At 36.8% G+C, this 142,256-nt stretch overlaps 12 protein-coding genes and 1 long non-coding RNA gene across 21 annotated transcripts; 7 read left to right on the top strand and 6 right to left on the bottom strand.

Annotated features, from left to right (window-relative positions):
* The first annotated feature begins 3,576 nt into the window (after positions 1 to 3,576).
* LOC149923005 (cytochrome P450 2C31-like) lies at positions 3,577 to 5,815 on the top strand. 2 transcript variants are annotated; one of them, XM_090163209.1, is made up of 8 exons: positions 3,577 to 3,928; positions 3,991 to 4,115; positions 4,190 to 4,305; positions 4,372 to 4,679; positions 4,747 to 4,856; positions 5,017 to 5,272; positions 5,334 to 5,518; positions 5,577 to 5,815. In XM_090163209.1, the coding sequence occupies exons 1-8, from the start codon at positions 3,687 to 3,689 to the stop codon at positions 5,750 to 5,752; spliced, it is 1,518 nt and encodes a 505-aa protein (XP_090019335.1). In that variant the 5' UTR covers positions 3,577 to 3,686; the 3' UTR covers positions 5,753 to 5,815. The 2 variants fall into 2 exon arrangements, with proteins under 2 accessions (XP_090019335.1, XP_090019336.1); XM_090163210.1 differs by having other exon boundaries at positions 3,819 to 3,928; positions 4,017 to 4,115.
* A 497-nt stretch (positions 5,816 to 6,312) lies between these two features.
* Positions 6,313 to 7,188, bottom strand: LOC149923004 (uncharacterized). The gene has a single exon (XM_090162337.1). The coding sequence runs from the start codon at positions 7,186 to 7,188 to the stop codon at positions 6,313 to 6,315; it is 876 nt and encodes a 291-aa protein (XP_090018463.1).
* A 26,954-nt stretch (positions 7,189 to 34,142) lies between these two features.
* LOC149923003 (cytochrome P450 2U1-like) lies at positions 34,143 to 36,248 on the top strand. Its single transcript, XM_090162336.1, has 8 exons — positions 34,143 to 34,375; positions 34,437 to 34,561; positions 34,637 to 34,752; positions 34,809 to 35,116; positions 35,184 to 35,293; positions 35,513 to 35,768; positions 35,830 to 36,014; positions 36,073 to 36,248. The coding sequence occupies exons 1-8, from the start codon at positions 34,143 to 34,145 to the stop codon at positions 36,246 to 36,248; spliced, it is 1,509 nt and encodes a 502-aa protein (XP_090018462.1).
* Positions 36,249 to 46,828: 10,580 nt separating this feature from the next.
* LOC149923002 (uncharacterized) lies at positions 46,829 to 47,689 on the top strand. The gene is made up of 4 exons (XR_016477349.1): positions 46,829 to 46,911; positions 46,977 to 47,136; positions 47,218 to 47,323; positions 47,434 to 47,689. It is a non-coding gene; the product is annotated as an uncharacterized LOC149923002 (long non-coding RNA).
* A 7,060-nt stretch (positions 47,690 to 54,749) lies between these two features.
* Positions 54,750 to 59,863, top strand: LOC149923001 (cytochrome P450 1A1-like). 2 transcript variants are annotated; one of them, XM_090163686.1, is made up of 8 exons: positions 54,750 to 55,188; positions 55,250 to 55,374; positions 57,445 to 57,563; positions 57,631 to 57,932; positions 57,995 to 58,104; positions 58,163 to 58,418; positions 58,483 to 58,673; positions 59,584 to 59,863. In XM_090163686.1, the coding sequence occupies exons 1-8, from the start codon at positions 54,959 to 54,961 to the stop codon at positions 59,760 to 59,762; spliced, it is 1,512 nt and encodes a 503-aa protein (XP_090019812.1). In that variant the 5' UTR covers positions 54,750 to 54,958; the 3' UTR covers positions 59,763 to 59,863. The 2 variants fall into 2 exon arrangements, with proteins under 2 accessions (XP_090019812.1, XP_090019813.1); XM_090163687.1 differs by lacking the exons at positions 54,750 to 55,188; positions 55,250 to 55,374 and adding an exon at positions 56,644 to 57,236 and having other exon boundaries at positions 57,419 to 57,563.
* Positions 59,864 to 60,324: 461 nt separating this feature from the next.
* LOC149923000 (uncharacterized) lies at positions 60,325 to 77,374 on the bottom strand. Of its 2 annotated transcripts, none has more exons than XM_090163301.1 (8): positions 77,314 to 77,374; positions 65,576 to 66,610; positions 65,122 to 65,168; positions 64,895 to 65,058; positions 62,521 to 62,646; positions 62,247 to 62,380; positions 61,578 to 61,759; positions 60,325 to 61,502 (listed from the first exon to the last, which is right to left on the bottom strand). In XM_090163301.1, the coding sequence occupies exons 2-8, from the start codon at positions 66,556 to 66,558 to the stop codon at positions 61,030 to 61,032; spliced, it is 2,109 nt and encodes a 702-aa protein (XP_090019427.1). In that variant the 5' UTR covers positions 66,559 to 66,610; positions 77,314 to 77,374; the 3' UTR covers positions 60,325 to 61,029. The 2 variants fall into 2 exon arrangements, with proteins under 2 accessions (XP_090019427.1, XP_090019426.1); XM_090163300.1 differs by lacking the exon at positions 77,314 to 77,374 and adding an exon at positions 68,555 to 69,145.
* Positions 77,375 to 80,158: 2,784 nt separating this feature from the next.
* On the top strand, positions 80,159 to 82,138 carry LOC149922999 (malectin-A). Its single transcript, XM_090163799.1, has 4 exons — positions 80,159 to 80,703; positions 80,779 to 80,958; positions 81,020 to 81,077; positions 81,145 to 82,138. The coding sequence occupies exons 1-4, from the start codon at positions 80,338 to 80,340 to the stop codon at positions 81,354 to 81,356; spliced, it is 816 nt and encodes a 271-aa protein (XP_090019925.1). The 5' UTR covers positions 80,159 to 80,337; the 3' UTR covers positions 81,357 to 82,138.
* A 76-nt stretch (positions 82,139 to 82,214) lies between these two features.
* Positions 82,215 to 83,761, bottom strand: LOC149922998 (ataxin-10). The gene has a single exon (XM_090162997.1). The coding sequence runs from the start codon at positions 83,732 to 83,734 to the stop codon at positions 82,277 to 82,279; it is 1,458 nt and encodes a 485-aa protein (XP_090019123.1). The 5' UTR covers positions 83,735 to 83,761; the 3' UTR covers positions 82,215 to 82,276.
* Positions 83,762 to 85,365: 1,604 nt separating this feature from the next.
* Positions 85,366 to 87,521, bottom strand: eIF2Balpha (eukaryotic translation initiation factor 2B subunit alpha). Its single transcript, XM_090164231.1, has 10 exons — positions 87,397 to 87,521; positions 86,794 to 86,830; positions 86,632 to 86,733; positions 86,419 to 86,558; positions 86,240 to 86,356; positions 86,062 to 86,174; positions 85,935 to 86,003; positions 85,803 to 85,878; positions 85,616 to 85,741; positions 85,366 to 85,557 (listed from the first exon to the last, which is right to left on the bottom strand). Exons 1-10 carry the CDS (start codon positions 87,397 to 87,399, stop codon positions 85,405 to 85,407), a joined length of 936 nt encoding a protein of 311 aa, XP_090020357.1. The 5' UTR covers positions 87,400 to 87,521; the 3' UTR covers positions 85,366 to 85,404.
* Positions 86,909 to 87,881, top strand: Vkor (Vitamin-K epoxide reductase). The gene is made up of 3 exons (XM_090164232.1): positions 86,909 to 87,342; positions 87,407 to 87,516; positions 87,580 to 87,881. The coding sequence occupies exons 1-3, from the start codon at positions 87,185 to 87,187 to the stop codon at positions 87,795 to 87,797; spliced, it is 486 nt and encodes a 161-aa protein (XP_090020358.1). The 5' UTR covers positions 86,909 to 87,184; the 3' UTR covers positions 87,798 to 87,881.
* On the bottom strand, positions 87,840 to 89,902 carry LOC149922995 (G protein-coupled receptor 143-like). The gene is made up of 9 exons (XM_090164230.1): positions 89,758 to 89,902; positions 89,431 to 89,686; positions 89,270 to 89,367; positions 89,116 to 89,204; positions 88,962 to 89,051; positions 88,783 to 88,892; positions 88,610 to 88,715; positions 88,458 to 88,548; positions 87,840 to 88,392 (listed from the first exon to the last, which is right to left on the bottom strand). The coding sequence occupies exons 2-9, from the start codon at positions 89,684 to 89,686 to the stop codon at positions 88,204 to 88,206; spliced, it is 1,029 nt and encodes a 342-aa protein (XP_090020356.1). The 5' UTR covers positions 89,758 to 89,902; the 3' UTR covers positions 87,840 to 88,203.
* A 198-nt stretch (positions 89,903 to 90,100) lies between these two features.
* On the bottom strand, positions 90,101 to 101,451 carry Ypel (Yippee-like). 4 transcript variants are annotated; one of them, XM_090164235.1, is made up of 5 exons: positions 101,431 to 101,451; positions 92,918 to 93,407; positions 92,571 to 92,614; positions 91,930 to 92,038; positions 90,101 to 91,865 (listed from the first exon to the last, which is right to left on the bottom strand). In XM_090164235.1, the coding sequence occupies exons 2-5, from the start codon at positions 93,017 to 93,019 to the stop codon at positions 91,776 to 91,778; spliced, it is 345 nt and encodes a 114-aa protein (XP_090020361.1). In that variant the 5' UTR covers positions 93,020 to 93,407; positions 101,431 to 101,451; the 3' UTR covers positions 90,101 to 91,775. The 4 variants fall into 4 exon arrangements, with proteins under 4 accessions (XP_090020361.1, XP_090020362.1, XP_090020359.1 ...); XM_090164236.1 differs by lacking the exon at positions 101,431 to 101,451 and adding an exon at positions 94,786 to 94,800; XM_090164233.1 differs by lacking the exon at positions 101,431 to 101,451 and adding an exon at positions 94,041 to 94,210.
* Positions 101,452 to 102,834: 1,383 nt separating this feature from the next.
* rudhira (breast carcinoma-amplified sequence 3 protein rudhira) lies at positions 102,835 to 114,382 on the top strand. 3 transcript variants are annotated; one of them, XM_090163273.1, is made up of 15 exons: positions 102,835 to 102,852; positions 110,585 to 110,684; positions 110,750 to 110,880; positions 110,946 to 111,131; positions 111,200 to 111,362; positions 111,429 to 111,582; positions 111,797 to 111,880; positions 111,944 to 112,108; positions 112,176 to 112,500; positions 112,578 to 113,039; positions 113,101 to 113,367; positions 113,440 to 113,516; positions 113,573 to 113,772; positions 113,894 to 113,988; positions 114,079 to 114,382. In XM_090163273.1, the coding sequence occupies exons 2-15, from the start codon at positions 110,614 to 110,616 to the stop codon at positions 114,270 to 114,272; spliced, it is 2,574 nt and encodes an 857-aa protein (XP_090019399.1). In that variant the 5' UTR covers positions 102,835 to 102,852; positions 110,585 to 110,613; the 3' UTR covers positions 114,273 to 114,382. The 3 variants fall into 3 exon arrangements, with proteins under 3 accessions (XP_090019399.1, XP_090019398.1, XP_090019400.1); XM_090163272.1 differs by lacking the exon at positions 102,835 to 102,852 and adding an exon at positions 106,902 to 106,933; XM_090163274.1 differs by lacking the exon at positions 102,835 to 102,852 and having other exon boundaries at positions 110,356 to 110,684; positions 113,476 to 113,516.
* The last annotated feature ends 27,874 nt before the right edge of the window (positions 114,383 to 142,256 follow it).

Here is a 142,256-nt window from a genome sequence, read left to right as displayed (position 1 = left end):
AGATTATGATTAGAATATAAACATAATTATTAGATAAGGATTATAATAAATATAATGATTAGATTATGATTAGAAGAGTGTTGTGAGTCGGAAAATTTTCAGCGGAATATGACCGAAGCCTTTCTTCCGTAAATATTTTCTGTATTTTTCCAAAAAATTAAAAAAGTTTTTATTCCATGATTAGTCTAATATATTATTTGCAAATTTAAATAAAGCGGCATTTTAGCCTAATTTTTTCGAATATAAAAGTAAAACTAAACCTCTAGACTAGTTTAAACTGATTAACAATGTAACACTATTAATGTTTTGTAGTATGTTTACTGATATTAGACATTTTATATCGATAAAAAGTTAAAAACATTAAAAAGTAATTTATGTTTCAATTTTTTATTTTTCTTATTTGCGGAAATTTTTTATAAACTATGGATTTAGAATCTTAAAATATCAAATGATTTACTATTTAATACCAACAAAAGGAACTCCTTACTTACGAAGAGAAAGAGTTTGCCAAGGCCCGGGAGGCAAGTAGTTCCCCTGAAATATACGATTCCCATCATTCCAGAGCTTCGTTAGTACTAAAGAACTGACAAGATGTCACGGACGTTCAAGTACACACAAAAGGTGTTTTTATAAATTAACGTGGCTTTCTGGTTTGAATGTAGCTATTAAGTCACAACTTTAACTTTGGTAATATTACGAGCGCGCGCGCGCGAGAAACCTAGGTTTTTCACGTGCGCGTGCAAACCGCGCGTGTCAATACTATTCTAATAAAGCTATGACATCGTGACGTAAGAGCAACATAAAAACAAGCTCGGCCAGTGTACTGCCGTGCAAAGCACAAAAGCATTAACGACCAAATTTTCGATTTACAGATTTTGGTTTTATTTATCCTTATTTTATACGTTAAATTCAATTTTGAACTAATTTTCGAATTTAAAATTTTTGTTCTTAGAGAAATGACTTGTTGCAAAACGCATTATTTTAGGTTTTTGCATTATTTTCAAACCAAAAACGCATTAATGTGTTTATTTTCTTTAAAAATCAAATCAAAACGCATTTTAATACATGGTTTTAATGATATTTCTGAAATATCGTTTGGCCTGTAAATTGTTCAGTATCAGAATATAATTTGAGTTGAAAAATCCAAGTCTACTATATAAACTTGAAAGAAGTAAGTTGGGGTATCTTAAGGCAAAGAAAGTTTGAATTTCGCGGGTTTTCTCCATATTTGGGTTTTGGTCGTTAATGCTTTTGTGCTTTGCACGGCAGTGTAGCTGTATTCAATGGCGTAGCTAGAAAAAGTTACGCCCGGGGCGAGTAAAAATTTGGCGCCCCTAATATAAGCTTATTTTTTTGCAAATAATATTTTGGCGCCCCTATACCCTAACATGACGGTGGCGCCCTTGCTACGACCCTGGCTGTATTTATAAAAAGAACTATTCCCCGATGTATTAAAATATATTTTAAATATTAAATTTAAAGGAAGATGAAGACTGCGCATCCTGGAATAGAAAATTGTATCACCCCAATACGGGCTCCCCTATCCCTCTAAGGCCACTCAAACCTTTGGACACACGATTTTTAGCGCCATCCCATGACAGCCAGAGCAACTACTTTTTTTTAATTTCGTCTGCTAGTGGTTTTAAACTTTGGAATTTGGAATTTCTCAGGCAGTAACGGATTTTAGTCGCGAAAGAACCCCGAACGGATTTTAATAGTGGAAACAAATTCAATATGAATGTTTAAATAGTTTAAGTAGAATGCGTTTTTATAGGAGTTAAAAAACTGCCGCTTTGATAATTGTCGTAGTGATTATAAGAATATAACTTCTTACCCAGTTCCTTAACCTGGTAGAAATAAGAATTATTATCCGTGAAAAAAATTAAACATACATTGCCGTGTTCCAGACTCCCAGCCCGATTAAAAGAACCAATGCAGAAAATGTTTAAAAGTTGCAATTTTTTTTTTTTAAACTTATGTCCAAGAGTTTGAGGTTGGCATTCATGCTGCACTCCGATTTCCACTCAATAGAACAAAAAACCAACTTTGGACCCAAAACGTTATTAAATTAACAAAGCAACAAAATGAGAAATAGAAAATACAAAATTTAAAAAAATATATAAGACAAGAAAAACCAACAATACTAAAGAATAGACAAAAAACAACGTTATCTCGATCAGTAAAAATAACATTAGACCCTTCCCTTGCCTAAAACCCAGATACTTATTATATTAAAAAAAATGCGTATCCGGAAAAAAAACCTACTGACAATTAAAGAGTAAAGAAAACGTCATTGATAATATATATTACAGATTTATTATACAGCGCAAAAGGAATCAATGACTCAGCGGCAGAATATCAAAGTCCTAAAACCACGCTCCCGGTTCAATTCTCCGCGAATTAAAAAAAAGTTCACAAAAATAATGGTTCTTTTACTTCAATATTTTTCCTGTGATGTCTTTCGTTTTCAGGGAAGTCAATGGCTCGGCGGTCAAATATCCGCTTAGTAACCCTGCGACCCGGGTTTTATTCTTGAACAGGATCGTATTTTACATTTAAATTATCAATTAATTATAACTATAAACTTAATATAAATTTAATTCATAAATATTTAAAATGTTATAGAATAAATTGTCAACCTTATTTTGAAGAAAATATCGCTAACCGTCGCACACGCGTCCGTGAGAAGTCATTTCGCGGTAATTCTGCTAGTGCTCTTGTAAACTATCTTGCCCTAAAATGACATAATTTCCTTATTCTTTCTTATTGGCTTAAAAAAGTGAACCACTCGTGTGACGCGAAAATAGGCTCCGCCCCACATTCTAATGGAGTATATACCATGGCTAATGATAGAGTTGAATATTCATTGGTTAAATAGATTCATGCTATGATGTTGTAATAACCATACGTCTCACTAGCGCCATATCTGAGATTGGGAGGAATTTAAATTTCAAAATGATAACATTTTTACTTTTTAAGCCACGCCTACCGTATAGATAAAGAGCTTCAAAACATTCTTTGTTATCATCATCTTCTTTGTCGTTCTGTTTTATTTTCTGTCCGGAGATATTTCGGCAACAAGATATCGACAAGACGTTGATGATCTTTTTACAATAATGGGAGTTCCTAACAGTTTTATGTATCACAAAAGTCTTTCTGACGTCAACAGATTCTTTCAGAATATCCCACATATGACAGTACTGTATTCGGCCAACCGCCAAAACCTTCAGAAACGCTTGTACGACTTCAACAGAAAACGCAGTGGCTTTTCAAATCCGTCCAAAATTTTCGGTTCGATAACTTTAAAGAGGCTATAGACTAGGTAAACCAAAAATAGTATTTTGTTAAACTGACTGTTAAAAGAATATTTATCGATGGTATTTTTATTAATTATAGCTAATTCCAAAAACAAACAAATTTCTAAGAAACTAATCTATTTTGAGGGATCTGTTTTGTAAACATCAATGATTACTACGTTTGATAAAGTCCACTTAGAAGTTTTTCAAATAAAAGATTTTAAACATTAATGAGGCCCCTTCATTATGGATTTCTGAGGTCCTTTTTTCAACTTCTTGAACATTAGCCGAGTGATATTTTGGTAGTAAGATACCGAAAAGTCGCTGACTCAAAGCAGATTACGAACAATCGCAGCTAATTTAAGTTTTTTGTGTATCACAAAACAGTACATGGAAGAAGTCATGGAATTATTTCGAGCGATTGTCAACATTACTTACGAATACGGCGTAGAATTATTCTTCGTAATACCGTCAGTTTTGGGAATCTACTGGCTCTCGACTACGCTATGGTCCAGGAAGGGGCTACCGCCTGGGCCCATAGGTTTGCCTTTACTTGGCTACTGGCCATTTATTATCTTTTCTCCGGAGAAGCGACTGCAACATCTGGCGGACCAATACGGTTCCATCTTTGGGTAAGGCTTGATTTTGGAAGCTTCACTTTTCCGGAGTAATTATTTTGTGTACCCTTTCAAAGAATCAAGCTGGGTACCAAATATTTAGTGGTGCTTAACGACTACGAAACGACGATCGAGGCGTATCGCAATGATGCCATTAACGCGCGGCCGGACAAGGAATTATATAACTTCTCGGAACTTGGACGTAAACTCGCATCTTCGGTTCTTAATCCACTGGATTAAAGTGAAATTCAATATATTTTGACCATTTTAATGTAGACATTGCCGGAATGAACGGATTCGAGTGGAAAGATCACCGCAAATTCTTCGTCAGGTATTTAAAAGTTATGTTTAGAAACAAACCAGGGATGCAAAACCTTCAGGAAATCTTGTTCGTAAGTCGCCCTTACAATGCTAAGTAAGAGTATAAAACCCCATTGAATTAAATATTCTCCAATCAGGAAGAAGTTAAGGGTTTGATTATACAAATCGACGGCATAGTTCGAAACAACGAATTTTCCTTCAACGTCCACAATTTGTTGAGAGAAGTCACCAACAATGTCCTGTTACGATTCTTGTTTTCCGTCAGCTTGCCATTCAGCCACCCTCTGACCCAGGCTATGAAGGACCAGCAGAAACCATTTTTCAACCAAGTGGTACCGTTCACAATAATCAGTTGTTTCCGCGAATTGCGTTGGATTCTTCGGCGCATTTTGCCTTCGCAGCGTGTCCTCAAGCGATCGTCGGCGGAAATATCATCTTTTATTCGGTGGCCCTTTATTAGACCGTATTGTCACTACGTCAATTTGATTATAATTGTGTTAAAATTTCGAAAGGAATCAAATCGACGAACACCGGGAAACTCTGGATCCTGAAAACCCCAGAGACTACGTCGACTTCTTTCTGATCAGACAACGACAGAATCCGCATAATCCCTCTTATTGCGGTAAGCACTCTTAAAAATTGTTGCTTAATTTCCTTTACTATCAGTAATACAGAAGAAGCTTTTTAAATCACGTTGGGTAGACTAGAGTGAGACATAATGTCTGGACCCTGTTTTATAAGCCTCGCGGTAAAAGCCTAAATAACTTGTAAAATACATTTAGATGAAATTCTGAACAACAATTGTCAGTTGATACTGATGGGTGGTACTGACACTACTCGGGCTTCCATGGAGTGGATGTTACTTTTTATGGCAAAAAATTCAGACATCCAAGAAAAAATCTGCCATGAAATCCACGCAGTATTTGGCAAAGAACAGAAACCACGATGGGATGATCGTTACCTTCTACCTTACACCATGGCCACCATTTTTGAGTGTCAGCGGTGGAAGACTTTGGTTCCAATCAGCACCGTCAGATTGTACTTGTCGCTTATATACTTGTAGGTATCTAAGGGTGAAAAACTTTCTTTGACCTTTAAGGGCGTCGGAGGATATTACGGTTAAGGGATACGTCATTCCGAAAGGATCTCACATCGTGAGTAATTTGGTGGCCATTCACAACGACGAAACCTACTGGAAGGACCCGTCGGAGTTCAAGCCAGAACGATATTTGGACGAAAACGGGAAAACAGACCTGAACCAGAGACTGGCTGCCTTTTCTTACGGTAAGGATCCTCTTTAGAAACTTCCTGGACTGTTTCTGATGAAACGAATGTACTTTAGGTAAACGCGAATGTCCTGGAACACAACAAGCTCTGATGGAACTCTTTTACGTCTTGGTGTCAGTTCTTCAGAAGTACCAGCTCAAACCCCCTCCTGGAGGAATTTCTCTGGAAGAGGATGATGGTCTTATCCGTGGTCCAGCTTCGCCGGTCGTACGGTTTGTTAGTAGAAGCTGAATATGTTCCTTAAATTTGTCTAAATAATTGGCGCTTCGGCAATCGCACAACCTTTAAATGTCTATAGGAAAATGAAATTTAATAAATATTAATTTCCTAGTTTAATTACTTCTTGAAATCCAAATTATCTACAAGTTTATGGCAGTGAATATAGTTTTCCGTCTACATGATCAAAAATTTATACTTCAGTTAGAGATAAAGCCACTGTAGTTGATCTATCTTTTTCAAAAAATGCCTAGTTACTTTGATCTAGGAGCAACAAACACAAGGAGAACGCAGCTAGCCTTTAAACACGCTAACGAAGGGTTGTGTACGAATTTCATTAGACGAGCGTCACGAGCCTTTTATTATTATTATTATTGAGAGGGGCGGGGAGGCATAAATGCCCACCCATGCACTTCGACCCTAGGTCCATTGTGCACCCCTGACCCATGACTTAGAAAAGTCCTATCTCCGACACAAACCTTAAAATATTTTTGGCCGGCATATTAAAGAAGTCGTTAGTTTCTAATTGATGCATCCCAAGATGCTCTAGCCTTTGAGCCGCATAAAAGTCGCAGCTACAAAGAACGTGAGAGGCAGTCAGCCTTTTCATTCCCATGATACCCCTCATGTCCAGGGACCCAATAAAGTTGAACCTTATTAAGCGTCCCGAGATTAAAAAGGAGATCCAAGCAGCTAAGAACCAGTCTAGAAGAAACACTAGACTGGTTTAGAGCTTTTAAAGCCGCCTGGCTATCCGAACAAATTTGGATAACCTTCCCGCGATAGTTCTTCTTCAGACAGAAGTCAACACAGAAGCAGATAGCAGAAATCTCTGCCTGAAAGACACTTGCGTAAATTCCAAGGCTTTCGTAGAAGCCGTAATTGGTCGTTAGGCAGTACATCCCTGCGCCCGCACCTAGATGGGTTTTAGACCCATCGGTGAACCAGACAACTTCCCCTCTGGTACCGAGGGTAACATTTGACCATTCCGTGCGGCTAGGGAAGTATACGCCGAAAGGTTTATTAAAACGAAGTTCAGCAGCCATGTTGTCAGAACCCATTGAGAGAACAGGTAACCGACTGGAAATATCCCTAATAAGCGTAGTGTGGCTCTTTTCCCAACTATTGGCCATCCACCACCCATTTTGGTTTAGCCTATAGGCACCAAAAGTAGCAGCTTCCTCTATAAACAAATGAAGAGGAAGAATATTCAGTAAAATGTCTAGAGAAGCAGTTGGGGCTGTTCTCATAGCTCCTGTTATGCCAACGCAAGCTAGCCTTTGAAGAGTGCGCAGTTCTGACTGCACCGTTTTGAGAGTAACCCTTGGCCACCAGACCACAGCTGCATAGGACAGTATGGGTCTGATGATCATTGTGTAAAGCCAGTAAACAACTCTAGGACTCAAGCCCCAGGACTTGCTGACCGTACTTCTAATTCTCCAAAATAACATTTTTCCCTTCTTGATAATATAGTCAAGATGTGGTTTCCATGTTACTTTGTTGTCAAGGATAACACCTAAGTACTTCACTTCAGTGCTTTCCTCCAGGTTGGTACCGAACAAGGAAATACCATTAAACGCTCCCTTTGTCCTTTTACGGGTAAAGGGAACCAGAACCGTCTTACTGGGATTGACCGTGAGGTTCACTTCATTGCACCAGTTTTCTACCGATGCAAGAGCTCTCCTCATAACATCCTTAACTGTCGTTGGGAATTTCCCTGTGACAATGATAGCAATATCGTCGGCGTAACCAAAACAGCGGCACCCCCCTCTGTTCAGCCCCCTCAACAGTTCATCCACCACGAGGCACCACAACAGGGGAGAGAGAACCCCCCCCCCCCTGTGGGCACCCACGGCTAGTGGAGACCGTCAGGGAATCGCCAAGCAGGAGGGATGTCACCCTTCGGTTCGTCAGCATAGATTTGATCCAGAATCAAATTGTGTCATTGATACCAAACCTCTTGGCAGCCTTCATCAAGACTGCACTTGAGACCTTGTCAAAAGCCCCTTCAATGTCGAGAAAAACCGCAAGAGCGATTTCTTTAAACTCAATTGCTCTCTCAAGGCAATTGCTAATGCCATGTAAGGCGGTCTCAGTAGATTTGCCCTTTTGATAGGCATACTGAGCAGTAGAGAGAGGCGTTTGGGAAATAACCTCTTCCCTGATATAGCAGTCTACCAGTTTCTCCAAAATTTTTAGGAGAAAAGAGGTAAGACTAATTGGCCTAAATGCCTTAGCCTCCAGGTAGTTTGACTTACCGGGCTTAGGGATAAAAATGGCCCTAGAGAGCTTCCAGGAGCTTGGAATATGGCCTAAGGCAATACAAGCCCTGTAGATTCTGCAGAGCAGTGGGCAGAGAATATCGCTGCCCTCCTGCAGCAAAATGGGAAGGATCCCATCCGGACCTGGGGACTTATAAGGCTTAAAGGAATTTATCGCCCACATAAGTCTGGAGTGTGTGACAACCTGTTTTGCCACAGCCCAGTCTTCCCTTTTGGTACGTTGTATCCTAAAAGGGAGACTATCAGTGCCACAGCTGTCTGTGACCCTAGAGTCTGGAAAGTGCGTCTCCAACATATGTGTAAGAGTTTCCTTTCCAGAGGTCGAAAAACTACCATCCTTCAACCTAATGGTGTCGAGATGTTTAGTATTATCATGTGCCATAATTTTCATTAGTTTGGCAGTGCTGGGAATATCAGATATATTCTCGCAAAAACTTCTCCATGATGCCCTCTTGGCATCGCGAATAGCTTTGTGATAGGTGGTTAGGGTACTCTTGTAAGAAACCCAGTCGCCCGTCTTTTTTGCCCTATTAAAGAGCTTTCTTGTTTTGTTGCGAAGTCCACCAATCTCAGCTGTCCACCAAGGAACTAGCCTTGGCTGGTTGGTAGACTTCACCGGACAGTTTCGGTGGTAGGAATCGATTATGGCATGTTGCACATGATCAACAGCCAAATCGAAGTCCAGCACCGATGAGAGCCTTGGCTTCTCATCTTTAAGATAAAGACCTAGGTCTTCCCTATAGCCAGACCAATTCGTACGTCTGGGATTACGAATCCCTATGTCAACCCGGGTAGGTTTGACCAGGATACTAAAGCAGATGTGTCTGTGATCCGACAATGATGGTTCACTAGACACATGCCAGTTATGAATTACATCTGCGACATTCTCTGTACACAGCGTAAGATCAATGACCTCACTTCTGTTACAAGTAACAAAAGTTGGTACATTGTGTTTATTGAGAATATGAAGTTTTGTACTAACCAAATATTCCAGTAGGTCCTCGCCACGTCTGTTGCAGTTGCTGCTGCCCCATACTACGTGATGTGCATTTGCATCGCATCCGATGATCAGCCTCTTTCCCTCTCTCTCACAGTGGTCGACCAGGTTGGTCACCTCCTGTGATGGAGGGGAAATGGCTTCATCATATGGGAAGTATGCCGATGCTATAGTTAGCTCTTCGTCTCCCGTCAGTCTAACTACAGTCGTATCCCTAGAGAAGTACATAGATAGCGGAAGAGAATGAATTCCCTTTCTTACTAGTATGCAAGTCCTAGGTGTATCGCAGTTATAATCGTAAAAGACATTACCTGCACTTTTAAGACCAAGAATTTGGCCCTTGAGAGTCCATGGCTCCTGTATGAGTGCAACGTCTATGCCCTCCAGTGCAAACCTACGGCATAATACTGCTGAGGCTGCCTTACAGTGGTGCAGGTTTATCTGAACCACCTTGATGCCCATCTTCTGGGATAGATAGCAGAGGAGTACCCGTCACTACTGATTATTCCCAGAGGTGGGTGTGAGAACCACACCACTCCCTCCGGCTTCCTCAGAGTTTCTTGTATCCTCCTCTTTTGCCCCTTTAGATGAGGCATCTCCCTTTACATTGGGTTCTGCACCCAGCAAGGTGTCCTCTATATCTGAAATAGAGATACCACCCATCCCATCTGTTAGTGCATCCTCTCCACCTAACAGAGTGTTCTCACCTTCTGTGCCAGACATGTCTGACCCGGCCGTAGCCTCATCTTCGGGTTTATCCGAACTTGGATCGTGAAGCACTTTGAAAATGCCCCTATCCAAGCCGGTGTCTGCCCTGAACTCGGCCTTCCTAATAGCAGACATCGAACCCCCATCTATCTGGAAAATCCAGCGAATGGAGGTTTTTTCTGCTATGCAGTTTACAACCCTCCAGCAGTGAGTGTTCAGCTCACTGTTGTAGGCCCTCAACCTCTTAAAAAGAACAACTGGGTCCTTCGTCCAGACGTTCTTGGTTTTAAAGGCGACCTTGAAAGGTTTTGGAAGCGCACTGGCTACTGTGACCAGAAGCCTCGTGCCCCCCAACATCCTATCATTTTGGTCGAACTCCTTCTTCAACCATTCACATGACAAATTGTCACCGCATATATAAGTAATAGCACCCCCGGATAATTGGAAATTCGAGAAGCAAGGTAGAGGGTTACCCGAAGGTATCCCATCTATCTGCTCAAGAATTCCACACTGGATGGTGTTAAACTCCTCATCCGATATAGTGGCGACTGGAAAGCCATCTTTGATGATGGCCATCTTGGTCGACCCTGCAACTTCACTATAAGGCCTAGGCCTTTTGGAAGCCTTCTGCTGAGACTCGGAAGATACAGTTACCATGAAGTGAAAAGTGCCGCCCCCTTTGCTACGCTACTGATTGGTCCATGAAAATTGTGTTAGACTGTCCGGGAAAACCTGGAAAAGTCGGGGAATTTTAAAATGTAAATTTTGTGGCAACTCGGATTAACATTTTGAGGGAATAATCTTTTCTTGTATAATAAGTCCTTTCTTTGATTGCGGGCTAACTCTACTACTAAACATAAATTATTGATTGCAAGGTTTAACTAATTTTCTTTTCAATATTATAGAAACTAAGATGCATCGCCAAGATAAATCCAGAGAATCCGAAAGAGGTTATAAATATCCCAATATGATTGGATATGAATTAAAAATAAAATCCGGTAGTTATTTTGGGAAATTGGCTCATGAATAAATGATTTTTTCGAAATGGTATCCAATATTTTTTAATATTTGTAGAATTTAGGTTTTTTATCACAACGAAAAGTCCGTTTTTCAAAAGAAGTTTCCTTAAAAAACCGAATTCAAAGTATTTCAGAAAATCTGGGATAAGTGTTTTCTACCGAAATAATCTGTAATTTGTACAGAATTCCGTTTTTGCAACACATAAGACGTACTACAGAACGGTATGACATATATACAGAAGTACGGTTTATAAAAACCAGTTATTTAGTTTCTACAGAAATGTATAACATATTTACAGAAGTACGTTTTATATGAACGCAAGTTGTTCAGTTTGTCCTACAGAACGGTATGCCACATTTACAGAAGTACGTTTTATATGAACACAAGTTGTTCAGTTTGTCCTATAGAACGGTATGCCACATTTACAGAAGTACGTTTTATAAAAATACAAGTTGTTCAGTTTGTCCTACAGAGCGGTATGCCATATTTACAGAAGTGTACGTTAAATAAAAACACAAGTTGTTCCGTTTGTCCTACAGAACGGTATGCCATATTTACAGAAGTACGTTAAATAAAAACAAAAGTTGTTCAGTTTGTCCTACAAAACGGTATGCGATATTTACAGAACTACGTTTTATATAAACACAAGTTGTTCAGTTTTTAAAACATAACATTCTTTAATATGTACAGAACAAATACTTTTTAAAAAAAACGTTACATTTTTATTTAACATATTTGTTCTGTGAAATTTACAATACAAATAACTGTAATTTTTACATAATTAATCTGTAAGTGAAAATTTTGTTTTTATCTGTTAAAAAAACAGTTTGTTACTGTAAAACTTTATTTCGGAAATGTCTGTAAATAAATCAGAACATTTCTGGAATGATGGTTTGCCAGATATTTTCTGTAATTCATACAATATAAATTTATCTCAGTGTTCAAAGGTAAAAATAGTTTTTCGTGTGAGGCGGTTTAGAGAAAATTTATTGGCCTAAAGGGAAACGACGGGCACACAGCGGTCCCCATAACACGGCACAGCTGACACCGGAGATCCCGGTGGGCTCCAAAAAGCCTGGAAACAGGACCACCGTGCCCTCATACGGAATCCCGCCGCCCCACAGCATGCTACCCAATCCTTCGAGGTGGCCAGTTTGCACGGACCCTATCCGTTAGCCGGAGCTGAGACTTCCAACCCAAACCTGACTGAAGTCGGAGGTGGTGATAGGACCATTTGATCAGAGCTAACATCTCCCAGTGCGCCACCGCCCTTATGGGTTACAAGAGCCGGACCCCAGTTATTGCACACCCATTTAGGGCCTTTGTCATAGGACATGTGGTCAGAATTTATATACCGGTGCTCCAAGTGAATCAAAAAGCCTACTACACCGGTGGTCTCATCAGCGTCCACAAGCCCGGACAGGTGACAAAACCAGCATGGGTAGTAGTACCCTAATGTATTATAGCTAGTGGTACCATATGTAACATAGCTACCATAAGTATACCTCTGTACAACAGTTCCATAGAAACAATTCAATGAGACGTAGTTTCACATGGAACATACAAGTATTGAACCGTGAATGGAAAAGTCTTATATTCCTTGTGCTATTGAAAAGGTTACCATGGAAACAAAATATCGCTTTCTTCCATTTACTATCTGTAAAGTTGATGATTCGAATATCTTCAAGGAGTTGAAATTGATGTAATTTACGTCAAATCCCGTAAACATGGTTTCATAAAAAATGAGTTACTATGTTACATAAAGTGGTACCGTATAGTAATAACATACACCCGAATTGTTCAAAATTGTTATACACCTTTTACAATTACTACATACCCTAAACTATACTCTTAGATACAGAATATATTTATTTTTATTTTTATTTGTAAATAATATTATGCTTCCCGTTGTGGCGAGTTTTTAGAATTTGTTGTTTTAAACGTTTTAGTGCCTTTCGATGACTCACGCGATTTGTTTTCATTTTATTTAATCTCAAGCTATTAATATTTATAACGATCTGGGATAAGAATAGAGTATATACATAAACAACATAAAATACATAAGTATTGAGACGAGGGGCAGATTACTCCTCTTTCGGGTGCATTCTTAATCCGGTTAAATAAATTACATCGTGCTAATCACGATTAAATTTTTAATCCAATTTAATCTTTTTAATCTTGATTTGATCACAAATTAATCTGTTTAATCAATATCTTATCATATGTATATTTTTAATGTACTTAATGAAATATTTGTAAACCAGTCATGTAGTATCTTGTCTTTAAAAATCATGTTATTTCGAAAACATCTGATTGAATCGATTTAATCACGATCTATTTTTTGGAATATTTTTATTTTTTAATCGCAATTTAACCAGCTTAATCGTGGTTTAATCATTTTAATCGTGATTTAATCGGCTTAATCACTAACTCGATTTAATATTGATTTAATCCTAATTTAATCGTGATATAATCCCAATTTAATCGTGATTTAATGCTAATTTAATCGTGGTAGTAACTTGTCTCCATGTACTAATGGAATATCTGACCAAGAATGTATTTATTTATACTTAGGGAGATTGTCTATGTCGAGACGGTTTTTAGCCTTTCTCTCAATCCACCCGTTGGTCCCCCCAGTACGCTCCTCCGCTTAAAATAAAATGAATAGTCCCGGTATTTCATTGGCTGCTTAAAATTTACGTCACCTAAAGCCGATGGTAATCAAACGCCGGTGACGTTTTGTCTTTCCCCCCCGCGCGAGACGGGGGAAAGGCGTTCAATGTGCCCGGCGATTGTCGCAACATAATTATTCTTCCTAAATATAAATAAATACATTCTTGATCTGACTCAAATGTTGAATTTTGTATACATAACCTAAAGATTTAGTACAGAAATAGAGCACAAATATTGTTTGACGAATGTAAAACCATGAAGCGATCGTTGAGAAAGGTTTTACTATAATTTGTATAGGCGATAGCATAAATTGCTTAGGTCTTAGCTAACTTGTTAAAATACCAACTTCTATAACGCGCTTCTGCGGTCGGGGCTGGCCGTGGTCAAAACATAGATTTCATTTTTTTACAACTTTCTAATCAGAGACTTAACAATAATACTAATGTCCGAGTCGTCGTTAAATTAAGTTTAACAAATTAATCTTTTTTCTATTAAAAAGTATAAATATTTAAAAACATATCTGACCACAAAACTTTAAGTATGAATTTCTTTAAAAGTTGAACTTTTAAAGATTTATTTCATGAAGCTGGAAGTCGCTGTTCAACGATAAACTTAAAAGCAATTTTGTAACCACATGACTATTTTTAAAGGTTTCTACCGTTTGATGGCGCTCAAATATTTCCCGAAATATATTTTACCCAGTCTACCTAGCAATTTATGCTATCGCCTATTGCGCAGCTCACTCAATTGTACATTAGTTCAAGGATTCTAAGGATTACCATTATTCTTACACAATACTAATTAGTCCTAAAAGGATCAAACCTGACTAATGTTGGAATCTCCTGCTGAAATTTTATTTTCGTGTTCATTGTAAAAATAAAACGGTTGAACTGTCATAAACAATCGAATGAATGTTTTAATTAAGAATTTCATTGCTACTTTATTTGGTATATAATTAGGTCTAAAAGTTATACATATGAACTTATTCTAAGGTTTTAATTGGCACGTTTCAATTTAAAACAAATACAACCTAGACATGTTCAAATGTTATATATAAAAAGCAAGTTACGAACCTAAACAGAAGTTATTGCACTTTTAAACACTGTAGAGACTTGGAACTCCGTAGCTTTGGCCATGGCCGCCATTTATTTATTTATTTAGTTACATGGTGTGTAGAGCTACTAAGCCGAAAGGCTTGTCTGTAGCCATCACAAACAAGATATATATATATAAATATATATATACATATACACATAAACAAAATCACAAAGGAGAGGGAAAAAAAGATGAGTTAAGTTACACAAGTAGGTAAAGTTTTTACCGATTAAGTAACATGACCTGAGCCAAAGGTTTTAAGCTTTCATTGCGCTGGTGGGGAGCATTTTTTGGAAGTTGCGCGTTAGTTTGGTAAAACGATTATGCGCCTTTGTAATGAGGGTCATTGTAGTTATAAGCGAAGGGGACCAGATAACGGAGCCATAGTCTATGATCGGTAGAATCAAGGAAGTGTAAATAGTTTTCATAAAGGCTTCACTATAAAAGCAAAAACTTCGGCGTACAAGACCGGTAATAGAGTTCACACGAGCAACAACATTTGCAGAGTGGCTTTGATACTTAAGTTTGTCATCAACTATTACGCCCAGATCTCTCACTTTAGAAGGTATTGCGCAACCATGAATCGTATATGTAAAGTTTGGGTTTTTGAAGCCAAGGTGAAGGACTTCGCATTTAAAGATATTAAAATGCATACCATGGTCAGTAGTCCAATTAAGTACCGCGTTTAAGTCAGCTTGTAGGCGTGCACAATCCATATCATTCGTAATAGCCATATAAAGCTTCGAATCGTCAGCCAAAAGTAGAATAATTGCGTTCCGAATGTAGCGCAAGGTCGAAGTATAAAATATCAACAGAAAAACCAGAGTCCAACCAGTTAGTTCAATCGGAGGTCACGTGAAGAAGATTAGAGCTGCAAGACCTTCCGTGCAGAAACCCATGTTGGGACGGGTGAAAGAACTCCACTTCATTCAAAAATCGGTCCAATAATGACTTCACTATGCACTCACAAACTTTGCAGACTTGGCTAGGTAGGCTAATTGGTCTATAATTGACCTTATTGGTACGCTTCCCTTTCTTATAAATTGGAGTAACATTAGCTATTTTCCAAGACTGAGGTACAACGCCAGAAGAAAAACTCTGATTAAATAATAAATTCAGAGGGTGACAAAGAGGGATGGCAAGTGTTTTTAAGAGATACGAGTGAATTCATCGGGACCCGCACACTTGGAACAATCCAAATTGTTGAGCTGCTTAAAAACATCATCAGGCGTGCGAGCAAAAGTGGAAAGACGAGGGCTCCCAAAAGCAACAGCAGGGGAAACTCCTTGGTCAGAGGATGGAACATTAGACGCAACCCTCGCACAATGATCATTGAGTAGATTTGCTATGTCTTCAGGGTCCCTGATTACATTCCCAGAGGCATCTTCAAGATGGGAGACTTTAAAACGACTTATTTTTTTGCTATTGATATGCGCAAAAAAAGCTTTCGAAATCAAGTTGGCTAGCTGATTTTCATGTTTGCGTTTGCACTTCCGAGCGGCATTCGTTAGGGCATTCCGAGCCTTTTTGTAGTTATCGTAAGCTTCCTGAAGTAAATTATGAGACGCTTGCCGACGTTTAAGCCAAGCAGAATCCTTCATTTTCTTAGACTTATCAGAGCGCACAAAGGAAGGCTTACGCTGACGAAGCTGTAGTTTAAACGGTACGTATCGTGAAGTGCCATCAAGAATTACGTCGCAGAAACTCTTCCAATTAGAATCAATGGAACCAGAAGAAAGCAAAGCCTTCCAGTCAATATTATTTAAATAAGCCCGGAAGTTGTCATAATCCCCTTTGAAGTAATTACGAGAGCTTCTGTAGGCGAGAAATCAATAAGGAATTCAACGACAGCATGGCCACTAGAACCAATGGGAGGCGCAGTTCGGACATCAAAAACCAGGTTCGGGTCCGAAGCAATAACCAGATCTAGAACATTCGCACGTTCGTGAGCTGAACCGGCACGAGTAGGGAGAGTAACTGTTTGATAGAGACCTGCATTAGTAGGTTAGGAAATTGAGGCCGTTTTTGGTAAATGACCGGCAAATATTTTACGACCGACTGAAACCGGTTTAAATCGAAAGTAACAATCAAAAAGATGCTCTATAAGAAAATCCGCCAAAATCCGCGCGTGGCGACATTTCAAAATGACGTCATCAACAATTTAATAGCGATTTCCGATTTGAATTGCTATACGAATTTTTAAAAGGTTTTCAGTAAGCCTATTGTAGCATATGTTATATTTAATATACTCAAAAAAGCACGACGAACAATTTGGGAAATGTTTTAACTTCGTGAGATTAATATTTTCTAAGTTACTGGGTCTTAAAGTTGAAAAATGGATCAATCAAAATTGATTTTTCAAGTTTTTCAATTTATTAATTTAATACCATTTATCCCAATTTTTTCCACAAGAACTCGTAGTTAGGCCGTACATTTTACTAATAAATGACGCAAACCGGAAGTGTGTATCTATATTATTAGAGAAATGAGAGACAAAACAATGTAACTATGTATCAGTTAAATTTCAACAGATTTTTTAAACGAAATATTTTTTTATTATTTTTATTAAGCACGTGCTAAGTTAAGCCTTTTTATTTTAAAACTTATTTATTTCAAACTACTTTTACATATAAACGATTTATTAGAAAGTGTGCGTTTAAAATGTCCGCTTTGCAAACATACCTTCCAACACAAAAATGGATAAATGTGAAAAGTTCTTGGGTAAGCAAATGTATAATTTGTTTTGAAGAATATGGGACACTAACTGAATCAGAAAAGAATGCTAAGTTAACGGACAAAGGAATGGTTACACTTCGAGAAGCGGCTGTTATTCGTTGTGATGACGCAAGCTCGAGAATTGACTACATGATTAAAGGAAATCACGCAAGCGAAATGAAATTTCATGTGTTATGTAGACGTAAATACACTGATCACAAACGACTAGTCGTATCTCAGAAACGTCTATCCGATGAAGCAATTTGCATAGACGGAAATGATTATGAAGCGCCAAAGAAAAGAATTTCTCGAACCGACACAGTTTTCTTCAAATGGAAAGAACACTGCTTTATTTGTGGAAAAAGAGAAGATATAAAGCGTGGATTGCATTTATCCGAGGTTATATTGAAACCAAACGATGTTCTTGGTCGCGTTTCTGCAGCTGCGACATTGTGTAAAGACGAAAGAGTTTTAATTCGGTTATAGTGTGAGGAAGGCAAAAGTATTTTAACCAAAAAAGCTAAATATCATAAAGAATGCTACAAGAATTACACTAGCAAACAAAATTTAGATTTTACACAAAAGAAATTACATCGTTCTTTTACAGATTTCAACTACGAAAAAGTAGCTTTTATGGTTGTAGAACAGATTAATGATCGTCTTAAGAGAGGTGAAATATTTACTCTGCCATAAGTTTGCAAACAATTTAGAGATATTTTAGTCAAGGATGGAGTCCCTTTTGACCAAGCAATGAAAGTTAGATCTTTCTACATTAAAACAAAACTAGAAAGCATTTCCAACGAAAACTTCATATTTTATTATCGAACCGGTTTACCAGATGTGTTATGCTCCAGTGACATACCATTATCCCGTTTTATTGAACGTGTGAACAAATTCAAAATATATGAAGGACAATACTTTCGACGTTTTGCATAAGGCCGCATCTATCTTACGACAGGAAATCGGAAAAATTCCATCCACTACTGATTACCCTAATCCGAGTGAGATGACACTTGAGGCATCAGATGTATTTGTTCCTAACGAACTTAAAGTATTTATTCAGTGGGTTCTTGACAAAGAGACATTTTCAAAGGAAACAACGTAATCAACTGTGAATAATGTTTTACGTAGAAGAATTCTTACCATATCAGAGTGCTTTATATACTGTTCTAGGCGGTATAAAGATCAAGTAATTCTACCTTTTCATATGGGACTTCTTCTTCAACTTCAACATGAATATGGTAGTAGGAAAATAATCGATACCATGAATGCGTATGGTGTATGTTGTTCTTACTCAGAACTTCGAGCGTCTTTAACATCAGTTGCGCAGGACGAACTAAATAATAATAAAATCGTATACGTACCATCTGGCTTAATTAAACGAGAAAATGGAGGTTCATTGTTACACGAAGGAGACGATAATATCGACATTAATACGGAGACGATTGATGGTAAAAACACCTATCACAGCTTAGCTAGGGTTATATTTCAAAGCCAACCAAATGGTTTGCCATTTTTTTCCACGAAAATAAAACGACAAACTAGTAAAACTCTGCACGAAATAAAAGAGAGAAACCCACAATTTTCTTTACAGTACTTTGAAAAGCCAAATCAAAGAGCTCAACCAAATCCAGTCAACGGTGCGGCATCAGAGATTCAAAACTACATTATGAGTTCCCCTATTCCTCATTCTATGCATTTGATTTGGGTACTGTTACGATTCATCTCACGAGGCTCTCTCCTATTAGAACCAGGGTCTATGGTTCAAAATATTCCATTTTGGACTGGTTTTAACACGCATTTATCGGATTCTCATAGGTCAGCGACGGTTTCTTGCTACGCTCCGTCTATTGAATTGACGCAACTCCTTCTGACATGTCAACGGTATATACTTGTCTAAGAAATGGCAAAGAGTTAGCAATGGCTTGTGGACAGAATCTCCATATTCACACCTTCGATCAACAAATATATGCCGTTGCTCAACAAGTGAAATTAAGTCGTCCTCTAGAATTCCCAAACCTGGTAATACGATTAGGTGGTTTTCATTCGCTTTGTAGATTCATTTCTTGCAATGGGAAGATTTGGGGAGATGGTGGCCTTCGAGAAATGCTGGCAGATTCTGGAGTCTATGCCGCTAACACCGTCGGTAAACAGTTCCATAGATCAGTTCATGGGTTAACACTATGTTAATGCTTTGTATCAGATTTTCTTTGAAAATTTTATGGAGTGGATAAAAACACAACCGAACAGTTCTCTTTTCACCAATATCTTGTCTAAGATATGTAGTATTGAAGCTTCTTATTCTTCGAATGTTCTTTCTTCTGATACTATTAACTATTTAGTTAAAGAAGTTGAAAAACGCTGAAGCCCTTACTCTTAAAATTCATCGATCATGGAAGCAAATCGTCCAAAACCTTTAAATACTGGAATGGATTTTTGGAAGCAATACATCTTATGTTGTGTAGTATACGAGAGGAACGAGAAGGAAATTGGGACTTACATATTTCTACACACGCGGCAATGTTGCCTTATTACTTTATCTGTGATAAACCAAACTACTCTCGCTGGGGAACACTTTATTCGTTGCAAATGCTTAAAGAACTTCCCGAAGAAATACTGAAGGAGTTTAAAAATGGGGAATTTCCAGTAAGGTTCTCTTTTGGTGCTTTTAGAGGTGTTTGGAGCGATATGGGAGTAGAGATGTCAGTTATTAGAGACCAAAAGAGCGGCGTGGGAATAGCTGGTTTGACAAATAAAGAAGCTACTGTCCTTCGTTGGACTTTAACTCGGCATATTCTGGGCATGTACAACAAGATTATGCGCATTCGAAGTGGTATTGACGAAACTCCCTTAGATATTTCAGACGGAGGTCAACATACGAAACACGAACAAGAGACGACCAATAACTTAAAGAGAGATGAGGCTCACGCTCAAACCATTTATACTTTTATAAGACATAATATGTCGGACCCCTTTGCACTGACAGCAAGTAATAGACTTGTGCATATAGGAGGTGGTCTTGTTGCATCGGAGGAAATTGAAGCCTCACTCGCTGACCCAATAATTATGGGCTGTCAGAAGGTGCTCGACTTTCTTGAATCTAGACTAGACGAGCATGGTTCGAAAAACTTTTATGAACCAATAAAACGCTCAAATATTAAAACCTTCTCAGATATGAAAATGAAAACAGTTACACGAATAAGAGGAAAGATAGTTAAAACATCTAATTCAGCTGAGAGAGTTTATCAACGAACTTTAGCTATTAGTCAATCACGACCACAAGTGAAGCTTTCCACAATTTTAAGTTATCCCCTGACCGCTATACCTTCGGCTCTTTTCAAAGACGATGGCACAAAGCGAAAAACCAACAAGTCTGATTTTCTTCACGTATTGGAAAAATTAGCCGAAAAAGATATTATCCGAGAACGACCAATAGTACAATCAAATAGAGAAACAGTTTATATCGTCGATGCTATGGCTGAAATTCAATGCTTAAATTGGCATAACTTTAAAACTTTCAATGATATCGGAAACGCTATTCTTCAACGAATTATGGAACGTCTCAACTACTGCGATGAAGTTCATTACGTATTCGATCGATATTCCGACAAACATCTCAATCCAAAAGATGAAGAACGATCTTTGAGATATGGTGCAAATAATGTAAAATATGACATTATTGGTTCACGTGTCTTACCCGAATAAAGGAAATTACTTTCTAAAAATGAAAACAAGGCTAATCTTACAATTTTCTTAAGTTCATATTTGGAAACTAATGCACCACTACATGAAACTATGATAAGACATTCTTCGAAAAAGTTAATCCTCGCGGGTGGTTATAAATCCTCAAAAATGACAAAAAGTGTTTCAAGTATTGACTGTTATTAGGACCTTAACTAATCACACATAAGCAGATACAATAATTATTTGTCACGCGAATGTATACAGTCATTTACCCAGATCAAACTCAATTGAGAATTTAATAGTTGAGTCCCCGGACACTGACATTTTTTTGCTACTTTTAATGCATTTTCAAATTTTAGGATCTAGTCATGCGTGGTTCTTAACTGGAAAAGTAATGCCCATGCAAGATCTTAAACGTTTCATTCCTATTCACAAGCTATATGGTATTATTGGCCCTTCGTTATGTTCAATATTGCCATTACTTCATGCACTCACAGGGTGTGACACTGTTTCGTCTTTTTTCGGAGTTGGTAAAAATAAAGTTTGGCAAGTAGCGCAAAGATTAACTGATGCACAAATACTGATTTTAAATAAGGTACTCGAGTGTCCAACTGATGAAAGTGTCATAGAAGTAGCCAGTACGTTGGTATCAATGTTATATGACCTCAGTGGAAAATACAAAACCTCGCACCATTCCTTAAATGCTATGCGTGTAATGCTTGTTCAGGACCTAAAACGAGACACAGGCATTGATAAAATGCCGCCATCAGCCCCAGCATTTTTACAACATTTGAAAAGAGCTGCTTGGCAATCAAATGAATGGTATAACGCACATAAAACTATGATACCGTTTAAGGACCCTCTAGAATATGGCTGGGAACTACGTGATGTTTCTTTAAGTTTCAAGTATTTTGAAGGCCCAACCAGTCTGGAATTACTATTATAACCCCAAGATATTCCATGATGATGAAGGGTACAATAGTCATTAGCAGTTTTTAAAATTTGCTAAACTTCTTCGTGACTTGAGAAACTAGGGGAACGGTAGAGAACACAGACGAGGAGCGAAGAGAATCCGTTAGAACACAAGACACTTAAAAACTCAATACCCAAGTTCAGAGACCAGTTAGACAACACAGTATCATCAAATAAGTCCACCGAAGAGACCGATAAAACACTCGAGACGTAGAGGGCAACACCTCCTCTGTCTTTAAGAGGGTGCCGATCCTTGCGAAAAAGTTATAATGCAATAGGGAACGTTCACAGTCTAAGGTGTCTTGCGTAAGCCACGTTTCCGTTAAGGCGACAAATTGGGCCCTTTGACTAAAAGCCAAGTTTTGAAGTTCCAAAAAATTTATAGGGACTTCGAAAGCCTTGAATGTTGGTAAGTAAAGCGAGGGTGGCACTAGAACTGGTCAAAGAATTGAAGTGTTTAGAGACATAACAATTGAAGATACAAGATCCCAATGATGAGTGAAGATTTGACACAGTAGGTATAGTCGACGCAGTTGGGACGTTAGACATGGGTGTTGTAGCTGAAGAGGTTAACACAGAAGTCGTTAAAGCGCGAGAAGCAAGAGATGTAGGAGGCACGGTTATAATAGTCGACAATGCTGGAAAGTTAGACGCTGATGATGTTACAGTTGACACTGGCGTTATAATAATAATAATAAGGCTTTATTATGGATATCCAACTCAGTATGACTATACTGATTTCCAGTTGGGTCCAGTGTACATAAAATTTTAAGATACAAATAGCAATAGACATAACAATAAAAGATAAGTTAATCAAATGTTAAAATGAAGTCACGAATAAGATTTTTGAACTTTGAAAGAGAGGGGTTGCTGGAGATTAGTTTAGACGGAAGAGAGTTCCATAGAATTATTCCACGACATCTTGGGCTAACTTTGGCAAACGCGGGAGGTAATTTTTCCAAGTAGAATGATGACGCACTGTTCATAGTTCTATAATTATGTACCGACGAAACACGCGTAAATCGTCGAGCCACATACTCCGGGACTTGATTGTAGTAGATTTTGTACATAAAGACGAGTATGTGCAAGACGTAGCGTTGCTTAATGGTGAGCCACTTAATAGTTGAACGGGCGACAGTAGACGAGGATCGACTTTTGGCTCCAATGACGGTTTTTGCGGCTCTGTTATGCAAAATCTGAAGTTGACGCAGATGACGAAAATGGCGCCGCTGTTAAAGTTGGTGCAGATAATATAGTTGGCAAAGAGGTTATAGCTGACGCAGAGGTTATAGTTGACGCAGAGGTTATAGTTGACGCAGAGGTTCTAGTTGACGCAGAGGTTATAGTTGACGCAGAGGTTATAGTTGACGCAGAGGTTATAGTTGACGCAGAGGTTATAGTTGACGCAGAGGTTATAGTTGACGCAGAGGTTATAGTTGACGCAGCGGTAATAGTTGACGCAGCGGTAATAGTTGACGCAGAGGCTATAATTGACGTAGAGGCTATAGTTGACGCAGAAGCTATAGTTGACGCAGAAGCTATAGTTGGTTTAGGTGCGATAGTTGATGCAGAAGCTATAGTTGGTCTAGGTGCGTTAGTTGACGCAGATGTTATAGTTGGTTTAGGTGCGATAGTTGACGCAGAAGCTATAGTTGGTCTAGGTGCGTTAGTTGACGCAGATGTTATAGTTGGTGCGGTGAATAAAGTTGACGCAGATGTTATAGTTGGTGCGGAGAATAAAGTTGACGCGGGTGTGATAGTTGTAGTTGACGTGAAGATTGTAGTTGTCGTTGGCGCAGAGGTTATGGTAGACGCAGAGGTCATGGTTGACGCAAAAGATATAATTGACGCGGAGTTTATAATTGTCGTAGAGGTAATGGTTGACGCGGAGGATATAGAAGACTTTGATATTTTTACATTTGTGGTAACATTTTTCTCCCCAAAATAAAAACTATTGAAAAACTGTGACGTAGTACTGCTATTCTGATTGAACGTGATTTTTATTCCAAATTAAATTGGTTGCATTCAGGTGTTTAGAAAAATGTTTAATACATAAACAATTTTATTCTGTCTAGACCCCTGTGTAAGGCTTTGTGAAGTTTAGGATAAAGTGAAATAGTATCTAGGACCCACGACTACGCTAAATGTTGTCAAGATCCGGTAACGAGACTAGATGTATTCTAGGATTCGCAACAAAGTTAAATGTTGTCTAGGATTCGCAACAAAGTTAAATATTTTCTAGGATTCGCAACAAAGTTAAATGTTTTCTAGGATTCGCAACAAAGTTAAATATTTTCTAGGATTCGCAACAAAGGTAAATGTTGTCTAGGATTCGCCAAAAAGTTAAATGTTGACTAGGTCCGGTAACGAGACGAGATGTATTCTAGGATTCGCAACAAAGGTAAATGTGGTCAAGGGATGGATATGAGAGACAAAGAAGAAGAATATAACTGTTTTAATTCAAAGAATTCTAAAGTCACCGTTTAACCCAGAAGGACACTTTTTTGCTACGAAAATGTAAATTGATTTAAATGTAAAAGAAACCTTTAGTTTTGGAGATCCTCAACGACATGAGATACATCACGTTCACGTAAGTTAAAGATATAGCTTAGTAAAAAAATAGTTTATCGTAAATATTATTTTCTATTTGAAATACGGAATAGGTCTTTCAATAAAAGTTACGTCCCCCTTCCATCCCGCCCGCCGCGTAAAACCGGAACTAGGTGATTTAATTTCTGTTACACGGCTACCAGATTTTATCGGGTAGTTGTACAGCCAACCCTCTTTGAAACAGCCAACTTCAATCCAAGATTTCGCTTTAAACTGTAAGCCTCGGCACACGCGTTACCGTTCTCTGTGGTACTTCGTTAAGATATTTAACGTTGGGTAAGTTAAAATTTTAATTAAATGAAATAAATTTAATGTAAATAACTTAATAATTTCTAGTTTTCAGTTAAATAGAGAAGATATGGAGCCACTAGACGGTAATAATAAAACCCCAAAACCAGCAAAAGTACAGTTAAAGCTCAGGCCCCTCTTTCCCACTGGGCACTCTGGGCACGTGCCCAGGGCCCCGCGATCGATAGGGGCCCCCTAGTTCCTGCCAGATCATCAAACGATAACCGATATTTATTACCGAATAACATATTTAATTCGAAAAAATCAAACGAGAATGACTTGACTACAATACCGACTTGCTTATTAGCTTTTGCATGCGCGAAGCTGCTCTACTCTCGCCCGAAAATCAGGCTTTCCGATTTAAGTTTAAGCTGATGAAACTAAGTTTTGAGAGTAAGAGTATTCTGAAAAATTAATCATTTCTTAACAAAATTCCAAATGGAACTGGTAGTTTCATCTAATTTAAAATATAGCGATATAGTTCCGTCCTCGGTTCCGTGACATTCTTACTTTACGCAAGTTCTGACTTTTCGTCTTTAAGGAGCTTTGCCAAAACTTTCATTCGAAACATTAATATATTGTTTGGGTAAGTTTTATTTTGTATTTATATTACTTAATTTAGTAATTAAGCCTAACACGGTTTATAATTGTTTAATGAGTTTTAAGTTTGTTTTTATTAATTAACGATTTTGCCATCTCAAATCTAGAAGAGCACCTCTTCAATCAACATAGATTAATCAGCTAGGCTAATACCCAAGGCACCACCCTAGGCCTAAGTCATCGAGCGACTTTTAAAGCCTTTAATTCAGGGGGCCGGGTTTCAATGCGTAGGAGGGTGGTGGCAAGCCCTGCAAGCCACGCGAGCCAACAGCTCCCTACACTAACTATTACAATCAACATAGATTTTTAAGCATTAACCTGTGAATGCTAAAAGAGTTACTTTTGTCAGGGTTGGCAAGTTTTAAACAAATTGTTTAAAACACGTTTAAAACAAATATTTTAAAAAACACCAATTTGTTTTAAACGTTCTAAACTATCTGTTTTAAACAAGTTTTTTATAAGGTAAATTTTCATTGTTTTTTTGGAAGATTTTGGTTTTTCAATATGAGGGAAAAGGTAGAAAAAACAGTTCCAAGGCTCTAAGAAAGGAAAATTGTATTGATAACGGGTAGTTTGATTTTAAGATTCTCTGAAAAGAACGACTGAAAGGGCTCGATATGATTTCAAAAATTTCCTACCAGTACAAAAATCCTACGAACGCATTGAATTTTGTCTTTTTGTTAAATAGAATGTATATAGCTGCCAATATACATATATTTGGGACACTACCTATGCACGAGATAAAAGTAGGGTTGTGCCGGGTTTTAAGTAACAAGAAACCCGGCCGGTCTGGACAGATCGGGTTAAAACCGACTAGACGGCGCTCCTAGATAAAAATCGAGGGATTTCGGTCCCCTTTCTCGATTTTTACCTCTCCGATGGGACTTTGTACCCTAGGAGGGGTTATACAACCACCGTGTATGTCTGTCTGTCTGAGCTGCGAACGCGTTCGCATTTTCGGAGCAAAGGGTAATCGCTGCGTACGCAGTTTCTTAGAATCAGGGAAAAGGTTTTTCCAAAAACGCCCTCTTTTTGCCATTGGGTGTAGTATAATATTTTCTTAAGCTGAGATTCCAACCCGAGCCCTCCTGTACGACAGGTGAGCGTTCTACCGCAGAACCACGGATACAGTTATGCTTCATTTTGGCTTGCCAACTTGTTTTAGAAATTTTATGATTTGATGGAAGTTTTAAGATTATAGAGCTATCTAAATTCGTATTTTTTTAAATTTATGACTGCAGACGTGCACATTTCAATAAACCAAAATGAAAAACAATATGTAGATAACTAGCTATTTTCCCGTTTCTTAGTACTATGCGACCGAAAATTCCAGGATGATAGCTATATTAAAAACCCTACTACAGGTTAGGTAGTATTAGCATGGGGCATCGAAAACCCTAATGCCGTCAATGGTTTGTCAACAATTCTTAGCGAAATTCTTGGCTCGTTTAAATAAGTTTATTTATAATAGGGTCATTCCATTTAGAATCAGGTAACGCGACCACCATGAGTCAACGGATTTTCATCAAATTTGGAACACATATTTCTGTTGCCGACATATGAAAGATTTCCAAATATTTTTCTAAAATAATAAGCGGTTTTTGATTTATATCAAAATGGCCGCCACCCCTGAAAAACCGTCTCTTTGAAAACTCAAATCCGTACCCTTTTATATAATTCACTGTAAAATACTATTTTTACATACAATCTCAACGAAATTGACGTAGTTTTTGTAAACCAAAGCGATAAAACCGAATACGAAATCTAAAATGACGTATCTTTTATATTTTCTGCGTTATCGTGTCTTTTTTTAAGAAAAAGTAGATTCGGGGGGTGGTTTTTTGAGACAATAACGCAAGACGCCCAACTCGAAAATTATTATATAATATTTGACGTTATAGAGCGTAAAGAGACCTTTCTAACCATATATTAGTATATTTGAGTATTTTTGTGTATAACGGCAATAACTGTTTTTGAAAAACTGCAAGAAATACGGTTTTAGCGTTTAATCAAATCCGTACCCTTTTATATAATTCACTGTAAAAACTTTATTTTACCTACAGTTACAACGAAATTGACGTAGTTTATGTCAAACAAAGCGATAAAACCGATCTTTTACTTTTTCTGTGTTATCAAGTCTTTTTTTAAGAAAAGGTAGATTCGGGGGGTGTTTTTTTTGAGACAATATCGCAAGACGCCCAACTCGAAAATACATATATCATATATGCCGTTATAGAGCGTAAAGAGACCTTTTTAAAAATATATTAGTATATTTGAGTATTTGTGTGTATAACGGCAATAACTGTATTTGCAAAACTGCAAGAAATACGGTTTTAGTGTTTAATCAAATCCGTAATCATGCACTGCACTATATAATATTACATCTTAATAGACAACGTACTACACTTACTACGCGCAATATTACTTCATAATACGCGATATTACGCAGTATTACAAGGCAATTCACCGTTTTATATAATAATTAACCATACTACAATACTACGCTGTATTACAAAGTAATTTGTAGTAATTTAATTGCTTCAAATATTTCTTTATGTTTCAACAGGCGCGCCCAAAATTTTATAAATACAACTAGTGTTCGTACGGGGACCCCGACCCCGACCCCGAAAGTCGGGGATCCCCGACTTTTGTCCCCGACCCCGACCCCGACTGTCGCAAATCAAGTCGGGGTTTTCCATTTTTCGGGGTTATGCTTTCGTAGTGTAATTTTAAATTTTCGCGCCGACGCACCCCGCTAAAATCCTAAAAATATAAAATAGATAGGTTCCTTCTCTCCCTTTTTTTCGTGGGCGACAATAGAATGATCCGAATGACCTTCGGCTATGCCGTTGACGTATAAGTTTTAGTTTCATAATTGCCGTTGTCTCAGCTAAGGAGTGTGGAGTTACAACGTTTGTAAATAACTTGTGTATTTATAAAACAACTTAGTTAAACAATTACAATGCCTAAGCTATAGACCTCCATTTTAAAATCTACCTATCTTATCTATTTTTACTATAGTCCTAGTCGATAATTCAAAATAACGGTCAAAAATGCCGCCGATCAGTTTTGTAAAATATTTTCGGCGGCGTAATCGTCGGCCATTTTCGGTATGGAGATACAGGCCGGAAGGCAGGCAAGGCTGCCAGATTTCGATAGATCGAAAAAGGCCAACTCTCTCCTATGTTTTCGTTTTCAAAACGAAAATTTTGCGGAGTAGCTATCGACTAAGACGATTACTAATAGTCCCTAGGCTCAGAGGCTTGCTTACACAAGATACACTATCTAATCTTAACCAGTAAAATTGGGGTATTTTGATAATTTTTCTATTCTTTATAAATACAAAGAATTTTCCAACCCCGACCCCGACCCCGACTTGTTTTTCGCGGGGTTAGACCCACCCCGACCCCGACCCCGACCCCGACTTTATTTTGACCCCGTACGAACACTAAATACAACCACAATAACCGTCGCAGAAATATCCAAACAACGTACATAATGAAAAAAAACATACTGAAGTTTGAAAGTATCGAGACACGTGTTTTATAGCAGATTGTTAAACCTTGTAAATTAATAACTAAGTTGTATTTCTGAATTTAAAGTTTTTAAGGTAAGGCTAATTCAGTTGCATAATATAATCGCTGGCCTGGGTAGTTTTTGTCTAGAAAGTCTAAAATTTCTACGTATGCATTTGCTTACATTTCACAAATGACAATGCTTATTGAACGAAATAATACGGACTCCATTTAGAACGATATACTCAACTGAAATCAAAACGAGTCATAGAAATCCCGTCTTTATATTTTCCAATGAAATGAGGCAGTGGCGTAGGAACCAGGGGGGCAATGCCCCTCTCTAGAATTTTCCTGGGAGGGGCAACTAATGTAATTGCCCCTTCCTTTTTTTGGTCAGTTAAAATCTTCAAAAGCTCAAATTCTCAATTTAAAAGCATATAAAGCTTATAGAAGCCCAACTGTGTCTTTTCCCGCCAATTTACATAGAGGTCAAACAGTAACACATGCATTCAGTGAAGCTACACTCCTTTAAAAATTCAAAACCATTCTCATTTTATGATTGTAGATTTGTGTATCTTCAATTCATAAACTATTCTAAAGCCTAAAATATACTTCGTATGATAACTGTTGTTACTGTTAATGCCTTTATGACATTCGCGACCGATTACCCACTCTACATCGGGGGCTAAGCTCCTAGACCCCCTCTTCGTTCCTCCTTGCCCCCTCCAACTTTTAAAACGTTCCTACGCCCCTGAAATGAGGAGCGGAAGGGAAGGCAATGTCTCCCCAAACCTTGAAAGTACCATTCCGCACCCCCCTCCAACTTGAAAGGATGAATCCGTGGGAAATTTCAAACAGATGATTTAATTTTTACCCTACTTTATTGAATAAACAAATAACGCGCTTACGTGAATACCCTACGAGAGAATAGTAGCAATAATTTTTTTAAATTATTTTGCATTAAGTCATCTAGATCGTGTTTCTGGTCGGACTTGGGAGTCTGAACTCCAGACTTGCAAGTTCTACCAGAACCTTTCTTTGTAATGCTCCAGACGCTGATTGCCGTGATTTATATTAATCGTTTCACTTAGGGCTGAAAGCCATTTTTAAACGTTTTATATATTTAACATGCAAGTACGTGTTAAATCGAATTGTAGAAAGCGATACATGTTAGCCCTAACTCTAGATGGCGATAATCGCGACTCAGCCTTTATGATTATAAGGGACCCCCAAAACAGTTTCGCGGGAGGACCCCGAACCCATAGCTTCGTCACTGAGAAAGCTACTATTTTTAAATTATAATTTATCAAAAATAAATTTTTCGATAAACTCGTAAAAACAAATTTTATATTCTAAATAAATAAATGTGGTGGATTTTATTTCTCTTTAACTTCATTTGAATTGCTTGTGTATTTAACATACGGGAACCGTATCTCTAAATTTTGAGAACCGAAACCGGAACCGATAAATTAAAATTTTAAGAACTGGAACCGTAACCGGAACCGATAAAGCAAAAATTTAGGAACCGGAACCGGATCCGGAACCGAGATAGTCCAAAAAAGTGGAACCGTTGCATCCCTAGTAGCCACCGTACTTGCCACTCACAAAGAAAAGAACGATTATCGTTTAAAGTTCATGTTTAGAGATCTACTTACGAATGTCTTTAGTTGGCCTAGAAGAACAGGCGAATGCTTTGTTCCCCTTAAAGATATACTTTGCCTTTTACCTGATCCAGAGCCAACGACCACTTCTGGCAGGAGTTTCATGTTTAACAGTGATTTCCTTAAACGAGCTCAAGAAATATTTGAAACGAAAAATTCAGTATTTAAAAAAAATTTCCTAAACCACATCGAATGCACGACGAAAAAATATGAAATAAATACGAAATTTTCTGTATGTTTCTCGTTTTGTCAAATTTTGTTACGTAAAGTTTATTATTATATTTGAATTTCTAGAAAATAAAAGGTTTTCATAAGATACTCTCTAAAAAGTACGGATTTAATTAAACGTTAAACACCGTATTTCTTGCAGTTTTTCAAATACAGTTATTGCCGTTATACACACAAATACTCAAATATACTAATATATGGTTAGAAAGGTCTCTTTACGCTGTATAACGGCATATATGATATATTTATTTTCTAGTTGGGCGTCTTGCGTTATTGTCTCAAAAAAAAACACCCCTCGAATCTACCTTCTCTTAAAAAAAGACTTGATAACACAGAAAATATAAAAGATAGGTTTTTTTTTATTTCGTTTTCGGTTTTATCGCTTTGTTTTACATAAACTACGTCAATTTCGTTGTAACTGTAGGTAAAAAAGTTTTTACAGTGAATTATATAAAAGGGTACGGATTTGATTAAACGCTAAAACCATATTTCTTGCAGTTTTTCAAAAACAGTTATTGCCGTTATACACACAAATACTCAAATATACTAATATTTGGTTAGAAAGGTCTCTTTACGCTCTATAACGTCAAATATTATATAATTATTTTCGAGTTGGGCATCTTGCGTTATTGTCTCAATAAAACACCCCCCGAATCTACTTTTTCTTAAAAAAAGACACGATAACGCAGAAAATATAAAAGATACGTCATGTTAGATTTCGTATTCGGTTTTATCGCTTTGGTTTACATAAACTACGTCAATTTCGTTGAGATTATATGTAAAAATAGGATTTTACAGTGAATTATATAAAAGGGTACGGATTTGAGTTTTCAAAGAGACGGTTTTTCAGGGGTGGCGGCCATTTTGATATAAATCAAAAACCGCTTATTATTTTAGAAAAATATTTGGAAATCTTTCATCTTTCGGCAACAGAAATATGTGTTCCAAATTTGATGAAAATCCGTTAACTCATGGTGGTCGCGTTACCTGATTCTAAATGGAATGACCCAATACCATAAGTGGCATAATTTCAATAGGTGTGCCAATAGGAGCCTTTCCCACAGAAAATCTTCAATAGACCCATAACAAAAGAGGAGCCGCAGACGAGGCTTAAGTGAGACCTCTGGACGGAAGATCCTGTTTGTGACGTTTTGAACCACGTGACCGCCATTTAAATATACAAGCTGAAGTAAGGAAACGGATGTTCCGTACAAATGCTGAGTTGCCAGGTAAAAATGTTAATTTTTGGCCCCCCAACTTTCATCATGGGTCTATTAGAGCTTAATTGTTCTAAACAGACCAAAGAAACGTAGGACTCGCGAATTCCGTTCAAGTACCCTATATGGTATTTTTAATGCTCACGCCGCAGACGCCGCTTCGCAAACACATTATGTAAATTTCGTCACTGGAAAAAATGACGTCATTTACGTCACTTTCGTTAAACAAGGTATCATTGAAATATTCATCTTATTGACACACTCAGGGTAATTATGCCACTTATGATAATACGTTTAATGATACGTAATTTTTCTGATTCATAAGTATAAGGAATAGTTTAAAACGTGTTTTAAACATGGTTTTTTTATTGTTTTTTATTGTTTAATATAAAAACAATTAAAAACAATGAATATTGTTTAAAACAATAAAACACATTGTTTTTGTTCTTTTTGAAAAAAAACAAGGATTTTGCCAACCCTGACTTTTGTGGATTATATTATATCAAGAATATATTTATTTATACCTAGGGAGAATGTCTATGTCGAGACGGTTTTTAGCCTTTCTCTCAATCCACCCGTTGGTTCCCCCAGTACGCTCCTCCACTTAAAATAAAACGAATAGTCCCGGTATTTCATTGGCTGCTTAAAATTTACGTCACCTAACGTGATGGTAATAAAACGCCGGTGACGTTTTGTCTTTGCCCCCGCGCGAGACGGGGGAAAGGCGTTCAACGTGCCCGGCGATTGTCGCAACATAATCATTCTTCCTAAATATAAATAAATACATTCTTGATTATATTATCTATGCATTTAATGTGACTGTAAAGAAATAAAAATAAATCTAGAACTTTGCTTATTTACTTTCTTCGTCTATAGAGACTTGGCACTCCATAGCTTTGGCCATGGCCGCCATTGTGGTACTACTTGGTCTTACCAGCTCCCCTTGGAATTTTGAAATGGTCGCATCCATCCTTACACTCTGGCAAAAACTCAAACTGGAGTGGCGTCGAAGCAACTTGCCTTAATTAGTCCCTCTACCAGTAGTCAGTTCCTCTCAAGCCTATTTTCAGTGCCATTTATTTTTATATTTTTTGTATCTATCTGTATTTTTGTGTACAATTTGTATTTTTACATTTCATTTATTCCATTTGAATATGGATTCTATATCCTTTTAGTGTTATTTTTCCTGTTTAACTTGTTCAGATAATCTCTGTTTTTTTGGTTTCTGAAAGTGCTGCCATTAATGATTATCTGAATATATATTTTTAACGCGCTGCTGAGCTCCATTTTTCGGTGCCGCTCTGTTTCAAAAGAGTGTAAGTTCTCTTACGGCAAATAAAAACCTTTAAACCTTTAAACCTTTTTCTCCCCACGATAAAAACTATTGAAAAAAAACTGTGACGTGGCACTGCCAAGTCCCTATTCTAACAAAATAGTGCTCTGTCAAGGTCATAGTGGCCCCATTATCCTAATGTGCCCAGGGCCTCCAATAGGTTAAAGATCGCCCTGTTAATGCTTAAATCTCCGAATATATTGAAGGAAAATTCAAAACAAGAAAAACTGATCCCATTAGAACTCAACGTATTACTTTCACAATCCGGAATGCAACAAGTGTTTCCTTTAACCCACGTAGCTTTTTTAGGCATTTTAGAATAATGAAATACCGACTTATTATCTATATCTATGATCCCGAATTCCAACTTAGGCCTAACGTTTACAGCGTAAAAAATATTTTCTTATTTCAGGCACCAAGCGACCACAAGTGACAAAAAGGAATCTGTTAGTCAAGACGCGGAATGTTAATACTCTATGGCGAGTGCTGAACAGGTTTCATTGAAAGGCCTATTATAAACTTTTCTTAAAATAAATAAGGAAACACCTGGAGCGACATAATGGCCGCTGTTCAAGGTAGTCGTACCGTGTCGAATGAGATGGGGGAACAAAACATATTTATCTCTATCTCTCTTTATTCAACTTAAATTATCGTTGCCTTGAAACATTTTGGTAGTTATAAATCGAAAAGACCATGACTCGAGGCAGATTACTGATAGCCTCGAAACGAGATTCACAGCTTAATTCGCGCCACAAACTGATTTCACGTATCACAACAAGGTTCATAAACCAAAATTCCCCAGCAGTTATGGAGGTTTTTAAAGTGATTATCAACATTTGGAACGAATACGGCGCGCAGTTGTTCTTGGTTGTACCGTCAGTGTTGGGGATCTACTGGATCGGGAATACGTTATGGTCCAAGTACCGACGCCTTCCCCCTGGGCCAATAGGTGTACCTTTGCTTGGATACTGGCCGTTTCTACTCTTTTCTCCTGAAAAACATTTGAAAGAAATTGGGGAAAAATATGGTTCTATCTTTGGGTAAGGCTTGATTTGAAAGCTTCGCTTTAGCATATAATTAATTTCGTATGTCGTTTAAAAGAATCAAGGTGGGTACTAAATATTTAGTGGTGCTTAACGACTACGAAACGATGAATGAAGCGTATCGCAAAGAAGCTACTAACGCCCGGCCGGACATGGAATTTTACAACTTCTCAGAACACGATAGTAAACTCGCTGCTTTGTTTCTTAGTCCACAGGTCTCGATTACTTATGATTTTTTACGGTGGCATTATAATGTAGACCTGGCTGGCATGAATGGACCCGAGTGGAGAGATCACAGAAAATTATTCGTTGGATATTTAAGAATTCTGTTTAGAAACGAACCGGGGATACAAAACCTTCAAGACATTTTGTTCGTAAGTCACCTCATACGTTTTCCGGGCTTTCTGGATCACCATTGTTTTTCAATCAGGAAGAAGTTAAGGATTTGATTCAGAAAATCGACGGCAAAGTTCAAAACAACGAATCTTCCTTCAACGTCCGAAATTTGCTAACAGAAGCCACAAACAATGTCCTGTTACGATACTTGTTTTCCGTCAGCTTGCCATTCAGCCACCCTTTGACCAAGTCTATGGAGGATCAACAGAAACCGCTTCTCAGACAGATACTACCATTTACACTTATAAGTGGTTTTCGGGAATTACGTTGGATTCTTCGTCGCATTTTGCCTTCGCAGCGTGTTTTGAAGCGATCGTCGGCAGAAATCTCTAGTTTTATACAGTAGGATTTCGTTAGATCCCATTGCCGCTTCGTTAGTTTATTAATTATTTTGTGTAAATTTTGAAAGGAATCAAATTGACAAACACCGGGAAACTCTGGATCCTGAAAACCCTAGAGACTACGTCGATTACTTTTTGATCAAACAAAAAAAGGATCAGGACAATCCCTCTTATTGCGGTAAACACTTTTTGGTTTCACATCAACATTGAAGGTGAACTATTGCTATGGCTAGATGGCCGTTGGGTGTTGTTGTTGTCATTTCCTAAACATCTCATAACATTTTGTCAGAAACACCTATCAATGCCGGTCTTTTTTAAGTATTTTTACTATGTTACTATCGGTAAATACCTTCAGAGGTGATTTTAAAATCGATTTATAATTAGTTAAATATTTCAGACGAAATACTGAACAACAATTGTCAGATGATACTTCTGGGCGGTACTGATACTACGCGGGCATCTCTGGAATGGATGTTAGTTTTGATGGCTAAAAATCCAGATGTCCAAGACAAAATCTACGAGGAAATCCACGAGGTATTTGGCAAAGAACAGAAACCACGCTGGGAAGAACGCTACCTTCTACCTTACACCATGGCGACCATCTTCGAGTGTCAACGATGGAAAACCATAGCACCATTTAGCGCTGTCAGATTGTATTTGTCGCTTATATTTTTGTAGTTAGTTAAGTGTTACAATGTCTCTTTGACTTTTAAGGGCTTTAGATGATTTTACGGTTAAGGGATACGTCATTCCGAAAGGATCTCACATCGTGAGTAATTTGGTGGCCATTCACAACGACGAAACCTACTGGAAGGACCCGTCGGAGTTCAAGCCAGAACGCTATTTGGATGAAAACGGAAAAGCCAATGTGAACCAGAGACTGGCGGCCTTTTCATACGGTAATGATCCACTTTAGAAATTTCCTGTACCATTTCTGATGGAACGAATGAACTTTAGGTAAACGTGAATGTCCCGGATCACAACAAGCGCTTATGGAACTCTTTTACGCCTTGGTGGCCATTCTTCAGAAATACCAAGTCAAAGCCCCTCCGGGAGGAATTTCTCTGAAAGAGGATGATGGCCTTGTCCGTGGTCCCGTTTCGCCGGTGCTACGCTTTGTTGGTAGAAGCTAAATATTTGAATCTGACACATTAATTGAAATAAATAGAGAACTTAATTTACGGACGTATTCGTTTTTGGTCACCGAAAATACGCAAGGAAAGAAATCGACTTACATCCGATCAGAAACAAAAGCAAATACCAATGTCAGAATTTGATATTAGTTTTATTGATATTCCAAATATTCAAGGCAGTGTTAGAATCAACAATTTAGAATGCGTAATGTCAGCATTTTATTTTCCCGAAATTTGAGCATCGCCGAAAACATGACTTTCTGACGGGTTATCTCGAACCATGACCAACAATAACTCAAAAATTATGTAAAATCAAGTCGCCTTCCTCTCGATAATACTCTTATCGGGAACTTGTCATTCGTAAGAATCACCACCAAGGGTTTTTCGAGGAAAATAGAAAAAATAAAAATATTCCGATAGCAATAGTACCAGAAGTAAAAAAAACTTAGTTTTCAGACAGCTTTATCTATCATACTAAGTGAATTTTCAATATGGGATGTCCCTTTAATTGACGTTTTCCAGTTTCGTGAAGACGTGTATATCGAATGTGGACCCCTACAATTCCTTTGTCCAATTTTTGGCGGTAATGAGGGTGGGCTTCATCTCCCCACGTTAAGAAAAGTGTCTTTTAAAATTTTGGCACTCTCCAATAACTTTGGTTCATTTACTTCTGATAGTACGATTATAGCAGAAACTTTAAAACTTGGCTGTTAAATATAAATAAAATCGAGCTACCTATAGCTTCCGCTTTAACATTAAGATCTAACTTGATTTCTGATTTATAAGCAAATAATATTTGCAATCATCACAACCAAATAACTCCAAATTCAATGTAAAACAAAAAAATCTTTAAAATAAATGTCGATGAACAAAGCTTTATCAGCTATTTATGGTAGAGAGCTGCATTTAAAGAAAGAACGTTGTAATTCCCGCCCACAAAAATTCAATTCCCATCCCATTTCCATCCAAGTTTTATCATTCCCCACAGGGGCGGATTAACCCTTTAGGCGCCTCTAGGCACAGAAACATTTGCCGCCCCTGGGCATTGTCTAACGGGTTGGTTAGCTAAATCGGGGCAAGTCAGTAACTTTGGCCATGGGGCTTTATCAGAGTTTTGGCGACCTTAGAAAAATGGCGCCCTAGGCACGTACCTACTCTGCCTAATATTTAATACGCCCCTGATTCCCGATCATTCCATTCCCGTGACCTTTCAATTAAATCCATTCCCATTTCATTACAAAAGTCAAAAAGGCCCAAAATATTTTATTTCCCAATTCCTTTTTAAAAGAAAATATTTTAAACTATTTTTCAAGGTTTTCATGCAAAAGAAGAATAGCATATACTTTAGATGGTTTTAGTTGTATTCTGCTTTTCTCCAACATTCTTCCTTGTTTACTAAAACTTCGTTCGATTATTGAGCTTGAAGCCGGTATCGAAAAAATGCGCGTATATATGCGTTTCAGCTTACAAGTGAATGTGACGTTGGTACCAAAAGTGATTGACATGTATCTACCTCGTCCTTCCTACTAGCATTTGTACTTAGGTCATCCAGTAAATGATAAAATATATCCGTTTTCCTGATATATTATTGACAATTTCAATAATTTTTCCTTTAAAAAGTCATTCGTTACGTTCTAGCTTCACGGGTTTTCGCTATTTTTGAAAGCGGTTCCGAGTCGGAGTCAGCATCAACAATTTGGTCATATTAAGGCATCAGGTCGTGATTTAATTCATCGAGGATGTTAATGATTACCTCGTTGATCTTCAGAAATGGCTTTCAGAGTAGGGGTATAATAAGAGTTTAAGGCCATACACTTTCACTAGAAAAGTGGTGGTGGAAGTAGTGGATGATAATGAAAAGTAGCGGATGATAATGAAGCAGGATTAACGTCAGACATGTTAGACCTCTTAAGATAAGAAAACACTATATATATGAAGTGAAGTCGGTTTTCAAAACTACGTCATACATTTAAAAATATCTTGAAATATTCTGTAGAAAAGATTTCGGGGTAGTGGTGGAAATGTAGTGGGGTAGTGGTGGAAATGTAGTGGGGTAGTGGCGGAAATGTAGTGGAGTAGTGGCGGATTTTTCCCGCATATCGACGCGTTTTACGCATCGTTTTTCGGCATATGTCAGTAAAAAAAACATAAATTAGTGTCCGGCTTGTTTGTTAAAGTAGTGGAGGTGGTGTATGTTACCGCGGAGTAATTTTTCAAGGAATTAAGTTTTAGTGCCTAGAATAAGTCGCGAATGTATTTGAATTTGGGTGGATGTTAAACGTAGTAATTTTATAACCAATAAATTAGTATGAAAAACGTATCTTTCTCGAGTAATGTAATTGTACACGTAATACCCTATGAAGACCGGGTGAATTTCCATATACGTAATATGACAACCTTCAAAATGTTAATACGTAGAATTGTATAATCGAGGGAAATTTTCTCCGTGCAAACGGGGAATATATCGTCAAAAAGTTGGCTTTATATATAAAGCGAGATACAAGAAGAAGAAATATGATATTGAACAATGCTACAGCAATTTAAAAATCCCATCAAACCTGCTTACTATTTTCTCGTCGTGTATCCCGCTGTAGTAAAAAATAGATACATTTCATCCTGTCGAATACTAGTTGTTGTTTAACTGAACTGCTTTGAATAACTGGAATTATTCATACCCAAATATAACATAAACAATTCAAACACTTATTACTGAAATATTAACGTAAGAAAAACCGACACTGTATCACACGTTATCTTTACCCAACCACGGCCCCCTGCACGCGCTCACGCTGCTCGCGACGATAGCGGCCCCGGCGATCGACTGAAAATTGCGAAAGTGAAATTAGTTAACTTTTTTCCTACATCGACCTTTGGCGCTGACGTAACAACTAAGAAATGGCTGGAGTATATGGCGAAAACGTTCCAATTTTTAGAGTTTCATTAATTATTACTAATTGTGTAATTTTAGGATTATAATTTCTTTCCGTAATCTTTAAATTACTTATTAATAAATAAGTAAAATACGTTTGGATATTTTTTAAATCAAAATACGCGCCGAGAAAACCAGACAAAGAAGACGCTGTCGACGTTAATAATGTAAACAAAAGAACTAGTCATGTGTCCGCTTATCAGCTGTTGTTTTTCGATTTTATTCTTACAGTTCTTTGATAGTAAGTTGTTTTAATATTTACAAAGTTAACTTCAATTTAAGTAAATAAGTAGTAAATGTAATGCAGATTATAAAACTAGAATATTATTTTTACAGTTAACAAAGTTGAAGATTGCTGAAAATCTGTGTATGAGACATGTAAGCATTCTAAATCACACTCACTAGTCTCACTCACAGTTCACAATATGGTTTAGGTCTAAATGTAGAGATTCCCATTTTTTTTACCATAATTTAAGTTAAAATTGGTTTTTGTTAATTGCTTTTAAGAATCTCGATAACTTAGTAGTTCCACGCTCACATTAAAGTAATCAGCTTTTTTCAAGTAAAATTCATCAAGATTCAATTAAAATTACTGGATGATGTAGGAACATGCTGGATGATGTAGGAACATGCTGGATGATGTAGGAACATGCTGGATGATGTAGGAACATGCTGGATGATGTAGGAATATGCTGGATGATGTAGGAATATGCTGGATGATGTAGGAATATGCTGGATGATGTAGGAATATGCTGGATGATGTGGATAAACATTCTTTTCGTTTCTGATGGTAGTTATATTCGAATTTGAGACCTAATCGTATATTGGCTCATATGTAATGCCACCAATTAAGTAATAGGTAGTGACGTACATCTGGTTCCAAATCCTACGATTACGCATTAGCCTCACAACAGACTATCATTAACTGAAGTTCCTTAAAATGCAAACCACAAACCAATCTTCCATGTGAAGTGTATGCTTCGTTGACTACAAAATCATTCCTAGAGATGCTCTTAATCCACAGTTTGCATAAATTTTCATCAGCGGGTAACTGATGAAATGACACTTTGGTCTTCTTAAAAGTAGATGAACACAATGGAACAGAACAATGCTGGTATTTTTTAAATGGGTAATTTGGAGGGGCAGGTCACTTCCTTGATTAACGACGCACCTCTCAAAAGATTAAATCGTTATTATTTTGATTAAATTCAATTTAATCACGATTATGTTGATTAAATAATGTTTAATTAATTAATATAATCTTTAAATCTATTTAATCATGATTAAATGATTAAATCTGATATAAATGATTAAATCTGATATAAATGATTAAATCTGATATAAATGATTAAATCTGATTAAACAATTAAATCTGATTGAAACAATTAAATCTGATTAAACAATTAAATCTGATTGAAACAATTAAATCTGATTGAAACGATTAAATCGTGATTAGTATGATTAAATCGCGATTAGAAATTAGAACGAGAATCAGAATGATTATATTGGTGATTGGAATGATTATAATTGTGCGTGATTTTATCGAGCTTATTAGAATAATTTACTAAGTGATTAGAATTATTATTTCGTATTTACCGCGCTCGATAAAATCTCGATTCGACCGATTATATTGATTAAATCGTGATTAAAATGTTTAAATCATAATTAAGTTTAAATCTAATTAAAATGTTTAAATCTGATTAAAATGATTAAATCCTGATTAAAAAGATTAGATCCTGATTAGAATGATTAAATCTCGTTTAAAGCGTGGTTAGATTTTCTAATCTTGATTAATTTTTGTTGAAGAAATAAAAAACAATGAAGATATTTTGTAACAAAGTTATTCAACAGTACTAGTCCGTTCTTACTAGTCAGTTTTCTGTTGTACTACCATCGTTTCATTAATTGCTATGTATATATATATTTTAACCAAGTCGAAAATAAACCGTTCATTACTTGTAGCTGATGTCACTGGATTTATTTCGGTATCTGCGCTCTGCTCCGTGTTGCTGTTGAAAACTCCAACAATTTTTTTAATTTTAATTACGCTGATTTAATCACGATTACCTTGATTTAATAATTTTACTATGATTAAGACGCACCCAAAATGGAAGTGACCTGCCCCTCCCGGTAATTTTCACTTATTAAAAAAACAGGATGTAACGCAGCCAGGGTAATGGCATTTGAGCAAATATTAATGTTTTATCTTATGCAAATTATAAAGAACAAAGTTTGGTGAATATGACAAAAATTATGAGCAGTTATCATAATTATAGTCTTAAATAACTACAAAATACAGTTTTTAATAACTTGAAAACTCATTGCCAATACAAAACTTAAACCATTTATGGTTAGGCTTAGCAATAAAATGTTACCACTCAAAATATTGAAATATTTATTAAAAAAAAATTTTTGAAATGAAAACTTACATACTTAAAAAGTGTAATTACTAATTGTTTGTTACAAACTTCTCCAAATTCAATAAAACAGTTGGAAAAAAACTTCACTAATGCAAATTCATCGCCATTGAAACGTATGTTAAACTTCCCGCCTCTTTGATAGATTCCGGTTGTTACACCAGCGTTCCAAGCGACGGAAAATCGCTGTCGCGAAAATACATGGGGAGGAAATTCTTTGCCGGGGCCGCTATCGTCGCGAGCAGCGTGAGCGCGTGCAGGGGGCCGTGACCCAACGCAACTTAAGGAATATTGGCTTGGGAAATTTTCACTTTCCTAAAGAATATCACTATAATATTCACGACTTACCTAATTTACCCTAAGTAAAAAAACTGTAACATCTCCTATAGAAAATAAAACTATTTTTATAATTTTTATACAGATTGCCAAATTTAACGTAGAAAATGAACACTGAAATAATAATGAACAACCGATATTCTCTATCATGCGTCTATCTGCCTTTCAATTTTATAAGGTGCTATAGGAAAAATGACTATTTAAAAAGCTTTTACCACGAGGCTGAACTAAAGTTTCGACACACTAGCTGCCTAGCATAGAAATCAGGTCTTGTAAGTTATACATAAGGAGAAGCAACTACATAGAAATCTCAAACATAGTTAATGACTTTAGGGAAGTAAATTGCTGGGAAATTTTAAATGATTTGTTGCAACATCGTTTACAATCGATTTAGTAGTTTTTTAATTAACTAACATGTTTCATAATTTTCATTTTGCCAAGTCCACCTCGATTTGCCAACTCTACAAAGCTTTCTCTTAAGCTAGAATGAGGGTGTGTTTTAAATGATAAAGAAGTTTATAGTGAAGTCCACATTTTACGGGGTCTAAAATGTAATACAACGTGAGCCTTCCCACAATGGAACTGTATTGGTTCACCTAAATCATCTATAATATTAATCTCTATAGTCTTAATATTATTACACACGACAGGTAGGTAATGAGGTTGTGAAAATATTTTTGTAGCCGTTTTTCCGTTAGACTGAGCTTTCCCTTCGACGCTTATGATTCTTAATAGAGGTTCTAAACTATCTCCGACAACGCTATTTTCAACCAGATCAGAATGGACGAATAAGGAATGTAATCCAGCGTCCATATCAACTGGGTAGGGCCGGGGTATATCATTGAATTTAAAATGATGAAATGATTCTCTCTTCTATCCTTAAAACCTAGTAAAATCGATAGATCGGGGCCAATTATAGCTTTGATATTCGGTTGCAATTTAACTCTAATTCGATTAGTATAATTTAAATAAGCGAATGTAACTTTACCGTCTTGGTTGTGGACGTTCATAAAACGTAATAGTTCTTCTGGGGTTTTATAAAAACCCGCGGGATCTTCAATTTTTTTACCATATTCGAGAGGGTCTTTAACTAGAGGGTTATCGGACATTTTATCATATTCGAGACGGTCTTTAATAACCAATAGATTAGGTTTTCGAACGTTATGCCATGTCCGAGGGTAGCTTATTTCCGCTAACCCGCAACTTCGTACTGTTCCTCAAATCTTAACGGTTCAGCCAGTGGCGTAGCTGATGGTCCGCAGGGCCCGTGGTGCGGGGGGGGGGCTCGAGCTTCGGAGGGAGGCCCCACTAACCATAAATAAAAATTAAAAGGGGGCATCATAGAGATTTTTGCGGGGGGGCCTCTGAGTTCTCAGCTACGCCACTGGGTTCAGCTAAATACGTTCGAAATTTACCAACGCTATTATCTTTGTAATATAATGACGAGGAATCTAATGGTAGCGTTACGTAAAAACTCATTTTAAATCCACTTCTTGTATCCAAGAATTAAATGATGGATCGTAATCTTTCCACTTTAGATACAGTTCTACACTGCCATCTGATTTTTTCATCTTTTTTATTACTTTTCGATAGAATACCCCTAAAATGGGGTTAGAATTTAAATCCACCAGCTTATATACATGTAGGTCACGTGGTAGTCTCTCGGATATTTTAAACAATTCGGTAGTAAAATTCGGGTTATATTTCTTATCAAAAATTGATAAATTTCTATTTATTCTACAAATGTCGCCAATTTAAAATGCGTATGTTAACGGAGGAAAAACATTTACCGAACCGTAAAGATTTTTCCATATTTTAGCAGAGTTATCTAGAGTAACTTCCACAGGTTTACATTTAATTGATCTGTGATAAATATTGTTATAAGCGTTTATAATATCATCTAAAACATCGATATATTTAAGGGTGTTATTCTGTGCGAAATAGCGATATAGACGTGATTTAAAACTTCTCACAAACCGACGCCTTCATTTCCGATCGGGTAGCGAAAAAGTTTATGTTCCTTAATTCTTTCTAATTCACTCTGCACTTTTTGACAAACAAATTCGTTTCCATGATCACTTTGAATTCTTTTCGGTTGACGACCTTTTTCAAAAACTTTACGTTACACTTTTCTTATTTTTAACTGCTACCGCCATACCGTGTTTGCAAAATATGTCGATGATACATAATACGTTTATGTAATGTATATGTATCCTGCTTTATTAGAAATTGTTTTACTTTTTCCAATGAAACCTTTTTAACCTTAATGTCGAGCTGAATTATAGAGCGCTCGAACTCCGGCGAATGACCCCGGGTCTGCGGGATTAGTATTCGCTAGCGAAACGGGTATAGGCGGCGCCACAGTCGCTACCCCTGCAGCTTGGTTTGTCTGCGTACTTTATTGATCAAAACAAACGATTAATATAGCGGATTGTAGGCGCAGAGGTGGCATAAATTGCGAAGTACCTTTCTGTAGTAATACTGCCCTTAAAAATATTACAATTCGAGTAAATGGTGAGAAAAGAACGTTGGACTTATCGTTTCACAATTTTCCGAAATGCAAAAATCTTTTAATGTGTGGTTAACTAATATAAAATCAAGGAAGATGCCTAGTTAGTGGGCACAGATTTCCAGCGCCCATTTTAAAGATAAAGACTTTTTAGAAAGAAATGGTGAGACACAAATTTTACTTGTTATTACTGATTTTAAAGTTAATATTATTAAATATATATCATAATATCTGTCATTTAGATGTAGAGAATTCAAGAGACGCATGAAACGCAGTGCCATTCCAAGCAATAATTTACCATGTAGACTTATTACAAATCCAATGTAACTAAATGAAAAGAGAGGACCCTACGTTTTGTGAATCGTTTTAAAGGTGATCTGTTTTATTATATACTGCAAAATAAGGAAATGCTAATGAATTAAAGTAATTTTAGGTCAAGCCGTTCGATTGTCATTATCGCTGGAAAATATTACATTGAGGCCCACAAAATTATGCGTTAAAAGGGCATATTTTTCTATTTTGTATTGGACCCCAATTTTCCTATCTTTGCCACCCTGATGGTTCGGTATGAGTTTTCGAGTTGATTAATAACATTTCGACTTTCGAGCTATTGCCGCAGATCCCAATATGATTAAAAATAATACTGTAAATTCAAATGGTTTTTATTTTTAATACTTATTTGCATATCTTAACATTTTATTCACTTCTATTGTAAGTTCTAATTAAGTGGTTTCTTCAATGAATTTAATTGCTTTTAACTTTGAATTAATTCTATAATACATTTGTTTTTGCCTTTTTAGTTAACATGGCTTTGAGTAGAAAATTCATAACATAAATAGTTCAGTTCATTTGTTATCTACAAATACTAATTGGCCAAAATTTAAAATAGGAACTAATTTAAAAATATAACTTTCCTTGACTAGAAGTGTAAATTTAATTATAACTTTTCTTTAACTAGAATCTAAAATAAAAATTATATATTTGGACAACGTTTTCTTCAAATATTGTCAGTCTCTCTTAATATCAATTAAAAATAGCCCTTGAGAGAATAGACAAAAAAATGAAAAGGCCTAGCTGAATTTTTCCATAGTAGCCTCTACAGTCGTTAGCCAGTAGATTCCTTCCTTTCCAACTTAGTTATTTTGTGTCACTGCCTCTTCAATTGATATTATCTTCGCTACAAATGGACTCTCCACAAATATTTCATCCAGACTAAAAGCTAGAAATAAATTTTTGTGACTAACTAAGTGACCAAATAAGAGTACATAAACCTTTTTGAGCCAGGCAAATTTAACCCTCGCAACTCTAAACATTTTATTACCATACAATACCGAAGGCACAGTTAGTTCTTTTCCTTCATTTTACCCCACTTCTAAAGTCAGAAAGTTGGGATAGCTCTCAGTATCTTTATATATAAAATAGACCAGCAATTTACTGCATGTTTGCAAAAGCCTGAATTTCTAGAATAATAAATAAAACAGGTTACATTAAAGAATTGGGTTTTAATAAAAAATATATTTACCCACTATTGCATGAACAATGGACCTTTCAATGCTGCGTTTTCCATCACCAACTTCAAATTTTAACTTTTGTTTTAAGCATCCGCACACCTTATTCTATGGATCAAGAGTAGACTACTCTCCAATATACTTAAAAATTTCAAGCATGGAGCGATTCACAAATATACCAAATAAAATTATTTAAAATACATTATACAAAATGCTGAAGCTACTAGTCTATGAAATTATAACAATCTGGGCTTGTTCTAATGTGAAGATAATAATAAATTTCCTACATATCTTTAAAACTTTCAAACTGATCCCTTGTATGAATTCTCCAAGGCCTACTCATAGTGTTATTAAACTCGAATATTTATACTTATATTTACGAATTCAATACCTATTGACAGTTCAAAATTAATAAATAAATGTCGTATATACACCTTTGTTAATACAAAACATTAGAACACGCTTTAAAAAATATGCTAAAATCGTTAGTAAATCTCTGGTAAAATGTTTTAATTGATGTTATAAAACGCGCATTTTCGCTAACGCCATTACCCGTATCATGGGCCAAATAATGATAAATCATTATTTGGCCCATGCCCGTATCACCCAAATATAGTTCTAGGCAGTGTGACTAGGTGGCGCAGCTGTAGTTTTCGGTGGCGATACATTATCGGGTAATATCAGAGAGGGTAAAGTCGCTTCGCTACTGAGAGGCGTCTCTTCCTATTCCCGCAATGTTAAAATTTCGTTACCAGTTTTTGACGCACGCGCGAATAGAAGAAATTACAAATGAAGTTCAGGATCCCACTACCAGGGTGCTACAGGGTGTCGTTAGTTAAATTTTTTTAGAAGATTTTTGTTACATCCGCAATATGGAACCGATTATTTTCTTATTTCTAAATTCTGATACTAAAAAATTTAAATAAAATGTGAAATGGTTGTTTCATGTGAATTTATGACGCAAGTAAGTACAACTAAATATTTTTAAATATTATATTTGAATATTGAAGTGTCAATTCTTTTTAACAGCCTAAAATAATGGGAAACATAAATAGCCAAGGCCTAACAACAATAACAATAGAAATTAATATATTGGAAATGAAATAAGATCAAATAACTTAATGAAAATAAATAAGAAATAAATATATAAGATAAAGCTTCGAAGTAGTTAAAAAAAGACGAATATGAGGTATGAGTTTAGTGCTGTATCTTCATCAATTTCCTGTCCAGTCTTTTCTGTGTCTTTTTGTAATCATGATCGAGATTTCAGGGCACTGTGCATGCAAAACTCAACGAAGAAACTTATCATGTTTTGAAATACAGTCGGACATGTTGAATCTATTGATGCTTGAAACCAAGTCTTGTCAATTCGACGTGTAATAAATTTTTCCATACGCTCTTTGACATTGGCATGTGAGATAGTAGTTTAAAGCTATAGTATCAAATACCTCATTTGTTTCTGTAATAAACTTAAAAAAATTGTCAGTAGGTACTATAAGGCTACCAAAAGAAGAGTTCTTTGTTGTTTTGAAAAACTTGAAGAAGGAGAGCACATTTGTAGGATCAATAATTGGATTGTTCTTTTTGAGTTGGCTGAGGCAAGAGGAGCATTGGTGGTTGGAAAAACAGCGATGGATTAAATATCGTGATATATAGCTAAGGACATTTTGTTTAAGTAGATTTGGACTCTCAATTGAATTGCATATGCTCTGTTCGAATGTGTTTAGAAGATGATGACAATTGCGTGTTTAAATCTAAAGTTCTTTTACCATTGTAATTAACAACTAAAGTAATGTAATTTATTAAAATTATTTATTATTGAGATAGACAGTTTCAAATTTCAATTACCATTTTCTGAATTTTCGCATGAAATACTGTTGGACAAAGTGTAATTATGTTCATCTAGAACATTCAATGTGTTTTCCTCTGAAATTGGTTGTGTTGCGTTTGTGACCAACGCGCTTTCTTCCAACCCATGTTCATATGTCGCGTATGGATATGCTATACATTTTAGTATATTAATTGTCAGTAAATTTTTTAAACCACATTAAGAACCCTTAGATGTTTTTCTTTATACTTCACTAACTGTACTGGAAAATGAGTAGTGTTAATAAAATATTGTTGGCACAGCTGATGGTATTAGACTATTTTTAGTTTTAATATTCATAAAACTCGTCAGTGAAATGATTAGAGCAAAACCTATGGTTAAAGTGTAGGTATTCCGTTGTTTTATTTGTCAGTTTCTCGTTTTTTACATTATCCAACTATGATAGGGAACTGAAATTTCAATAAGAAAGTTAAAGTAAAAATAAACCTATGTAAAAAACGCGTATTCACCGTTCTTTTTCCCTTGGAAACTTGAAAAATGATAATCGAGAATTCTTATTTTTCGTATTAGAACAATTTACGGCGGAACACAATGGTCCAGGCATATTTAAAACATTTAAAAACTACTTAAAATGTAAATTAAAAACGAATCAATTTTTGCGTCGTACTAAACTGAATATTGAATCGCGCGCTAGGACTTCCGGATACGCTTGCAGCGCCATCAAACGTTCGGATCCTATGGGCATTTTCGACGAAAAAAATAAATACGGATTTTTGAACGAGAGACGCCTCTCAGTAGCGAAGCGACTTTACCCTCTCTGGTAATATTTTGATGTAATGGCATGTAACGCCGAAAAAGGAAATTAAATAATTCTAATATTATAATAACTATGATGATGAATACAGCTGTGATAAGTTTCGGTGATTTTGAAAATTATTTAGTGAAATAAGCTAAAAACCCTGAAGACACGGTTTCTGTACAACCTTCCATTGTAAGCTTATAATATAAAATGAGAACAAATTAAAAGTTAAAATATTAGTTCTTATACACTCTTTTTCGCGGTCTTTTCGACCCCTCTTTTTGGCCGCCCGCTAATCAGCCATTACCTGGAACCACCGGTGGGGGTCTAGGCTCGGGAAAAGACTTGTAAATAGTGGATATTTTTAATTTTTTATAATTGAACGTTAGAAAACTGTCTTAACAACCTTCCATTGTAAGCTTATAATATAAAATGAGAACAAATTTATCAGGTTAATATTTTTTATTTAGTATGTATCCAAGGTCTTAGAGGACTAGGTGAAGATGAAGATAACGTCGAACTACTTGGCGGTGTATGAAATACAGTGAATGTTTTTAACAGTGCCAATCTTACAGGATTTTTAATTAAACGTTTTGAAATATTGGACTTATGAATACCCTCGTAAAACTCTGTAACTAATATAGGATCAATTGCCGTTCCAGGTGTTTTTCTCACAGCATCATACAAGAGATCGATTATATTATATCCTCCAATCACCTGTCATCGAATAGAAAGCTCTGAGTTAACGATCAGTGACTGAGATAATTTCTCGGCACTCGGCCTGAGCTGGCTCAGTTTTGTTCTCACTATGAACAAGATCAGCTGACTTTTAATTTAAAGTGCTCGCTCACTGCAAAGGATTTTCAAAAATTAGCGCTCGCAATTTTTGCCCATCTCTGCCTAGCACAGGCGGGCTCCAGACCTCGGAGGCCAAGTTAATGGGCGGAAGCACCAAGGAGTTATAGAGCGTGTGGATAAGTTTTGGCTGCGAAAGAAAAACGTCCTACGTGTCAGGCCGGTGATGGAATTAAGTTTTTTTGACAACTCGTGTTGTGTGCTTACTAAAAGTTAAAGAGGGATCTATCCATATTCCCAAATCGCGAATGGGAGCGTCATGCTTAGGAAGGGGGTAGTCATCTATGTGATAACACTCGCGGGGGTTGTTGGTGCCCAGATAGTTGACACCACTTTTATGGACGTTAAATGACATTCCGTGATTATCCGCCCAAGTTGACGCTAACGCATGCGCGAGTTTTGAGTCATCCGCAAAGAGATAGATTCGAGAGTGGTCCTCAACGCGTGGTAAGGAGTTTATGAAGATAGAGAAAAGGATAGGTCCAACACGCTAAGCTTCCTTGTGGAACGCCGTTGGGATGCGTTAGTGGGGGGGAGACCTGAACTTGAAGGACGACAGAGTGATGCCTATCTGAGATGAAGTTAGTGAGCCATTGCAGCGCCATGCCTCTGATACCGGCGTCACGTAAGGCCCCAATGAGACCACAATGCGGGATGGTGTCGAAGGCCTTGCTAAAGTCCAGTTTGATCACGTGACAGGCTTTCCATCGTCAAGCCAGCCGGTCCAATCGTTGTTTGCTTGTAGAAGGTTGGATGTGCAGGAGTGTTTGGTCCTAAACCCGTGCTGGGAATAGTGTAAGAAATTCGAGTCGTCAAGATGTTTTCGCAACGGTTCGTCAGCTAATTTCTCGCTAATGCTGGCGCCATGGCACGTGCTGTCAATTGACCTGAAGTTATTGGGATCATTGCGGGCTCCTCCCTTGTGGATAGGAGTGATGAAGGCTTGTTTCCAATCCTGCGGTACTATTGCAGACTCGAAGCTTTTGGTTTTGATCGTGGAAAGACGGAAATCGAGGGATGCCGCGAAACATTTGGCCATGAAGGGGTGAAGCCCATCCGGACCAGGAACTTGGAATTCATTAAGAGCGAGCAGCTGCTTAAGGACCAGACTGGGGGTGGAGATAAATTCCAATAGTGCCGGACAGGTGCTTCCTGGAGAGATGAGGGGAGGGGATGGAGCTGGGGGTGTTGCGCGGGTTGAAACAGCGACGAAATGGTTATTCAAGATGGCGGCCATATCATATGGCGACGAGGTTAAGGACCCATCTGGACACTTAAAATCAGTCAACGCCAATTTGAATTTCCGTAGATTGTTGATGTGACTGTAGAAGGCTTTTGGGTTTGTTGAGATCTTGTCCGTGAGATTGTTCTCAAACTTACGTTTGAAGTTTCGGGAAGCATTGATGGAGGCATATTGCGTGCCATTTTATAGGACGATTGGGCTTCCTCAATTTGGGAATCGGAGTAGTGACGGATTTTGGTGCGGACATATCGTTTCCAGGCTTTGGTTTTATGCCTGGTTTAGATCGTAATCTTCTACACAGCATACAACTTGATACCACGGATTTGGCCAATTGACGGCCGCAAATAATCCAATAACGACTTCTAGCCTATGTTAATGTGTTTTGAGTTCCAGAATGAAGCACTTGATGGTGACTTCTTGTCATAAGTAGTTTCGATAAACTTTGTTTGTATGGCAGTATTATTAGATTATCAAATCCGCCTGCTCAAGACGTCTTCCGACGCAACAAAAGAAAATTTCTAAAAATTGGTAGGCCACGTGTTCTGCAGTTGGCCTACCACCAGGATATTTGCGCGGCGGGAAGTAAACTTAAAGGAAAACAGGCAGAATAAATCCTAGGCCTTTAAGGCCTCAATTTCAGACCTATATTCAAGATGTTGAAAGGTCTGAATGCACATTATTTCAGCTTCAACCATTTCTTTTGCTATGATGGGTCCCGTCTCGTTCTTAATTTTCCTGGTTTTGTTTACGAATCGAAGTACGAACGCAGTTATTCTGAACGCTTCGTTAACGCCGCTATAATCGTTTAGTTCCATGAGATTATGCGGTCCATTTTTTACTTCGCACTGGATAGTAAGGACCATTCAACTTCTTCTACTGAACCGACTTTAATGTTCTCTGGTGCAATTGTGAGCCACGCCGATTTGTTTTCCACACGCCATGTTGGTCCCTTCCACCAACACTGGTTCTCAAGCAGTTCCGTCGCCTTCATTCCTCGAGTCGGAAAATCCGCTGGATTATCCGAACCTGGACAGTGTCGCCATTCCTCAGCTTTTGTTCTTAACTTCTGCTACTCGGTTTTGTACAAATGGCTTCCAAGAGTCCGCTGGCACTGGCAGCCTCTTCGACGAACCAGCCAAGGCCTATTGAAATTTGAAATGCTTTCAAAAATGTAAATAACGCTTACTTTTGGAAAATAAAGATGAATTATAGAATCGGAAGATAAGAATAAGTATTATAAACACTGGCTCCATTTCAAAAGTTAGTTATTTTCGAATTTCAAACCTAAACGCGTGTACGCTCGTATTTCTCGCCATCATACTAACAAAGAATTTTGGAAGGGACGAGTTTCCTGTTCGGAAACTTCCTATTTTGAATCACTCCACGAAAGACTATCATTAACCGAATTCGTTCTGTGTCATACTTATGTTTATTATCCACTTATGATAAAAGTAAAAAATAGGAAGGAAAAGGACGATTTTAGAAATTCGATAGGAGAATGTAAAACCGAGGTCCAGTGGCGGCGCTAGGGGGTATGCCAGGTAGGCTCCGGAGCTGTTCACGGATAACGAAACGATCAACGATTTCGAACGTGTATTTACGTCGTTGTAAATTTTGACGAACTCACGAGTGAGTCGTGAGTAGGTGTTGTAAGTATACGGGTACATACTTAATTGTGTATGTTTCTTGTGATTCCTAACTTCGTATACTGGTGGCGGAAATGTATTGCTAAGTAGCCTACTTTATATTAAAAGTTAAAATATTAGTTCTTATACACTCTTTTTCGCGGTCTTTTCGACCCCTCTTTTTGGCCGCCCGCTAATCAGCCATTACCTGGAACCACCGGTGGGGGTCTAGGCTCGGGAAAAGACTTGTAAATAGTGGATATTTTTAATTTTTTATAATTGAACGTTAGAAAACTGTCTTAAAACCCTTTTTTTACAAATAAAACAAAATCAAACTTCGTTCGCTTTCAATTTGTTTTTAATTAGCAAATAAGCTGTTGAAAAAAGCTATTAGTGATAAAAACTTTGTAGAAGTGGAATTAGCCCGAGCCATGCTTGTAGGTGTTATGAAGGTTGAAGAAGTTGAAAAGAAATCAGCTGACGCCATTCAAAAGAAAATAGATTAAAAAACAATCTAATCTAAAACAAAAATGATATAACTTCCTATGGTTATATAGTTACTATTTTGAATGTGTAAATAGTCAAGAAATGCAATAAAACACTGCTTGAGTTTAAATAGTTAGTTTAGCTCAATCGCCACCTAGCGAGTGTTTTCAACGATGTACAAACAATGCCATCTATTACTTTACAAATTAATTTACACAAAGCATATACTACAAAAATGCCATTATACGAATCTTGACTGGACGTGCGCGATTGCCCCGGTAAACCAGGAGCCCTAATAGAACAGTACGTTTTGTTGGTCGCTCCTTCCGAAGGAACCTCTCGAAGACAACGACTACCTGGTTGTGGGGCCCATTTCACCCGTCGTTATTTGACAACCTAGGAGCTCCCACTCATCAGGGGCGTAGGAACCGGGAGGGGCAGGGGGGGCAATGCCCCTCCCTAGAATTTGGATGGGAGGGGCAACTAATGTTATTGCCCCCTCCAACCTTTTGGCCAGTTTAAATTTCAGTATTATCCTGCCAATTTACATAGTACTAAAAAGTACACATGCATTCGGAGAATGCAACACTCCATTAAAAATTCAAAAGCATTCTCCAGACCCCCTGTTCGTTTATCCCCCTCCAACTTCTAGAACGTTCCTACGCCCCTGAGTACACGATTCATAAAAACTGCCCTCAAAATGGCAGCCATAGCACAAAGCTACAGAGCGATACTACTCTATTGTGGCTAAACCAAGTTTGTCCATAAAAAAGTTGTAGTGACATCATTGCTTCGAAGAATTTTTCACGGAAAAATACGTTTGGAGTTCTTTTCGATTGCACTCTTTACTTAGGAATTATGTAATCATTCGTTTAATATTTATGTTTTCTTTCATTTTTCCAATTAAAATATGTTGCAAGTTTTTATATTTTTGGTCAATTTACATTTCCATTAAAAAAATGAAAATTCACGAATCCACCATTCAACACCTACTTGCACGAGTTGTAAAATAAACAAACAAATAATTTAAATATTCTAGCGATTATGGTTTTTGAAACGATTATCTTTCTATAGCAAAAATAAACGTGTTAGATTTAGAGTCTGCAGATTGCGTCATAGTGTATTACATTTTTATGTCATTGACGTATTTGAATTGACGGCTTTTAAAATTCATTTTGCGCGTGAAAATACCTCTACATGTTATGGTCAAAAAAGTACGCAAAGAAGGCTATGTGCCCAAGACATGTACCTGTAGTGTCACGCGCTAAAACGTCATTTCAAAATCCGTCAATTGTGTAGGCGAATATGGTCTTAAACTAGCGGATTGCGTCTTACATTGTAATAATTAAACGTTCAATTCAACAAAGATAGTCTTTCTTACAGCACGTGGTGTTGTTATTGAAAAACCAGTTGTGTCTAATTGTCATTCCGATAACAGAGTCGGCGTCGTCAAGGTCGCCTATTCAAAGATTGGAGTCTACTCGGTCCTTTCACCTCTGAAACTAGAGATTTATTTTACAGCAAAATATTGATAAGGTTGTAAAGATGTTAGGCCTTGGTAAACACGCTTCTCGTTCCCGCGGTTCAAAGATGTTTCTAAATATATTTTTGTATCAGCTATGAATGATAAACTGGTTTTATATTAAGGAGTGGGCGAGCCCGGCGAGGTAACGGAAGGATAATGAAATGTTTATAGGGACGCGTATTTATCCATGGACACTGTATCTCTAACCGGACGGGAAAAGCAGCCTCAAAGAGGTACCCCCTCACTGTCCCGTTGCGTCCTACTTCGTATTAGCTTAAATAGTCGGCCGTACTCGATTCGCAGGGCTGTCAAGGTCATTCGAAATAATGTAAACCCCCATTTCAAACGAAACGTTTTGTCGACCACGTGACGAATTATATGGCCTTGACAGCCCCTAACTTTCAAAATTCTTGAACCTACCCCCCTTTACAGAGAGACGGTGGCGGGGGCAGGTGATATGGTGGAAGCTACAGCTTTTCCCGTCCGGTTAGAGATACAGTGTCCATGCGTAAATGAAGAAATATCGGCCGTTATCTAAGCATTAATTTTTCAGATAAGCAAGCTCTTTTTGACGTGAAATAGTCCCTCCACAGATTTTGTCGTCTACGCGTTACGGAGCCGGCTGTTGTCAAACGGGGCGTATTCGCAAAATGGAGGAGTGGTTTTTCGCGTTCAGTTACGTGTCGTATTACTTTTACGAGATTCTGACGATTTTCATCAGTTCTTTGGCACTGAAGAAGTTATGGAATCGGATATTTCACGGGTATAACTTGCCTCCCGGGCCTTGGGGCCTACCTCTGGTGGGGTACTTCCCCTTCGTGAGTGATTTACCGCATTTAACGTTCAACGAGCTTGCCAAGAAGTACGGGCCAGTGTTTAGGTAAGTTTACGTTAATTTTTCATTATTTACGCTGGCTAATTTCGCCGTATTAAACGCTTAGTTTAAATATTGGATTTCGATATTGCGTTGTCCTGAATGACTTTGAATCTGTCAAAGAGGCCTACCAAAAGGAAGCTTTGAGCGGAAGACCACCTGGGACATTCAAATTACCATCCAAATGCGAAAGTAAGCTCGTATCTCTTCCACCATAAGCCTATCATAAGGTCAAGGCCAAATTTTTGACGATCACCAGGGCCGTCTTATCCATATGGCAGACTCTTAGAAAGTCTGTACACCGATTACGCCGGATTACGCTTATATTAGCACTGCCAAAGGCAGGGACTTCAAAGTTTACGCGTAATCCCATTAGTACAGTCAAAGGTAGGGCTCTGTACACCGATTACACGGAGTGATCAGCCCCTCGGTGGCTGCTCTACCAAGTAAGATAATATTTTAGATGTAGAAATTTTTAAAAAGATGATGTCGCTAATGCCCTACCGTCGTACGTTAATTTTCTTCTCACTAGGATAACGCCGTTACCATGGGCCCCTATGGTAGACCTTTACTTATGGGGAGATTATGATAGGCTTATGCTTCCCTTATAGTTCCATATATGTTGGTACAAACAGAGATACCAGGTATGAGCTAGGAACAACAAACACAAGGAGAACGCAGCTAGCCTTTAAACAAGCTAAGGCAGTGTTGTGTACAAATTACAAATTTCATTGGACGAGCCTTTACGCTGAACGTTTTACGGGCGGGGGAGGGGATAAAATATCATAATTTTCCCTTTCCGACGGCAGTAGGCCCTAAAGCGTCTAACCAATGAAAAATTCTGCACAAGAAAATCCACGACTTTTGACGGGTTGCGTTCAAATTGTGGGGGGTACAGTGTTTGTTGCTCCTATGTATAAGTGACGTCCCGCAGCCCAATCGGAAAATCAAACTAGCCCTAAAAATCACCCACCGTCAAAAATGTTTTTTTTTTTTAAATAGCACGAACGTTTTGGCAATTTTATAGCCAAATTTTCATAAAAGAGTGTAAAATTTTTTAATAGCCATAATTTTCGGTCAAATAATTACTATATTTTAACTGTATTAACAATAATAAAACTAAAACAACTTTAAGGCTTTAACTAGTAAGAGCTCTAAACAGTTTTTCAGTTCGGAGAACTGTTTTTGTTATAATATATGACCATTTATTAAAACTCGAAAATTAATTTTATCTTCATTCAAACATAGTTGTCAATCTTAACATGTGACTTTAATGTGAAAGATTATTTATGGATCACCCAACAACAAACTATCACTTAAGCCCAGTTCACACTTTACATTTAATTGGACCACTTAATGGTATTCAACTAATTGTAAGCAAGAAAATTGTATAGTGTGAACAGAAAAAGTGGGAGTTATTATTACAATTGTTCTGTTCACACTATACAATTTTCTTGCTTACACTTACGATGGGAGTGGGATACAATTAAGTGTCCCATTTAATTGTATAGTGTGAACTGGGCTTTACTTACGTTCTTTATGAACGACCTCCAAAACTAACTTCCCGTAGCGCAACGCCGCATGCGCACCAATGAGAAACTTGAGAGATAATGAATTCCACGTGACGTCACTTCCGGTGATGTTGAAAATTGATATGACCTGATATTGGTATCATTCGATTGGTCTAAACGTGCTCTTACCAAATATCACTAATTTAATGATCAAATTAGAAGCAAGAGGCGTATAAGATTAAAAACTAATTTTGAGCCTCTCCCAAATTAACATGTATAAGACAAAATTACTTCTTAGTCTTATACGCCGTTTGGTTCAGATTTGAAGGTTAATATTTGGTCTGTGTTCCGAAAGCGGCTAGAGAAACGGGCGGGGCTTAAATTACGTCGAATGTCAGACGTAGAGTGTGTTTCAAATTGATTGGCTGGCTGCCGTCGGAAAATATTGACTGCTCATAAAATTAATTTAAGAACGTTCTTTGCGAAACTAATTTAGTTCCGCGTATTAACACTTATTTAGATGGTTTTAAGAAAGTACCGAAGGTAAATACACTTTTCGAGACAAGGCTTAATGGCGTGGACTACGTGCCGAGTTTAGTTTTTCACGTCGCGACTCGCGAGTGAAAATTTCCGTTGCAAACCACTCCCGTTTCTGAAAGGATTATCAGCGGCACCTTAGCTTTCCTTAGACTTTCTAAATATTTACATTTATAATATTTTGATTGTATCAATTTCCATTTTGGGGCTCCAGATTTTTCCGAACAGAATGGGGAACTGTGGAGGGATCATAAAAAGCTGTTCCTCGCTTTCACCAGGGCGATCTCAAAACCGGAATCGAGTGGAAGATCTTCACTGGAAGATTGTATCGCTGTAAGTTTTATAAAGGTCATCGTTTGAAATGTTTTAATTGATGTATTTAAAACTTGAACCTTTGTAGAACGAAGTAGAGCGATTTATGTCAAATATTGAAAACTCTCTGGGCTCGCCTGTCAATGTCAGGGAAAACCTGGTTGACTTCATGTACAAAGTGGTTTTCGGTTACTTGATGGGTAAAGATATCTCCGAGGGTAACCCTGATATTATTAGGTCCTTGTCAGCTCAACATACTCCGTTGTTGTACACCGGTACCGTTAAAGCATTGGGTCAGTCCTTCACGCAGCTAAGCTTTTTCACCAAAAGGTGGGAGCCTTTGGGAGACGCGTTCACTGAAGCCACCATCGAAACGGAAGCGGCACTTAGGTTGGTTAATATCTGCTGACGCGAAACATGCCATGCCTTAAGATTATACTTTCTATTTTTAGAAAAGTAATTGAAGAACACAAGCACAAATTGAACGTTGAGGCGCCCAAAGACTATGTTGATTACTTCTTAATTCAACAGAAAGATAGTCCAAGCAGTTCACTGTACACAGGTTCTTTGAGTGAAAGACTAACTTATCCATATATCCTTGTCATGACGTATGTTTTCAGATGACATCCTTGTGGGAAATCTTCAAGTTCTGATACTCGGAGGTAGTCATACCGTTCGAGGCACCCTGGAGTGGTTGTTCATGCTGCTCGCGCAATACCAGGATGTCCAGAAAAGAATATACCAGGAAATCCAAGCGGAAGTTGCCAATGGTGAAATGCCTACTTGGGAACTTAAGAATCGTCTAACGTTTACGTACGCCACCATTTTGGAAAGCATACGCCTGTTCACTTTGGCGCCTGTGAATACGCCACGATGGTAATTAATTTGTCAGAGTCCTGTTGACTATATTCTTTTACTGGTGAAAAACATTTGACTACAGGGCCACAGAAGATACTACGATTAAGGGCTTCGATATTCCCAAAGGTACCGTGGTCTACTCGAATAACTGGATGGTCAATCACGAGCCGAACCACTGGAAGGACCCGCTGGACTTTGCGCCTGAGCGTTTCTTGGACGAGGACGATCCAAAGAAAATGAGATCGTCAGAACGCGTCATATCCTTCTCTTATGGTAATCCTTCTCTTATGGTAATCCTTCTCTTATGGTAATCCTTCTCTTATGGTAATCCTTCTCTTATGGTAATCCTTCTCTTATGGTAATCCTTCTCTTATGGTAATCCTTCTCTTATGGTAATCCTTCTCTTATGGTAATCCTTCTCTTATGGTAATCCTTCTCTTATGGTAATCCTTCTCTTATGGTAATCCTTCTCTTATGGTAATCCTTCTCTTATGGTAATCCTTCTCTTATGGTAATCCTTCTCTTATGGTAATCCTTCTCTTATGGTAATCCTTCTCTTATGGTAATCCTTCTCTTATGGTAATCCTTCTCTTATGGTAATCCTTCTCTTATGGTAATCCTTCTCTTATGGTAATCCTTCTCTTATGGTAATCCTTCTCTTATGGTAATCCTTCTCTTATGGTAATCCTTCTCTTATGGTAATCCTTCTCTTATGGTAATCCTTCTCTTATGGTAATCCTTCTCTTATGGTAATCCTTCTCTTATGGTAATCCTTCTCTTATGGTAATCCTTCTCTTATGGTAATCCTTCTCTTATGGTAATCCTTCTCTTATGGTAATCCTTCTCTTATGGTAATCCTTCTCTTATGGTAATCCTTCTCTTATGGTAATCCTTCTCTTATGGTAATCCTTCTCTTATGGTAATCCTTCTCTTATGGTAATCCTTCTCTTATGGTAATCCTTCTCTTATGGTAATCCTTCTCTTATGGTAATCCTTCTCTTATGGTAATCCTTCTCTTATGGTAATCCTTCTCTTATGGTAATCCTTCTCTTATGGTAATCCTTCTCTTATGGTAATCCTTCTCTTATGGTAATCCTTCTCTTATGGTAATCCTTCTCTTATGGTAATCGCGGTTAACGCTGCGAGTGGAGTCGGATTTAATTGTCGCGTTTCCACGTTGCAGGTAGACGGGAATGTCCGGGAAAACAGCTAGCCATGATGGAAGTGTTCCTACTCTTAGCCAGGACCGTGCAAAAGTACCGCATTCAAACGGTGGAGGGACACGAGCCGTTGGACGCTGTTCAAAAGACAATGATCTCAATGCCAAGCAATCCTCACGTTTTGTTTCAAAAACGCGCTTGACAAGATTGCTTCATGTTCTTAAAATTTGTAACGCGAAAAATAACTATACTAGTTTACGAATCTTTGAATAACATTTATTAAATATAATTTTATTTAGTCAAGAGTGACTGGAAAGATTTAGTTCACCTCGAAAGCTGGGAAAGAAACCCAAATTTCTCAGTTTCGATGCCTCCCCGCAGGTGAAATGACTTTCTCTCGGGGCAAAGCAGGGCCATACCCAGCAACCGAAACTCGGGGATGCTCATATTATTTTTAGGGAGGCTAATACCTTTACCCTAAACCATTAGCTCAAGAAATTAGCTAATATTGGCTTAATTTTTTCTTATTATTTAGAGGTACCTTTTTGGGGCTGACGTATTTCGGGCGACCCATCCTATACGGGCCTGAAGCAAAGTCTTCTAACAGGACACCAATCTCACTTTATTTCCTAAAAAATATGGAACCTACCTTATTGAATCGGGACCCTGCAATTGCTTAGTCAGAATCTCGACCCTGGTCACTCGGATATGGAAACACGCGCAGCGGTATCTTTTATGAAAGAAAATGCGCCATCGAATTATTTGCCCTAAATTAACTTTAATTTACTATGACTACATACTGTTAAACTCTAGTTGAGTTCGGCACGGTCAACAACGGGATAAATATAACACGTTCGAAAATAATCGACGTCCGAGACCTATTCACTCGTGGCCTCGGTAGTTCAATGCAAGTGACGTGGGCGGGGGGGGGTCACCCAAAGGTCGCGGGTTTCATTTCTGAGCGAAGCGAATATCAAAGAAAATCTATTGAAAATTCCTGGCTGTAAATTATTTCTCAAAATATTCCAGTTTAAATTCATTTGTGTAGCTCTCAATCACAAACCTATTTCTTCTTCGGTATAATTCAGACATTCCAAAACAGACCTTTATTAATACATAATTTATACAATACGATATCTTTTTATATTTAAAAATAGTATCTGTTTAGAGGTTTACAATATAATAATTGATGGCGATAGAGAATAGAAGTGTGTCTCAATAAATTTAAAAGAGTAAAAGTAAAAGAAGGTGAGGGGTGGTAGACGCGTAAAAAGAACCCTGCTAAAAACCGCATAAAAATACAATTAGTACACTTTTTAAATCGAGTTTTCTTAATCGATTTAAAATAGAACTACAGATGGTAGGAAGATTTCTTTGAATCCATTTTAGATAATTTAAGAATCATAGCTTAAGTGGTTCGTGGTTATAAAAATATAATGATTAATGTGAATGGTAAGTCCGTTTCGTTTTCAAGACGTTTTCTTATTTTTGGACGGTTCAATTTCGAGCGATCGCTTCATGCTATCTAAAAGGCTGTGGTAAGGTCGTTTCAGCAAGTAATTTCGCGCCCTTTGGTTGCACTCCAAGTCGTAAGCTCGAGCCGTGGCCTGCGCTGATCGAAGGTAGATTTCGGATCGGTGGCGGACTTCGGTGGTATTTTGCGGCTGTAGGGCGCTACATTGAACGTGGGGGGAGGTAAACGGAAGAGATTCGGGGTCATCGAATACTTTGGCCAAATCCAGGCGGAAGTTACAGTTGTCCATGTAGTCTGAGTTTGAGACCAAAGCGTTTTGGACAAAGGCTTCGGGCATTTTGCGGACGGGACAGAAGACATTTTTGCCCAGGACGAAGACCATCAGATAACAGCAGGCTCTGTTCTTGTGGACTGTAGAGTTGCACGTGTCGCAGGTTAAGGCGATGGAGATCTGTTCTTCGACCCATTCTGCGAGGAATGAAAATGGTCATTTGAAGTTGATAATTTTCTACTAGGTAACTCGAAATTATCCATTGCACTTACTAGCTAAGCTGGGTGGTTCCTTCCATAGTGGACGGGCGGGTCGTAGTCTGGAAATGGTTGGACGACCACGGACCCTTGACAGGACGTCCCCGAAATAAGGCATGGCCGCTAACTGTCTCGGTTTGTCCACTTCATTGTCGCTTTCTTTGCCATATTCGTCAGTCGCCAGACTTTCGAACGTACTGGAAAACATTAGTTACGCTTGATTATTTATAAAACTCGCATTTCATACATCAACCCGAACCGTAAAGGCTATTATTAAGGTAACAAAAATTATTACTATAATCGGCTACTTGTTTTGAAGTACGGACGCGCTTACGTTTGGTAAATGGTGGTGTGTAGATAAAAAGCGTGACGTTTCCTGGTACCAAATTTGCATATACAGGCGCTCTCGTGATTGCGCAAAACTTATACGCGCCGGGGTTTTTACCTCGAGTTACAATTATATTGTCTTTAATAAAGCGGTCGTAGAAAACATCGTGTAGGAATCGCCGTGAATGATGTTTTATTAATGCAAAACGAGAAATATTTGATAGAGAGATTCGGGGTTAGCTGGAAAAGTTCTCAAGGTCCAAGTTTTCGAGTTGCGTAAAATAGCCGTTTCTTCTGGGAAACCAGACGAAATCCTACCGCGCTATACAAGTTTTCTAACTCGGAACCGGCGGGTACCTGTTATGGTCGGGATATTGTTGTCTTAGTTGAGTCCAGGTATTCTCCAGTCGAGCCACTGGAGGACATTGTACGCCGGCTAGAAGAGCTTTGGAAGATTGCCAGTTTTGCATCAAACGACACTTTTCGGCGGCCTATTAGAAAAACGTGATTCTCTTATAAGTCGTTTCAAAAGATGCGATTTGCTATATCCGGGATGTTCAAAATCAGTTTTAAGTGTTTAGTAAGACTAGTTTGATTCGTCGTTAACAATAAGGGGTTGTTTTCCACCTACCTCTATGATCAGAGCGATAATTTGGGCTCGTTTAGTGGCATTGTCGCTTCTGAGAATCTCCGTGGCCACCAACGACGTTGTTCTCTCGTAAAATCGCAACAAACGGAATAAATTCGGACATGTTTCCTGCAAATATTGGTGGACGATTAGGGTTCACCTTAGTTTCAAATAGATATCGCCACAAGCGTAAGATATAAGTTCATAAACGTGAATTCAATTGTGCCACTATGAAAAAGAGCAGTATGTATATTTTACGACAGAGAATTCTCCGCGTGGACCATTAATATTAAACATGTACCTTTGCAGGCTTGAGGCACTTTCCAACGCGAGCTTAATTCTTGCCAAAAACTGCGTGACGGCAAAAATTATACCGCTTATATTATTTCGCCAAAAGATTTGACACGTAACATTTGGGATACTTAATTATTATATACCATTTTTTCTATGTGTAATAGTTAAGAATTATCTATTGCACTACGCACTATTTTTTCTACTGAAAGGTTAGATTGTACAATTGGTGTTTTTTTCCTAATTGTGCCCCCCCCCCCCCAACCAAAATCCATACTACGCTACTGTAGACATTCCAAGAAAATGACCTTAAAAGTAGACAGATTCAATATTTCTCTCGAAAACTTATGATTAAACGTGATATGAATTGGGGAAAAAACAACATTGTACTTGACAATATTACTTGTTAGGGAATTTGAAATTTCGCAAGTAAAATTAATAAAATATACAAAGCGTTTTGTAGTTCAAGCACCTTGGACCTACCATTGACAACCACAAAAAAACCGCATTTTACTAACATCTTTGGTGGTCAACAATTTAATAACAGTGATGATTTTTGGATAATGACTAGACTCACGGATAATATTCTTCAAATCCAGTTTCTTAAACTCCAGGGGATGGATTCGCTTTAATACGTTATAATTAATTTTCTAATTAAAAATGTAAAACTATTTTAACCACTAGAGGATAATAAAATTACTGAATTACGTTTTTGAAGAATAATTTCATTATTCTGTAACATATTTTTTATTGAGATTCTTTGAATGTTAATAGATATAATTACCACTACACCGTTTCCCCCGGTAATTTTACAGATATTAATCGGCTTATAATGTCTTAATTCTGAATTTATACGGTAATGGAAAAACCCAAACGGCAAATTATGTAATTAATCGTTGAGAGGGAGAAGAAATCTAACCTTGAAACTTTAAAAATTAGTTTATGATTTTCCTCTTGGAACCGCGAAATCCTAAAATCAGAATAAATCTGTTTGTCTCATTTAAATATACGTTAATAGGCTTATTATCGTACAATAACATTCCTAACATAATTGAAAGTCTTCGTCGCGGAAAAAACAATTTAAATTGATCGGCCGATTTAATTTCTTTTACGGAACCCTAACTCCACAAACCCCGTCAGCCCTGTTCCATTCGAGTTTTAAATTCCTGCCTTACTTCCCCGTTATTAGCGTAACAATAGTTTTTCGGGATAATAAATTGTGAAGGGAAAAAACAACTAACTTTCACTTATAAGTAAAAACGTAAAATATGGAAAGTCACGGACTTCCATATCTTTGGCCTCGCTTTGATTTTTGGCACTCCATAAAGCACCAGTGACTAGCGCGTTTTGGCGTTATTTTTCGCGTCGAAAATCACTTTTTTCCGTGCCTTTTGTACGCTGATATTAGCGTTGATGTTCTGACCCACTAATTCTTAATTATCCATTTTCATCCATTGTTATTCCTCATTAATGCGTTGGTTAATTCCGAGGTATACCTTTACTGAAAATGTTAGGTAGCTGTTCGGGTATTTTAACAGCGTTGGTAGATAAGTAGCCAAGGTAAAATAGCGCACTTGACACGAAAGCCAATGTTCAGGCGCGTACCAGATGCGACATTGGTCTTTTTCACGGCCGCTAATCTCGTACCGTTCGGATTACGTGGAAAACCAATTATAAAATACTTCCGTTGCGACTGTTTACTCGCTCGCCCAAGGATTCCTCCCAACAATACGCTTCTAATTTACTCGTGTTGTTTGTGAGTTGTATCGGTGGGATGTAATGATAATTTACGCGTCTAGGTAGGGATAATGTCGAGCATCAGCTAGCTTCTATATGTGTCTAGGTCTAAAAAACAAAAACGAAAATCCGTCAGCTAAATCCTTGAATCACTTTTCACACTATACTTCGTTTAAATAAATGACGCGACGTTTCAAAAGAAGAAATGAAATAATAAAAAAAGGTCCTAAGTCGTCGCGTCACGCGTCTTTTGTTTCAATTGAATGAAATATCCTTAAATTTATGCCTATCATCTCGACGGTAGAGTTATGATGTAAGAGACGACCCTGAAAAGACGCGCTATCCTTACCTCGCTAGATATTCTTGGCTTCATGACATAAGTCACAAGCTCCACCGGTTCCACCGCCAGCAACAGCTCTCTACCGAGTAGCGTTAATTCTTCCGCCAGCGATTTAGCCGAGAAATCGGACAGATCCGTTGAATTTTCGTCTTTGGACCAGTCATCTAGCTTTCCTAATAGTTGATTCTATTAGTGAAATTGCGCGATGGGCGATAAATGATAATGCCATTACTTACCAGTCACTTTTACAGTCGGCACAGTAATTTGACTGAACCAATGATTCCTGGAATGTTATAATTGCTAGATGAGTTATTTAAAAGGACGCGAATGAACCCCCCGCTTTGATTTCAATTTGGTGAAATCCGCGACAATGTTCTCGGAGATAATGGCCCTAACTCGCCCAGATAAGATCCTCTTTAGCTTTATATATTTTGGGGGGTAACGCGTACGCAGCCCCCCTAGCTTTTGTCGCAATCTCCGTGGCCTCTCTCGATGTCATGGGCAAACAGCGGCGTTGCCAACGCGTCCCCTTATCGGTCCACTCGTAAAATAATAACAAAGTTAAACCCGAAACTCAATTAGCGTATATTCCTGGACCAATCTGTAAGAGGGGGTGTTTATTTCAACGCGTTTTGACAGTCCGCCTTCTGCGGGTGTACTAATGCCCTTGAATTTAGTAAAAGTAATTACCTGAAAACTAAGAGTTTCGTTTCCAAACTGGCTCTTTTAACCGCCGTAGTTTCCGTGAAGCTCTTGACCGCGCCGTTGGGTTTAGGGCTGTCTTCCTCGCTGGCCAGCCAAAAGGTCAAAGCCCTGCCGGTGTCCGACGGGGAACGAATCAACAAAGTATCGGAGATTTCCGTTTTTGGTCTGGCTTTGTGAAGTTTGGTGGCGTCCAGTTGCTTAGCTTGACGTAAGTCCGGTAAAGAAGCGTTTCGTCTCAGTAACGCTTTGGTTTTGGCCTCCGGGAACTCCTTGGACGTGACGAGTCTTTTCGAAGGAGTTTCGATCTTCGTATTTGTCCGAGGCATACGCAGGCTAGGCTGAGAATTCCACTTGCGCAGATGAGACAGTGGTAAAGTAGAGTTGGCGGCGAGAATCAGTGGCGAAGAACAGCCCAAAGACGGTTCCATCCAGATGTACTTGATGGGGAGGTTGATAGAATGGTTCACGACCCTTTGGCCTCTCTTCAATGGCGTTCCGCGTACTTGGAACCTGACATCCCGGTTGTTAGTCGACGGGATGTATCCTTCTTTCTCTAGCTCCGGGGCGCCGTCTACGATGTCTCTGTTGTCTGGGATCAAGTGGCTCGAGGGAAGGTTATAGCTCGGAACGGGTTTTGAGGCGAAACCGTGACTTTCGTCGTCAAACTGCCGGTTGTGGTACTCATTCAAGACCGGCCCACGACCACTGCCCTCCAAGTATTGGAATCTTTCCCGGCTGACCTCCAAGAGACGATTCTGTTTCCGACGGCTGGACTTGATGTCGTAGCTGGTTGCCCTGAAGGCTGGACGCGTATTGTTGTTGTTGGATGGAAAAGCGTCGAGCGAACCATCGTTGGGAATAATCAGGTCGTCCTTGGGGTTCACGGTCGGCGAGGTGATGGTGTCTCCTTGAACCGGACTCCAAGAATTAAGCGTTCTGGCGGTTCGCGATAGAGCTAAGTTCGGCATGATCTTGAAAATGGTTTTTGTACCTCAAATAAGTAAATGTAAGTTGTTAACTCTGAAAATACAATAAACAACGGTATATTATGAGCGTGTAGGTTGAGATCAACAACAAGTGTTGCGGTACCGGTGAAGCCTTACAACACGCATTGAAAGTAAACGAGGCTGCTGATCTCGTGTTTTCATTCGACACTTCAATATTCTACCACGTTTCATTCGGGTGATTTTAACGCGTCCAATTTAGTTTGTTTAAAAACTGTCAGGACTGACGCTGAAGATTAATTATTGCTACCAGAAGTAAATGAACCGAAGTTATTGAAATAGCGCTTAGAATCGGAGGGCGTTTTCCTTATGAAAATGATGAGAACATCGAGTCAAATAAAAGCTAATTTCCATCCCCGTCTTTTGACGTGATAAATTGCACGTGGGAATTGTTGGTATAGCTATTTCTATATATAAAAAATGGTTTCATAGAAACAAACTTTTTTTTCGGCCCTGGAGCACACAAAATTTCAAATTCGAGGTCAAAATGTAACTTCATAAGGAAAACGCCTCCAACATGGAGAGTATAGCAGTCTGATAACTACGGTTCATTTACTTCTGTTGCTACTGAATTAATGGCTTTAAAAGTCGCTTGATGACAGACCTAAGGTGAAGCCCTGGGTATTAGCCTAGCTGATTATTATTATTATTATTATTATTATTACTTAAATTGACAAATACGCTGATCGTTACAATTAAAATACCCGACGTGCCATTTCCATGTTTCGAGCAAATTAAAAAAACGATTTATAAAAGTTAATTTATCTCCTGTCCAATTGAATCAAAAATTCCATAGACCAAACTTACAGTTTTGACTAGAGAAAAGTGAATATTTTGAATATCAAACTTGTATTTCCGCGAAACTATGATTAGCCCGTATTACCCGGAATTTGAATTGAACTTTCCTCGAGTATTAGTTAAACGCGACGTTTCTATTCGTAATCCTCATTACGTAATGAAAGTGTTTACTTAAATAAGGTGTACGTTCGTGTACCGTTAAATGGAAATAGGATATCTAACGTACAATTACAGCATAACAGAGCGAGGACTCCACCGCGAGCTGACCTCTCTAAAAATGCCTCTGACTGAACGGTAATTAGATTTAAATTGCCGCGTTCGGAAAACCCTGGACCCTCGAGGCAAATATTGTTTGAGAAATAACGTAAATAATATTTAGGTATCGAACTATGAGTTTGCCGAGTTTCAGACACTAATTACACCCTTTTAGACGAATTAAATAGGTTACGGCGCGAATGGGTTCTAGGGTAAGGTCTCTTTTCTTCAAGCGCTCTTTTCTCTTCGCGAAGCGGTATCCACCCTCATTTTCACGGAATGTTTTTTGGAGCAACGCGTATTTCTCCATTCTCGATTTTTGGGATTTTTCCGATGGGCTTTCCCGGCCGATACTTTGCGAAACGCTAAATTCCCCTTTTAAATTAAATCGCTACTTTAATATTCGGTTCACTTTTGAAGAGATCGTTATCAGATTGGATATTTTTTTTTTATAAACGACGAATACGTTTAACTTTAAATTGATCTTTGGAAATATTTTTTTATGTAAATTAACTCGGGGTTATTTAATCGTGGTTAGTGTAGTTCAAGTATCAAAGCATTAATGGAAAAATACAAAAATGAAATTTCGTAAGTACTTTATCGTTTTCGTACGTAACATTGGTAAAACCCAGTATGTCAAAATATTAGCCAATACATTATGTATACGAAAATTAAATTTGACGTTTCTAAATATATATTCAAAAATATTTTTTTTAAATATTTTTTATTTTGGAACGTTAAAAAATGCGTAATTATTTAAACAAAGGGTTTATTTTTAAACTTCGTTAACTTTTAAAAATCTAGAGGTTTGTGATAGTTCCATTAAAACTCGGAATCCATTCACGAAGAGTGTAATATAATATTTCCTTTTATTTAAAAATAACAAAAGTAATAAAAAAGCGCTTACTTTGAGTTTTGGTCGTTGGTAGTTGTAGATAATATAAATATATATTATAAAATAATTTCGACTTATGTTAAATCGAATAAAATGATCTAAGCCCGTTGTGGAACAAGGTCCACGGGCTTCTTCAAAATGAAATAAAAACGGCAGACACACGCGACTTTCAATTGGAATGCAAAATACCTAAATGATCGAGTCCGGAGGATGGAAGAGGATTTTATTCGAACTCGGGAACAACCCCTACACGGAGCCGAGGTACTCCTGCCGCCCGACTATGAATCCCTCTCTCCTCCGTAGCTCACTCTCTCTCTCAAGATCGCAACCTTCGCTCGAACAGCTGCGAATTATGAATTATAACTTTAACTTTTACCATTGTCCTCCCCGCTTGACAGACTGTTCAACTTGACACGCGCGGTTCGCTGTCGTGCCGGCTTGATTGGTTAAAGACTCTAGGCGGCTAATTTGAATAAAGCTTTGACTTTCGGGCGACGTTATCGGTCATCTAAGAATTCACGATTAATATTATTATTATTATTTTAATTTCTATGCTAAGTTTATTAACATTTAATAACCCGAGTCCGTTTTCACCACTTTTTAAAAAACGGGAGTACTGTGGCGTAGTCAGATCTTAATCTTTTAAATTCTGTTTTAAGTAGTTTTTAAGAGATCTTATCGGGTGTTTTCAAACGAACTTCTTACCGGCTGGCCGATTATTTTCGCCTTTTAACCAACTACATATGTAGAAATGTATGATTATATTTAAATAAATATATCGTGGGGAAAATATTTTTTGTTTAAAAAATCTCGAGTAAACAACATGAAGTGTTTAAGTCTGTATTTGAATTAGATTGCGCGTGCTACAATTAAAATAGCCTATCGTAGGAATAAAGATTTCTCATAAATCATTGATTGACTATGGTTAAGTGAGGATTTACCCAACTTTCACTTGAGCAGCGTTGTTACGTATTATTGCAAAATATGGCCAAATAGTAAATTTTCCACGAATTCTCGTTGAAGCGCGATTTAGTTGCCGTTGTTTCTTTAAAACGAAAGAAATCTGCACGAATAAACCTGATCTTGAAAAAGGGGACCGGCTGAAACGATAAGGGCATGAGTTTCACCTTTCTTCAAATTCATTTTTACGCTATTGGGTTTTTAGCCGACGTCTAGGCTATAAAGTTAAAAAAATATATATATTTTCACTGGTACTAATCTCAGACCATTTATACAAAACAAGACTCGAAATAGCCTCGTAGAAACGCGATTAGTTTGATTAAAAGTCAATTAAGCTTTAGTATTAACTTAAAATATAATTTTTTTAAGAATTATGACGAAGGTTCAATTTAATTAATATTTAGTTAAAATTTTAAATATTTTACGGTTTATTACGAATATCCGGTTTGAAGGTTTTTATTAAATTAATATTTATTAAAAAATATAAAATATTTTAATCGTTATATTTAAAAGGTACCGAATGTTATGCAATGTCGTAATTTGACAAATATTTTGCGTGTGGTGTTAGATGTCTCAGTTCTAATAGACGTGAAATTGCAGAACAACATTTCAAGGCTTAAAATTTACCATAGTAATTAAAATTAATCTGCGTAGGGATATTTACGTATTTTGAAAGCATATTTTTTCCGTCGTAATAGCTTCAGAAAAATTCCCTTATATTTATCTTCATCAATAAATATCAGCAGGAGCCTAAAGCAGATACAGTTACATAAGGATTGTTAAATTAAGAATACTTTAAAAATCCACTTTTGTACAATAAATTCTTTTTCAGTTTCTTAAAACTGTGACGTCATTTGTCAGATAAGAGACAGAAATGATGTGACAAGAAGGTTGTTTTATTTTCAGATATATTTTATTGAATTCTTTATTTTTTATTTTTGACATTTTAAAAAAAATTCTATTTTTAACTTCTTTATTTTATATATTTCACTATTTTTATTTTATTTTCTGTATATATTTTACCATTTTATTTCTATTTTAAAAATTTTTGAAGCGCAGCAAGCGAAGGTTTCTTATCAGGGACTCAAATTACGAAATGTTATCAGCGTCGTAGCTGTAGTAAAAGTTGGGAAGCGGGAAGTTAGGCCTGAGTCGAGTTTTTCAAACGATCGTGCGCGAGGTTATACTGATTATTGAAAATACGATTTAAATTTTCTAAATTTCCACGAGAGAGGCTTACCACTCTACCACGGTGTACAGGCAATCTGCGTACTTAGCGTAAACTTACTTCGTGTACTCTTCAAGTAAGTTACTTCGAGTACTCTTCACGTAAATTACTTCGTGTACTCTTCAAGTAAGCTTAGTTCGAGTACTCTTCGAGTAAGCTTAGTTCGAGTACTTTTCACGTAAGCTTAGTTCGAGTACTCCCCGCGTAAACTTACATTGCGTACTCCACGCGCAAGCTTAGTTCGAGTACTCCCCACGTAAACTTACATCGCGTACTCCCCGCGTAAGCTTAGTTCAAGTACTCCCCGCGTAAGCTTAGTTCGAGTACTCTTCGCGTTAGCTTACTTCGTGTAATCTTCACGTAAATTACTTCGAGTACTCTTCGCGTTAGATTAGTTCGAGTACTCCCCGCGTAAGCTTAGTTCGAGTACTCCCCGCGTAAGCTTACTTCGTGTACTCTCCGCGTAAGCTTAGTTCAAGTACTCCCCGCGTAAGCTTAGTTCGAGTACTCTTCGCGTTAGCTTACTTCATGTAATCTTCACGTAAATTACTTCGTGTACTTTTCACGTAAATTACTTCGTGTACTCTTCACGTAAATTACTTCGAGTACTCTTCGCGTTAGCTTAGTTCGAGTACTCCTCGCGTAAGCTTAGTTCGAGTACTCCTCGCGTAAGCTTAGTTCGAGTACTCCTCGCGTAAGCTTAGTTCGAGTACTCTTCGCGTTAGCTTAGTTCGAGTACTCTCCGCTTAAGCTTGCTTCGTGTACTCTTCGAGTAAGCTTAGTTCGTGTACTCTGCGCGTTAGCTTACTTCGTGCACTCTTCGCGTAACGATGTACATATTAAGTTTTATGTGACCAGCCCCTCTTTTATGTTTATGTGTGAATTCAAGCAAGTAGCGAGATGGATACTTTTTTCTAAGAGTATATTATATACTTCTGGCTGTAGATTTTGTTTAATGACGACAGGCATATAGTTTATAATGAAAATTGCACCCCAAGCTGAACGCGAATGGATTATTTTCTCAACAAAAGTAATTGAGGTGACGGCTGATTTGCTAAAATGAATATAACTACATGTCTGCCTTTAAAAATTGTCACGTTCATATAAAGAAAAACATTGTGCTTGTCTTCGGAATAATTTCGCTGCTAATTGGGCGTTCAACTGTACTAGAAAGAAGCTTCATTAATGCCTTCTTTGGAATGCGAGCTCAAAGTTCGAAGAATTGTCCTCCCGCCCTTATTCTGGTAGAAGTTGTCAACAAAATCTAGAACTTTATACTATTCTTCGTACTGAGAATAATTTAACCCTGATTACTTTTATACCATTTTTATCGGGGTTTCTCGAGGTTTTTACTTTTGCTTGTGAGAATTCGTTTCCAAGCGGGGATTGGGAATTTTATTTCGGGTTTGATGATCTATTTATTATTTTATTTTTAAAGATAATCGGATCTTCTAGATTTAGGGTGCATCAACATTTCTACCACCAAGTTTAACAAAACCTAGCTGTGATTGTCGCTAGTTACGTTAACAAAAAATTCGTAACGCCAATGGCGGATTACCCTAGTGGGATAGTGGGTATTCAGAAATTACATAGCAGATTGAAAACGCTTTTTCATAATGTGCTTAAGTTATAGCAACACTGCGCCTATGGCTTCAAAGTAATACAATCAACCATTTTTCGATTTAGTTTCTACTCTCCTTAACGACAATTTTACTAACATTACCGCCATCTATTGCTTTTAAAAATTTAGCACTGAAAGAGGCTGCGCGTGTTTCGCCACTGAAACCTAGATAGGGAGCGGCTAAAGTAGACGCTATAGTTTTTCCTCATCGTTATTGGTAAATTTGACTTTAAAAATAATGAGACTTGGATTTTAATATAATTTTTGCATCGTTTGCTTATATTTTGATAAGGTTATTTAAGATAAAACGTCCTTATGACTTTTTAATTTGTCTGTAGCAGACGCTAGATCATAGGTGTTACCTCGGAGAAGCTAGCGCTACCTAGACTCGTCTCAGTTGCGAATAGTTAGGGAGAATGACTTTCATGATAGGATTTTTAGCGTTACAAACAATCCAGCTAGCAGTGAGTTCCTGCCGCGTACGAAATTTGAAATCTTCAAATATATTCGTCCAGATTTGAAGATTTAACCGGAATTTCATAAATTTACAAAATTGGCAAAATTTCCAAATTTTATATGTGATTTGCAAATTTCAATGAGATTTAATAGGAATATGAAAATTTGGATGAGATTTGATAAGGATTTTGAAATTTTAATGAGATTTGATCGTGATCGTCATTTTAATATTTCAATAATTTGACTGTTTTTCGAAAATCTATAGCTCTTTCGAGCTCGGTTCACATTTCTCTCATTTTCTTAGTGTTCGGCAGTTGATTAATTTTTATCCATGCATAAAATAAGCTCGGTTATATTTAAATAATATTTATTTAAATATCCAATAGTTGAATAAAAATTGTAAAATGTTTAAATAATAGAAAGTGAATAAGCCTATTATTTAAATAAAACAAACAATTATTTAAATAAATACCACTTTTATTCAAATTAATGCTTGGTTGCTTAAAAAACATAATTAAATAAGTTAAAATGATATTCGTTTTACCAACGTTTTTTTAAATAAATCGGAAAATTTGTGGAAAATGAATAAACAATTCCGAACACTACATTTTCTCATATCGATTCAAGGCGCTTCAAACCGTTTTCGTCCATTGTTGCGTTCACACTAGAGACTTTGAGAACCGTTTTCGATCGTTTTTTTTCTTCCGTATATCTTCTAAAAACGCTTCGAAAGCAAGTTTATGTCATGGGTATGTCAAATAACCCTGGCTGGTCAGAAAAAATACCCAAAGCCTTTTCTGCATCATCCTTAAACGCTTTTATAGGTACAATTTGCCGAATTTTTTCAGGTATTTTTCAATATCTAACACGTTCAATAAACGAACAAGACAGCATTCCGAGTCAAACCCAGTAATCTTTAAAATGTGTTGCAATTGTAGTGGTAATTTAATCCAATCTCGATTTAAAAGAAATACCGTCCGAATCTGCAATATTTTCTTCCATCTCAAACGAGCGAGCGTGGATAACGGATGAAACACAAAAGTAGAGCTACAATTGAACCCACCCGACAACATAATTTATTGGAAAACTCTTTCCAAGACGACTTCGGTGTTTGTAATACTCGGACCGAGCGAACAACCGAGACAAAAACCAAAACGGGGCAAAATTCAAGGTCGATGTATTGGTGGGTGAAGTAGAACAACGATTTATACAAAAACAATGTTAATTAGACTAAGTTGAGCGCTCGAAGTTGAGAGAAGGAATCCCAATTGTTTTACAAATATATAGTATGTGAACGCTATGGTTGATCCGAGGACAGACCCCAGCGACCCACCCTATAAAGCCGAGCTCGGATATTGCCTCGGATATCTTAGCGAGGGCGAAGAAAATATCGGTGCGATTTTTATTCGGGTTTTTATCGATATTTTTTCCCGACGTTGACTTAGATTTGTAAATTTGTAAATTTTGAAGATTTCTTAAATTTCCCGTAGAAATTTATGAATTTTCTCAAGATTTTATAAAATTTCAATTGAAACTTACGAATTTTCGCAAGATTTCATAGAAATTTGCGGAAATCCATCAAATTTTATAAGATTTATTAAATTTTGAGAAATTTGTCGGAATCGATAAAAAATTTAAATTGTGCCAACAAATTTGAGAAATTCGAAATATTTTAATAGATTTTCAAAATTTGATAAGAAATTTTAAATTTTCAAATTTTCAAATAACTGGCGTGTACGAAATTTGATAGAGTGTCGGACCCCCCGGATTTGGGATTTTTCCTATCCATTTATGCATCATTAGCCGTTTTAACCCTAACTGTTGAAGAGTTGTGTGACTTGTGTCCAATACCGCGGCAACGACGACGGACTACGCTGTACGTTATACTAATACACATACACAAATGCCTTCTATTGTAATAATAAAAAAACGGGAACATTGTTGCCCTAGGCTATCAATGGAAACCATTACGATTAATTGAATATCATGCTACTTAAAATTCATTTCGTATAGAAATTTCCTGTAGCCAATCAATTTTTGTGATTGCGTTTTATTTGCCTTTCCTCGGTATAAATTGTACTCGATGATAAAATTGGCGAATAAGTAGATAAGTCCATAATGAAAAGGGATAATAAAGCTAAACCCTAAACAAATTTGAAGAAATTTAAAAACCTACTAATAGCTCGTACCGAGAGGTCTTCGAGCGGACAAAAATGCGAAGCTCGGACCAAATAGATTGTACTCGCACATTGAGACAGATCTGAAAACCACCCTAAAACATTTTTACTCTTCTCAATAGTTCTTTTTATAAAATAACCTTGGCCATCTTGTTGAAATGTTGCCTCCCCGCTTCAGCTGTGGATCCGTTTTCTCTCCCACTAAAGAGCTTATGAACTCATTCTTAGGCATTGGCTGAACTACTCCAGGGCAACATTTCAACAAGTTGGGCAAGCGTAAAGACATTTTATAAAATCAACTATACCAAGAGAACAGTCGAATGAAGATTACGTCACAAATGTAAGAAGCGAAATTTCTACTTTCACGGGAAATAAAAAAAGAAATAAAATAAAAAATACAAAAAATTCTATTTGATTCGCGACCGAAACGAGTCTAGGTGACGTAACGGCGGTAGCTTCTCCGAAGTATAGCGTCTATGATCTAGCGTCTGCTACAGACAAATTAAAATGTCAAAACAACGTTTTTCTTAAATAAACTTATCAAAATGTAATCAAACGATGCAAAAATTATATTACAATGCAACTATCATTATTTATAAAGTCAAATTTACGAATAACGATGAGGAAAAACTAATAGCGTCTGCTTAAGCCTCTACCTATCTAGGTTTCAATGGAGAATCAAAGGGGGTGTCGTTTTCGGTCGCGAATAGAGAGATAATTATCAAGATGAGAGCGAGTGAATCCTGAGATTGGCAAAAAAAAAGTAATTCTTCGTGAGAACCAAGGATCGAACCGAGCCTCGGCCATTTGGAAAACCCTCGGCCTCGGTCCGAGGGTCGTCTAAAAATAGCCGAGGAACCGAGGATTTTTTCGCTCTTATTAAAAACATGAATAACTGAAATTTTGGCCCATTTTCTACCGTCAAATTTATATCTAAGGAGAATGAATATGTGGAGACGATCGTCCGGCTACCGGCACCTTGAACGCTTTTTCCCCTCTCTTGCGCGGAGGAGGAGTCAATACTCGAAAGTTTTAGTTTTAGTTTTGTAACTTTTGTTTTCGGTTCTTTTCGTGGGAACCGTCGAAAAGCGAAACATGAGGGGGCGGTGCTGCTTGGAGGGACGAAACACCCAGTGGCGTAGCTAACACCCGCGAGGCCCCCCCGTAAAACAATATTCGGAATTTTATCCGGTATCTAGTATATACTTTAATATGAATTTAGGGGGCCCCTAAAGCTCCGGGGCCCCCCCGCACTGCGGGGTCTGCGGGGGCCTTATCTACGCCACTGTTCAAACATCTACAATATTTGATATTAAAACTTTTATTTGGAAGCTTTATTTATCCATTTGACCCAGTGGCGTAGCGTGTATTTCTTTCACCCGGGGCAAACCCTAAATTTGCCGCCCCCCCCCTTTATTTTCGCAACTAAGCAAAAAATCGGTGAAAAATTTGTGATACTTTGTTGGTCTGCTGATTGCAAAAGGATTCAAGTCATTTAAAAATTAAAATTTTATTTTGCATGTTTTTAGCAACGCGAACTCTTTAATGAAATGGTCAATATTAATTGGTACCTCTTGTTCGATTGTCAAGAAACCCAGATTTGTTAATCTCAACATGCACATTGTAGACCTTTAATAATTTTTTTATAATTTTTCTGATACACGATCTCGGCCGGCCGCGTTCGTTTCAAATTTCCAGGCCACTGGCCGCCCCCTACATCTAAGCCGCCCGGGACCATGGCCCCCTTTGCCCGTCCCACGCTACGCCACTGATTTGACCATTTAACCGTTGCCTCGGCCTCGGCCTCGGCCCGAGGCAGTTTTTCGACCCTTGTTCGATCCTTGGTGAGAACTAGTAATATTTTATTACAAGATAGTCGTTAAAATTACAAACCAATAGTATCGATTCAATACCAAGTGAATATTCAGTCATTCAGGGAATCCCGTAGAGAAATGTCTTCAAAACGAAGGAATGCGACTCAGTGGCGGCCTAAGGGGGGAGGGCGGGGGGCGATCCGCCCCGGGTACCAGGGCAGCAGGGGGTGCCATCGGAGAAGCTCGAGGGGGGGTGCAAATCAGAACGATTAAACTTGAAGAAGACGGACCCGTGAAAACTTCTGCATGGTCCTGGGGGGTGTCACAAAACACTGCCGCCGCCCCGGGGTCCCAGCCTTCTTAAGCCGCCACTGATGCGACTTAGACTAGGCGCCCACTGGCTCTCTGTTTCGTATCCGTCCTGCCTTCCACAAGGCATTGTCTCCGTTACGAAGCAAAGGCTTGTGGAAGCCAGGACGGAGACGTTACGAGGAGCAGTGAGCGCTTGGCCTTACAGGTTACTCTCCAGATTCTTTGTTCTATGGAGTTTGTCACAGTCACACCGTCGCGTCCGAAAGAGCTCAGGGTTTCAATGGTTACGCGTTCTTGAACATGATCCTGATGATCTTGTGAACTAGAGTATTTGTAATTCTTGAGAAGGGTCTGAAAACGAAGAGATCAAACGAGATGGCGCTTGTGGCTCAAGCATTCGCGGTGAGCCGCTACGTTTGTTAAAGTGCTCCCTGGTCCGGCTAGACCAATTTTGGAGTTTGGAAGCATGGCGGGCTCCCAGGTTGCCCTTGCCATCAGTATCCTTGATCTGGTATTGACTACCAATGAACACCTATGACGTTGAGCAACTCCCCCCTTTGGGTAAGAGTGACCATAACGTCATTGTCTTCAAACTAGCTAGTCCGAACCAGAACCACGAGCCCCAATCCACTCGCCTTTGTCGTGATTTCTTTAAGGGGGACTTCGAAGGATTTCAGTCATACCTTTTCGAATTCAACTGGAATGACGAACTCAGCGCTGAAGATGTGGATTCATGTTGGGGCAGTTTCTTAGAAATAATTCACCGTGGTATTGAACTTTACGTCCCTTACCGTAGACCGAAACAGCAGAGGCCGCTACTTTCTTCCCCCAGATTCGTTAAATCGCGCCAGCACAAACAAATTAACTCGTCATTATGACCAGTGGACCCCCAGATTTGATTTAATTTACTGGTCATCGCCCAAAATAAACTGGTCTTTGACCAACGCCACTGCCTTATTTCCAACACTGTTCGACAAACTATTTGCGGGCGCCTTCACAGCGCAACATTACGAAGGATGTACGTAAGCCATAGAAATATTTAAATATGAAAAAGCCGCGATGAGCTTCCTTTATGAAAAAAAAATTGAAAACCAATTGGAAATGTATTGGTTGAATTGGAAAGCTATTTGAAATTTATTGGAATCGTTAAACCATTAAATTTCCAATCGAAAAATTTAAAAGGTAATCTGTTGGACGAGTCACGAATGACAATTCAATTTTTAAACCGGAAATTAGAAGCTTGAATTGCGAAGGTTTCAACTTGAGACCGATACCCGAAGTTATTTTTTGAGGAGAAACAGGTAAATTATGACTACATTGGGTCACAGCCCAGCTACAAATCGTCCTCAATGGCGCACCAAGAAAAAAGTCGAAAGGTGGAAGGCTCGGATGAAAGTAACAAGTAAACAAATTCTATGAAAATCAGTATGTTCTGGAGGGGGCCCCAGCTGCGTGCGCCACTGATCGTCCAGACTCACGTCTAGACACCAAATATTGAACTAACTGTTCACCCTGCTGAAAGTATTAAAGATTCCACGTAGGTGAGATGAGTAGGAAAGCTACGTGTAAACGTATTCGAGGTGGCGGTTTCGACGGGTTGAATGCGTTGAGGAAACCATTTTAAGTAAGAAGGTGAGGGCCAAAAGTTGACATCATAATGTGCGAGAGCCTCTCCTTGGCTACCATTAGTTTAAAAAATGAGTATAAGGGCAGTAGAGTGGAATGTACAGTGGAGTCCCTTTCGATAATCCACGGAAGAGTAGATAGAATAGAATATAATTTATTGAACTGAGTTACATAAAAAGCGCAAGCGCTTGTTGGGTCAGCATCGTTTACAAAAACAAAACAAAAGAGAGACAAAAAAAACGAAAAATAGGAATGGATTAGGTCCATCCCATACATTTGTCCAATCTAGTTTTAAAAGCACCAACTGAAGAACGCGATTTTACAGCAGACGGGAGAGAGTTCCAAGTATTTACCACACGATGGAGGAAGTTCGTTTGGATGACGTGACACATCTGGTTTTAAATAATTTTGGAGCATTTATACCGCTCCAAACCACTTGAAAGAATTTATCTGTGGGCAGATCATATAATCCATGTACGAGTTTAAAACGTCTCGTTGCTAGCGATTGCATTCCGAGCCCATAGATAGATATAGGAAACGTATATAAAGGTCTAGATAAAATATTTCAAAGGGAGTGAATACGGAGGTGACAGCTAGCAGAAACGCGTAATTTATGCAGGCTATCCTTATAAGGCGCTATCTAACGGTAAGAAAGCTCGTGCTATCGTCGCGAGAGCCATTGTCTCCTGCTTAAAAATTATACTAAAAGCCACCAACAGATGGTGTCTAAAGACTACGGCTTGCGGAAAGGTCAAGCACTTAGTACTAAAATGCTAAGAGAGCTCGCACTCTTGGTCACGCGCCTTCGCCGGTGTCTGCTAGGTGTCAATTCCGTATTTTATGTTAGGCTTAGACGCCCCGAAATTTATCTAGACCTTTATATACATTTCTTATATCTATGTCGGAGCCTCTTCAAGCGTTCTTCCTACGAGCACTGGCGAAGGCGAGGAACCATCTTGGTAGCTTTACGTGGTACACGCTCAAGACACTCTATATCCTTAATCAAATGCGGACTCCATAATATTATACTGGAACAGTATTCTAGGTGTGGGCGCACGTACGTGTTGTATTTCTTGACAGATTTCTCATCGAGACGAGAAAAAGAGCGCCTTAGTAGGTAGGACGCCCTTGCCACTGCCGCACGAACGTGGATGGTGGGGCCGAGGCCATCGGATTCAACAGTCTTGTGAACTTCCCCAGAAGAAAGCTTGAATTTAAGAAATATTAGCAAGTTACCGATATTATTTATATTTTGTGAAAAAAAATTCTTACGCAACCCAATACGGAAAGTCAAACCTGACCTCATGGAATGTAGAGAATTCTTAGCATTTTGACGCATCCATGATGAAAATTGGAAGCACTGCGTGCAGACTGCGTGCGTTCCAAGGTTACTAGAGAAAAATACATACGTGCGTTCAAGATGGAGAAAAAAAATTACGCTAGGCTCTAGTAAAACTAAAATATGATATGATATCATCGAGCTCACTTTTCGTGATATATTACTAATGTACATTAAATTTTAATGAAATCAAATTAATGCTTAAAACACTTATTTTCGCGGGTAAACTTTTACCTTTTCTTTAGTTTTATAAAAACAAACCATGACTGAATTCAAATCTATGACGTTGGCGAACTTCATCATAAGCCTTGGTGTATGTTTTCTGTGTTTTCATTGGGGACACTGTTTAGGCGAAGTGATTTACGCCATAAATGCCGGTGGCGAATCCCACACGGACGTTGACGGTATTCATTATAAAAGAGACCCATTACACGGCAAAATTGGTACCCCATCCGATTATGGTAAACAACTAATTATCGGACGGGTGCAGAGAGCTGACCAAACATTATATCAAACCGAACGATACCATCAGGGTACATTTGGTTATGATATTCCAGTTAATCGCGATGGCGATTACGTATTAGTTTTAAAATTTTGCGAAGTGTATTTCAACTCTCCTGGAATGAAGGTAATAATTATTGCTAGGAAGTTTCAAAAAAACATGATTGTAACAAGTGATAAAATTTTCCGCTGAAAATTCAAGGTATTTGATGTAGTTTTAAATGGAGTTCATACGGTCGTGTCCGATTTGGATATCTTTGCAAAAGTTGGCAAGGGTGTAGCCCACGATGAACACATTCCATTCAAAGTTAAAGGAAATAAAATCATTGTGAATGGAGAAGAATCGGAACATGATGGGAAAATTAAAGTTGAATTTATTAAAGTAAAACAGTTTTTTCAAATTGTGCTTTGTTTATATGACAACTGTGGTTCAATTTTTGCAGGGCTACAGGGATAACCCTAAAGTAAATGCTATTTACGTGATGAGAGGAACGTTAAACGGTATGGACCAATGTACTTTACAAAACTTAAAGAGTTTAACCTTTCCTTAAAAAAATATTGGACATAGATGTGCCACAGCTAGCCTCATTATCAAGGTGGGACAGCAAAGAAGAGGAGGAGGAGGACATAAAAACGGAACAAACAAGTGCTCAAGCCAGGCGGCCATCCGGCCCTCGAAGTCCAAACCCATACAGCACAGATGACAGCAGTACTTTACTACCCATTTTCGTCGCCATCGGTGCCTTTATTCCATTAGTATTCTGTCTATGCAAACTTTAAGTTTAAAAGAAATAATCTTAACGTTAAATTATTTTACCACGATCCGATATTATAATTATATAAAAAAAGTGTCTTTATAAATTGAAATGCTTATGGTTTTAAGCACATAGTTTCAATATTCATTCGTCTGCTTTCACCCATTTTGCATTTGTGATAATTATATCACCTATTTGTTGTCATTCTTTGCCTTATTTTGACCAGTAGTCGAAGCTAATGAAAAAAAAAAACACTTATTTCCCCTCTGATACGATTCCAGAACTTTGGCGTTCATTTAAGCTTGTTTGTTTCTAACACTAGGGTAAAATAGAGGTACGTAGCTAATAATGTTTCAGCCAGTCTCATATTTATGCGATCCTTCTCTTTCGCGCAAACCTTTTCTTAGAAAATATTTCAAACATGGCAGTGTTCACTTCTTACATTGTTTCTCATAATTTTGACTCCTTCATATTTACAGTCAAAAATATTAAGAGCTATTTGCCATTTCTTTAATCAAGGGTTCGCACATGGGAAAGAAACATTAAGGGAAAATTTCAGCTTTCAATGAAGTGATTTCTAGTCTTAATATTATAATTTCCTTAATTTTGAACTTTTGGAATAATCCCTACTCCATCCTACTAGTCAATTCATGGGTCTATTTTTCATTTGTCACTGCTTTTTCACAAAATACATCACGCACGATTTGAAATGTTTGTACAAAAAAAGCAATTCCCAATGGTATTGTTAAAATACTTAAAAGAAAAAGGAAAACAACTTCATTACAAAGTTTCCATATAGAGCATTATGTTAATAAAAAGTGATACTTTGTTTCTAACCATTTCTTTCCTTACTCCCAACTTTTAAAATTAAGAACAATTTAATAATTAACCAAAAAATTTTATTAGACTAATTTATCAAGGTCTAATTTAATCTTAAGTTACATTTTATTGGTTCATTTTTAATTCAATTTTTCCATCTTCTGTTTCCACTTTAATTCCTAATTCATTAAGTAATGGAGATTGAGAGTACGATCCTTGGATGCTTAAAGAAGCAAGACGATTTTGATTGCTTAGGTTATTCTTCATTAGATTTCTGATGGCTAAGACACACCACTGAATTATAAATGGGTTTCTGGCATCCAAATTACAGCAATCAAGAATGAGTTCAATTCCATCAGCTTCCCGAACAAAATTCTGATTCAGTTCATTATCGAAGGACATATTGGCAATTAGCCTGATTAAATAACACTTCAATCCATAAAACGGTGATTTGCCTAGTTCTTCATCATATTCTGTTATAGATTTTAGAATTTGAACTGAAGCAAAGCTGCTCTCTCCCATTTTTCCCAAAGTATGAACCATTTTTAACACCACTAAAAGCAATTCTAAAAGAGAAGAGTCATTTCTCACAGCTGGGCTTAAATCTGCCAGTAGAGAGGCATAACACAGAGCTTCCAAATGCTTCAATGTTTCCATTGGCTCAAAGTTGATATCAATGGGTGTAGTTAAAAAAGCCTGGATTAAACTTTTCAAATTGTCAACCAAGAATGAGATATTTCTACTAGGAATTTTGCAAGGTTCTTTGAAATTTGCTAGCTTTTCCAACAATATATCCAGAAGCAAAAGTTTATGTTGTGTGTCTAATGAAAGATATTCCGCTTCCATAAACAAGGAATCTTCGAGTAAATACTCCAGACAAAACAAGCTCCATTCACTTCCATCTTCTTTGAGTGTTTGTAGTAGCAAAGTCACAATATTTCCATACTTACCATGATCTGATAAAACATCCTGCTTCACTTCTTTGGTTAAACAATTGAAAAACACCATGGTTGAATAACACCGAGTGTTCTTATCATGGTGGTCTAACAAATCTACCAGTTTAAGATCATCTTTTAGTATCTGCCACACTACATCTTTAGGTGCATTCTTTCCAGCACTAAGATTTCCTAAAAACTGAACAGCACGTCTTGATGTTCTGAGCTCTACTTCAGTCAAATCTTTAGGTTCCACTGATGATGAAAGCATTCCTTGGATGAAATTTACTAATGTTGCCAATAAATTTTTGTATTGTGAAATACTAAGTTGATTTTGGGGGTTCTCAAAGCATGCATTTCGGAGTAAACTGTATATGTTTTCAACAATATTACTTGCATCAACTAATTCGTTACAATCACATGTTAAGAAAGCAATCTTAGTTATACCATCTACTACTCTTAATATGTTTGAATTGAAAGAATTCCGATAATCGCCATCACGAAGTAGTTTGGTTTCTTCTTCCAAATATCTTGCAATATCCAAGCAGCTTTCAAATTGTGATTTATTGCTAACATCTCTCAATTGGTCATTAATCGAATTAACTCTGAGGCAGTTGGAAGGCTTATATTCATTGAAAGAAGAATACATACTTGCTATGATATTTCCTTAAAATTATTATTAAACACACCTTTACGTTAGCCTGAACGTTCAACAGAAAGGGGAAAGACAATTTCCGAATTTTTCCCTTCTGACGGCAGCTGGCGCTAAAGCGTCTAACCAATGAAAAATGTACGCAAGAAAATGCACGACTTTTGACGGGTTGCGTTCCCCTTGTGTGGAGTCACGTGGTGGGGTGCTCTGTTCATAGTGATAGAAAAGAAATAGAGGCACTATTGTATCTGGCGAAGTTGACCGCGAGTGCCGAGTTGCCGACCCCCTTTTCGCCAATGTAGGAACTTTAGGAAGCCATGAGATGGGCAGATTACGTGGCGCCATCGATGCGCGGTGAAATGAAATACATTATGCCTTTTGGAAAATCAACTGTCATTTGTTGTAAACAAAGGAAGGATAGATGGCGTTGCAAATTCTGCCCATCTCCACTTTCAAACATGCGTGGGGGGGATGCATTTTCCCCGTCAAAAACAGGGGTGTCTTAACGCGGTAATCTTACCTCTATTTCTTTACTATCTCTATGGCTCTGTTTGTGGCTCCCATAGATAATTATATAAATGAAATAGAGGTAAGATTACCGCGTTAAGGCACCCCTGTTTTTGATCGGGAAAAGTCATGCCCCCCCCTTCGCTCATACATGAAAGCGAAGATTGGCAGAATTTTCAACGCCATCTATCCTTCCTTTGTTTACATCAATAAAAAAAATATACAGCCCTTCGATGACGTCAAATATTAAGAAGGGTATGGATAACGCCTGTGAAACAAACCGTTAGTGAAGAAATAGAGCTAGTGGCATACTTTTGAGTAATTATGTTACATATGGTAACAGGAACAAAAGAAGAAAGATAAAGAAACATAAACAAAAAGAAATACATTGAATATAAAAATTATTTAAAAAGAAAAAAACCAAAAAAACTTTATCCATACAGGATATAGGTTAATCAGGGCCGTGCTTAGAGGTCTCGCGGCCCCGGGCGAAACTGATTGTAGCGGTATATACATCCCTATGGTAAAATTTTAGAGGCCCTGGGCGACCGCCCGGCTCGCAACCCCCTAAGCACGGCCCTGAGGTTAATAGTAAATTTTGTCCAAAAAACATATGGTTATGGAAGGGGGGATTGTTTGTTGGCTCTTCTCCATGAATCTTTTGCACGTTTCCACGCACCCAGCATGCTTTTAACTTGGTTCATATCCTTATCACTGGTATTACCCGTGAAACTTAGAAGAGTGTCGAGCGGCGTACGCAGGTGTTGTGCCCTCCACTCAGAGAGAGTTGGCTCCAGTTGCAACGCAGGGCATCCCAACAGTACGTGTTGTAAGTCCTCAAGCTCATAATTACATAGCTTACAGGCCGGGCTTAAGTTCATCAATTCTGCTTGGCGCTTGCCCATCTCATGGCTTCCTACATTGGCAAAAAGGGGGGTGGCACTCGTGGTCAACTTCGCTAGATACAATAGTGCCTCTATTTCTTTTCTATCTCTATGGTTGCTCCTAGCTGGTAGGGAACATAGAAATAGAATCACTTACGGGGTTGCCAAGCTAAATATTTTCCCATTTTAGAGGAAAATTAAAAAACACAATTTTTTCAAAACACAATTTATTTTCGTATTCACAAAATATAATATTAAACATTAGTTAGAGTTACATCATAAGTACAACTTGATCAACTCATCACTCACAGCTGATGGTGTTAAAATTCCCAAATCAGTAAAAAGGAGAGTGATATAAGAGGGTGGAGTGTAGTCAACCATGGGATGCTCACTTTCCAAATTTCCCTTCTGAATTTTACTTGGAGAATACTAAGAAATCAAAATATAGATCAATACAAAACCCAAGATAAAAAAATAAAAAAGTTACTTTAAATTCATTTGGTACGTCATGTTGATTAAGAGGATATAACCTCACAAACTTAAAACTTTCAGCCAATACATAAACAGGTTTATTCATTTCATGTGCGCAAACAGCTATTGGATAAGTGCCAATCTAAAAAACAATTTTACCATATTAATCCCGTTTGACTTTGATAAAAAAAATACAAACTCACTTTGTTAATAATACCACCATTTTCAACTACTCCCTCTGCTCCAACCAAAACAAAATCCACTTTCTCCAAAATGTAACTATAAAAAAAAATTAACTAAATACCACGTTCTGCGTTAAAATCAGCAAAGTTTACCCAACAGCGGCGTCTAAAATCACTGTACTTGGAATACCAGCTTCTTTTAACCATTCATGCAATTCTAAACTATGATTACAAAGATATTTTACAATGGAAGATGGAAATTAAAAAAAGAATAAAGTACCCATTTTTATCCGGGCATGATTCTGTAATATAAACTTGAAAACGTTTCTTAGATTTAGCAGCCTCCAATAAGGTTTCACAAACAACTCTGGACCTTGCATGAGTTAAGATGGTCTTTATCAAATATAAAACCATTATAAATCAATAACCCCATATGGCAGTGCAATATTTTGACATACTGAGCCATCTAAAATAAATGGATGTCCAATTTTGGCAATTTTATTACGAGCAGTTTTAACTTTCTCTAAAAACTGTTTCCCTCTAATTAGTAAATTTTCTTTGCATTTATCAAAGTTCTAAACAAAGAAAATATCTGTTATTGTTTGTTTATAACTTAACAATTTCACTAAAACCTTACGGAATCATCCAAAGTTGTTAAAGTTATAAACCTTAAGAATAATTCACAAGCAGATTGTATGGAAGTGACTGAACTATCTGCACTTGCTAAAGTTTTTGTTGCAGCTTTCAAGTTATTCCTTAATCCAGATATTGTTTCAGCTTAATAAAATATGTTGTGTTAGATACAAGATCACAGAAATATGCAAGTCAAGAGTTCCATTTGAAACTTTACATTTATCTTTTTCCAAACAACGTATCAATGTTTGAAGAGCTGCAACAGCTGCTGAAAGTTTTGGTTCATTGCGAATTACTTCCTCAAAATAATTCAAGATATCTAAAAATAAAGAATAATTTATTATTTAAAATTAGTTGTCATATTTTTAACCCATTTTACCCTTGCTCTCCATTGTATTTTCCAAATACGCTGTCGTCTGCACAAAAAATACGGGGAAAATATTTCAATAGTTTCTAGGAAATTTTTCTTCAATAATTTGGCACCGCTGCTCTTGCAACGGACCAAATGACCAATCGGAAAGGCGCAGCTCAGTGTCGAAGCAAAGGTGGTTAAAGGGCCCGTAGTTTTCGAATGGGGAAGGGATTTGCGAAATTGCCAGCATATATTGCATATGTAGCCAGGTTCGTGTCGTTTCCGCGGAAACCCAGATAGGATTTATAGAGATTAGCAAAAATTAACACAATAATAACCTATCGATTCGAATTTTCAATGCCTTTCGAACGGTTATTTCATTATCACAGTAACCAGCAGCGGTTACTCTGCTGACACCATGTCAGTAAAACACTTAGCTACGTTCTTGTCTTTAATTGGTCTATTATTATCTTTATATGCTCTTCATGTAGAAACAAGCAAAGAGAAAGATGACAAATATAAAGCCTATTGTGATATTGGCGAACACATTAGTTGTTCAAAGGTTTTTACATCCAGGTTAGTATCAAAACAAACTCATCAACAAGCTTAGGAAGTAATGAAAATTTTTACCATTACTCAGATATGGAAAGGGGTTCGGATTCATTGGTGAACTTCTTGGTGAAGATTCTGTATTGAACTTGCCGAACCCTATATATGGAATAATTTTTTATGGAACATTGATGGTTTTAGGTATTTAGTACCTTCATTTAAGGCCACCAAATAATTTTATAACAATGACTTTAATCTTTACAGGAGAAGTGGATAGCTATAAAGTTAACGCTTTGCAGTTGTTTATGGCTATTTTGTCTAATGTTGGATCTGGCTACCTCGCTTATATTTTGTACTTTATACTCTCTGACTTTTGTTTCGTTTGTGTCACCACCTATTTTGTAAATGCTGCCTTATTAGTTTGTTACATATTGCAAAGACAACAGAAGCCCGAAATGTCAACAATAAAAAAGGAACAATAAATTAATAAAACCAGTTTTAACTTCTTTAAAAAAATGCTTACACATTGTATACTTTTCGCTACAAAATATAAATAAACAACTTGCGATACAAAATCTTTTAAAAACGTTTCCTTATTTTTGTAATAAAAGTTACAAGGATCATTGTGGACTAGTAAATAAAACCCACCTACATGAATTTTGCTTTTAAAACTTAAGCTAATCTAACCGCCTACATTTTGTAAAGTCAGAACTAAATGGACATACATTGTTTACTAAACCTACATTTTTATGTACCTTAACTAAACAAGATATGGTAGTTTTGAATCAAACGCATTTTCCACAAATTATAGAGCTAAATAATTTAAACTCTCAGAATAAAATCAATTCCTTTTTGCTTTAAAACCAATGGAAGAAAATTTTACAATCATTAAGAACTGACAGAACTGCAAATTGAAGAGAGACTATCGGTACTAGCGAGGGCTGGTGTAGTTTCTGAATCGGAGGTTTCTGCCTCTTCAATCATGGGGCAACACAGATTACGGAAGGTTTTCCCGCACGAGTCCCATCCTCGATAAACAAGAGAGTTCAATAATGCTTGAAGGGGGTTTAAAACAGCCTGAAGAGAAAAATAATAATTACATGGAAACCATGGCGCATGACTAAATCCAAAATGATACTAACCATCATATACCACAAAGTTATAAGAAAATTTCTTGGCAAATTTCCCCACATTGCCCATAAAACAATTCCATTTACAATGTTTGGTAGCCAACTAAAGTAATAAACATATTGAAAATAGCTTTCAAGTATTTAAATTAATCAGAGGAACTCACCAACAATAAAAAACGAAAACAATGAAAAAGAACTTCTCCTTTATAGCTTTCAAAGAAGTTCTTTCTTGATCAGAAAATTGACCAGAATTAGCTGACAAAACTTTGACTGCAAATAATTTAAACTATTTTATTTGCAGCAAACCAAAAATAATGATGATACTTTAAGATATTACCTTCTCGAGATGCCAAAGAGTAAAATATTGGATTAATAATCATGGCTATAAATATGGGAACATACGTAAGCAAATAATTGGCTAGAACGCTAGAATACTCCATATGACATCTGGAAAATTTAAAATACATTCAAAAAAGATTGTTTAAATTCATATTTAAATTAATTTTATATAAATACCTCATATGAGGCACGTATAAACTTATCATTCCTCCACTAGTAAACACCAACGAAAGTCCCCAACAAATGCCATGATAAAGAATGGGGAAGCTAAATAATAGAAAATGTACATCAATTTTACCAACCAGGTACCCCAGAATTAAAAATATTTCACCTCATTTTACGCTTTGTAGCAAAATATACATCAATTGCATATATTATTGTCCAAAAATAAGTGGCGCAGTAAAAAAAATGAATCCATACCTACACAAATGTTTTTCAAGGGATTTTTAAGTCGAAGAACTAAACAAAATAAGCACCCATCTTACAGATATGATAGCGCAAAACACATTTCCATGTTCATTATCACTAAACGATGGCATTCCAGTCGCATCAGATACCCATGTAACTGATCTTATTAAAATTCCTAAAACATTCCATAGCAATTTTTTAAGGGTGATTCTCAAAAATTATATATGATTTATCTAACCAGCCGAAGCCATCAAATCTGAGAGTGCAAGCCATTTAATTAAACTTCTCTGTCTTATACTGGAAAACTGAAGCCTTCTTAAGTGACCATGTTCAACGTAAGGTAAAATTTGATATATCGCTCCAATTATTCCTAAACATCCGGATATTAAACAGACAACGTTATATGGAATAATATCAAAATGTAGGATGGATTCGACACTTGGATGGTATTTATTATAAGCGCAACAAACTGTCTCAAGCGTTGGAGAGGCCATCTAATGTAATAAATATATATAAGAAACCATAGAAATAGAAAGAATAGGCTAGAAAACATTGAGAATTTTACCTTTCAGAGAAGCATTTTAATTTAGCTCAATTAAAGCAAAATTTCGGCTTAACTGCCTTGATATTTAACATTTAATTTCGCAGCACATAAAACAGTTGATTTTTTTTCCCATAAAAACTATTCAAATATACCAAGAGCTGCCCTTGAAATTCAATTCCTTGAATCTACAAGTATGACAGCCTGAGGTAACATACAATGCCATCTATTTTCCTTTATATAACCACAGGCGCGATTTTTAAATGAAAACTGAGATTTTTGCAGGAAAAATATTTTGGTACGAGAAAACATTATTTCCAAGAAAAACAGTGTTTTTGCTATGTTGTTTCATTTTATTAAAAAACATCACAATCAAGCACACATATAGGTAATAAATAGTTAAAAGGAGGGGTTTTGTTTAGATCATGTTACATATAAGTCAAAGATGAATGCTCACTAAAATGAATATATATCACAGCAATGAACTATGAAATGGTTTGCCTTTTTCACATGGGCAGACCCAATTCAACAAGTAAATCATTTTGTGAGCTATTGTTTGTTCCAATTTTGACAATCTAAACTAAAAATCCCTCCCGGAAAAATGATATACAGAAAATGTTTCTGTAGATGTAACTTAACACCCCTCTTAAAAAAAAGATATTACAAAACTATATATACACACAGGTGTTTTGAAATTAAATACAAACTGCGTACCTAATATTTGTAATTTTGGATTTTTCAAATTAAAATGTTTTTCCGATATGCGCTTACTTAGAAAACAAAAGTCAAATTGTTTTTAGTCACAGGGGTTTTTTTAAACCGTAAGTTTCCCTATTTAGTATACTATTTATCTTAAAAATAACAGAGTTATACATACACGAAAGCACCAGGTTGTTCTTTTTCCATTTCTCTTAAAATTTAACAAGCCAATGACTAACGGACAATGTCAATTTCATTACCAACACTCTAACCTACAATCGGTGTAACCCCATTCCACGATAAAAAGGCACACTACAAAACGCACTTTGCTCGAATATATGCGTTGAATATTTTCTATGAAAAAACCTCGATTTAGTAAAAGAGAGGGAAAGAGAAACATCTAGATTTTTTGTGGAAAAGGCGTCTTCGGGTTTCTTTTCCTTATTTTTCTCGTTTCATATATTTTACAAACAAATAAGAATTAGTTAGATTTATCAATAACTAACTTGTTTTATACACCATGGTGGGGGAAATTGATCAGAGTACAAAACATATGTACAAAATAGTTTTATGTTAATATGAAGTGCGGAATAAGTGACGGGTGATTGATTTTCTTAATTTCTTTACAGCATGAAAAATGGAACACCTTATGGGGGTTATTTGCGGCTATAATACCATAATACACAGCATTGTTGAAATCAAAACTACCATTAAATGTAATCAGAACGGGAAATTTTAAAGACCTCTCTCTAGTCAAAAATAAATACGTCAGACTAACTGTAATGTCTAAAAAGTGGATACTGAAAAAGATTTGACAAAACTGTTTCTAAAATACTTCCCCATCTTGTTAAACTACGTGAATTTTCAACTAACCCTCAACCCTAACTCGACCTGACTAGTTTCTATATATTCTCTTGTCTTAAAAACGTAATTTGGCAGGAAATAATTTTGACGCTTTTCAGTTTCGATACAATCTCCCATTACCAAACAGATTATTGAAAAATTTAGTTAATGGACGAAAAGCGTTGCGATCGTGGGTTAAAAAAATCTATCCTATTTACATTTTTTAACTCCCTAAAACTCTTTAACCACAATAAACTTCATAGTTTTCTTTTAACTGCATTTAAATGAAAAAGTAGTTTGTTTTGAAGAATTCGAATTAACCCTCTTTATCTTCATTTGAAAATAAAATGATTTTTTTTCAAATACCATTTAGCGAATGTTTTGTACAAAGTGACAGCGTATAAGCGTCATCCGCGAGCACTCCAAGTTTCTATCAGCTGATATTACCAACAGTTCCAAGCCAAAGAGTGGGTCTTTTAGTTATATACAACGCAGTTAGTTTAATCCCAGCCATTTTCTTTGATCATATGGGCTAATTCAATGATGTATTTGCCTTCTTTGTACTTTTGACTGGATTCAAACGCGTGTTCCTAAATTAATGAAATCAATTTATACAGATTTTTAAAAGCGAAATAACGCATAATTCAAATTTACATATTTCCAGCCAAGGGTAGTTTTACAGCATTCACAATATATGTCAGCTACTGCGTGTAATCCAGTTAACAAAACCCTTTCCTCAGCGGGTCCACAGCCTACATTGACTCTGTTTAAAAAAAAAACATTTCAAACACGCAACCTTTTATCAATTTTTGAAAAGTTGTAAACTGACTGATTTAACCATTTAAAAATATTTTTAACTACCAGGTTTAATTGGCTAAAATTGTTTGAAATACCATACACAATGAGCGTGTGAAAAATGGTTATTTCATGACATTCGTTCTATTAACCTGGTAGTTTAAAGCAAATAAAGGTTCTTCACTTTGAACTACATTAGAAAATTACAACTTTTTTACTCTGAAAGACTGAACAAATTTAATCACTATCATTTTTAACTATCTTTTAGAATAAAAAGGTTGTTGGAATTCGTGCCTTTCAAATATGAAATGACACTTGAAATAAATCAAACAATTCATAAATTTAAAATCTAGAATATCGGATAAAAATTCTGGTTGAATATTTTATCGGGTGATATTTTTTTATTTGTAGTCACCTTTACAAATCTTTCTGTTTACAATTGAAGGATTTCAATTGCCTTCGTTTATTCAAATAAAGACCTAATACCCTAAAACACTTACACTGAATTGAAAAGGTAAGCCCTTCCTTGACTTCCTTGGAAAGACTTGAATAGCAGAAAAAGAAGTTTTGTGATTAACATTTAACAGCGTGAAAAATCAACTGTGCCTATTCATAATGGCTTTGTCATTGCTTAAGCCTATTCTACAAGTGACCCATTTGAAAATAAAGGGGTGCTTTATGCAAGCTATTTATAGTTATTCCCATAAAAATGGCAGATAATTAGATAGAACCGTACAAAAATTAAATAGATCTAACAGTTCTGGGAGATTTTAAAAGCAAGATCAAGCCAGCAACCAAGAAACATAAGTGACTAATAAAATTTATTCGGGACCGACTGTCATCTTACCTTAGAGATCAGCTCATCGTGGTTTGCGAGATGGGCTCTGCAGTGGATACAACTGTACGTCCTATGACAGTTTGGTAGGTAAGCTTGGAAAGTCTTCACCATGGTCCCTTTGTCCAAATATTTATTCTTAAATATCAAACGAAAATGCCAGAAAATCCCACTCCTTACACCACAGTTTTGATTTCTACGGAAGCTACCTGCCAGTCTGCAAGAGTCTGGCAGTGCGGGTTGAAAATTGCCAGAAACTGGCCAGGATCACTTTTAACACACTATTGTTTTAGTTTTCTTTTTTTTAAATCCAATTGAAGTATATTTCTAGATATTCAAAGCGGAGGAGTAGTATCCCAACAAGTTAACTTCAAATAATAGCCATTGCTATATTTTTTCTTGGATTATAATTGTATATTTTTGTTTAGATCGCAAACATAGGTAGAAATGATTTTTATAGATTTGACACATCTAAATTCAAATTCCAAGAGATGAATATCATCTGAAATAGGGTACATAAAATTATCAGCAACAATTGTGAGATGTAACAGTCTAATCAAGTATGAGAAAAAAATAGGTGTATTTACTAAATCTAGACCTACAGGGTCAAATGGAGAAATACACATAGTTACCAAATGGTGAAACGTCACCTAGGTATAGAATTTTCCGTTTATTGTTTAGGGGAAAAACGGTGACCTACAGACCCAACTAGACCTATTTTTTGACCTGCGCGGTGAAGCTGCCAAAACAATGTCCGGAGCGTGCTTTCCGGAGTTTGCGCCTTCGCGATGTAAACGACTAAATTACGTACGAAAAAGAACCTCTGTACAAAAAATTTCCCGATCTCTTCTAGCTATTTCATTTACTCTAAACTAATACGGCAAATGTTCAATAACAATTCTACGACGCCACTTTCGAACAACGCCGTTATTAGGCTTACGATTTTCTAAGACAGCCATCGGGTCCGAAAGGAACCAAACGATCCTGAACCAAAAGAGCACCGAGAGGAACACAGATACGCAATTTCGCGCAATAACGTTTTAATAGCTCCAAAATTCGCGAGCAGTTCCGTTTCATTAGAAAAAGGGCCGATACAATCCTTAAAGGTCGAATAGGTAACTACGACTTGGATTACCTTAGTGGGAACCGCGAAGAATGATAGTCCAATGTGGCGATTTTCGAGACCTCAAACACACTTTCTTTGTTTTGATTCTAACAACACGACGACGTAACTTCTCTCTCTCTCTCAAGCTCACAGCTGTTTTCTGTAGCAGGGGTGCCAGATACAAGCAGCAGCTCACCCTAGCGACGGAGGGGCTAAGCAGAAACTACCTTCCAAGCTCCGCGCCAATCAAATCCCGACATTCGGGACCGAGACGTTTCAAGGCCAATGGCCCTTCTCCTCCGCGCTCGAATCGCGGAGCCAAAACAAAGAAGCGTGCAGCTAGCGAGCCGCTCTTTCGGAACAAAGCGAGAAAATGCGCGAAATTATCTCGCCAAACATTTTGTCAAAGAAAAGATCACCCGCAAATAAGGAAAGGTTTAAAAGTCAAACTCGGCCAGTGTAAGAGATAAACCAAAATAATTCTTCCCAACAAGCCGTAAAATTCAACTCGTTGGAAACCAAACTTTCTACGTAAAAATCGCGTCGAAAAGACAGTGAAAATGCGAAGAAGGATATACCAGTACTTTGAAAATATATCGCCGGAAACGCAAAACTGGCAAATCAACTTTTTCGCCTCAGCTGCGTTTCGGCTATAGGACCTACATCGTAATTACAGAATCTACCAAATTTAAATCGATCTTTAGTTTTTTTTTACAAATATCGTGATAAAAAGCGGATTGGGATTTAAAATCAAATATAAAATTGTATAGAAAACCTTGGCGGTTAGCGTTGAAAACTCTGCTGAAATGTACTTTTGGTTATTCGCGTTTTCAAAGGGCGGTTTCGGCTGGTTCCAACGCTTTCCCACCTACCTATAATATAGCCCAACCAACCAGCCCTGTCATTTTTTTCGCGTAATGTATTCGTAAATTGAAGGGGAAATGAAATAACCTGGGAGGGTGTGAAAATCGGGTTTCTGCAAAAACAGACAGGTGTAGCTTCACCGCTTATAAAGTTATAAAAGACTTTGGGAAGGGGCAATGCTCGGGATTCTCTCCTACAATTTGCTTTAAAAAAAGTGCTGGGAACAAAAGATCCAAGGCTTACTAAACTAAGAGGGTAATGGGTGTTAACACTATACTGGAGACTAGCCCTCTAGGCTAACGTGAAGACACGGGGGAACTTGAGTTGGCAAAATTTTAATTTCACCCCCCTCCCAACGGACTTCGCTACGCCTCTGATCGTGAAGAGAAAAATCATCTTAAAACAGTAATTTGTTTGAGCTTGTTCACCCTGACTCCCTTCTCTTACAAGTCTTAACCATCGCGGAAAACACTTGTTGGAGCCGCGCCAAACGGGTAACCAGACGTATTACGAACATACTGGAAAGTGCTCTCAAAGAGTCACACCCCCTTTGGATAGCGGTATGGAGAAACGCTGAAACTCGAAGTATATGTAAATAGAGTTAGTCACGTTAACTGCCGCGTGCTACCAACAATTGGCGCCATTTACACAAACGGAGTCACAGTCGTGGAAGGAGACTCCGGCAAACTTGAACTTTTATGACAGTCGCGTCATACGGACGCCCTTCTTGCCCACCCGTTATTTGTCAACATCAAGTTCTTTATTAAATATAGATGGCGTATATTAAAGAAATAATCGTCCCCTAAGCCTTGGCTCGCGTATTTGTTTTGTATATATATTACGTAACGCTAGATTGGTTTTCGGAATGGAAAGGTTAACTACCCTTAGTTGCCGGAAGCGACCATTCTTTCGGCCCACAACGCCTATTTTACCCTATCAACTAGGAACTGATAGTGACAATAACAGCAATCGCGCTAGTTTTTTCTCAAATATGAGACCTCCGAAGAGTCCCGATTAGATATCTTGGTTGCTTTCGCAACTAGTTTCTATACTTTTACGTAACGTTGTTGCTTTTTATCGTATCAAGATAAAGGGAGAAAATACGGCTGGCAAATGGATAATATTAAAATTTCCCTTTAAAGGGAATATATTGTAAAGGGGGAAATTGTCCGCTTCTCCTTTTCACGTAACTAGCGTCAGTTAGATGAAATAAATGTTACTTGATCTAGCATAAATATGGAACTTTATCTTTTTCAGAGTCAAATAGCTTCGGAGTAAATATAATAATCTAATATCATATTAAGCGTATAAAATTTACTCAGTATTAAATTATAGTAGTCAATTTCGTCGAAAAATGGAATTTAAGAAATATTTAGCGTTTGTAGGAAAGCATTCTTAAAAATTTATTTCAAAATTAGCTTCCTCCCAAGGCCTCAAGAAAAAAACCGTTGGAGCTACGCGGGTCCCAGAAGATTCAACTATCTCTGTTGGGGGTGGATACGACTTGCCAAAAGGAGTTATTTCGGAAAGCGATAGGCCAAGAAAGATATTTACCCCGAAGGTTACCAGACATTCTACGTAAAGGCAAGTAAAAATGCAATGACATAAGCGAGGAGCTAACGAGAGTTAGCGACATCTTCAGTTGAAATAATAGATGAAATTCCAGTTAAGCCTTCATTTTTTGCTTACGTATTTTAGAGAGTTTGCGAAACAGACATAAACCACCCACAATTTTTGAGACTTGATACGAAATTACCGGAAACTTAAAGTGCCTAAAGTGCTTAGAAGACAACGTGAAAATTGTTTCGTGGAGTTACTTCATATAAACTCATTACCAGATTGCCAGTGAACTTGTAATTGCGGGGAAAATTAAGCAACGCTTGAAACACATAGGCATTTAATGAAGTTGAACGAAAGGGGGGGGGGGGGCAGCGTTTGCAATTTGATCATCCGGAAATGAGCGTAATATTTCCAGCTTTATCGTACGATTAAAAATATCCAATACAATTATAAAAAACTAGTGAACACGATATTTTTGCATTTTGTTCATGTTATCCCGATTGTTTTCACAAGTAAACTGAAGACTTGTAAGTATGACAACTTGACAAGCAATACGTTTTGCAACCTAACTAACCGGAAATTGTTGTACTACCAGACTTCATCTAAATGTAATTTTAAAAAACCTCTCTTAACACGATATTTTATAATTTTATTTAACATTTTTCTCAAGTAAAATTATGAGTAAAATTAAATGCGTAATCGGAAATATTTGAACAAGACATTCGTCGTCAAAAAGAATGGCTCGGGGAGTCGGGGTTTTCGATTTAACTTTTATTAGTATATTCAATATTTTAACATCCTCTGAAATTATACATAGTCCACACCTCCTTTGACGAATTTCTGACTACACTACTGGAGCAAGAAGATCGTGAAACCGGGCTGTAAATGGCGTTCGCTAAATATCAACATAGTATATGGTTTGTAAAGTGGTGCAATAGGAAGGAACCATTGATAGACCTAAAAGAATGTCATTTTAGAAGCAGTTTCAAATTCTTTTTGATTCGCCTTTTGGTGGAGCTTTGTAAATCCAGTCCAAGGCTTAAGCTAAGTTTCATGAAAACTGCAAAAAGCTGGGCTTGGGCAATTGGCCCAACTTCGTCTATGAGGAAATCGGAGGAATTGGTAGAATGTTGCGTTTTTGATATTTCAAGCATACTTGGAAACCTAGCTTGAGAGTTATCACTGACTGTTCCTAGTTTTCTTGACACGGTAGGTGTGAACCAAATCAGAAGACTCGCTGCTGTACGTTAGCCGCTTTGAGCAGGGCCGGATTAACACTATTGGGGGCCCTGTTCAAAATAGAATTTGGGGACCCTGAAAAAATTAGACCTTACTTTTTGACTCTATTAACGGCAATGTGGTTATAAACATAAAATTCCAATAGAATGGGGAAAACAAAACATTTAGTTCGAAGACCTGTGCATTGGGACATTTGGTACATGCCTTAATACGGCTATGGCTTTGAGTCGAGTCAATAAGAGCTTTAAGAAAAATCGAACTTGAAATTTTCTCTATTCTAAAGTGCTGCACTGAAAGCACACACGTTACCATTCCCGTAAAAACAAAATGCACCCCATCTAATTTCCGATCAAATACTTCTCTTCCAACAATTCACATCCCATTTGACACAATTTTTTTATTCCCTATTCAAAGAATTAAAATGTCAACCATTCCCGATTCAAAGTATTGAATTGTCAACCAATCCCGATTCAAAGTATTGAATTATCAACCAATCCCGATTCAAACTATTGAATTGTCAACCAATCCCGATTCAAAGTATTGAATTGTCAACCAATCCCGATTCAAAGTATTGAATTGTCAACCAATCCTGATTCAAAGTATTGAATTGTCAACCAATCCCGATTCAAAGTATTGAATTGTCAACCAATCCTGATTCAAAGTATTGAATTGTCAACCAATCCCGATTCAAAGTATTGAATTGTCAACCAATCCCGATTCAAAGTATTGAATTGTCAACCAATCCCGATTCAAAGTATTGAATTGTCAACCAATCCCGATTCAAAGTATTGAATTGTCAACCAATCCCGATTCAAAGTATTGAATTTTCAACCAATCCCGATTCAAAGTATTGAATTGTCAACCATTCCCGATTCAAAGAATTGAATTGTCAACCATTCCCGATTCAAAGAATTGAATTGTCAACCATTCCCGATCCAAAGAATTGAATTCTCAACCATTCCCGATTTAAAGAATTGAATTCTCAACCATTCCCGATTCCAAGAATTGAATTCTCAACCATTCCCGATTCCAAGAATTGAATTCTCAACCATTCCCGATTCAAAGTATTGAATTCTCAACCATTCCCGATTCAAAGTATTGAGTTCTCAACCATTCCCGATTCAAAGTATTGAGTTCTGAACCATTCCCGATTCAAAGAATTGAATTGTCAACCATTCCCGATTGAAAGTATTTAATTATCAACCATTCCCGATTCAAAGTATTTAATTATCAACCATTCCCGATTCAAAGTATTTAATTATCAACCATTCCCGATTCAAAGTATTGAATTGTCAACAATTCCCGAACTCCAAATTATCTTCCCCATTCCTTAACCGAAGATAAGATGCATACTTTTCTCCACCTTTCACCCCATTGTTGACATGTGGTTTTTATGTTCCAGCAAGTATCCTAAGAGTATTGCTCCATGATTTAGGGCTATAAATGACGCTATATAAGAGATAATTGCCATTACCTCACCATTGTTTTATTATATATGGTATTTTCAAGAAACTCAGCTTTTCTTTGCTACTAATGCTTTTATAACTATACAAACAAATCCACCAAAAATGGCGTAAACAGAAGAACTGAAGAATGTATTTTATATTATAAAAGCAAATACAAAGGTTTTTCTGTCGCCCTTTGACCTAGTTTGAACTTCTTTCGCGATATAAATGGAAATAAAAAAAACACTTATGTAAAATGTCACGACCTCGGTTAAAAGTCGCTATGTAATTATTTCTTGACATTTCCAACGTCGCGAAAAAAGATTAATAAGGGTTCTAAAAAGTTATGGAAGGTCATATACGAATTACCCCCTAAAAAAACCCTCATCCAACTCATCGATTTTTTTTGCTCCTCCACATACTTTCGCTATATCATTTAGATGACAAAGTTGAATGACTGTCCTTGCGTGTTAGCCCACACGTAAAGCTTCGAGTCCATTTCGTTATATACCCTATCTTTTTTGTTAAACTGATTAATTTCGGCCACTATGAGAAATTGCTTTCCCATAAAACCAAAGGAGAAGGGTCAACCATTCATATCGTCAACGTAGTAGGGCATAAAGAATTTATACGCAAGCTGCAATGGCCACTTTATCTAATTTTAGTAAGGACAACCCGCGACCGTTTCCTCGGATTAATGAGGTGTTTACATTTCGTTAGAAATAAAAACGCCATAAATGTTTCAGTAAACGCGGTACTGCTTAAGAAATTAACATTAAAAAGCCACCAGTAAAGACTCGTCTGTGATTCGTAAACACTTACGGAGAATTAATATGTTGATACAATTTTCAGCGCTTTTTACAATCCACCTCACGGTCTGCTAGTAGGCCCCTCCCCTTAAACGTCAATTAAATCGTCCTGGTATGTCATTGGGTCCCTAAAACTTATGTATTTCGACGCGTTGTAATACGCAGGCGGGTGACGTATAAAATAATACCAACTATGCTTTTCCTTCCCTCCTCCCGTACCGAAAGGGGGTTAGACCATGCAGGACGCGGATTTTCTGAACACGTTTATTCTCCCTAAGTATAAATACATCCTTATCGTAACTAAACTGAGTGGAATAAAAAGATCTAACCTCTAGAAAAAAATAAAACATTTTAGTATCTCGGTCCGAACAGAAGTTCTAGTTTCGCTAAATTTCGCAATAATATTAACAACGGAGTAAATAAAAGTGCCAAGAATCCGTAGAAAATGGTTCGAGTCACTTTTAAAATTAGTATTGATTTGGGAAGGACGGCGTATGGTGAAATAAACCAGAGACATTTTCGGAGTATCCGCGAGCAGACGAATCTAGGCTAGAGAAAGAGGGACCACATGTGCCAGCGTAGAAAGTCCCGCTATAAATTTCACTTCCGGGAACAGAATATCGATTTCGACGATGTATACGCTGGGTTACGCTTAACTATAAGCCAGGAAAATCTGATTCGTGATAGATTGAGTGGTAAAGGCTTAGCGAGGGCGGATTCGCCAAAGCCAAGCCATCGGGACTATGACTAAAGAGTATTGTTAAGACTGCCTCCAACTATAGTTTCTCGGTAAATACGGCCGTTCTAATCCAGAACGATTACCGAGAAAAAGGCAAATGGAAAGTCACCGCCAGGGCCCGCTTCTGGAGCGAGGATAAATTAATGCTCGCGTAGAAGAGAAACTTCAGAACTGGGAATTTTAACGCGTCGCTCTTTCGCGGTATAAAGATTCTCTTTCAAAATGTATTTCTAGGTAACTTACTCATCGTAAAAAAATCGGGAAAATTTTCCTCCAAAACAATGGGTATTTGAATCGGCCAATTGCGCAACCCAAATATTCCCCTCCAGGAAAATAACCATATTAATGATAATTACGTAATGGTTATACGCTTCTAACCTATTTCCAGGAGGAATGGAAGAAATAAAAAAAAGGTTCCGATTTATAGAGATTTGGGGAAAATTCTTTAATATCGTAACAAGGTAAAAATAAAGATGGCGTCTCCACCTATACCTAACAATGCGAATTAAATATTTCGAAACTAATTTCGTTATCTTAAAAAACAGTGGTCTAGTAACCCCCAAAACAGAGTAGCGAGGCTTGCAATATAGCAATTACATTACGATCTTATCAGCACAAATACGAACTACGTCATGCGTAACGGACGTTCTTGAACTTAAGACGCAAAATTTGCAAAAGGAAATGGACAGATAAAGATTGTCTTTCACCCATGAGACTTGCCACTTACGAGAAAAACGACGGTGTTATGATATAAGGTAGTTTACCGTTAGATTCCCAACCAGTTGAGCGATTGTCCAAGAGTGGTTTTCTATCAAACTGGTTTGTTGTCGCTGGTGGTTTCGTAAACCCTTCTAGTCCGTAACGGGAACCAGTTTCGTACGCGAAGGAATAAAAATAATCTCAGGCCAACAATCACGGTTAGACAACACTATAAACAATGTCGCCGTAAAAAAAACCAAGTCGATTCGAGATAACGTTAAAACCATACACGATAACAGTTTAAAAAGTCTAACCGCGGAATGCCCAAGTCAGACGCAAAATCCATACAGTCACGCAAACCCGGAAGTTATACACGGATTGAAAAAGCAAGGACGAACGGAAATTCAGCAGCTGTTTTTGAATTTTTACTTATATTTTAATATATAATTAAAAAATAATGGTAAAATGGATTTCCACTTTTTTTTGGAAGAACCCTTAAAGGTCCTATAAAGCTCGTCGAAATCAAAACAAAAACGAACTTGGAACTGTATGTAACTTCCAGGTAACGGCGGTGATGGATCTTCCTCGCCAGCTAATTTTTGCTTGAAGCCAAGGCCCAATGAAAAATAAAACGCTTCAATAACGAAAGCTTACGCTTACTTCGGCGAAATAATGATAAATTATTAAATCATAACTTAAACTTAACTATTATAAGCACTCGCTTCGTTCTTTAGGTACTGATTTTGAAATTTTAGATAAATAAACGCGTTTTCCCTGATTTTTATCGTCATCAACGTAACCTGGTACTACGCTTCCAAGTTCCAACGAAGATTTAAACTAGTAAAGTTGTCTTCAATAGCTGAAGTGTAATGTTTCGTCTATGTAGACGAGGTTTATAGAGCTATTAAGTAATTGTAATACGAAATTATGTCAAATATAAAGGAAAACTGAAGAGAGACATTGAAAATATAAGGAAACAAACGAAATATTTGAACGGTTATAGTCTGGGGACCGTTGCGTAACACTGAACAAACAACGTTAGGGAACTGTAATCAAGGATATTCATCGAATTTAAATAAAAACGGCATAGGGAATGAGCATCTAAGGACAGACATTCTTCAACGTCACACGCAGCAGCCCGCTTCTTGACGAGGCAAAAGTATTGAAAAGTACGGATTAACATTCGCAATAAAAATAGCTCTCTTCGGCCTCTTACGTGTGTACACTTAGTTTGGTATCTCCCTTAAGCGCGCTACTACTGTCAATCGAAGCTTGGAACCTATTAAGTATAACACGCCGTTTCGGCGTTTCCCAGCAAGTGTTGATGGAACCTATTTTAATCCCATAATGCGTGGTTAAGGGAGTGAGGAGGTAACTTAGCCTAACGGTGTTGTATTTACCCAGATAATTTTAGGCCTTTTCTATACTGCGAGGGTAATGTCCTATAGATTTTCAACCTTTACGACGTTGCTACGCTAAGACTATAGGTAAACAGATCTGTCCTTTGAACTAATAAAATAATATCGTCTGCGAGTTTAGAATTTAAAAGCTTTCGCGCTAAATTAATTTTAGTTAATTTCAAAATTGCGAATGCCGCAGCGAACCTCGAAGAAACGCGGGGAACAACGACAATAAACAATGTTAAAAAAAATTTAAATTAGATTTAAAATTTTCTTACATTCGTTCCACTTCTACAATTTTACGAAATAATTGTTTGTATACAATGAAATTTGGTGTATTTAGCCTTATCGAGTTTTTAAAAAAATACATTGCTGGTACAGCGTACTAGGGACCAAATGGGTCATAAGAGGTTTAATTTATTTTTTTTAGAAAAAGAACAACAGTAGATTAAACTTGGTATATTTAGTCAAGCACTCTCGATCCGATATGATCAGCCACGCAGAGTAAGGGTCGAGTATTTTTACAGGCCACTTTTGTTTTTGGAGCTTTTCAACGTTTTATCTCATCAGCGGTCGTTTGAATTACTTTATCAGAGAAAGTTGAGTGGAACGGAAACGAGGCAGCTCATAAATTTGGCAGAAATTGACTAATTTTTCGTTATTCCCGGAGTTATCTAGAAACTATACTCTCGCTTTTACGTCCAAAATGGGTTAAATTCTTTTCATTTTCAATCGATAGACGACAAACGCCCCCTATCAGTCAATCGAGTCAATAACTGGGGGTCCTCCCCGATAATTAACTAAAACATGGGAAAAACCGTTACGCGGAAAACCTTTCGCCGAGCGATTTTGTCGCCGGCTTCTTTTGTCGACAGGGACGATGAGGGCGTAATTGGCAATTAGTTAAAGGAAAGAGGGAACCAGTTTTCTTTGTTGAATTCAATATTTCCGCCGAGGAAAAAGTAGCTGCAAATGGCAGATATCTCTGAGAAAGAAAATAAATGTTGCCATTACGCAATTAATTACTTGGCGTTTAAATATAGGTTTAAACTTCAATCTTAGACAACTTTTTATTAAATTATGTCATAACAATAATGCACTATAATGCTCGCAATTGCCGCGATTTCAATTCACCTTATTTCAGATATAATCGGCATTCGGCAAGGCTTAACGAAATTGAGGAACAATTTCCGTAGAAATGTTAGCATCGTCTGCCATAATTTATGTTGTATTGGCAAGTCTTAACGACTTAAAATTGCTCGCATCCGACGCATCGTCCGCCACAATTTATGTTGTAATAGGTGAAAACTATTCGTAGGTCCGGAACCGTTCAAAGAACTGATTCGGACTGAACTATAACTAAACCGCCCCGGACAGTTCAGAACTTGTTGTACGAATAGTCAGAAATTTTACCCTAAAAGCACGTATTGACTAGTCTAAAAAACTATCGCAGACGAATTTGAGAGAGCTCAGCTTTGGGTTCTTGATTGTACCTACTCTCGAACAGGTAATGCTTGAACAGTTCCGAAAGGTCCGAGAACCGGTTCCCGCGAGCACGGCCAACTTTGATGTATCGCGCATCTCTCGCGCTACAGCGGCCATCTCATTCGTTGACGTTAATTTTCTGTGTTAAACTATGAGCAAAAGATGTGTATGACGTCAGCGCCCCTAGCGAATTATTATTTTTAGTATAGTTTTTACATTGAAGACAATATAACAACCGAGCGTGGCGCTGACCTCCTACACATTATAGTACAGTTTATAGGGGGAAAATCCTTGCTCGCGGAATTTCGACGAATGTATTGGCCGCTGTAGCGCCATGGACTAATTAGCCCATGGTAGCGCGAACAGCGCGTGATCAAAGTTGGCCGTGCCGCGAGCGAGTAGTTTGCGTTAAAACGGTTCGAGAATTTTATTTTGGGCGAATAGTTTGCGCGAGGACTCATCGAACGGTTCCGAACTGGCGAATAGTTTTAATCTAAAGTAAAACTATATTGTTTGTGGAGGACATGAAGTTTTTAGCCGAAAGCGTTCCGCCATTTGAAACTCGTTAAGCCTTGCCTCATGTATTAAGGTACATTAAACTCGCATATTGCATAATGCACAAAGAAAACCATGTCTCTGAAATCACGCGTTTCGTAAAGAAAAAAATCAAGCGGGCGTTACGGTTTAACTTATCCGATAGATACATTCTCATATATCTTAAAAAAAAGCCAAAGTCACTTTTATAGGATAAACAAAAAAAACTAGATAAAAAGCTCTATCCCGGGCTCGGGTGGAAAGCGTACATTTAATCACCAGGGTGGAGATTCTCCTAAAAGAAAAACGCCAACTCTCGACTCTCGCTGCAAGTGAAGTGAGTGGCGTATTGCTCCCGCGGCCTGCAATAAGTGGGTCAGCGACTCTCCCGCTTTGGACTTACGGGTGAACGCTCGAGGAAAACGCAGCAACCGCAAATAGGCTGTTGCACGCCGACTCCAGCGACTCGGTCCGGATCACTACGCGGGAGACGGGGGAATTAGGCCTCGCGTCCCTTTCCGAAATGGCCAACCTCGTTTTCGAATCGGGAGTCGCCTCTTTTCGGAAGAGGCTTTGACGGCGTTACCGATCTAAACATGGTGGTCATTATGGGGGAGGGCGTGAAAAAGGTTCCCAAAATGAAAGGGCGGGGATAATGGGGAAGCGAACGCCTGGAATAAAAACTTTCTTCCATCGTTGGTCATAAAAAATATATGCTAAGGTAACGTTTGTATGGGTGAATGATAGAATCATCCTCGGTTTGCGATTTTCTTTCAAGCCGCAACCGTAACGCGCGACCAGGAAAAAAAATTATTTTAATGGGCGGAAACTTATTACCGGCACTTTGGCGACAATTTTGGGTGTTTCTAGCCTAATGGTATTATTTGATATCGACGAGATTGCGAGACATTTTAAGGTCATTACTAGTTTAAACAACAGCGGCCATTCACGGGGAAACTAATTTGTTGGTAGATTTTTTTATTAGCGCAGTCAAAATAATATAAAAATCCCTAAGGAAGTATGAAGGGTAACTCAAATCGAATAGCACAATAATCTTGAGTGGCCTATTTGTAGCGTACCCTTTTGTTGATTGGAAAGGTCGCGGGTTCAAATCGTGTCTATGACCAGTCTGAAAAATTTCATTTTCATTTTTTAAACTATCTTAAAATATTTTGGTATAAAAACCATTAAAATGATTCTGAAATTTACAACGTGTTTAAAAGACTAAATTTTCTATCGTTATAATTTTTAATTATATAAAAGAAACGCATGGCTTTTATAACTTCTATTCACTTTTTGCTGATACAATCTCCAGAGTGGAGATTATCTAGTTTATGGCTAAATGGTTCACGATTTTAAACCAAGCAGATATCGTCATACTTCCCACGAAGGTATTTCTTATAAACTTCTGACGCAGTGTAATATTTTTTTTGTATTACGAGGGCAGAGGTGGATCTAAGTTTATTGGCTTCTTCAATGACCACGTGGGATTTGTGTGTAGTAGGCCAATTTCAGGCTTAAGATAGAGGCGTAAATCCCAAATTTTTCGAGGTTTAAGTTCATTATAAACGTTAATTTTTCGAAGTACCACGCGCAGAGGGTAAAAAATGGGAACGACAGGTGCGTTTTAAACACTGAACTGGCTCCAAACATGGGGACAAAAAATAGGAAAAAATTATTACAGGATTAAGCTTTTAGCGCAGGGGATTTAAAAAGGATAAAAGCCAGATCGGATTGATTTAAAACTCGAAGTCTAAATTTACACCTTTGTGGTTTGTTGGAATGCCTTTTGTAAACCTCAAAACGTAAGAGCAAAGCAAAATAAAATTTGTATCAACACTAGTGCCATCTATACGAGAAAACATAAACGTGCAATTCATTCCTTGGACATTTATCATTTCATAACATAATAATATTAAAAGTGAAAGACAGGTAATAAACAGAGATAATCATCCAAAAATCACATCTTAAAATTAAACCAATGATAATTATAGTATTAATTTACGTCGCTTGATGTCGCGTACTCCCTATCATTGAAAATATTTTCGGATTGGGGACCATCATAAAATGTTGTAAAATCAAGGACAGTAGATACTGTCTTTGGTAAAATCAATCAATTTACTAAGGATAAAATCAGTAAACCTTCAAAGTATGTTTCCCCTTCAATTTAAGCTTTTTAAACAGCACGTGCTCTCGCACGTTCGGACGGCTCTCGTGCAATTTTTAAAAAATTTCACTTACGACCCTTGATTTTTTTAGATGATCCCTAAGCCTCCTTCAATATAAAATCAAGCCATATATGGGGTGCGTTCAACAACCCAAAAAAAGCCTCAGCGCTGACCATCGGATTTTAAAAAAGTTGTTGTACGGGGTTTTTCAATTTCCGGTTTTGACGTCACGCTTCCAATCGGATTGCCATCGGATCCATCTGCTCGCCGAGCCGATGGATCCGATGCCAATCGGAAAAAGTGCATTCTTTTTTGAGCACGTGGGACCTCAAGGTGTACTTTTGCCAGAGATCGTAGCGATTTTACGATCTCTGCTTTTGCCGATGGAGTATGTAAATGTTACATTGGAGGACAGTAATAATGGTGATAATTACACTATTCAAGTTACGTTAGAAGATTACCAAAGAATTTTAAATGGTATGTGAATTCTGAATTGAATATAAATAAATTCTTTATTTATATTTAAATAAAGAATTTTGCCAGTGCTTGATGTTTCTTTTAATCTTAAGTTTATTATTAATTAGACGAAGAATTTCGATGTGCTTGTTTAGACAAAGCAAAAATGATGAATGATGATCAGCAGCTTGTACTTAACAAGGAATCAATTTTGGTGGAGACTGATTTAAATAAAATTGATATGTCTACCTCAATAAATTCTTCCGTTGGTAAACAGTAGTTTTTTTAATTGCCATCTCAGTATTTATTAATGTTGTGGTGGGCCATCATTTGTTGTCAATAAATTAATACGTAGGTTGTTTTCTATTCACATTTTGTTTTTAATACAGAGTTTAAGTGGAATTCCAAAAACATTCTGCTTTTAATTGACTTGTACAAGTCTCATAAAGAAGAATTTAATATTGCGAAGAAAAAGAAAGATGTATGGGGAAAAATAAGTAACATAATGCAAAATTATGGTTATTTTGTAACGCAAGATGATTGCGACGTTAAATTTAGGAACCTAAAACAAAGGTACACTGTTGAGTTTTTATAATTATGTCACACTAATTGTAATTTTTTTGTTTTGTAGTTACAAAAATAATAAAATTAAAGCATCAAAAACTGGTCGCTCACCAAAAACTTGGGAATTTTTTGACAAATTCGATGATATATTTAGTGAAGACCATTCCATAACTCCTCTTAATTTGATGTTTTCTGCAAACAAAAGTAAGTTTTTTTTTTTGTGAAATATCACAATAACATATAGTAAATTTTAATTTTTGGAATGTTAGATTTGTCATCTGATGAAGCTGGAACTTCGCTCGGTAGTGGAACGTCGCTCGGTAGTGGAACGTCGCTCGGTAGTGAAACGTCGCTTGGTAGTGGAACGCTACTTGCTCGTGCTACATCTCTTGGAAATTTACTATCTCTCCGAAGTTCATCATTATCACTCCAAGAAAAATATAGTACACTTTCACCCTCAATTTCGGACATTGGCAAACAAAGTGGTAGTTGCGAGTTTAAAAGTACCCCAAAATCAAAGAGGAAAAAGGTAACTAAAACCACAACAGCACCAGATTGGTTTGTTGAGTGGGCAAAAAAAACTGAAAAGCTAGAAATTAAAGCTCAAGTTCAAACTGATAAAATTACCGCCCAGAACGAAAAATTTCAAACCGAAATTTTGAAAACTTTAAACAAAAAAAATGAAACTATGGATAAAATGTTAGAATTTTTAATGAAGTAAACATCACAATTCAATAAAATGATTTTAAACATCATAGTCTACCACATTTCTTAAACTATGTGCAATACGGTCTCTTTTATCTTTTGCCTCTTGTAGGGCATGCTGGTTGTTGGCTACTTCGTTTACTGTTGCAGTAACCACTTCGTCTTCAATATAATAATCTACATCATCATCCAAATCTTGCAACAAAATAAAATTGTTCAGTACACAAGCTGTCATTATCACTTCTGAAATTTTGATTATTAAGGACATCTCCAAAGCTTTGAGTCATCTCCAACGACCTTTTAATAAAGCAAATGACCTTTCAATCATTTGTCTTGATGAACTATGCAGTTTGTTATATTTAATCTTGGCTGCACTTAAGTGTCCATTATTTTTGTAGGGAGTCATGATGAATTTGTCGATAGGATAGGCAGAATCACCTAAAATGTGATAATCCTCCGGAATATCTTTGCTACCATCAACAATATCTTGATATATAATACTATTTCTCCACACTCTTGCGTTGTGCACAGAGCCTGGCCAACCGACACAGCAGTCAATAAAAAAAAGCCTGTGATCACATGTTCCTGATAAAATAAAAGCAGATGGTTAATTATTGAATAAAAAACATAAATGGGCAACGTACCTTGTAGTAGTATAGATGTTCTTTTATACCTATTGTAATAGGCATTTTTATCGGATACGGGCTCTTTTATGTCTATATGACAGCCGTCAACCGCTCCTATAACACCAGGAAATTGAAATCTTTCTTGGCAATGTTGAGCAGTGTTTGCCTTTGCGTTGTTTGATGGCCATAAAATATATTCGTCTCGTTTGCTGCTCAAAATTTCAACAAATTCCAAAAACACCAAATGCGCGTTACCTTTTGAGAGGTCAAACCTATCCCCCACACTGCGGAAAGATTCTGGAGTACCCAATAGCCATAACGCACAAAATACCCTCTTTTCAACTGATATTGTAATAGAAGTTTTGTTTTGAGATAAAACATTCCCATATAGCTGGATTAACGTCTGTTAATGAGAATTAAATTAGTACCACAAATGTAAATTACCGTAAATAATTTTACCTCAGCAGTCATTCGTGACATACGAAAATGACTTTTGAAGTCGTGTGGTGTGTAATGAGGGATAACTAATTCAACATAATTAGCTATTCTATTAGGTGTAAGCCTAGGTTTATCCTGAGAGATTTCTTTCAGCAATGCTATAGCAGTTGTTGAGGTTTTCATAAATTTCGACTTTCGACTGTTAGGGGTCCTAATTAAGTCTTCTTCAATCTCTTCATTATTACATAGTTCAGTTAAAAGTAAAATTGCAATTTTTCTTTTTTGATTTTCAACCTCCGCCATGTTAAAATCTATCGCTGAAATATCAATCACGAAAATAAAACCGTACAACAATTATAGGGCGTCACGATTGCAATCGATGAAATCGAAAACAGAAAATTTAAATCGTACAACAACATCTTACGTCACGATGGGAATCGATAAAATAATTTCGTTTAAAATGACGTACAACAACCTCTGACGTCACGCTGCTCAGCGCTTAAACATCGCTGAAATCGGAATCGCTTTTTCGAAAAACCGTATTTTGGTTGTTGAACGTACCCATGACTTAAAAACCAACCAACCATTTATTTACGAGACTCTCCCAGCTGGGTTTTGACAAAAACAATTAGAAATTGCGCAGAAACTAGGAACGCGAAATTAGCAAATTGTACATTTATAAATTCGCGATATATATAGTTAACCAAGTTAACATTAAAAGTTTTATCGTTTAAGTTAATATACACCGAAAAATTGATGCACTTTTAACGAAAAATGCTCCATAAAATGCTTTAGGGTTTGTAAAAACCCTTAAAACTTGGAACTTAAATTTGGCCTATTTAGGTCTAGTTGCCTAAGATCCACTTAGAACAATGGCAGCAGAAACTGGGATCAGGAGGGGTTCCAAACCAACAGGCCTGCTGATAAGACCACAGGCTGTATCGTAAGAAAAAAATTAAAAGAAAAACACTTGTCATCTATTTTAATGTAATTTGTCAAAATTTAAAGGGATAAGTCTTATATGGACAGCGTAGTTGGTTTTATAAGTGATGTGGTTCCCCAAGCATATTCAAGTGGTGCGAAACAAGATGAGAGAGAAAGTATTTTATGGGCCAAATTTGAATCATCTGATATAAATGGTATAGTATTAGATATTTTTCGATTAAAATTCACGCTGGTAAAATTCATAAAACAAATCCACCAGATTATGGTTTTTATGCGGAATCTCAACAAAATGGTAATATACCACCATTAATGCTAATTTTGGGCTACACCAATGGCATACAAGTTTGGAACGTGCCTTCAAATGGGGAAGCTCAGGAAGTTTTGTCATGGAGACAAGGACCCGTTAGGTCACTAAAAATTCTACCTACCCCAAACCCAGATAAAGGTTGTAATTCTTTACTTTTGAAAAAAAAAGAGAGTCTAAGACTATTAATAATTGCGTGAAAATTGTAGAAAATGATAAATATGGAAATAAAAGACCTCTGATAGCCTTGTGTGACAGCTCAAGTGCCGGGCAACAATTTTTTGCTGTTAATATATTGTCACTAAAAACCGGAGATCAAGTACATTGCATTAGAGCCAAGTCTCAGATCATAGAACTGCATTGCAATAAAAGGTATTTAAAAAATTGTTTCGCATATTTGGTATTCAAAAAAACTGATTAATTACATTTAATTTGAAGAGTTATCGCTATAACATTCCAAGAAATGATATCAGTCTACAACACGCAAACTTTCAATGAAATGTTTTCAATAGTGGGCTGTTACCCGAACCCTTGCAAAACTTTAAATCCCATAGCTTTAGGGACAAGATGGTTAGCGTTTTCAGATAGAAAAGTATGATGTCCATTATAGCCAAGAATCTGTTAATGTAAATGCAATACATAAAAGTCTAAATTTGGCCTCAGTTACCTTCTTGAAACAATACAAATATTGAGGGGCAAAAAGTTAAGTTCACCCAGTCTCGTTTTCTGCATTACATTGACAGATTTTTGATAGCAATAGTAACAGTAATAGACCTAGCATCATAAATATTTTTTTTTACAAAAAGCTTCATTCTGTTCTACAAACATGCGGAGGAATGACTGGCGATGGTGTACAATCCTACGCAGCAACTGTGATACACGCTGCTAAGGTATTTGTTATATATTTAAGCCAATTATTCGCAATTTTTTCAAAGAATTATATTTTTGTTTAGACCATAACCAAAGGTCTAACAATGTTTGGTGAGACTGTTGCTAGCATAACTGGTCATAAGAACTCTGGAACCAGTTCAAGTACTAGGAAAGAGAGTAAACAAACTGAGCTTCCGCAACCCGGAATAGTTACTATAGTGGATGTACTTAAAATTGGAAAGGGAGAGGTTAATACCATTTTTCAAATTCCTGTGTTCAATAAAATCAAGCTAAGTTTCATTTGATACTCTATAGATAAGAATAGACGAAGACTTGGAAGGAGATGGTTTGGTGTCTCATTTTGTAGCCCACACTAACGAACCTATTCAAGCTATGTCGTTTGATCCATCAGGAACGCTATTGTTGACTGCGTGTAGCTTGGGTCATAATTTCAATATTTTTGGCATTTTCCCTCACCCAACAAGTTCTACTTTGGGGGGCATACACCATCTTTACACTTTACACAGAGGTGACACAACCGCTAAAGTGCAAGACATTGCTTTCTCTCTCGACAGCAGATGGGTTGCAGTTACAACTCAACGCGGGACTACCCATATCTTCCCCATAACACCATATGGAGGTAAGAAATACCTCTTGGTTCCATACAAATGACCAACCGCAACCGTTATTAACAAAACTCTTATTTCTTAAAAATAGGTCCCATAAATGTGCGTACTCACCTATCACCGAGAGTCGTTAATCGTTACAGTAGGTTCCAAAAGAGCGCTGGCCTGGAAGATATTCAACAACCATCAAGCACTGGCAGAAACAGTCCGGTTCAATCCGGTAGTCCAAGTTCGGCTGGAACAACTCCCATTCGCAGTTACGAGTCGCACAGTAATATTCACTTTCACACGCCGTTGATGGGACGAATGGGTAATCCCAGACTGCCGCCATATCCGCATCCAACAACCGTACACCCATTGGCTCAACTCAAACAACCGTTGTCCATTTCTGTTCCTGGTATTGGAAATTCTTCCGGACCGAAAAGTCCCACTAGTAAAGGGCGCAAATCGAGTTCAACTGCCCAAGTCATCGAGAGTGTTAGCGTTTCAGCCACTTTCTCACCTCCCAGGGCATGGCTCGTTGGGAGCCCTAATTTAAATAGAGAAAAAATTGGTATTACTATTAAATAAAATATAACCGTAACTATTACGTAAGATTTGTATTTATTATTAAGAAAAAAGATCTTCAGACGCTTTATTTGTCATGGGTTGTCACGGAGTGCTAATCGAGTATTTGCTGGAGCCAAAACCAGCCCAGGGCTGCACAAAATCAAACGAAGAAGCTAGCATCGAGCTAGATGTCACAGCACATGCTCAATGGAATCTGAACAGGCCAAATAATTCGCCAGATGTTAAGCTACCCCTTTCCAATTCTAACCCACTCATGATTGCTAATGAATTCAAGAGTGATTTGGACAACATCGGGGATAAAATTCCTAATAGTAAGATAATAAAAGGGCCTCCCACTCCCCGCAAAGGGTGACAGCGCTATTTATTCCCATTAACCAATATAGGTCAATTTTCCTTGAACCAAATTGATGATGTTTCAGAGTCCAAAAAAGAAAACGCAAAGGACAGTTGGTTGTCTCAAGTACGGATAAACAGTCTCTATCGATAGAGCAAGATATAGCAACTTTTAAATTACAGGTGGAAATATTGACTCACGCTGGCCCCCACAGACGTTTATGGATGGGACCCCAGTTTACCTTCAAAACTATACAACATTTACCAAATACAACAATTTTGTCATCTACTTCTTCAGCCTTGCTATCTCAAAGCGAAGATTCGTCATCTGGACCCTCGTCCCTCGATCTTTATACCGAAGAACTGGACCTGCAGAGCTTAAGGTACGGAGTAATTGTGGCTCCCTGACTTTGACTGTATTAGGGAAGATAACATGGGGTGGTACCATTCCGCTACTTTGCCATTTTTACCACAAAAAAGCTATTAATTTAATTTATTTTCTAGTATCCGACCTGCCCGGTCCAATCCAGTAGCCATGCCACCGGGTTACCACAGTTCGAGTGGTAACAAATCCCCACTGTTAATTGAAGCTAATTCTGGTAATTTATAAGCTTGATTACCTTTTGTTCTTAAATAATTTATTTGTTTCGAGAGTTTAAAAATTAATTTTGCGTAAAAATAAATCGCAGGTAGCTTTGAACAAACATTAGGTGCTACGGAATTCATTGAATGTGGTTCGTTAGTAAATGCCCCTTTCACTGGGCCCATTCGCGAAAGAGAGGTTTCGGTTGATCATTTAAAAGAAACCATTGCGGATGCCATGAAAGAAATGAGAGAATTTGGAGGCGACCTTATGAGCCATAATGATGGAAGTTGCAATTGATATTACGCAAATAATTAATTTTTACACCTATTTAAGTATTTTTCGTTTTATTAAAGATATCTTATGTATAGTATTTTAACAATTAATAAAAATTATTATAACCGTCTTAATTTATTAGAGTTTTAATACGAACCAAAACCTTACCCAAAATTAGCAAACAAAGCATTTAGATTTATTAAATAATGTTCACATCAGAATCGCATGCCCCAAGTTCTCAAATAAATTTGGACTGTTTTGGACAGCATGCTTAGGCCTACTTTTTAAAAGTGGTCGAAATGAGAAAATTGAAATTCCGTTAGACTATTAACCAAAGGTTAACCGAAATAATCATAGATGGCGACACCTCCTAGGGAAAAAACACGACTTTTTTTTAATTTAGACAGGTTCAGCAACTCATGAAATGAAGTAAACGCGAACGTCGTCGTTAGGACCAAACGTCAGGGAGAGACGTAGACGTTCGCGTTTAATGCCAGACGCTCACTACTCTTCGTAAAGTCTCCGTCCTACCTTTCACAAGCCTTTGCTTCGTAACGGAGACAATGTCTTGTGGAAGGCAGGACGGATACGAAACGGAGAACCAGTGGACCCCTAGCCCAAGTCATTTCAATGAGTTGCTGAAACTGGCTACTGTTTAAAAAAATCCTCAAACAAATACGGTGTATTTATAGACGCTATAAGAAATTATTCGCGTGAATATAAAAACCTGTCAAAAGGAAGGATTTTTAAATTCAAAACGCGTGAATCTCGATGAAATCACGCATTTTTTCGTCGCACTTGTAATTATTTATTCTGATAATAAAATATTTATCTGCATTTGTCTTAAGGTCTATTCACACGAGCCAACTTTTTGATCCAACTAGATGAGTCAACTTTGAGTTGAGTAAACTAGTTGGTTCGTGTGAATAAAAGTTCGATGAGTTGATCCACCAAAAAGTACGCGAGAAAAAAATGGATCACTGATCCATTTTTGCTGACTCAGCATTTTGATTTGAAAAGTTGGCTCGTGTGAAAAGGTCTTTAGACTATAAGAGTCTGAGTATCCCTTCCGAACCAGCGCGCCAATTTATACAATGAACCGTTGAAGTTTTACGAATCAATTTCAACTATTAGAAACAGATAAATATTGTTTAAAAATATTGCATTTCAAATTAGTTTTATATTCAAATGGACAAAATTTTAATTTGTGACCATGTACAGTCGAGCTTTATTTCACTGTAGAACAAAATGAAACGTAAGCTTACATTTTGCTCTCAAGTGTTTAATGATAAAGGCTAAGTATTTGAGCCATTTTCATTAAACAACACCGAATAAATATCGTACAGCTAAAGTGTATTCGAGCATAATTCACACCCTTCCATTTAGAAACGTTGAAAAACCCTACAGGATATGAAATCGCTTCTTGGAGGGTTTTTTCTACGAAATCCAGACTTGGGTGGTCTTTCGCTATTATATATAAAATTTTTTGGTATTTTTATTTTTCTAGACTTGCCGGAGTACAGAGTTATCTTGGCTGGCTCGGGATTATTTTGTCGTTCGCATCGTTATTAAAGAGAGTTTCGCAATGAAACGCGCGCATGGACGAAAGGGTACTTAACAAAACGTTTTATCACGAGGGCGGGCTCATTTGTATACCCCAAAGTTCAACCAACACCCCACGAGCGAATTTACGACTTCGTATGATATGACTAATGTGTTGAAAGACACGAAAGCATTTATTATTATCATTATTATTACATAAGTATGTCTAGTTACTGAGAGCTCTTCACGGTGTGATTTCACCACAAGAAGGAAATTACGATCAATCGAGAAGTTATTAAGCCCGTTGTTGAGTCTGTATTTCAAATAGCTCCCAGTTAAAAATATTATGGATTTATGACAACTGAAATATCACCGACCCCAAGTTAATGCACAAAATCGTAGGTTATGCGCGCAGTCTCATATTCATATTTTACGGTTTTTTCATTTCTTAATTGTTACCTCTGGTATTTCGTGACACAAGTGATCAATTTTAATTAAAATTAACTTCATTAATTATATGGATAATGTAAAAACATTTCAGTAAGGTATGAGACTGGTCAAAGGAAATCGTGCGGTTTAATTTTTTCTATTATAGAGCTCTACCACTTGTATAGGGGTCTACGTCACCAATGCTTTTTCGTATTGAGAAACCCGCTCAAAATGGCGACCAGTACACTGCCAAAGCTAGGGAAAGCAGACGACGTTAAATATCTCTATATTAATTTGTAATGTTATCCCTTAAACCCCAATTACTTTATTGATAATGAGTGTAGAGAAAATAAATAAGGTTTAATTAAAATTAAGTGTAACTGTTGAAGTAGTTGTTCAACGGAGATAGCAAAGCTTCCAAATGATGACGACGCATATAACAATACGAAACTGGTTTATTTACATATGTACAAGGTTACATGAGAACGAGAAAGTGAATACTGAACCAATTAACAACAGTTACCGGCGATTATATATACAGTGTTAAAAAACGTATTATTGTAAAAAAAAACACGCTCCCGATAATCTTGTAGAGTAGATATAATACGGGTAAAGAGTCTTCATCGTATTAAACTTCAACAGTAACATATTTAAAAAGCAAATAGGTATGTTTTCGCTATCAATGATTTCCGAATATTTTCAATATTGTTACGCTACCTCTGTTAGAAAAAGTTGAATTCTTAATCAATAGCAAACAAAAGTCAACAAAGCGTACGCGAAACTGCTTCAAAAATAAAAATAGTTTGAGCCGGTAATTAACCAGTAAAAAACCGCCCCGTTTGGGTGGTAAGAATAACAAACGCAACGAGAATGCTAAATCATTGACGCAATAAGCGGAAAGAAGACCAACGAGATGGGGAAAGTTAATGACGAATGCTTTGCTAGAACGAACCCACTGTATAAGCGAGAATACTTAAGGAGAATGACATTGTTGAAACGGTCCTCGGCCATCATGGTCGAATTATCCCTCCGCACGAGAAAACGCGTCACCGACTCAGGGCGGAGTACGTCACTTTTTGGGAACCAATGAGATTTGATTTTTGTAAGGGGGGGAGGAGCTTTCTGTTTGAGCTTGAGGTGGATTGAAAGCGACGCTAAAAATCATTCCAAATTAGTCATTAGAAATTCTTGGTATAAGTGAGATATCAAAACGCGTATAATGCCATTGTTAGGGATGGTCCTCGAGACGGGTGCACGGTGGCTCGCTAAAAGATAATACCACGCTGAAACCGGGAAAAGAGTAACTATTCGGCCCGATTTTTAACTAAGCAGCATTCTGGAAAGAGCGAAATCTAACAAGCATCCCAAATAATAATAACACGGATGAGGGGAAAGTTATTCAAGTTTATTATTACCAGTTGTTAAGCGAATTATAGCTTTCTATTGGCGAATTTCAAATTGACTGATGATATATTAGAATCGTCACCCATTTCTAACTATTAGTTTTCCCAGATTTAAAACCAAAATTTTTGGTGAAATCGCGGAGAAGACGAAAAAGTTTAGAAATATTTTTTTGCTCTAGGTATAGAAATATTAAGAAATATATTAAATAAAAATATGAAATTTTAAAGAAATAAGCTTCTTTGAACATGACTCGTTTTTAACAACTTTAATAATTTAAATCGCCAAATTTTATTTTTAATTAAATATTCAAGTTGATCCCCAAATATTTAATTATAAACTAAAACTTTTCTAAGCTAAATATAATTTAAAAATGAGTTTTCTATAAAGAGAGAGAGAGAGAATGATATTTACAAGAACATATGTAGATTACTGAGAACTTACGAGGCAATCCGTGAACAGAAACAAAGGACAGACCATTGAATTGGGAATAATACTGCTAGAATTACAATTACGGTTTCGGTTGCCATGGTTACGCGGGACCTGTTCTGATAAAACTGTACGAAATTCATCTTTATAATTAGGTGGTAGTGCCATCTATATTTTTTAAAGTTATATGGTTAAAAATAAATAATTATTAGCTAACTCACCGTAACTTGAGTTAAAAAGGATCGTGTTGACAGAAGTAAAATATTTTTAAACAACTTCAAAGGTTTGTTTGTTACGAGTAATCATACATTTCAATTTCACATCAGTTTCGCGAAAAAATTCAATTGCAATATAGTTGCCACCACTAGAGACAGATGCCGCTACGGTAGAACGATAAAGTTGATTAAGTCTCCTTATTGAACTCAATGGGACAGACTGAAAAATCAGAATTCAAATTGAAACAGTTACGTCATCTATCGGGAACTTAAGTTGTAATATTTTACTTGAAAAAATAATGGAAAATTTTCCAACTATTGTGAATAATTAAATGTCTTTTATTGCGGTCAAAACAATTTTCTAGTCACAATTATCACAATAATAATACTAATTTCCGAGTGGTCGTTAAATTAAGTTAAACAAATTAATATTTGTTTCTTTAAAAAAGTATAAATATTTAAAAATATAACTTACCGGAAAATTTTAAGTATGACTTTCTTTAAAAGTTAAACTTTTAAAGATTTATTTCATGAAACGGTAAACTTTAAAGAAATTTTATAACCACGTGACTATTTTTGAAGGTTTCTACCGTTTGATGGCACTCAAAGTGTCAAATGTTTCCCGAAATAAATTTTACCCAGCATACCTTGCAATTTATGCAATTGCTTATTCTCAAAATGTAGTATTTCCGTTTGAAGGAGGAGCTTAAAGGTAGTACCTCATGTTAGCGACCTTGGAAGGTACACTCCTACGTTCTCAGTAATCTAAAATATGTTCTTGAAATTTCTTTTAAAAGGGCAGTCTAGAAACAAGCCACGAAAAGCCCGTCATCGTAGAAATAAATTTAAGGATCTGAAACACCTTTCCCTCCTCACGGTAAGACTTACCCCCGCAGGTAAATTTCTATTCATTCTTAAACGCGTATAGCCTCTCTGGCCCCGACCACCAGATTAACAAGTAAATTGTAGACTACGTTTTAGAAAAAGAATAAAGAAAGTTATTTGAGCTAAGAAGCGCCTCCTTTTCAGAAACTTCGAATGAATGAAAAATTCGACCGTGAATGGAAATTTTACAATGAGAGCATTTGTATTTCGATTTAGCATCTTTATAATGTAAAGTAGAAGCCAGAACTATAGGATCTGTATACGAGGAATGTTCAAATCGATGTTCAGACTGTACTTTCCATTTTAAAATATCGTTGTTTACCCTCAATTGTTGGTATTAGATTCTGAGATATTTTTAAATTGTTCTATATATATATATATATTCTATATATAGAATAGAATAGAATAGTTTTTTAATGTGACTCAAAACAATACACAAGTATCAGCAAGTTGGACCACAGGAGACAAATAACAAATTCGAGATAAAAGACTACGTTAAGAATTAACAGCGTCAAAATGATCATGGAAACAAAGTAAAACGTTATATTATATTATGTTACAATTAAGTGTTGACTCTTATAATGAAGTTTATGTAAAAATAAATTGAACAATTAAAATTACACTATGGTAGATAAAACAATTTGATGATTTTTTAACTTAATTTTACTAGTTAAATCATTTTGGAATCCATGTTTATTATAGTTATCCATGAGTCTATTAATGCTACGAGAAGTTAGGTCTTATATATATATATATATATATATATATATATATATATATAATTTAAATACCATTAATGTAAACACGTTTTTTTATTCTGACATATTAATTAGATATGTTTATATTATTATTGTTTAATTATATATGTTTAATTAGTGATTGATATTAAATTTATGTAATCTAAATTGTATACATTCTCTAATTAAACAAATATAATTAAACAAAAATAATTTAAATATATCTAATTAAAATGTCAGAATAATAAAAAACGTGTTTATATTAATAGCATTTAAATATCTTTTAAATTCCATTTTGTATCTTAAGCATATATTAAGTTTAGTAAAGCTCTAACTAATTGATTATAAAATGCCTTTATTTCGGTGGATATTAAAAAAATGTCAGTATAATTAAAAAACTTTATTAGTTTTTAATGAAATATTTCTTATATAACTTTCTAAACAACCCACTGTTTAAAATAACGATTTAAAAACACCATATGTAATTAACTGCCGATGTGAAAAACAATGAATTTACAATATATTTAATTTAAATATGATTTTAAGTATTTCAGGGTTTTAAGAAACCCTGAAATAAGCACGTTCATAAATTTGGTTCGCAACATTGAACATTCCATCATAATTGAACCAAGCCAATAAACTAAGAAACGTCTCTTAATCAATACGAGAATGAAGGTCGGAAACGGGGAAATAGTCAAACTATATGACCACCTACAGTCGTAAAAAACACGGGTCGCCTAGTAGGCGCTACCACACGCTGATATTTTGCTTTGAAGCGGCCAAATTGAGTTATTAGATCGTCATTTCGGGAACTAGGCTCCACCGCGAAAGCAGCTAGACAAACAACTTTGATATTCAGTCGCCTTTACTGCAGTTAGAGGGAGCTACCAGCGCCACCAGAAGATGAAAATCGTATAATAAGAAACCATTAATATCTTATGGGGCAAACCACACATCCCGCGAATTTTTGGGGTCCAAAAATAATATCCCCTCATCCTAGCTGGTGTTGAATAATCATTTATGATTTTACGCCCAACCAAGAAAGTATATTTATTTCTACGTAGAGAGAATGATCATCCAGGTATCTGATTGGTTCCCTAAAACTAACGTTTTCCGACGCCATTGAAGTCATTCTCTCTAACTGTAAATAAGTCCATTCTTGAGACTTGGACCAACTCAACGCGTGTAAAACAAACTTTTCGCCTCTTCGACAAAGTGGGTTTTGGTAGTACGCCATAGGCGCCATCACTCGGCAAGCTGCGGAAGAAATCGAGATTTAACGAGTTTAAGAAAGTCAAGCGGGTGGGTGGAAGTAGGGCTTGCCATTTGGTGTTGAAAAAATTACCAGGAGGAGGGCTGGCCAGTATATAAATATCATCTCCCGTTGTATAAATTTCACGGTGAAAAGATACACACCTTTAAACGCGTTTGTTAGCTTATCATTTATCAACTTTGTAAGAATATCTTTACTTAAGACTACTTTCCCCTCCCCCCCAGCTTTTAGTGCCCCCCCCTGGTAAGCCCCCTTAATTTAGTATGGCCTCCAAGTTATGGTTTTCATAATGGCTAAGTTTTGGAAACGAGTGCCTAGAAGCTACGGATGTACAAAGAAATTATAATTTCGAAGATTTTTTCCTCCATCATTAATTAAGCAAATAATGTTTTCGTTATTGAAATGTCTCTAGATGGAGACATCATCGCGTTAGTCTAGTTAAAGCGATTAGTTTAAATTGTACTTTGTTTCGTGTTGAGGACAAAACTAGTAGGTCACTTCTACACGTTTTCTCCTGGGGTTAAATGGTCCAAAATGTACCTTATCATCACGTAGATATATTTCTTATATTAATAGCATAAGTGACATAATATCATTGACAACTTGTAAGTATGACACTGAATGATTTCGGATTATTAAACTTTTTAACACTAGTGCACAAAACCAGTTCGTTGTCTTTATTTTTAAATATACAGGGTGTCCACTTAAAAACGAAAAATGATAAATAACTGAAATTTTTTTTATTTTTAAACTTCAAATTTCTATGGAACATTCCTTTTGCAGGGGGACATATACTAGTGTAAAATCGAATGACCTTGAACGATGTCTTTAAGGTCATTCAAAAACTATCTCGAGGACCGTCGGGTTTAAGGATTTGGTACCAATTAGAAAGTTGTTTCTCACCATATTATTAGTTCAAATAACTTTGATTTGACGAAATTTGACCAATTAGAGGCTTGGAAATTGACGGTTAATGAATTCAGTGTTTGATTTTAAATTAATCTGATTAGTTTTAGTGTGACTAAATCAAATACATATTGAATAGTTTACAACAATCACCTTGAGCTCGTTTAACGACGGAGTTCATAGTGTTGTTCAACATTTCAATTGAAATGTCACTGAACGCATTAATTATTCTCTCTCGCAAAACTTCAATTTATCGGCTTCTGATTGGTCAAATTTGGTCAAATCAAAGTTATCTGAACTAATAATATGGTGAGAAACAACTTTCTTATTGGTACCAAATCCGTAAACCCAACGGTCCTCGAGATAGGTTTTGAATGACCTTAAAGACATGGTTCAAGGTCATTCGATTTTACACTAGTATATGTCCACCTGCACAAAGAATGTTCCATAGAAATTTGAAGTTTAAAACAAATCGTTTTTCAGTTATTTATCATTTTTTGTTTTTTAGTGGATACCCTGTATAAGAAATTCGTTCCTCAGCTATTCACTTCGTTTCAATTTTCCTTGGCTGTTAACGGAAAAAACCGCTTGTGGTAACAATTTATAGGTCACCGTTACCTGACACTGTGAGCAGTACTTAGGCAAGTAATGATTTATATGGTCATTTGCGAAACAAATATTAGCGTCAGTGACACACTTACGTTTACTACGTTGCTTACGTTAATAGTAATTTTAAAAATATGATAATATTATAGACATAAGCGAATCGAAAGATAACATACAACATGAACTAGATTTACATAATTCTTAAACCTACAGAAAATCCGCTTGGAAAATTTCATCATAATCTTTAGTTTTTTTTTCAGTTTATATAGCGAGGGGGGGGGGGTAGAATACAAGCGTGAATAATGATTTTTGATAGCCACCTTTAGCCCGGAGGTGATATTTTGAAACACCCTCCCCAAAGCAACCACGATAAGTATATAATAATTCAAGTATGTATTTTTTTTATATATTTTTCCTAGTTCATTAATTTTATTCGTTAAGTCTAGTTAGATAGGGGAGGCTGATTATTACGGCTTTAACAGGCTGTACCAAAAGATGTACGTATGATAACATAAGTAACATAATAACAATAAGTATGACACTTCCTATTGCTTCAATGCTAATTTTCTAACCGAACCTTTTTTCGGCACTGATACTCTCTTCAAGCTGTGACTTGATCTCACGACTTACCGTTTTGGATGACTACGTTTTGATAAAAATTTAAGTCTAATATCGGAGAGCACGTTCTGGAGACGCGAGGGGCTTTGGCTTTGTTTTGAAGTGAATCACGCGTGATAATAAAAAACACATGTGAGCTCGTGGCACCGATATTTTTTTTTTAATTATTATAATTTTAGCCTAATATTCCGCCTATCTATCGGAAACCAGATATTTCGGCTTAGCGGAAGTCTCGCGTATTTTAGACACTAGGGGGCTCTGCGCTGAGAAAACATCTTGATTACGCAATAACTATGAAAATCAGTTTGGTTGTAAATCTCGTGAATTGTCATACTTATCGTTATTACGTTACTTCTGATGATATGTATAAGGGAAATGGTAGTTGAGCCATTGGCGTCAATGGCGTACGTGTTAAAAAGTCGACCTGGGAAGGCGCTAATTGAGCGACGCTAGCGTCATCTATCACGACGTTAATAACGGGGTGGCCCCCTTCGATGACAGACTGTCAACCGAGATTATGAAACTGCCCCAGGGCCATTCAGACTAGGAATATTTTATACATTATAGGTTTTATATTTTATCACTACATCGTCATACAAGCATTGATAATTCTGGTATATTCATACTAGATATTACCGAAAACGTATTTATTTATCCTTAGGCAGGATGACTTGTGGAGACGTTTCTCGACCAACATGGTCGAATTTATCCGCCGCAGGAGACGGGGGAAGACGAAAACGTCACCAGTGTCGGAATACAATGACGTCAGAATACGTCAGTTGTAGGGAACCAATTAAATAACGGGCAAATTTGATTTTCTTTGGAGGGGAGAAGCTTAGTGTTAGAGTTTGATGGGGATTGGTAATAACTCTAAAATTCGTCTCAGCTTAGTTATTATTTATTATTTTTAAATAAATTTTTGGTATTACGAATGACTAAACTAAATACGTCATGGCAAAGCTGGGATGTAATAAAAATGGGAGAAACTGAATTACTTAAAAGGGGGGTTTTTGGTAATTAACTAGGAAAAACCAATTCGAAAAGGTGTTGGAAATTTTGGGAAATATATTTAGCGATATATATAAAGATTTTGAAACACGATTGTAATGCCTTGAGGGAATCACGCCGAATTTATTTGGGAACTAGTTTTTCATCCCCTTTTGTTTTTACTCACAATTCGTTCATTTATCTATTATCAGAAGTATATAATATATAATTATCTAGATAAGTAGTTATATTACTATACTGCTAAACAGGGTTGGCACTTTTTGATTATTTTTAATAAAAGTCAAATCAATTGATTTTTTATTTTATTGAATTTATTGATTTTTTAGCCAATACTGGATCTTTTCCAGTCAAATTGAAGGATTATTTAAATAAAATGGATTTAAATAGGTTAACCCTGCTACTAATGTTATTGGCTAAAGACAGTACCTTGGCAAGTTTTTGATTATTATTCAAAATGTATTTCGAAAGAAAAAAGTATAGTGCGGAATGAAATTAGTTATTATTGTGATTTTCTTAAAGGCCTGGGATTTCTTCTGCCAGTTTTCCTTGGAAGTTTTCTTCCCGCCGCGCAAATATCCTGGTGGTAGGCCAACGTGTTCTGCGGTGAAACCGAAGAACTCGAGGGAAAACCCCTCTAACCGGTGGGGAGGGAACTTGCAAACTCAACGCGGAAGGAGTGGTTCCGAGTTTTGAGCCAGTGTTACAATCTGGGATCGAACCTGCCTCCTCTCGCTGCGAGGTGAAAGTGCTAACCACTCCGCCACCTAAGATAAGATTATATAAGATTCATCGTACCACAGATTGATTGAAATAGATAATCTTATTTTTTTAAACTATATCCGCCATATTAAAATCGAAACGCCCTTAAATTTCCAAAAAAAAATTATAATAAGCAATTTTGGTCACGGCACCTCTAAAGGTATTTCGTGACAAGTTGCAATGAAAATTGTCGCAATAACAGGGACAGCTGCGTTGAATAACAGCCCAGACGAAACTCGTCCAAGTCGGTTCGCTTAGAATCGCTTTCAAAATGACAAGGCGGGGAAGTAAAATTGCTCGTATTTTCAAAAATAATGGGAATAAAATTCTAAATAATGTCAAATAATATTACTGTATGTATAGTAAACATGATTAACTAATTGTTTTAGGATACATTTTAGTATTTTAAAAATTCTGCTCATAATTTGAAATGACGTTAAGCCTTGGCTATAAACGAACCGGGGTGAAGCGATTTCGCAAGTGTGAACCAAGAATTATCGTCGGCGGTCAAAACTGGCATTCAAACCGACCTAAACTGGGTTTTAAGCTCTAGTGTGACCGTGGCTTAAGCGAGTCTCGGTAAACGAACAGTTAGTGGCAAACTGCTTTGGTGGTCTTCGGCCCAACAAAAACTCGTTTAGGGTTGGGTGTTAGTCAAATTTCCCTCAGACATATTCCGGAACGGGTGTGAGAATCCCGAGACAGCCCGCAAAAATGAAGAGTTCGAATTACCAGGCTTCAAAAACTAACAATAAACGTTTGACCTTGAATATTAAAATTATATTTTGTTTTACAATTCCCCGCCCCCGACCACAACATCCTTAAGACGTACTTTATTGGCTTTGAGCAGTACTGACAGGTTAAATTAAAACATAAGCTTCTATTCGGTAGATTGACAATAATTAACTCGGCACCGTGTACGAAGTTAAGACTCGTTTTAAGTTGAATGGCATTCCCCGATTGAACATACACGCCAATGTCTACGGTTAGCGTGTGGAAAGGCGGGCTGGTACGGCGTTTCGGAAAGTAATTTACGGTCAAGAAACGTGATATGGCGACGTAGGCGATCATTATTCCAAGAAAGAACCACGAATGGCCTATTTGATAGCGCGGAGGACGATACCTCCTGAAATGAGTGATATGCCCGTAACTTCTCCGTTTTCAAGATGAGAGATTAGAAAGGCCAACCTCGGGCGCTTTCACTGGACGTACTTTTTTCACTAAAATGTATACCTTGATCGTTAAGTGGCTGGCTGGATGGGTGGTTGGAGAAGACATTTTTTGGGTGTTTATCAGATAAATATTGTTTGAAAAAAAATTAACAATTTAAACAACTGTTTTGTTTGTTAGTCTTAAGTTGTAAGAAGTAGCGCATTATTTTAATTTTAAAGCTATTTTTCGCCCAATTCGTTGACTGTTTAACTGATGATGTAGTGCTTTTTATGTGGGTGGGGTGGCCAAGTAGTTAGCATTTTCGCACGAGAACCCGGGTTCGATCCTTAAAACTGGGACCAACTCCTTCGGCGTTGAGTTTGCAAGTTAGCACCCCCCTGGTTAAAGGGGTTTCCCCTTTCCATATAAAACTGTTGAGTTTAAAAGGTAATAGTTAGTGTAGGGAGCTGTTGGCTGACACCCGGACACCTGATCTAAAGGCAATAAAAGTTGCTAGATGACTTAGGTCTAAGAAGGTGTCTTAGGTATTAGCAAAGCTGATTATTATTTTGCAGTCTAACCGTTGTTTTACTCAATTATTTTTTGTTAAATTTAGGATTTTTTCAATTCTTTTTATTCAAAATATGGCGACACATTTAATAATATATACAATATATATTATATTAAAAGTATTATACATAATATATAAAATATATTAAAATATTAAAAGTATAATACATAATGTATAAAATATATTATAATATTAAAAGTATAATACATAATATAATATAAATTATATTATATTATAATATTAAAAGTATAATACATAATATAATATAAAATATATTATAATATTAAAAGTATAATACATAATATAATATAAAATATATAAAGAATAATACATAATATTATTATTTTGCAGTCTAACCGTTGTTTTACTCAATTATTTTTTGTTAAATTTAGGATTTTTTCAATTCTTTTTATTCAAAATATGGCGACACATTTAATAATATATACAATATATATTACATTAAAATTATAATACATAATGTATAAAATATATTATAATATTAAAAGTATAATACATAATATAATATAAATTATATTATATTATAATATTAAAAGTATAATACATAATATAATATAAAATATATTATAATATTAAAAGTATAATACATAATATAATATAAAATATATTATAATATTAAAAGTATAATACATAATATAATATAAAATATATTATAATATTAAAAGTATAATACATAATATAATATAAAATATATTATAATATTAAAAGTATAATACATAATATAATATAAAATATATTATAATATTAAAAGTATAATACATAATATAATATAAAATATATTATAATATTAAAAGTATAATACATAATATAATATAAAATATATAAAGAATAATACATAATATTATATAAAATATATGAAGTTTAATACATAATATAATTAAAAATATATAAATAATAATACCTTATATAATATAAAATATATTAAGTATAATACATAATATTAAATATACAAAGTATAATACATAATATTAAATATATAAAGTATAATACATAATATTAAATATATAAAGTATAACACATAATAAAAAATATATAAAGTATAACACATAATAAAAATATATAAAGTATAATACGTAATATAAAGTATATAAAGTATAATAAGTAATATAAAATATATAAAGTATAATACATAATATAAAATATATAAAGTATAATACATAATATAAAATATATAAAGTATAATACATAATATAAAATAAAATAAAATGCATATTTTGGGTAGACCGACTTGATTTATTTTAAATTTATAGAAATGTCGAATGACGGAAAACGATTCGCGTGTTGAAAGATTTAGCAATAAATCAGAGATAAATTAACGCGTTATTATAAAACAAAAACTAGTTTATTTCTTAATTATTTTGTTCCGAAATAGGATATAATTAAAAAGTATAAATTAAACGGAGCCCCTCCTTTATTTTATAGCACTAAATTTCTTAAAGATAAGCTACGTGAACATAGTTATTTTTTGCGAACAAGCGTATTACCATAAGGTAATAATTATTTGAAATATAAGTGTGTCAGTTTCGTATCTTACTTACGCGAAATAATTAGTGAGAGCTATTTTTTGAATAAACACACTTTGCGCAGACAGTCGTAGGACCTTCGTGAGGTTATTTATTAGGTTGCGAATTTTATTCGCTAGAGGCATTTATTTTTAAAATTAAATTAATTAATCCAACTATCTGACACACTTATAGGATTTTTTACAAACTTATGGTAGTACTTATTGGCGTATTAATGATTTTTTAATATAAATATTCGATAATTTTTCGAGTTGACTGTACTTTAAACGAATTGGTTTAAAAATGCCCCAAGTATTTTTCAACGAAAAAAATCAAATTATACCCACAGGTCCCACCTAGATACTAATTGGAAAAGTCAATAAGAGGGGGTGCGAAAATGCCCGGGGGGACCCGGTAATGGGGGTAATTAAAGAAAGACCCCAACTGGGCCTCTTTTTTAGCTTCCCAGAATCGTTAAGCCAAGAATGTATGTATGTTCATAGAGAATAGGTGGCTGCAACTAGAGCCTTTGTTTCTATGATTCCCGGAAGGTATTGCCCGTCTACCAGAGAGAGAGTAGGCGATCGTACAGTATTGTCTTCCTCCGTGAGGGATAGGGAAAGGTGTGCCCCCCCCTCGACAGAGGGATTGGGAAAGGGGCGTTTTTAATCTTCCAGATACCACGAGTATAACCGCATATTCTCGGTTTACTTAATATATACTTGGCTATACATACCGCGCCTAAAGAATCATTTAGAAATTTTTAACGGCTAAATCGTGTGTGGTATTTAAAAAATTGTCGAAAAGAGAAAAATACCCAAACAATTTCCCAATAAAATAAAAAAATATATACGATATATTAAACATCTTTTAGCACCTTATTATTTCATAATTATAATAACATGACATGCAGAAATGACGCCAGAACAGAAGATATATTAATTAAAAAATATTTATTATAGCATTAGATTTTGAAAGATATCGCAAAAGATATAGCTTTTGGAATTCATCAAATATTCACGGCGTGTAGTTATAAGCCACGTTGACACGTACTCTTGGAAACTTTTGCCTCGTTTCGATCTCGCTGCGGTTCGTTACGTTCGTATAGCGTTTGGAAATCTGTTTTTTCACACGTTCGATTTCCAGTGCGTTTTGAAGAAAATTGGACATGCGTAGTTTAGCCCTTTAATTGGGAGCTCATTTGTTCAAGCATTTAATTTAATAATAATAATAATAATAATAATAATCAGCTAAGCTAATACCCAAGGCACCGCCCAAGTCATCTAGCGACTTTTAATGCCATTAATTCTGGTTGCCTGGTTACACTTTAAAACATTCTAATTAAAAATGAATGCACCCAGAAGAAATTTGTTATATTGTTTACATAAATATGCAAAATATTAAAAAAAATGCAGCTCATGGTTCACAAAAGCCGACTCCATGACGTCACGACTCGCTACCAAACTGGTCGACGAAACGGTAACTGCTCACCTAGGAGCAACAAACACAAGGTGAACGCAGCTAGCCTTTAAACACGCTGACGTAGTGCTGTGTACAAATTTCATTGGACGAACCTTTATGCGTATTGAACGTTTTACGGGTGGGGGGAAGACAATTTTGGAATTTTCCCCTTCCGACGGCAGCAGGCGCTAAAGCGTCTAACCAATGAAAATTGTACGCAAGATAATGAACGACTTTTGACGGGTTGCGTTCTCCTTGTGTGGGGTGTTGTGTTTGTTGCTCCTAGCTGCTCACACGACCTGATCCGCGCTCGCAACGTTTCAGCTAAGAGCAACAAACAGTAGCGGCGCTAAGGGTGGGCTGAAGTGGGCTTTAGCCTCCCCTGCATTTCTGAGAGGGGCCACATATTTATATTAAAAGGGCCACATATTTATAATTAAGAGGCCACATATTTGAATTTATGAATTTTCTTTATCTCTAGAAATTGGTTTTAATGCCAAGAAAACTTTTTCTGGAAAAAACTTTCAAAATCAATTTGTTTACTCAATAAGATAGTAGACCATAAACAGATAGATTCGGGAGGAAGGGAGCGGAAATGGAGAGAAAGTTGAATGGACAATAGAAAGAAAAGAAAGGGAATTTAGGGAAATACCCCGGGCGTGCACTTGTCCCCTCCAGGTCGGATACAAGGTCCTAGGGGGTCCAGTTAACGCGACGAGAGCCGCACCAAGAAAACGACCTTGCTCTTCTCGCTTCCTGGAAAATTTATAAGGGGTCACTAAATTTGTAAAATGGAGTGTAGCTACACTCCATGGTTGTAAGGGCCACAAAATAATTAGCCCACCTGTGAAAAAACCTTAGCGCCGCTACTGCCAACAAACACAGCGTTCAAAAGTCGTTCATTATCTTGCGTACATTTTTCATTGGTTAGACGCTTTAGGGGAAAATTCGGAAATTGTCTTCCCCCTTTCCGTAAAACGTTCAGCGTAAAGGCTCGTCCAATGAATTTCCTACACACCACTGCGTTAACGTATTTAAAGGATAGCTGCGTTCTCCTTGTTTCGTTGCTCCTAGGTTTCAGAGGGTAGGTGTGAACGCGGCCTTAAGAGAAGTTAGATATGTTATACAATTTTGGCTAGTAAATCGTTCACGCGTAATTAACACCGGGAATGTGCAAATTTTCTTTAAAAGCAATTTCGCTACGGCAATTAGGAGGGCACAATATTCTCCGCAGTTTCCATAATGAAAAGTTCTACAATTCCAAACGATATAAAATTTAATACATATTGAAGACGGTTAAATAACAGGTGTTTCGTTTGATTTATCTCTCAGGATTATTTCAGGTAGAATGACGTATAATATAGATTTCTAGGTATTTCTAATTACGGACGCGACGCATAACGTAACGCTCGCACTTTTAGCATTAGGGCTTTCGGTAAGAAGGTAAAGATTTTTCACACTTCGTGGTACTCTGGCCACGATATAAAGTAATAGGTCTAATTAACGATAACAATGTCAAAACGATGCCACCACATTATTTAAGATAACACGTAGCGATAGTGGTCTAAATGAAAATTGTCAGTTCAATTACGGCAATAGGGAAACAACACTCATGTGGTGTCCAATGGCTGAAGATATTAGCACTAGTTGGGCAATTAAGCCTAGCGAAAAAGATATTATATCTTGGTCGGTTAATCAGATAATTATCTTCTTCAGATTATGCTGAGTACGTCGAGATTTCACAAATATTATGATGAGTACGTCGAGATTTCACAAATATTATGATGAGTAAGTCAAGATTACGATGAGTAAGTCGAGATTTCACAAATATTATGATGAGTAAGTCAAGATTACGATGAGTAAGTCGAGATTTCACGAATATTATGATGAGTAAGTCAAGATTACGATGAGTAAGTCGAGATTTCACGAATATTATCATGAGTAAGTCAAGATTACGATGAATAAGTCGAGATTTCACGAATATTATGATGAGTAAGTCAAGATTACGATGAATAAGTCGAGATTTCACGAATATTATGATGATTAAGTCAATATTACGATGAGTAAGTCGAGATTTCACGAATATAATGATGAGTAAGTCAAGATTACGATGAGTAAGTCGAGATTTCACGAATATAATGATGAGTAAGTCAAGATTACGATGAGTAAGTCGAGATTTCACGAATATAATGATGAGTAAGTCAAGATTACGATGAGTAAGTCGAGATTTCACGAATATTATGATGAGTAAGTCAAGATTACGATGAGTAAATCGAGATTTCACGAATATTATGATGAGTAAGTCAAGATTACGATGAGTAAGTCGAGATTTCACGAATATTATCATGAGTAAGTCAAGATTACGATGAGTAAATCGAGATTTCACGAATATTATGATGAGTAAGTCAAGATTACGATGAGTAAGTCGAGATTTCACGAATATTATCATGAGTAAGTCAAGATTACGATGAGTAAGATTTCACGAATATTATGATGAGTAAGTCGAGATTTCACGAATATTATAATGAGTAAGTCGAGATTTCACGAATATAATGATGAGTAAGTCAATATTACAATGAGTAAGTCGAGATTTCACGAATATTATGATGAGTAAGTCAAGATTACGATTAGTAAGTCGAGATTTCACGAATATTATGATGAGTAAGTCAAGATTACGATGAGTAAGTCGAGATTTCACGAATATTATGATGAGTAAGTCAAGATTACGATGAGTAAGTCGAGATTTCACGAATATTATGATGAGTAAGTCAAGATTACGATGAGTAAGTCAAGATTTCACGAATATTATGATGAGTAAGTCAAGATTACGATGAGTAAGTCGAGATTTCACGAATATTATGATAAGTAAGTCGAGATCACGTGATGATTACGATGAGTATGTCGAGATTACGTGAAGATGACGATAAGTACGTCGATATTACGCGAATGTTATGATGAGTTCATAAAACCTTGTTGAGGTTAACGGTAATAGTTAGTGAAGGGATCTGAGAAGGCAGCTAGCCTTTAAACACGCTAACACAGTGTTGTGTACAAATTTAATTGGACGAGCCTTTACTCTGACCGTTTTACGGGCGGGGGGAAGACAATTTCAAAATTTTCCCCTTCCGACGGAAGCAGGCGCCATGGACGATTAGGTGAGGCCACGAAGAATATGATTATTACGAGAACATTACGATGTGTACGTCGATATTATATGATGATTACTTGGAGTATGCCAATATTACACGAAAGGTACGTGTACATAGTACGTCAAGATTACTTGGAGTACGCCAATGTTACGCGAAATCTAAGCGAAGCACGTTTAGATTTTACGGTGGATGACTCCAAAATTACGTACTCGTTAAGGGAAGAAAAATTATTTTTTAAACATAATGTAGCTTTATGATAGGGTATAAAAAAGGCATATTGCCAATTATATTCGAGACCAAGCGAGGGCTGTCAAAAAGTGAATTTGCGGGCAGGAGGCAAAACATTAGCGATCCATGTCATTAAATGGAAACTGGCATTGGAATCGATCAAGCTAGGTACTAACTTCTAGCTTCGATCGTCTTGTATTCGAAGCTAGCTACTCATTAAACCAGATACTCTATGGCACCCCGAAGACGGATAATGAAAAAACCAACCCATTAGAATCCTTGTTTTAAGGCACTTAAGGACGAGACGAATTCGACGCTTAGATCGTTATCTTAAATATATATTATCTTTCTATTAAATGATCCAGAGTTAATATTCCTCAACGAGTCGTCACGACGCAAAATAGAAATTATTCGACGATCAGCGTAATCATTCTTATTATTTATTTTATTTTTGGTTTGATTATGCGGAGAAAATTGCAGTTTCCATTTTCCGAGTTGATTATTCAGCTGTTTATCATTATATAAATCGAACGAAAATGCATCCATAAATATAATAATTAGGCTTAATTTCAACTAAGAAACTTCAAATTGGAATTCCTATTAATTTAGGATAACTTAATTTAACAGTTAGGTCTAAACTCTTACAAGTTATCCATAGACGTTTTCAAGTTTGGTTAAACCTATTTGTTATATCGTTTAGTATCTTAATTAATAAATAATTACTATATGTCATATCAATAATTTAAAATACATTATAATATTTTGCTTTTAATTTGACATGAGTTTTCTATTTTGTAAATCAAAATTTCCAACTGAATTCTATAAATACATTGATTATACGATTTTTAAAAAACAATGTACGAAATTTTTACCATCGCTTTACGAACTTCAAAATTTAAAGTTACGCAAGACGTATCACGGAAAATTATAATTCTATAATAAACCAGAATACACAATGCGAACGGACCTTTCCCTTGAAATATAATAATATAAGTGCACCTATTCTATACAGATACCTTCGCGAGGAGGGGGGAGGGGAGGTGATAGGAGCCAAGTTGACCCCGAAAAAAAAATAGCAGAGAGAAAAAAACTTGCAAATGTTGAACGGGCGGAGCTGAGTGACAGGCAGCCGTCATCGCGGATAGGATAATTGGCCCCAAAAACAAACAAAAGATTGAAGACAGACTCACGAAAGAGAGGCAGAAGCCTATCCCGATCCCAGCATCATGATAAATAGCCTTTCCACCATAACAGGATCCCCATTCAACCTAATCCAACCTTGCAACCCCCCTCGCGTACTTCGTTCTGCCAAAAAAAACCGCTTCTAGGCCTTATTAATACTCCAAGATTTTTTTGCCCCATCCCATCGCCTAGATACTTTCGTTATAATATTATATTGCTTTTTTTTTAAATTTTTTACATACGTACCAGTCTACCTGCTTTTTTGGGATGCGGATGATATAGTAGAATTCAGGATGAGTTAATAGTGTTGAAAGAAGCCCCTGGCTAGAGGGATTTCGTGAGACATCTGACTTTTAGAAAATTGACGTTTCATTTTACTTTTTTTAGATTCTTTTGTTTAAGAAGGGATACTTAATTTAATGTGTTATTGTTTAAAAAAACATAAAAATAAAAATATATTTTTATTGATGTCAGTGATTTATGATAATATTTTTAATAAATTTAAAAAAAGAGTCAATTAAATATTTAAAACGAGAGTTGTTATGATAAAACATATTTTAGTTATATTTATAATATCGATGGTTTCTCAGTCGGAAACTAAATAAAAATCTATTTAACTTGTGATTGCTTAAAATTAAAAGTGCTCGTTGTGAATTATATAAATTAATTAAGATAAGAATGTTTATAGATAAAAGTTAATTAAATATTTGATACATCAGAATTGTTATAGTAAACAATATTTTAATTATATTTATACTATTGATGGCTACTTAGTCGAAAACTATAAAGATATTTAATTTAATTTGTGATTGTTTAATAATAAAAAGTATTAGTTGTAGATTATAAGTTCTTAAAGATAAGATTTTTTGTAGAAAAAAAGTTAATTAAACATTTATTTATTTATTTATTGTTATAGTAAGAAAGATTTCAATTATATAAGTAATAATGATGGTTACTCAGTCGAAAACTTAAAATAACGACTATTATGGTATAAAAAAGGTATTTAAATAAAATGAATTAAATAATGCCAATCCTGAACAACGCATTTCGGAACTTTTAACTTTCACCATCATAGAATAAAATTGGAGACCCGAAAGATTTTACTTAAACTTTGAAACATTTTTGTTACTGGATAAAATGTGAAATTATTTATTACATAATAATAAGTCGAGTAATAAAACAGAGTTGAGTGGTTTTAGGAACTTGTCGCTCGCAGAAGTGGAGCCAGTAAACCCATATAGGAACTATATCTACGACTATACGAGACTAATTAGCATATTTTGGGGTATATTTTAGCGGCAAGACTATAAACGGGCCCACCTGCCTACAGACGACCACACAGGGTGTCGCCAACTCCGCACGAATCTAGCACTAAAGTCGCGCCAAAAGTCAGGCTCTCAGATCGTCTTTATATTTCACGACTTAAATTATTTATATTACTTTGTACAGAAGATGCCGAAAGGGTAAAAAGGTCGAACATCCTGGAATTAAATATAACATTTAGTTCTGTTGAGTTAAAATTCAACAGTTACGCGAAGGAATTAAGGGCTTCGTCAAGTTCACAAAATTACTCGCGAAAAATGGCCGATTTCTGGTAATCTTTCGAACTTGACGGTTTTAAAATCAGGAAGTAAAAACTATTGACGTCAAGATTTATAAGATCACTTTCGAGGCATTTTGAAACTAGAATTTAAGATGAAAGCGCCCTTAAAACATTCAGGTTAAAATTTACATTTTCAAAGTAATAAAAATTGTTGCTGAGTAAAATTACCATTAATTGCTTATTTAATTAACTGTACTTTTATCAAATGAAATCCATTAGATATATCCAGGGCTTAGTCTTTCAGTTTACGTAGGGCTCGGCGTTCGGTAAAGAAATTTTCCGTTCATTTCTTTTATATCCATATCCGAAAATTATCCGAATAAAAACTTTATTTTTTGCATATTAAATCGAATAATAGTCGTGAATAATATCCATAAATGAACAGTTAATAAAAAATTTTATGATTAATTGAAATTTTGGCGGTTAATTTATCCGTTTCCCTGAGCTCTAAGTTTATGTTTCACTTGCAAAATTGAAATAATTTGGAAATCGTGGCTTTTTTGAGTTAATTTTATAGTTAAATAATTCAATATTGAATTTATGAGGATTTTAATTTAAAAATATTTTGCTAAAGGGGAATTTTTAGAGATACGTGGTTTTTGCGTCATGGAGCTGAAAAAAAACAAGATACGTGCTTTTGCGCGAAATGCGTTGTGAATATCAAAGATACGTTTAAATGTTTTCTCGATTTAAAAAAAAGAAATTCAATTGCAACTTATTAATGTTTTTAATGTTATATACGTAAATTGGGGTGTAGAATCTAAATATGTCAATTTTTACAAAACCACGTATCTCAAGTTACGTGGTTTTGTTTTAACGGCGACGAAATGATCTTCCTCTTAAATATTTTCTTACAAGATTTATGTAAACTTGACGCACCCATCATCTCGATAGAGCGTCGCTATGACGACCGAACTACAATACGTATTTTATTTTTCGTACTAGAACCTAAGCTCTCCGTTTGCAACCATTCATCAAAAGTGCTAAGCAATAATGTGATGGATGTACCGAGAAACAGTTCAAATCAAAAACACATAAACAAGTCGGAAAGAATGGGCAAAATGTTCGCCAATTTCCCACTCTAGATGGCGGTAGGGATCGCTTTTCTTACGTTATCAAATTTACACGCGATTGTCGAGGAAATAGAACAATCCTGGGGTGGACAGAGGCCGTCCATCGTATCCTGACGCGGGGGAGCCACGCTGGCCATCACTTAACCTTGACGGGAGAACGGAGGTCAAAGACGGACATTTTCAATCTGCATAATCACCGCGACCAGTCCGTCGCCGTGGTCCTCCTCTTCAATCAAGAACAACTTGACCGTGAACGTCCATTTACATAAATACCGAGTTATGTTAATACAGAATCTGTGTCCTCTCTCTAGCTCAAGTCCACTTTGTAATCTCGGCCAGGATAGTGGACATCATCACGAGGGCTTCCGAATCTGCATTATTAAATCTTACACAATAACAAACGGTCAAGAAAATACACGAAAATTCAAAATTGAGACGAAGGGGGGGGGGGGGGAGAGAAGGATACCCCTGTTTTGAAAGTTACAATGTCGACATTATCCAATATTATCCATATAGTCGATGCTAAAAATGTTACATTTTCCAATATAACTGACACAGAGCCGCTCGGAATGGGAGGACTAAACACGAATAAAAATGACGTCAGGTGGGAGGGGGGGAGCGAAAGTGGGGGTGGAATGATTTGAATAAGATCGAAAGAGTGGAAATTGAGGGGGCGGAGGATGGCTTGGCGTTGCGAGCCAGTCCTTTTTCGAATATAGTTGGCGCCTTTTGATGGATAGAGGTGTGGGAGTGCGAGCCGCACTGACGGGGTGTGTGTGTCAGGTGATTCCGGGAATTTCGAGGGGACATACCTACATTTTCTGATGATAAAGAAGTGGGTAATATTTTCAACAATTCTCTACTACCGAAAATATTGGTTCTTTAAAGTCAATTCTTCAAATACGGCTTGTTATTTCTTAATTAAATTAAATATGAATATAGTTACGATTTTTAATAATTCGTTGAAAAGAATTGGTTTTAATAATTCGTTGAAAAGAATTATTTTTAATAATTCGTTGAAAAGAATTATTTTTAATAATTCGTTGAAAAGAATTATTTTAAATTTATGTTATTATTAAAGCAGAAAAATCATTACTTATTCTAATTTACAGGAGCCGCGTAGAGGCGTTCAGTAGCGGCGCCAGCAACAGGCCGGGGTAGGCCTGGGCCTACTTGAAATTTTGGTAGGGGCCTCCAAAAGTCGTCTTTAGGGGCCTCCAAAATTTAATATATGGGCCTCCAAATGATTTAATATCAGAAAATTCTGTAATTTATTGGCGAAATAATATATTTATTTATTTATTTATTTATTTATTTATTAATTTTTCAATAATCAATGCGTAGTGATTCGCTTAACGACACTGCTGTTTTTGTTCCTTTCAAAGGCACGAGTAACTTTTCTTTGACAGTAGTTTCTTTTTTAGTTTTAATTTTTGGCGAGCGCTACTATATCGAAATTGTATCTTTAATTTAATCTTTACAAATAAATGGTTCTTAAACTTACTTTACTTACAAGGAGACATCCCGAAGTGTAACGCACCGATTTTGTTAAAACTCGGGGGATTGGTAGACCTTCATGTAACTTGAAAAATCCTAAAGGGAATTTATTTAATGGGCAACCTTTTCCCATGGCAACGAAAAATGTTTTTGACAACACAAAATATTAAATTTTCCTATTGAAAATAACATGGGATTTTGACCTCAAATTGATCAAAAGTTGATCAAATTTGATGTTTTTTTGTCAATTTTTATCAATTTTTTCTATTTTTGGCATTTTACAAATTTTTCACAGGGGGGGGGGGGGGTCCAAGGAATCGGTCAGAATCCCATGTTATTTTCAATGGGAAAATTTCCATTTGTTGTTGTGAAAAACATTTTTCGTTGCCATGGCAAAACGGTTGCCCATTGAATAAATTCCCTTTAGAATTTTTCAAGTTACATGAAGGTCTACCAGTCCCCCGAGTTTGAACAAAATCGGTGCGTTACACTTCGGGATGTCTCCTTGTTAGTGTACCTATGTACATTCATTTTCGTAAAGTTGTAAAATCTGATGTAAGGGATGTACATGGGAAGTACCGAAGGAATGAATGTAAATTGACAGACTTGAATTCAGTCGTAGAAATAAGTAAATAACCACTCATTTGTTAAGTGATATTAGTTCTAATTTTTTCGTCGCGTACCCATTTTACCCAAAAATTGCACCACTTGCTTAAAAAAAATTAAATAATCCACGTCGACTATAATTTTGGGGGGGCCTCCAAATGGTTGGCCTACCTCACCAAAAATCCTGGTGCCACGTATAGAGATGGCGTTAGTAAGCCTACCCCTGTAAATTATCTTATCCCTAAACAGCGTCGCGATGCGGGTGGAACACTTCTACAGGAGTAGAAAATATTTAAACTGAACGTAATTCGTAAGACGTGGCGTTTAAATATGAGTGTAAGATCCCTCGATCGGATAATAACGGATCATAGTTGTTGCTCGTAATAACACGTATAAAAACGCTATTACTGGCGCGTGTTTCGATTCTTACATGCAACGCTAGGGGACAGAGTCGAGCTAAACTGGGCAGATTAACGACAGTCGGGAAAGAGGTAAAATCTACACTCGGAAATCGATACCAGAGTGTCAATTTCCATTCAATATCATTATAAACAAGCAAAAATTGTCAACTAGGGCGAAAGGCCGAAACCGCAAGGGCTTCCAACAGTTTTATAATAATGGACTATAGTTTATTTTCTGAAGAGGGCTTACCGATAAAATGGGGGACGAAGTGTCAGGAGACGGGGGTACTTTATTTTCCATACACCCGATCATTGTCGCCAACAGAAATCCGCCCTGTTGATAGGACCCTGTCCAAAATATAGTCATTTCCTAAGGCCAGAAATGGAAAAGAAGCGTACAAATCAAAAGGTATCAATTGTTACAATGATTGACCCAATACATTGACAAGATCAATTTCGTATTTTTCAATAATAATAATGATAAAAATTGTTATTAAGCCTACCAGCCTGACGGCGATATTTGGCAAATGGTCATGTGTCCATCAAGTGTAAAAAGTGTCAAATTGAGTCATGATATCATTACAGGTGTCCAGTTGACATACGAAAGGCAATTAGAAAAAAAACAAGGGGTAGTCACTCGTAACACTTTTGTACGCCTGCAGTGGCGTAGCCAGGGGCGGGCACAGGGGGTACATGCCCCCCCCCCTGAAACGTATCGTCGTACGTACAAATATTTTTATTATTTTACTTTTTTTTTCAAAGTGTGCCACCCCTTCGAAACAAAATCATGGCTACGCCACTGTGCACCTGATTACTGATCTTAAAAAACGGTCTGTGATTACCACTGATTATTCACTAGCTTTCGTTGATTTTGTAACGGCCATATTTTAGGCTTACGTTAGCCTGTTAATTTTAGCATTCTTGGGCTTTCTGGTTTCGGTTTAATTGTATCGTTCTTTAAGTTTTGTAACTTCCCCTCGGGCGTTCTCTCTCTACCCCTTGGCGCAGGTCGTCTTGGGTTTTGTGGGATGGCGTGAACCAGCTGTTCTTAGCCGAGCTTCCCTCTCTTCCATGGGGTCCATAGTGGCTTTAGTGGCCACGGGCCGCTGGGCCCCCAGTAGCTTTTCTCGTTCCATATAACGATGCGTTTGGAGTAAAGGAATGCCCTCTTGTCTTTGTAATGCCGCACTATCTTTTCACCCCCATCTCCCCATTTGGCATTTCTCCGAAATAAGAAACAAGGACTGCCAATATGTCATGTTATTTTATATTTTTGTTATTTCTGTGTGACGTTTTTATGACTTAAGTTGTGAGAGTTTGTATTGATACAATTTTAAGGAAATGAATAGAAAGCGAGCTTTCCTCGCTTTGGGGTCATAAAGTGACTCAGATGGAAACGTTTAACGCCTAAGTGCGAAAAGTAGAAGTTTCAATGTGATTGGGTTTGGCTCGGCGGTACGGCCTTCATGTTAAACGAGCGTCCCTTCAACTAATAACTATTTTCGGGGGTTTGAATTTAAAGACTTTCGCTCCCACGCTCGACGATTGGATGTCCACAGTGATGACCGTTCAGGAACAGAACTAGTGGTTGGACAGAGCCCAAAAGCGCGGGAACCCAAGACCATCAAAACCAAAGATTTTGGCGGATTTTGACAGAACGAACTGGAGAACCGCTCTGGGGTCTCGAACCAGAACAAGGGTCACCCTCTCCGCTACTCCTGGAGCAGACCCGACCTTTGGGTAACTTTGGCCACTGACGCGAAGTCGGAAGCATCCCTAAGCTAACGGTGACTATAAGTCGTGTTGAATCAAGCTAACCTGGCGGTTTAAGTTAGAAAGGCAAGCTAACCTGGCGGTTTAAGTTAGAAAGGCGTAAGTCCCGTTAGGGCAGCAGAAACCCCGGTGTGTGTGTCTGTGCAGCATAAAACTAGCGGTCACCGTTCCGAAACCGCAAACTGGGTGCCGAGCCGAAACAGCAATGGTATGATGTATTGTTTATTTTCGTAAATAAGACTTTAAAAACTGTTGTCAATTCCCTCGGAATTGTTTCTGTGTTGTGTTTGTTATAAGATGCATGTCATGCATCAGTTAGTCTCTGCAGAGTCTTTGGTAGAGTGAAATCTAATTTGTGTTTAATAATTAAAAGTAACCATTCTAATGGCAATTTGGCAGTCCGTCCTTTTATCCCTATGAGTAGTTTAAGCATACCCCTAGACTTCAACTCGTTAACTCCAATCGTGTACGTTATACGAGTTTCCCAGTAACAATCCTTCCCTGTAGGCTATTGTCTCTTGCGCTGTCGTCCTTTTGGCTAGGAACAGTTGTTAAAGGTAAGGAAATAGGCTTACAATTTCCACTGATTTCTTCAAACGTTTCGTTGATTTCCACGGATTTCTGAAAACGTTTCGTTGATTTCCACGGATTTCTTCAAACGTTTCGTTGATTTCCACGGATTTCTGAAATCGTTTCGTTGATTTCCACGGATGTCTTCAAACGTTTAGTTGATTTCCACGGATTTCTCCAAACGTTTCGTTGATTTCCACTGATTTCTTAAACCGTTTCGTTGATTTCCACGGATTTCTTCAAACTTTTCGTTGATTTCCACGGATTTCTCCAAACTTTTCGTTGATTTCCACGGATTTCTTAAAACGTTTCGTTGATTTCCACGGATTTCTCCAAATGTTTCGTTGATTTCCACGGATTTCTTCAAACTTTTCGTTGATTTCCACGGATTTCTCCAAACTTTTCGTTGATTTC

The sequence above is a fragment of the Leiobunum rupestre genome, chromosome 11, assembly GCF_980474605.1.
Source record: "Leiobunum rupestre chromosome 11, qqLeiRupe1.1.hap1, whole genome shotgun sequence".
In the NCBI taxonomy this organism is placed as follows: Eukaryota; Metazoa; Arthropoda; class Arachnida; order Opiliones; family Sclerosomatidae; genus Leiobunum; species Leiobunum rupestre.
The sequence above is the reverse complement of the archived record's forward strand: the minus strand, read 5'-3'. Positions and strand labels throughout refer to the sequence as shown.

Bases quoted from the DNA above. Each gene is read 5' to 3' on its own strand.
- LOC149923005 (XM_090163209.1), top strand. From the start codon at position 3,687: ATGGAAGAAGTCATGGAATTATTTCGAGCGATTGTCAACATTACTTAC. The intron at 4,680-4,746 runs GTGGCCCTTTAT...AAATTTCGAAAG, and splicing joins GAAATATCATCTTTTATTCG to GAATCAAATCGACGAACACC. The intron at 5,519-5,576 runs GTAAGGATCCTC...AATGTACTTTAG, and splicing joins ACTGGCTGCCTTTTCTTACG to GTAAACGCGAATGTCCTGGA.
- LOC149923004 (XM_090162337.1), bottom strand. From the start codon at position 7,188: ATGTTATTTTGGAGAATTAGAAGTACGGTCAGCAAGTCCTGGGGCTTG.
- LOC149923003 (XM_090162336.1), top strand. From the start codon at position 34,143: ATGGAGGTTTTTAAAGTGATTATCAACATTTGGAACGAATACGGCGCG. The intron at 34,376-34,436 runs GTAAGGCTTGAT...GTCGTTTAAAAG, and splicing joins AAATATGGTTCTATCTTTGG to AATCAAGGTGGGTACTAAAT. The intron at 34,562-34,636 runs GTAAACTCGCTG...ATTATAATGTAG, and splicing joins CAACTTCTCAGAACACGATA to ACCTGGCTGGCATGAATGGA.
- LOC149923001 (XM_090163686.1), top strand. From the start codon at position 54,959: ATGGAGGAGTGGTTTTTCGCGTTCAGTTACGTGTCGTATTACTTTTAC. The intron at 57,564-57,630 runs GTAAGTTTTATA...GAACCTTTGTAG, and splicing joins CACTGGAAGATTGTATCGCT to AACGAAGTAGAGCGATTTAT. The intron at 58,674-59,583 runs GTAATCCTTCTC...TCCACGTTGCAG, and splicing joins CGTCATATCCTTCTCTTATG to GTAGACGGGAATGTCCGGGA.
- LOC149923000 (XM_090163301.1), bottom strand. From the start codon at position 66,558: ATGCCGAACTTAGCTCTATCGCGAACCGCCAGAACGCTTAATTCTTGG. The intron at 65,059-65,121 runs GTAAGTAATGGC...ATCAACTATTAG, and splicing joins GCCGACTGTAAAAGTGACTG to GAAAGCTAGATGACTGGTCC. The intron at 61,760-62,246 runs GTACCCGCCGGT...AATGTTTTCCAG, and splicing joins CAATATCCCGACCATAACAG to TACGTTCGAAAGTCTGGCGA.
- LOC149922999 (XM_090163799.1), top strand. From the start codon at position 80,338: ATGACTGAATTCAAATCTATGACGTTGGCGAACTTCATCATAAGCCTT. The intron at 80,959-81,019 runs GTAAAACAGTTT...CAATTTTTGCAG, and splicing joins TTAAAGTTGAATTTATTAAA to GGCTACAGGGATAACCCTAA. The intron at 81,078-81,144 runs GTATGGACCAAT...TATTGGACATAG, and splicing joins GATGAGAGGAACGTTAAACG to ATGTGCCACAGCTAGCCTCA.
- LOC149922998 (XM_090162997.1), bottom strand. From the start codon at position 83,734: ATGTATTCTTCTTTCAATGAATATAAGCCTTCCAACTGCCTCAGAGTT.
- Vkor (XM_090164232.1), top strand. From the start codon at position 87,185: ATGTCAGTAAAACACTTAGCTACGTTCTTGTCTTTAATTGGTCTATTA. The intron at 87,343-87,406 runs GTTAGTATCAAA...ACCATTACTCAG, and splicing joins TCAAAGGTTTTTACATCCAG to ATATGGAAAGGGGTTCGGAT. The intron at 87,517-87,579 runs GTATTTAGTACC...TAATCTTTACAG, and splicing joins TGGAACATTGATGGTTTTAG to GAGAAGTGGATAGCTATAAA.
- eIF2Balpha (XM_090164231.1), bottom strand. The intron at 86,175-86,239 runs GTATGTCAAAAT...TATTTGATAAAG, and splicing joins CATTTATTTTAGATGGCTCA to ACCATCTTAACTCATGCAAG. The intron at 85,558-85,615 runs GTAACTTTTTTA...TTGATTTCTTAG, and splicing joins ACGTACCAAATGAATTTAAA to TATTCTCCAAGTAAAATTCA.
- LOC149922995 (XM_090164230.1), bottom strand. From the start codon at position 89,686: ATGGCCTCTCCAACGCTTGAGACAGTTTGTTGCGCTTATAATAAATAC. The intron at 88,549-88,609 runs GTGAGTTCCTCT...TTATTACTTTAG, and splicing joins GTTTTCGTTTTTTATTGTTG to TTGGCTACCAAACATTGTAA. The intron at 88,393-88,457 runs GTTAGTATCATT...TTTTCTCTTCAG, and splicing joins TAACTTTGTGGTATATGATG to GCTGTTTTAAACCCCCTTCA.
- Ypel (XM_090164235.1), bottom strand. From the start codon at position 93,019: ATGGTGAAGACTTTCCAAGCTTACCTACCAAACTGTCATAGGACGTAC. The intron at 92,615-92,917 runs GTAAGATGACAG...CTGCTATTCAAG, and splicing joins ACGATGAGCTGATCTCTAAG to TCTTTCCAAGGAAGTCAAGG. The intron at 91,866-91,929 runs GTAAATTTGAAT...TCATTAATTTAG, and splicing joins CTACCCTTGGCTGGAAATAT to GAACACGCGTTTGAATCCAG.
- rudhira (XM_090163273.1), top strand. From the start codon at position 110,614: ATGGCAGCAGAAACTGGGATCAGGAGGGGTTCCAAACCAACAGGCCTG. The intron at 110,881-110,945 runs GTATAGTATTAG...CAAATCCACCAG, and splicing joins TGAATCATCTGATATAAATG to ATTATGGTTTTTATGCGGAA. The intron at 112,501-112,577 runs GTAAGAAATACC...TCTTAAAAATAG, and splicing joins CCCCATAACACCATATGGAG to GTCCCATAAATGTGCGTACT.